We start from the raw sequence: 144,179 nt of genomic DNA, 5'->3' as shown, positions 1-144,179 counted from the left end.
CGCCACCATGTTTGACTGTAGGGACCGTGTTCTTTTCTTTGAATGAAGGTTTTTTTTGTTTTTGTTTTTTTTTCCCCTGTAAACTCTATGTTGATGCCTTTTCCCAAAAAGCTCTACTTTTGTCTCATCTGACCAGAGAACATTCTTCCAAAATGTTTTTGGCTTTCTCAGGTAAGTTTTGGCAAACTCCAGCCTGGCTTTTTTATGTCTCTGGGTAAGAAGTGGGGTCTTCCTGGGTCTTCTACCATACAGTCCCTTTTCACTGAGACGCTGACGGATAGTATGAGTTGACACTGTTGTACCCTCGGACTGCAGGGCAGCTTGAACTTGTTTGGATGTTAGTCGAGGTTCTTTATCCACCATCCGCACGATCTTGCGTTGAAATCTCTCATCAACTTTTCTTTTCCGTCCACATCTAGGGAGGTTAGCCACAGTGCCATGGGCTTTAAACTTCTTGATGACACTGCGCACGGTAGACACAGGAACATTCAGGTCTTTGGAGATGGACTTGCAGCCTTGAGATTGCTCATGCTTCCTCACAATTTTGCTTCTCAGGTCCTCAGACAGTTCTTTGGTCTTCTTTCTTTTTGACAATTCTTTTTGTGGTTTTCCATTGAGGACAAATTAAATGAAGATGATAATACCAAAGAATTTATGATTGCAATCCTTTGTTGGAAGAAAATCAGTATTATCTGACAGAATTGCAGGGGTGCCAATACTTTTGGCCAACACTGTAGCTGCCATATGGTATGTATAGTAGAGCATGGCATAAGGGTTATGTGGTAGCTGCTCCTTCTCATAGACCACTAGCATGGAGTTGCCATGACTCCTCTTCTAAAGACATATTGGGGCATTTATTAAGCTACTTGTGCCTTTTTTCTTTCTTGCCATGCACTTTATGAAGAATTTGCGCCTTTTTCTGTATGTTTTGCTGTTCTCGCCACTTTTGCTCTTTGTCAGGAAAAGGGGGCAGCCTACATGTTGTTCCTTATGCTTTATAAAACAGGGCAAAAAAAAATGTAAATGCCCCCAGTACATGGACAGCGTCAGACTGCATTATAAAAGGGGCCACACGGTGGCTCAGTGGTTGGAGTCCTGGTGTTCAAATCCCGCCAAGGGCAAAAAAACCATCTGCAAGGAGTTTGTATGTTCTCCCTGTGTTTGCATGGATTTCCATCCCATATTCCAAAAAAAAAAATACTCCAAAAACATACTGATTGGGGAAAATGTACATTGTCAGCTCTATGTGGGGCTCACAATCTGCATTTAAAAAAAAAAAAACAAAAAAAAAAAAACTGGCATTATAAAGGGGCATCTAAACTAACTGTAGGTTTACATTTACGCTCAGGTGTCTGTGGACCCCATAATGGGGCCGCCAGGTTTTTGCCCGTTTGCTCGCAGGACTTTTCTCTCTGAATTTTTTAACAAAAGTGTAGAACGGAGTCTCTGAGCACAGATGTGAACCCATCCTTAGACATATGCTCAACATGGAGGTGTATCTACATACATAGACCTAGTCTAAAAAATGGCACACCTGTGAAAAGTATGGTCAATGATAAATTGCCCCTATTGTTCGGTGTCTGAGGGTCATAAATGGTGACTAGAATTTTTTTTTTTTTTTATAATGGAACTTCACACCACGGTAATATTGTGGAAAGTTTCGTTCAGCCAATACTGCATGAATTGAAATGTGAATTACGTTTGGTTCACGCTAGCGTACAGGTTTGTTCTTCGGCTCTGTTGGGGTTTTCGGTTCCCCAATCTGGTTAAAAAGTGGAAAACCACGGGCCCCATAGACTATATTGGGGTCTAACCAGTTTCCGTCTGAAATCATCAGGACTTTTCTCCCCACATATTTTAAGTGGAAAGGGAGTTGGAGGTCCCGATGGGGACTCAATGCAAGTGTGACTGCAGCCTTAGCCATGTGGTACAGTTATGGTGAAACTGTATTCACTTACATGGATGGTGGATATGGTTCAACTTGTGTTTGTCTATTGGTTGGTTTTTCTGCATATATATCTTTATTAAGTAGTTCTGGAGCCCCTATGCACAGGTAGAGTCTGATGTACAACTGGACACTCACTACTTATGCCTAGGGAAATCCAATCCATACATTGGCCAAGCTTCCCAGCTCAAAGTCAGTCAGGAGTCCAGGACTCCCTGCATAATAGTGATCTGTAATGTTAAGAGTCCCTGTCTCGCCTGTTGCTTCATTGTCCTGTACTGTATATAGTATAGAAAGAAGAGCTGGAAAGAGGGAGGGACTCACTGTGATGCTAGCGGTTCTGGACTGTTTGAATTTATTCTACAAAGAGGCGGTGTGGTGAGGGCGGACAGGGTGCTGGGCCATGGGCCTTACCAGATCTATCATTTATACCATTTTACACCAAATGCATGGACTGGCAGAGGATGGATGCTAGCCATTCATGAGGTGGCTTATAAAATGCACCTTCTACTGGAGAAGGAGCTATGAAGACTGGTGTTCCTCATAAATTTGGGCCATTGAGAGAGAGAGAGATAGATAGATAGATAGATAGATAGATACTATAGATAGATACTGTAGATAGATAGATCTACCTACCTGTGTCTCCTTACCCTCCTTTTCTATGTGGTTTTTGGGAAGGGTGCATAAGTCATTGCGATGTTTACAGTGTTGGCGGATTCTTGGCTACACAAGTGTTTTATGGCTGTAGACATAATGTGATCAGCTGATCAATGGACTCACAGGCGATGATCAGGATCCAGTCTACAAAACTGCAGTCAGGGCTCGTTCGCATCTGCGCCCGGTCTCCGTTCTGCAGGTTTCTGTTTCCTGCACAAAACAGAGGCAGGAAACGGAAACCTGCAGGACTGACAGTCCCTGAACACTATTGTGCACCTAGCATAAGACAGTCTTGCAAATTTCTGCAATAAATGTACTATCTGAGAAAGTGGTTGCTGTGGACAGCTCAATCGTGTCAAAGTTTTATATAATTGGGTGAGAAAATAGCTGAGAGGTCATTCAGCCCGAGGGTATCCATTTTCACTTTGGCTAACTTTAGATCTCACTTGGTGTGTAAATGAAAGAAGAATGAATCCAGACTTATTACAATTCTCGGCATACAAGAGATTCTAAAGTGCCACACCCAAGTAATAAAGTCCATACGTAGTGTGCTCAGACTAGTGTATGTGTAGATAGCACCCATGACCTTTAGCACTTAGAGTCTGACCCTTTCCTATTGTACTATGAGATATATGGAGAGCTGCTTGGGCATGAGCTGATGAAAAGACTTGTCTTGCCTTGCTCAAGGTATCTTGCCTTGTATGGCCAGGTGTTTCCTTGGTACCAGACATCAGTACATGGCAATTGTCAGCTGGAATGTGTGAATAAAGAGGGGAGAGGGGGTTGTTCATATTTATATAATGTTCCCATTTTCTGCATTGTGGTATAAATCATGGCTTCAAAATAGTACAAGTCATGATTATAATTTGTGTAATCCTACTAGGATTCTATATTACTACTTATTATAAGTAGGATTGCCCTTTAGGGGCACAAGTAGCCAAGCTATGTTTTGCTTCCCTGGTTTAGGGTTACAAAAATCCGGAGTGATCATCATGACACATTTATTAAGTCTGGTATTTTGTATGCCAGCCTTAAAGAGCTCCTTTCACTATCTTGGGCATATGCGGTTTAATACACCGCTGGAAAGCTGATAATGCGTTGAATTCAGCACACAATTGGCTTTCCCGTTCCCTGCCCCAGGCGCAGAGCTATTGGTGCCGGTACTGTAGCTCTTCACTGTCAGAAGGGCGTTTCTGACAGTCAGTAGTGTCTATTGCGCTGTACTTTGAGAGTGGCGAGGAATGCCCCCTCCCCTCCTGATAGTACTTATCCATAGATGAGTACTGGGGAAGGGGGCGTTCCTCACCGCTCAGCATCATCACTGGGCGGTAAGGAATGCCCCCTCTCACAGTACAGCGCTAGAGACTCTACTGTGAGGAGGGGCGATCCTGACTGACTGTCAGAAACGTTCTTACACTGAAGAGCTGCGGTATTGGCACTGATAGTTCTTCACCGGGGGCACAGAAAGGGAAAGCGATAGTGTGCTGAATTCAGTGTATTAAACCACATGTACCCCAAATTTTGAAAGGTCCTCTTTAATAAAGGTCCCGACAGGCACAGGGCATGGCGTCTAGTCGGCATCAAGTCCATGTCCCAGTAAGATGTACAGGAGTTACTGATATAGACCACTGCTATAAAGTTGGACTTTATAATGATTGGCGGTATTTTTTATTATGATGGTCACACCTTCACTGTGTTCTGCTCTAGTTTGCTAAATGATGTCCTTCATGTGTCCCTTAAGGGTAAGTTCACATGGGGTTTTTTGGATCGGAACCTGAGGCGGAGGCCGCCTCAGGTTCTGATCCAAAAACCGGGTAACTGTGACTGAAACCTGGTGTACTGGATCGGCATCCAGCCGCGCACTCCGCTCCGGATTAGGCCCAATCAATGGGCCTAGTCTGGAGGAGGGAGTTTCTTCAGGCCGAATTGTGAGGCGACTTGGCCTGAAGAATGAGCATCTCGCTGCTTTTTTCTGGAAGACAGAAGAAATGGCTCCCGATAAAAAGACCTGAGCGGCTCTCATTGATTTCAATGGGAGCCGTCTTTTTGGTCAGGGTTTTGAGGCTGATACGACCTCAAAACCCTGACCAAAAATCTCTGTGTGAGCTTACTCTTAGAGGTGTTTCTACTTTTTTTTTCATCATAATGATCCAATTCATGACTCTCCTTTGCTCAGATTAGAATTTTTCCTGAAGAAACCTGATGCTTTATTTCAGCTAATAGAAACCAGGTTCATTGACGTGAGCATTCAGCGGAGAGTGGGAATTTGTGGATGGTGATTCTAGCTTTACATTTCATTCAGGAATGTGTATACCATGAAATGTTTCTCTATGAATCCTGGTCTCTATAGTAAGGCTGGATTCACACACACACCTCTTCATGGTTCAGTTTGTTGTGCCACTAGAATGGATACCAAATGCTTCCTCTAACATAAGTACAGAAGTGTTTACTGTGTATGTAACTTTAAAAAGGGATTGTCCAGCCTTAGGATTGGTCATTGGTATTCTATAGGTGGGTTTCACACCCAACACCCCATCATCCGCTGTTCACAGTAGCCATTGGTGCTGAAACACTGCAGAAAGAACCAAAAGTAGATGGCTCAGTCCACTGTGTAAAGGCCATGCTGTGTTTCTGTCCGTCAGCTCCCATCCAGCATGCACAGTCCTTATTTTCCAAGAATTGCTTCAAGGCACAGTCAATACAATGCCAAACAAGTTTGTAGATGTTTTGTGAAAGTAGTTTTGACCCATAAATTTAGTGGCACTTGCACCAGAAAACTGGTGAGTTGTATAGGAAATCTGTTCCCGTTCCTGGTGCTGTAGACTTCTAACTGGTGCATGTGACTTCCCTTGAATTATTAAAAGGCTGGATATAGGACTGGGCAACTAATTGAGTAAATAACCAAAATTGAATATCAACCCATGTAACCCATGTGAGCAGTCCTTGACGTCAGTCAGAAGACCCAAAGAGAGCAAGGAGTTGTGCCAGAGCCCGAGAGAGATGAGTTACAATGTTTGTTTGCTCACCTCCCCTGGGCCTCCGCTTATTATGCTCTGGGGTCTGAAGAGAATGGAGCAGATTCTGTTCCAGATTCTGCGTTGTATTAGGTCTAGCAGATTTTTTTAATTTTTTTTTTAAGCTTCTACAAATTCTGCCATGCGAAGATATCCTAAACGTACATTTACTTGCCAGAGATGAAAAAGGAATTTGAGGTGGACTTCAGCTGGAAATTTCACTTCCATCTCTGCCCCTCTTGGTCTCCATCGTGGCTTTCACTTGCTGGTTATCCTCAGTTCACATCTCTGGAGACTCAATCACAGAAACTCGCAGAGAGAAGTCATGCACGGAGAAGTTTTCTTTGCTACGTTATGATGAATTCCCAGTGGACCCCTTTATAGTCAATGTCATCCACCGGTTTCCATGTTAAACTGCTGTTTCAGTGGTCCAGCTCTTTGTCTCCCATCGGATCCAAATGACTGAGACCACAGCGCAGATGCAAAGGTAGCCTTAATGCGTCTAGTCAGCACAGTTCCGTGCCATGGGGTCCACAGCTGAATCGGCCTCAAAATTCACAGATCAAGCAGGTCTCCCCCCCCCCCCCCCCTGCCCGTTTTGATCTTTACCTCTCATCAAAAACAATGGCAGTCAGATTGAGAACTGAACTTGGTGCTGATTTTGAGGCAGAATCCAGCTCACAATCTGTGTGCCAGTCTGCTGTATGTACATGCCCTTACGGTGAGTCTTGCCCTCCTGTGTTCAAAAATCTGAAGTAAATTCCAGATGGAGAAAGCAGTAAAATTCTTTTGGGGGTGGGGAAATACCACTGTATGATGTAGGTCCCAAAATAGCCCTGCGTTTTAGTACCAAATAGAAACTTGCAAAGCTTTGTGCTGTCTGCAGAGCTCTTCTCTCTGAAACAGTCTCAGTGATTCTAGTTACTGCTGCCTTGTCGTTGTGGTTGCATCATGGACTGTCTCTAGTGAGCTTATGTGCAGTTATATTCCATCTGACAACATCCTTAGTCGTCTGTCCGGATTGTCGTGTCTCAGAAAATGGTCAGAACCAGCGGCTTCTTATTACCATTGAGGCCCTTTTCGGAGGTTTACTTGAAACAATGGACCTTGCACAATGTATGACCTTTCTTTACTATACTGGAAAGCCAGAAGTTTTCCCACAACATTGGTGCTTTAAGAATGTGGTATCTCATGTTTATCTGGAATCAGTGCTTCAGAAGTGATGACTGACAAGCGTGGAACAGAAATGAATTTGTCTTCTGGCCCATTGTTATCTCTAGGGGCCTGGTAGCGATACATAAGCAGAATGTAGTGACCATGCACATATAATAAGCTCACATTTATCAGGATCAAGCATTGCTGCAGCCATCGTTCCTTCCCCACTCACTTTTCATCAGCTCACATTAAGTGGTGACTGGTGAGATCGGTGCTCATTCTATTCCTTCAGGTATAATGGCAGCCAAGCCAAGCAGTGGACTGTTCTACTCTTCCAATGACCTGCATAATCTGCACTGAGCATACATGTTTATAGTAGGGGTGGATGGAAAACCATTGGTCACATGATGGCTTTAGTGTATAATGGAGCCATAGCAGCTATGCTGAATCTACAAAAGGATATCTGTGAATTACTATATAATTGTTTCAGGTCTCGTTGAGTCTTTGGGTATTCTTGATATATAGACCCTGGCAGAAACTGGCTTTAGTGATAGCTACTTGATCCTATATATCACCTTTGGTGATTGGGGATGGAAAATGTGTTCATCACTATAGACTTTGCAAATTTTTCGGCTGCACCTTGCCCTGTTTATGCTGGATAAGAATTCCCTGCATTCCTGTCAGTCTTTAATTTTAGCATTTTGGCTACGAACAGAATTCATACTCCGAAGAATGGCACCCTGTAACTTGTGGGTTAAATGAGTTTTCCTGTAGAAAAACAGAGCAGAGTTTGCTTCCCTTCCCATTTCCTGTAGTTCATCTGCTTATCAGTGGGGTCTTAACTAGAGATGAGCGAACACTAAAATGTTCGAGGTTCGAAATTCGATTCGAACAGCCGCTCACTGTTCGTGTGTTCGAACGGGTTTCGAACCCCATTATAGTCTATTGGGAACATATACTCGTTAAGGGGGAAACCCAAATCCGTGTCTGGAGGGTCACCAAGTCCACTATGACACCACAGGAAATGATGCCAACACCTCTGGAATGACACTGGGACAGCAGGGGAAGCATGTCTGGGGGCATCTAACACACCAAAGACCCTCTATTACCCCAACATCACAGCCTAACAACTACACACTTTACACACTCAATACCACATCTCTGACAGTAGGAAAACACCTTGAAACATGTGTATTTGGCACTTGGAGTGAGGACAGCTTGTCACCAGCAGTGAATTTGGCCCTTGTAGTAAGTTGAGGTTGGCACCAACATTTGTTTTGAAAATCAGGGTGGATTGAGCCTCTAACCAGCAGAGTTTGGCCAAATTCATGGTGGAGGGAGCCTCTAAAAACCACAGTTTGGCCAAATTCATGGTGGAGGGAGCCTCTAAACAGCCAAGCTATGGGAAGTTCATGGTGGAGGGAGCCTCTAACCAGCAGAGTTTGGGCAAATTCATGGTGGAGGGAGCCTCTAAAAACCACAGTTTGGCCAAATTCATGGTGGAGGGAGCCGCTAAAAACCCCAGTTTGGGCAAATTCATGGTGGAGGGAGCCTCTAAAAACCCCAGTTTGGGCAAATTCATGGTGGAGGGAGCCTCTAACCAGCCCAGTTTGGACCAATTCATGGTGGAGGGAGCCTATAAACAGCCAAGCTATGGGAAGTTCATGGTGGAGGGAGCCTCTAACCAGCCAAGTTTTGGGAAATTCATGGTGGAGGGAGCCTCTAAAAACCCCAGTTTGGCCCAATTCATAGTGGAGGGAGCCTCTAACCAGCCAAGCTATGGGAAGTTCATGGTGGAGGGAGCCTCTAAAAACCACAGTTTGGACCAATTCAGTGGCCAGGCATGGAACATGTTGGAGTCCGGCAAGCTCCAGAGCTGCTACCAGGTTCCGGCCGTTATCACAAACGACTATGCCTGGGCCCAGGTGCAGCGGCTCAAACCATGTTGCCGTCTCATCGAGGAGGGCATCCCTCACCTCGGAGGCAGTGTGCTGTCTGTCCCCCAAGCTGATCAGCTTCAGCACGGCCTGCTGACGTCTACCAACGCCAGTGCTGCAACGTTTCCAACTCGTAGCTGGGGTCAATCTAACAGCGGAGGAGGAGGCGGTGGCGGAGGAGGAGGCGGTGGAGGAGGAGGAGGAGTAGGAGGGGGGTGTTCTTCTCGTGTCCCTGCCAGGAATGTTAGGCGGGGAGACGAGGTACACCGGGCCAGTTTGGGAAGCTGTCCCAGCCTCAACTACATTCACCCAGTGTGCCGTCAGTGAAATGTAGCGTCCCTGTCCGCATGCACTTGTCCACGCGTCGGTGGTCAAGTGGACCTTTGTGCAAAGCGCGGAACTAAGGGCCCGCCTGATGTTGAGTGACACGTGCTGGTGCAAGGCGGGGACGGCACACCGGGAGAAGTAGTGACGGCTAGGGACGGCATAGCGAGGTGCTGCAGTTGCCATCAGGTCCAGGAAGGCGGGAGTTTCAACAAGCCGGAACGCCAACATCTCCTGGGCCAGCAGTTTAGCGATGTTGGCGTTCAAGGCTTGCGCGTGTGGGTGGTTAGCAGTGTATTTCTGCCGCCGCTCCAATGTCTGAGAGATGGTGGGTTGTTGTAAAAAAGCGCCTGATGGTGCCTTTGATGGTGCAGGAGAAGGAGATAAGACAGGAACAGGGGAGGATGAGGAAGAAGTCAACAAAGTGGCGGAGGCAGATGAAGTGGTGTCCTGGCTCGTCCTCTGGAGTGCATCGCCAGCACAGTCGGCAGAGGCAGTGGCGTGAACGGCAGGCGGCCTTTGTCCTGCCGTTGCTGCCTGCCACTGATTCCAGTGCTTGGATTCCAAATGATGGCGCATTGAAGTGGTGGACAGGTTGCTCTTCTCAGAGCCCCTAATCAATTTCGAGAGGCAAATTGTGCAGACAACACTATATCTGTCCTTGGTGCATTCCTTGAAAAAACTCCACACCTTCGAGAAACGTGCCCTCGAGGTGGGAGTTTTTCGGGGCTGGGTACGAACTGGAACATCTTGGGAGATTCCGGGTGTGGCCTGGCTTCGCCTAAGCTGCTGACCTCTGCCTCTGCCTCTAGCTACCCTTTTTGGTGCTGCACCTGCCTCAACATCCACACTACTTTCCCCGCTTGACATCCCCCCCCCTGTCCAGGTCGGGTCAGTGTCCTCATCATCCACCACTTCCTCTTCCAACTCCTGTCTCATCTCCTCCTCCCGCACAATGCGCAGGTCAACTGGATGCCCTGACTGCAACTGAGACACATCGTCATCGATGAGGGTGGGTTGCTGGTCATCCACCACCAAATCGAACGGAGATGGATGAGACTCTAGTGTTTGAGCATCTGGACACAGATGCTCCTCTGTTAGGTCCGTGGAATCGCGACATGGAGGGGCAGGTTGAGGGACAATGAAAGGAGCGGAGAACAGCTCTGGGGAGCAGGGACAGTTGGGGTTATTGTTCTGTGAAGCTTGGGAATTTTGGGAGGAAGGAGGACAAGACTGTTGGGTAATAGGAGGAGAGGAGGCAGAGCCTGACTGGCTGCTGGACAATGTGCTGTAAGCGTTATCCGACAGCCATTGCAAGACCTGTTCCTGGTTCTCGGGCCTACTAAGGTTTGTACCCTGCAGTTTAGTTAATGTGGCAAGCAACCCTGGCACTGTGGAGTGGCGCAATGCTTGCTGCCCCACAGGAGTAGGCACGGGACGCCCTGTGGCTTCACTGCTACCTTGCTCCCCAGAACCATTCCCCCGACCTCGCCCACGGCCTCGTCCACGTCCCTTTCCGGGAGCCTTGCGCATTTTGAATTCCCAGTCAGAAACTGGCACTATATGGTAGTAGCAAGAAATGAGGGTATTTGTAACCCCAATATATTCTTGGAATTCCGAGTCAGACAATGGCACTATATGTCAGTGGCAGAACTTGAAGGTATTTGTAACCCCAATATATTCTTGGAATTCCCAGTCAGAAACTGGCACTATATGGCAGTAGCAAAAATAGTGGGTGTATATAGCCCCAATTCTATTGCTAGGGGACTTGCAGGGTATTTCTGAGGTGAACGTGGGGGGGGGCACACCGTTGGAACGGGGATTTGGGGTGTATATATGGGGTATACGGGAATACACTGTCAGTGTATTCCATTCAGGATCCTGGGAAAGCTGGGTTGCGGCGATTGAGCCCGTCAGTGCCACGTTACACTGACAAGCTTCTCCCTGGAATTTAGCTCTTACAAGAGCTGTTGTGGTTGTCTTCTCCTTCCTATCCTAGCCTGTCCCTGCCTACCCAGAATCTAAGCCCTAGCTAACTAGACGGAAACCTCCATCCCCGGTGACTTGCAAGCTCAGAATGACGCGAACCTGGGCGGCGCTGTTCTTTTAAATTATTGGTCACATGTTTTCGGCAGCCAATGGGTTTTTCCTACTTTTTTCAACGTCACCGGTGTCGTAGTTCCTGTCCCACCTACCCTGCGCTGTTATTGGAGCAAAAAAGGTGGGAGGGGAATCGAGTAATGGCGCACTTTACCACGCGGTGTTCGATTCGAACATGCCGAACAGCCTAATATCCGATCGAACATGAGTTCGATAGAACACTGTTCGCTCATCTCTAGTCTTAACATATAACACCCCCATTGATCTCAAGTGTACCTATAGAGCATTTTAGTCCATAGACAACAGGCTTATCTAAACAAAGCAGGTCTTAGCTGACAGGTCATAGCACTCAGCTGAGACCTTACTCCACTTTTTCAGTGCTCATTTGGGGTCTCAGTACCTCCCACCAAACTTCTGACATGTCACTACAAGATATTCAGATATTCAGCCGCTGAATAGTACAGTGACAGGGCAACTGGTCTTGCAATAATTGATTAAATGTGGCAAGTTGCAGTGTCAGACGCAGCTGATCATACAGAGAGCCTTTATACCTGTGAATCGCTTGACTTTGCTTACACAGTGACAGCACTTCATGCATATGGTTGAATGTAGTGCAGCTTCACCAGTCACCACTTAATGTGAGTGCTATGGCCCCACTGTTATGCACTTTAGTGGGTCCCTGGGGCAGGACCCATATTAGTAATATTCCCATCTCCAGGATATTTGAAGTAGTATCCGAAGCTAAAACCCAGTTCACATGGGTTTCGGTTTGGGAAGTCCACCTGGGAACCCCCGAACGGAAATGTAACCCACAAAAAAAAAAACGGTTACCTAAGGCTGGTCTTACACGACCGTAGTTTTGCACCGCAAATGGTCCGCAATTGCGGATCATTTACGGTCCCATAATTTTCTATGAGGCCTCATAGATTTTGTCAGTGGTGTGACGTGCCGCAACCGTGGTCCAGACAGTATACCGCATGTCCGTAATGGCCGTGCTTGCACGGCGCGGAAGGTCCAATAGAAGTCTATGGGCGCGTGCATTTTTGTGGATATACACTGAACATCAGTGTATATCCGCAATTGCGGATATCAACATGTGTGTTTTGTTTTTTGCGGATCCGCATAATACTGATACACACGGAACGTTGCGGATGCACTTTGCTGATGTCTGCGGAATTAATTTTTAAAGTGAAATTTGTGTTGCGGATCCGCAAATTGCGGACCGCAAAAACCACTACGGTCGTGTAAGACCAGCCTTAGGAAACCCACAGACCCTTTAGACTTAATGGGGTCCATGTGGTTTCTGCTCAGTTTATGCATGAAAAATGCGGCGATAAAAGTGTTGCTTGCAGGATTTTCTTGTCCACATTTTTCATACAGAGAGGGGCACAGGATGTCCCAAATGCAGCTGTGAACTGTGCCTAACTGAAGTGTTTTACCTAATACATTGTTTTATCTATCTCACTGTTAGGCAAAAAGCTGTAGATATACAGCTGTATCTAAGTTTTAGACCAGCTCTAACTCTAGTGACTGGGATATTTCTTGCCACCTATATTGTTGGAAAGGGAGTGCAAGCAAGCGCAAAGTATACTTAGTTGCAGAGCCCTGTTGAGGGCTAGGACAGTGTCTTGATCAGTGCCTCTGTTACCCTAATATGTAAATCCAAAGGTAACTGTGTAATGTAGGACAAACTGTCTGTTCATCTAGAGAGTAGACTGCTTGTCTGAGCAGAAAACCAGGAAGTGATGGGGAGAGGAGATAGGAGGGCAGGTGAAACCCTGAGGTGGTGGGGGGGACCATTTAGTCCCCTATCCTAAGGGTAGACTGCCATTGCTTAGGTTCTAGTGAACATCTTTGAATAATTGCCATATATTCGGATTAAATCCCATCCCCCACGTTTATAGGTGGATTTGTGCTAACTTATATTGCATGTACCTTCTAGTGACTAGTTTATTACCTCCATGTAAGTAGTGTCAGACCAAGATGCTTGGCTGTAAGTCATTCTGATGGCCAACTATACAACTACATAGATATATTGGAAATATTGCTGCTGTGGATATCTTTCTGTAGTGTGGCTGGGATTAGCCAGAATCCCATCCACTTTACAGTGACTGTAAAATGCTGTAGCATTACTGCCTTAAGCATTTTATAAATTACATTGTATATTTCAGTCTATACAATTTGGACCGTTGCTGGCTTGCCTCCCCTTTGTCTGCTTTGGCTTCTGAAGGTCTCCTTCTGCTACAGCCCAAGCCATGAAATTGTAGTGTCTGAACCTACAGCTGTTTCTCCAGGTACCACCATAAACCTCCCTTCCTGTGAGAGGGAAAGACTTGGACATGTTGTACATCCATGTGGTCTGATCCCTCTGGCATCTCCATGACCTATACATGGATAAACCTAAAGCATGCAATTACATTCACACCTCCACATTTTGGTCTTTGTGGGGTTCAGATTTTCTATCTGACTCCTGATAGCCTATCTCAGATGGATGTAAGTCTGTGGACCCCCCCCCCCCCCATGGATTATAGTGGATATAAGCTCCTGGCAGGCCCTCTCCTATGGCATTAGTATGTGCATGTCCTGTTACACTGTGGGAAATTTTCCTTGTAGCCGTCTTATCAAGTATTGTTCATGCAGCTTCACGGTAAGAGCTGGCGCCAAACTGTAGCTTTACATTATACCGTACTATAGCGTGCAGTGGAGTCATTGCAGCTTGTTCTGTCTACACTGTAATAATAAACTTCTCCATACTTGTACAACTACTATACACAAACCACATCCAAGTTCAGACCTGCATTTTTGAGGTTTCTTGTAATCCTTTTAGTATGGGTCTTCGCTCCTCTCGAATTGTTTTATGCGTTAGGGAAGGAAATATCGAACTACAGTGAAACTTGGATTTTAACCTGTTTTCTTCTTCATACATTTACAGCAGTTACTACATATTGTTTGTAGAAGTGGATCTAGTCTAGACAATGCTCTGTGGCCTGTATCTGCATAAATCCTCCTGGTAGTCTTACTACAGTGTTTCATTCTGCAGTTTAGGCTGTTTAACCACATGAGGACCGCCGTACGTAAATTTACGGCCTCATGTGCTGGTACCTAAAGACCGGACTATTGCCGAAATACATCCGGCCTTTAGGTACCTTTCTGCCGGGGGGAGGGGTGGACAGGGGTTAGGTGTTACTAACACTTAACCCCTTCCTCCATAACGTCCAGTCGGAACTGAGTCCGACTGGACGTGTTAACCCTTTCGATCGCGTCGTCAAACATCACGGCGCGATCGAAAGGGATCCGCCGACAGGTTAACTCGATCGGCACCCCCCGCGGCGAGATCGGGGGGTGCCGATGTCAGTACAAGGTAGTCTGGGGTCTGGCCAGTGACCCCAGACTACCGGAGCCCCCACATACCTGGTGATCCTGCCAGGCGGTGGAGGAAGTGAGCGATCCAGCTCACTTCCTCTGCAGCTTACAGGACACGAGCAGGCTCATGTCCTGCTTGTGTCCTGTCTTCTACTGTGTAGAATCAGCTGATGCTTTCATCAAAGCATCAACTGATTCAAGTGTCCTAAAGGGACACATGAAAAAGTAAAAAAAAAAGTTTTAAAAAAAATAGTGATGAAAAAAGTAATAAAGTTCTAAAGTCCAAAAATCCCTTTTTTCTATACAAAATGAATTATATAAAAAAAGCACTAAAAATGAAAAAAAGCAATGCATATTTGGTATCGCCGCGTCCGTAACAACATGTACAATAAAACTGAAACAATATTTAATGTACACGGTGAACGTTGGAAAAAAAAAACCGAAAAAACTTGCCGGAAATAATGATTTTTTGCCATCTCATCCTACAAAATATGCTATAAAAAGTGATCAAAAAGTCATATTCACCCCACAATAGTACCAATAAAAAGCGCGCATTTTCCCGCAAAAAATAAGCCCTCAACCAACACTGTCAACCGAAAAATAAAAATGTTACGCCTCTCAGAAGATGGCGATGCAAAAAACATTGATTTATGTCCCCATATGTGTTTTTGTTCTGCAGACTTAGTATCGCATAAAAAAATAAAATAAATGAGGTATCGCCGTAACCGTACCGACCCGCAGAATAAAGGACACATGTCACCTATACTGTACGCTGCATGGCGAAAAATTTAAAATGTAAAACTCAATGCAGGATTGGTTTTTTTTTTTTTTTTTTTTTTTTTTTTTCTAATCCAGCAAGAAAGAGTTAATAAAATGTAATCAGTAAGTTGTAGGCACCCAAAGATGGTGTCATTACAAAATGCATCTCATCCCGCAAACAACAAGCCCTTATATGGCCATGTCACCAGAAAAATAAAGAAAATATATCATCTAGCAATGTCAAGGCAAAACCCCCAAAAATCGCCAAATTATTAGAACACAACTGGCTGCGGCAGGTAGGGAATATATAAGCTGTGCGAGCGAATATCAGGGGACACCCCAGATTTACAGCTTATGAGCGAAAAAACACCAGAAGTGACCCCCAGAGTGACTCCCCCAATCATAGGAGCTACTGGGACATAGTAGGGAATTTGGTGTCTGCAATGTTCTCCGCACAGCTTATATATTCCCTCTTCGCCATCCGCTGTGCAGTCACGTCTGGGATACTAATACTCACTACACCCCCTGATAAATTCTTTGAGGGGTGCAGTTTTCAAAATGGGGTCACTCCTTTGGGGAATCCGCTTTTCTGGTACCTTACAAGCTCTACAAACATGACATGGCGTTCAAATACCAAACATCTGACTCTGTACTCCAAAAGCCGCATAGCGCTCCTTCGCTTCTGCGCCCTGCTGTGCACCCAAACTGCAGTTTATGCCACATGTATGACACATGTATGACACTGGTGTACCCGTTATATCAGACGTAATGTCATATGTGGTATAAACTGATATTAGGGCACAGCTGGACGCAAAAGGGAAGAAGGGTTATTGGGTTTTTGGAGCGCAGACGGTTTGGTTTTTGGATGCCATGACACTTTTTTGTAGAGCTGAAACGCCATTAAAGTGGAATCCCCTGATATGTGACCTTATTTTGGAAACTACACCCCTGAAGGATTTCTCCAGGGGTACAGAGAGCATTTTTAACCCCCAAGTGTTGCTATAACGTATTATCCATAAATGAATACGCGGCTGATTGTGAGAGGTGAAAATGACAATTTTTCCAGGAATCCGTCATTTCAGTGCGCAATATGTTGTGCCCGCCTTGTATCAGAGATGAACGCTCTGAAAGCTGTTGTGCCCGGGATACCCGCTTACCAGTTTTTGGAGTGTCTCTGCTGACATAAGTTGGGCACAACATATCGGGCACTAAAATGGCAAATCTCTGGAAAAATTTCATTTTTAACTTCTCATTATCAGCTGTGATTCATTTCTGGAAACTAAATAAATGCAACCCTCAAGGGTGAAAAATGCTCGCTACACCACTTGATAAATCCCATGAGTGGGGTAGTGTTCAAAATGGGGTGACATGTCTGCAGATTCCACTTTATTGGCAATTCAGGGGCTTTGCAAAAGTGGCATGACGTCCAAAAACCAAACTGTGCTCCAAAGACCAAAATAGCGCTCCTTCCCTTCTGTGCCCGGCTGTGCCCAAACAGCCATTTATACCCACATATGGCATTAAGTACGTTATCCGGGGTACACCAGTGTCATACATGTGGGCATACACTGCTATTTGGGTACCCAGCAGGATGCAGATGTGAAGGAGCGATATGTGCTTTTGGAGTGCAGATTTAGATTCTTTGTTTTTGGACACCACGTCACATTTGCAGAGGCCCTAAAATTGTCCCTACAAAATGGGGTCACTTCTTGGTGAATTCCAGTTTACTGTCACCTGTGTAGTTTCTAAAATGGGGTCACAATGGGGGGTTTCCATTGTATTGATACTTTAGGGGCTCAGCTAATGCGACATGGCACCTGAGAACTATTCCAGCCATATCTGCTTTCTAAAAGCCAAATAGCGCTCTTTCCATTCTGAGCACCACCATGTACCCATACAGCAGATTATGGCCACATATGGGGTATTGCCGTGTTAAGAAGAAATTGTGTAACAAACTATGGGGGGCTTTTAATTCTTCAGCTACTTTCAAAATTAAAAATATGGCGCTAAATGGACGATTAATTGGAAAAAAAAAGTAATTTTTCATTTTTACGTCCCATTGTTAATAAAATCTGTGAATCAGCTGTGAGGCCAAAATGCTCACCAAACCCCTAGATAAATTCTATGAGGGGTGTAGTTTCCAAAATGGGGTCACTTTTAGGGGGTTTCCACTTTATTGGTACACTAGGGGCTCTGCAAATGCGACATGGCACCTGAAAAATATTCCAGCAAAATCTGCCCTTCAAAAGCCGAACAGCGCTCTTTCCATTCTGCGCCCCGCCATGTTCCCATACAGCAGATTATGGCCACATATGGGACATTTCTGTGTTCAGGAGAAATTGTGTAACGAACTTTAGGGAGCTTTTTTTCCTTTATCCTCTTGTGAAAATGAAAAATTTGGGGCTAAATTGACAGTTTGTTGGAAAAAAAGTAAATTTTCATTTTCATGTCCCAATGTTAATAAAATCTGTGAAACAGCTGTAGGGTCAAAATGCTCACTCTACCCTTTGATATGTTCTGTGGGGGGTGTAGTTTCCAAAATGGGGTCAATTTTAGGGGGTTTCCACTGTATTGGTTCTCTAGGGGCTCTGCTAATGCGACATGGCACCTAAAAATTATTCCAGCAAAATCTGCCATCCAAAAGCAAAATAGCGCTTCTTCCATTCTGAGCCCCGCCATGTTCCCATACAGCAGAATATGGCCACATATGGGGTATTGCCGTGTTCAGGATAAATTGTTTAACAAACTTTGGGGGGCTTTTACTCCTTTAACCCCTTGTGAAAATGAAAACTTTGGGGATAAAGTGACATTTTAGTAATTTTTCTTTTACACATTCCAATGTTAGTAAAAACTGTGAAACAACTGTAGGGTCTAAATACTGACTATACCCCTTGATGAATTCCATGAGGGGTGTAGATTCTAAAATGGGGTCACTTTTGGGGGGTTTCCATTGTTTGGTACGCTAAGGGCTCTGCAAATGCGACATGGTGCCTGAAAATTATTCCAGCAAAATATGCTGTTCAAACACCCAGTGTCGCTCCTTCCCTTTCGTGCACTGCCGTATGCCCAAAAATCAGTTTACACCCACATGTGGGGTATTTATGTGTACGGGAGAAATTGCATAACAAAATGTGAGATGCATTTTCTCCTTTAACCCTTTGTGAATGTGTTAATTTTAGGTCTAAATGAATGTATTAGTGAAAAAAAATGAAATGTCTAAATTTGACCTCCATATTATTTTTATTCTTATGAAATGCTTAAAGGGCTAACAAACATCCCAAATGCTGTTTTGAATAATTTGAGGGGTGTAGTTTTGAAAATGGGGTGATTTATGGGGGTTTCTATTATATAGGCCTTTATAATTCCTTTCAGAACTGAAGTGTTCCCTAAAAAATTAGTTTGAGGAATTTTCTTGTAAATCTGGAAAATCGCTGTTACACTTGTAAGCCTTGTAAGGGAGCATTCACATGGAGTAAAGTGGCACGCTATTTGGCGCGTTTGCGCCGCGTTTGCGCCACGTGTTTGACGGTGCGTGTTTGCGGTCGCGTTTACGCCGCTTTGCGCGGCGTTAACACGACCGCAAACACGCACCGTCAAACACGTGGCGCAAACGCGCCAAATAGCGTGCCACTTTACTCCGTGTGAATGCTTCCTAACATCCAAAATTAATTAAAAGACAATCAAAAGATGATGCCAATATAAAGCAGAGATATGGGAGATAATATTTATTCATGTATTTGGATGGTATGACTATCTGCCTGAAAAGCAGAGAATTTCACATTTTGAAAATTGCAATTTTTTCCAAATTTCCATCAAATTTGCTAGTTTTTTTTATAAATAAATACAAAAATATTGATTAGTGTTTACCACTAACATGAAGTATAATGTGTTACGAAAAAACAATCTCAAAATCACTTGTGTAAGTTAAAGCGTCTCAAAGTTATTGCCATTTAAAGTGACACATGTCAGTTTTGAAAAGAGGCCTGGTCCTTAATGTACTTCTGGGCCTGGTCCTTAACCGGTTAACTTGGGCAGAGGGGGGGGGGGGATTCAAAATCCTTATCAAATCATGACATCACTGATGGTCTAAAGCAAAATAAGATTAGTTTTGTGAACAAATGGGAACACACACAGCGTACAAGCTATATTGTGTCTGCCCACAGAAACACAGATTTTTATACCTTACTGGTCACATGGTTTTATGGGTTGGCTTTTTCCACAATATAAAAAAACATATGCTGGCATCATATATAAAACGTGTAATACAATTGGTCAAAAATAAGTGGGCATTCTGCATGGCCAGCATGTGAAACTTGTGGTATCCGCCATCTTGGATTTTAATGACCCTGAGCTCATCCAGGTCTAGAATATTGAAAGTGCCATAAACCATTTCTAATGAGATCTATCTCTTATCTCCATATAGGACATCCAACTCCCTGACAAGATAGTAGACAGAGATCTTATCAAATGACCTTTACTATAGAACATCAAAGCTAAGGAACATTTTACAAAATACTCCTTAAAGTATACATACTAAAACAGATACCCATCTTCTAATATTTTTAATATCAATCACTCCAAATACTTACATGACGTGAAGCAAAACCTTTCCATCAGCCCTGTTCGGCAATAACTTGGTGTACACCAGGGGCTTGGCTATATGTTTAGATTCACATCTGTGTTAGTCTCAGATTCCGCCTAAAATCGGCGGAGAGAGAGAGAGAGAAGGCCTGCACAGAGGACTTTTCTCTCTGCCAGTTTCCGTAGAAAACTGGACAGAAGCCCGGCAGAACCCCATAATAGTCTATGGCAGGGGTCCTCAAACTTTTCAAACAGTGGGCCGGAGGCAGAGCAGGTCGCACAGACATCGGGAGCAGTGTCCTCCAATAGGTAAAGTGAAGTGCACTCCATGGCCTGGCCCGAGCTCCCCAGAAGCTTCATTATAAATGCACGCCTGCCGGTGTTGTCGGCGGGGCCAGACAGAAGTGCTTGGCAGGCCGCATATGGCCCGCGGGCTGCAGTTTGAGGACCCCTGGTCTATGGGGTCCAAGGGTAACCGCTTTATTAGTAGTTGGACTCTTTCCATGCAGAACCCAAAGGTTCCTTTGTCACATAAAATATATCACTATTATAAATGGCACAAGGCAGATAATGCCCCCCTCCCCTCCCCAGTTAAGTTTGCATTGAGGCCCTGAATCTTCAAGTTCTGCCTCTGATGTATGCCTAGTGAGTATATCTGAAAAAGCTATGTGAACATGCTAAGCATATCCATAGGGAACTAATCACTTTATGGAGCCCACAAATAGTGTCCTTACGTATTTTATTTGTTGCACTATGGATTAAGCCTACTAGACTTTCTTTTTTCACCTTGCAGCCTTCCTTCATATACATTTAGCCAGCACTAGCTCAAATCTAGATGGCATAATCTTGGGCTTGGTTTAAATCCAGATCAAGACCACAGCTCCCGAGTTAGTCCCTTTAAACCACTGTCTCTGCAGTCCCCCTGAATGTTTGTGGCTTGGGGGTAATGCACTTTGTGAAAACATAATCTAGGAATAACTCCAAAGTAGAATCTGCAAACTGTTTTGAGGTTGTTGTATCTCTTCATTGTGAGTCAGGGTCCCAGCTAGAACAAGCTTACCTTTTCCACCAGGGAGGTCTTGTTTGCAGACTTCTTAGCAGGTCATGTCTGGCCTAATAATCCTTGTACACTACAAAGTATCCTCCTGACCCCCATCGCTGATCTCTGTCCGCCATACACTTAGAACACTTTGAGTAAATGATAAAGAATGCAAACAGAATCTGCCCCATCTGCTCCCTTCAGTTCATCAACTTTTAAGGCCTGGTTCACATCTGCATTCGGGGGAGTCCGCTTGGGGGACCTCCTCTTCCCGTATGGAAACCTATATGCATTAAAAAGGGTTACATGGGAAACCCACAGAGCCCATAGACTATAATGGGGTCTGTGTGGTTTCCGTATGTTTCGTGCAGAGAGAAAAGCCCTGCAAGTAGCACTGTTCTGTCTGCATGTTTTGTGCGGAAACCACACAGACCCCATTTATAGTCTATGGCGTCTGCGGGTTTACTTGGGTAACCGCTCTTTTATCTACCGTATTTTCCGGACTATAAGGCGCACATAAAAACCTACGATTTCCTCAGAAATCGTAAGTGCGGCTTATAGTCCGGTGCGCCTTATATATGGATGGAAGCGGCAGCAAAGTCTGCATGCCGCTTCCATACATACATAAAAGGCACCGTAAGGGTGCATTCACACTACGGAGCAGGGCTGCCGGACACTTCCTATTCATTTCTATGGGAGCCGGCATGCGAGCGCTCCCCATAGATATGAATGGAAACAAGCAGTCCATTCATTTCTATGGGGAGCGCTCGCATGCCGGCTCCCATAGAAATGAATGGGAAGTGTCCGGCAGCCCTGCTGTCACGCCGGCCTTAAACAGAACGTGAAACTTACCGAGCAGGGCGAGCGGGCGGGCATTCAGGCCTCCTCTTCCTCCGATGTCGTGACCACTTCCTCCGGCGCTGGCGAATTGATAATGGCCTGGTCGCATGTGCAATATCATAATGCTTCTACTACGGCTACTGCGCATGCGCCCAGGCCATTATGAGTTAGCAAGCGCCGGAGGAGGAGGACGGAACATCGGAGGAAGCGCCGGAAGAGGAGGCCTGAATGCCCGCCCGCCCACCCCCCACCCTGCACCGCTCGGTAAGTTTCACATTCTGTTTCAGGGTTTTATTTTAAAACGGGGGGGGGGGGGGGGGGGGGGGTAGTTTAATATAACTTTTACGTTTGGGCTCTATCAGCATGATTTTGCTGATAGAGCCCCTCCTCGCCTGCCGAGCGCTTCCAATAGAAGCGGCTGGCACGCGGGGGGGTTAAGCGGCCACTGGCAAAGTCTGCCTGCCGCCGCTTTCAATAACATATAATGCACACCGGACTGCGGCTTATAGTCCGGTGTGCCTTATATATGAACCGAGATGGACTATAAGGCGCTCATGGGCAATGCGCCTTATAGTCCAGTGCGCCTTATAGTCCGTAAAATATGGTATATAGCTTTCCGTTTCAGAAAAAGAGCTGAAGTGCAGTAGGGCATATCAAGGCTTCAGGTATTAGATGGGAATAGAGCCCTTGCAGACTGACAGCCCCCATTGCATTTAAGTCTCATTTGCATGTTTATACAAACGGCTTTTTAAAATGTAATAGTGATTTATTGGACTGTGTAAAGCTATGATGGTGCTCAATGTAATGTCCCCTACACTGTGCTGTGGCTGGTGTGATGATATTTCAGGGTGACCAATAAGATGGCAATACCTCGGTTCTGCTGATTGCTGTTGACTCCATTAGGTGGACCCTATCAATAAGATGGTGAATAGGTTTCTATAAGCCAGCCGATGCCGTCAAGGTCAGGCTGCTGTTGAAATCCACTAGTTTTGTCTTGAATACGTTCATTTAGATAGGAAAAAATACTGTACATATAATTCATCTACTTATATATGTATAGGATGAATCTACAAGGATAGGTTGGACTTTTGTAGCTTGACTGTAGGAATGATATTAGTTGCCTTCCTTAGAGACGACCATTATACTGTACTAACATAATGGATACTCTAATACAACAGGTTTTGTCTTTGGTTACAATTCTGGGAGTGACAGGCGGTGACATTGGCCCCCGCAGCGCTAGTTAACCTATTAATTATGATGTACTTGGAAATGACTAAACTGAGGTTTGGTGCTAGCAACCGGTGGCTAGTGACAGCTGTCCGGTCTAGGTCTCCATACACAAATCCATTGGTGTGTATCCCTTGTGTGTAAAACCTCAAGAGCTAGTCAAGTGACTGTATCAGAAAACGCCACATATTCACCTTTCCATTGGATATTGAAGGTGTCCGTTGTGTGAGGGACATTACAGACCTCCTGACTTGTTTTCCATCAGATTTGGCTTTTCTAGGTTTTCTTTCTTGTTGGCACTGACTGATGCTGCAATTCTTTCAGTTTAGTTTCTTTCAGATTTGGATAATATAATCCCCCCCCTCCCCTCGACTGTTCTTACACAACTCTATTTCTTTATTCCAGGGACCGTAGACTTTTCTGCTCTCAGAAATCATGGAGATGAAAGGTAAGGTGGATAGTGAGGTCTAAAAGATTATAATAGTACAGATTAGTGTGGAAATAACAGAATGTGTGTGGTGTGTGTGTGTGTGTGTGTGTGTGTGTGTGTTTTTTTTGTTGTTTTTTTTTTCCATTCATTGTGTTAGTTACTGTGCTTCACCTCTGGAGTAAAGATATGATGTGAGCTGTAAAACCTAAAAAATTTTTATGTAGCCACCTCTCTGCCTTAGTAAATGGTGTTCAGGACGGGGGGGTACCTCCACATACTGATAATCATTCCCTCTTGTATAAAGATTATAGAATCCTTATATGAATGCATTGTTTGTTTATTATTGCATTGTACTGATTGTTTTTCTTTGTAGAGTATGGATGAGATTAAACAAAAATCTCATTCACTTTGCTGATATTCTAAACCTTTTTTTCCCCCCTCTCTGCTGTAGTTTGCATGAGTGTGTGAGCCCACAGAAGAACAGGGATAAGGATTACATACTGACTTATCTGTCAGACACACTGACTGTTTTTATGCTGAGTGATGGATTGCACAGTGTGCTGCATGTGAGAGCATGCCCGCTATAGAAGGAAAACTTTTTTTTTTTTTTTTTTTAACACCAAAAGTACAATGCAATAATATATAGAGAGAGAAAATGCAGTCAAAACTGTCCAGTGATTTTAGTATATAGTTGTTGGGGAGAAGTAATTGTATATGGAGTGGGGATTATTATTCCAGTCCCTGCACTTTCAAGATTGGAGATTCTCTGTATGGGGTGCAGCATATCAAGTGAGCACATTTTTCCATAGATCAGTGTGACCGAATCCACATTAGAATGGGAAAATCAAGTGATCTTGGTGAATTGAATGAGACATGGGTATTGGTGCTAGACTAGAAGTTTCTTACTTTCAAGTGAATGGGTCTGGAGGCTGCAGTCTCTTAGTCTCTTATCTATCTCCTCTCCTAAGGCCATGTCTTCAACATGAGGCTCCCAGAAACTCCTTTACTTGCATACAGTACATGACTTTAAATTTACATTGTGTACATTTTAGATGGACCATATGGTCAAAACCCAAATTCTGGAAATGGTTATGCTCCTGCCATGAACCCAGGTCCAGGATATCCACCAATGAATTACCCCGCTCCAGGATACCCACCTCCAGCTATGCAAGGTCCTTATGGATATGGACAACCCCCGCCCGGAGCTTACCAAGGTAAGCGGTGACATAGGCTGCATGTTACTGTTTGACTGGGCTTGGGTTATTATCAACCTTACTCGGATCATTCATATGTATATGCATGGCATTTGTACAAATTACATCTTTATTGGCGAGATGCCCATCTTTATTTTCAGCAGATTTTATTTTGTAATCTGCTTTCCCCCCCCCCCCCCCCCGTAAGTGACTACTCTATCAAGTGCTTGGATGGTTCTAGCTCAATTATTATAAATTGTGGTTTTTAGGACCTAGTTGTCTATCCCATCTTGTTAGAATTCTGTGATTAGTTTGTGTTTGCATTGAACATCTGATACTTCCGCTGATGTCAACTGACATCCTCCGTCTGATACTGTTGGTTTCCTAGTTGGTCACTAATGGCTGGGTATCCACATTTGGCTGTTAATGTTGTAAGGATTAAAGGATTGCAGTTACATAGATGTGATGTAATTAGGTTTTGTCTTCGTTACAGAAAGTGCCTCTATACACTTCCTGTAATACCTCACTTGTTGGTCTTTATTTTTTTTTTTTAGTCTCTTTATAAAGGTCCCGTTACACAGGAAACCGAGAACTGACTATAAAGTGACTGCTGCATGAAATCTAGGTTTCTGTTCACCCAAATAGTGAACAGTGTTGAATTTGTGACTGTGTATGTGTGTGAATCTAGCAGAGATGAAAGCAGGCCACTGAAAAAATAGGCAGATTCTGTGTCTGATTTAGCAGAACCCACATTTCGAGCCCCTTCTCTGATAAGGTTTCTTCATCTGTTTCTCAGAAGGGAAAGATTGCAGAGGGGACTGGAGGGGCAGAAATGTAAAAGGCATTTAAAGTGGAAGTCCACCTCAAATTGTTAATTTTCTGCTGTATGTACTTGCCCTAAATCTTGTCCCCCATGCTGCTACTAAAGATTTTTTTTTTTTTTTTTTCAGTAGGTCTAACGTCACCTGGGTTGTTAAACCAGATAGTTAGTTTTACGTGTATGAAACAAAAATTGTCTGGGACTTTGTGCCCCCTAAACCCCTCCCAGTACCTGTATCCTGCCCTTCTAGTGCACAAATGGACTCTTAAGTCTTAAGAAAACAGTTAGAAAGATCTCCAGAGTCGGTGTCAGAAGCCGCTCTCCACACCCCAAACTATTCCCGTAAGGCTTGATGTGACCTGCCGGACGCTGGTTATGTATTTCAAGCTTTGTGTCATTGGTATTCTTTATGATCTGTGTAGCCCAGGTGAGATCCTGCTTTTTGGCACTGTGCAGAAGAGCTGTAATGGGTGCTCAAGCTAGGCCACATACACTGTGATGTGCTGAGCAGGTGACCGGGCAAAACCATTGCATTGACACCATTGACTGAATAAAGCACAAAGATCAAAAGTTTGTGGTGACACTGGGGTATAACGAGCAGAAAAAATGGCTGCCCTGATCTGATCTCAGCGCTGGTTCCACTCCACGTCTGTGGAGGACTTGCTTCTTATTTCTGTTTTGGCATATGCTGGACGGGAACTGGCTGCCTCTGTACAAAGTTCCCTTTCTGTGTTGGAATGAACCGGGATGGGGAGTGGGACAACATGCTAGTTCTGGCGGCCATTGATCTCTGGTGATTGAAGTGTAATATTGATGACCTATTGTCAGAATAAGTCATCACTTTCTGAATGCTGGAAACTCTTGGTTGTCAAAGTCCTAAAGAAACCAGAACAAGCAGAGTGTTTCAGACATGCTTGGTTTGTCATTTTCTTGGCAATGTCTAGTTTCATTTACAGAATAACTGATTGTATTACATCAGAGCTGTGGTGGTGTTCAGCCAAACTCCGATTTTTCCCACAGCTTGACTGCAACTCTTTCATAAATGGCTGACAACCCTGGTCACATACCCAGTAATGTGTCTCTAATTCATTAGACAATGATTTCTATTATAGTAAATATGCAACATTATATTTTATTATATATTTTATAAATCTAATTTGTTTGAAATCTGAGTTGGTCGCTTTTTCTTTCCATCTCCACCCAAAATGGGCCCCGACTCCAACTCCACAGCCCTGATGAATTGATCTGATATTTGGAGCATGTTGGGGTGGATTAGAACATGTTTGCATGTACGTAGTATGAAAAGCTGAAATATTAGCCATTTGTTGCTTAAACTGTTTGATTTAGTAGTGCTCATATACAGTAGTTTGTTTCTTTGATACATGTCTGCAAACGTGGGAACTTTGAAGTAATATTACAGCGACACTACAAGTTTCAAAGTAAATTCATGTAGGATGACTGCTAGACTCAATACTTTTGACATTTTGTAGGCATAGGTTGAATCTTGAATTTTGCTTATCAACTTTAGGTCCACCCGGTCAGCCGAACTATGGCCCATATGCAGGGGGCCCTCCTGTTCAAAACCAGCCAATGGGTCCTGGCGGCCCTACATCTGCGTGGATGCCAGCACCTCCGGCAGATCCCAACTGTCCACCAGGATTAGAATATCTGTGCCAGGTAAATGGAGGGCAATGTTTTGAATAACAGTGACGTTGTATAGGATTATTATGTACATACTATAATCACTATTGCCTGGCTTTATTACACAAGTCTGGTATGTTTTCAAGTTATACATTACATTTTATATTTGAAAAAAAGAAGTTATTGTGTGTTTGTATGGGAGATGTCTAAAATGGGGGATTTAAAGAGGTCCCCAGAATTTCTTTCTGCACTTCATGAGTGGCAGAAGGGTTTTGTACCTGTCTGGACAGTTTGCATTGCCCCAAATACTAGAGTCAATAGCAACTGTGTCATCTTAGGCCTCATGCACACAACCATACTTATTTGCAATAAAAGTACAGACCACATTTCAATGGGCCCATACACACAATTGTAGTTTTTGTGGCTGTCCACAGGTCGAATTGAACTGCTGTAAAATATGGAACAGGAGCTATACCTGTCTATATTGTGCGACTGTCAATTCTTTTTCAATGTATGGGTCAGGGAAAACCACAGATGACACGCGGATCGCAATCTGTTATCCGTGCTGTTTTTATGGACCCATGTGCATATAGCCTAAGTTGTTTGGCACACCACAAGCATCATCCTTGATACAAGCTTGCTTATTTTTAGCAGACTTAGCAATGGCCCTGTATATCATTTGCAGGGTGTACTTGCTATGGACTTTCATACATTTATGTTATGCTGCAAAAACCATGAGCAGATATTCTAACCTAGATCTTAAATATTTTTCTGATTTATTTATGCTTTGATTTTGGCAGATAGACCAACTTCTTGTCCATCAACAAGTAGAGCTATTAGAAGGTAGGTTATACTTCAAAAAAAAGCACAAGTCCGAATGTAAAATTTAAAGGGGCTCTAATATATATATATATATATATATATATATATATATATATATATATATATATATATATATATATATTATAATATATTTTTCTGGCTGACATGTAGGAATAGGCTTAAAAAGGCTATTCTTCTTCTGCCTTCCTACCTTTAGATGTCTTCTCGGTGCCGCCATTCCGTAGAAATCCTGGTTATGCAAATGAGTTCTCTTGCATCACTGGGGGCGTCCACAATGGTGCGAGAGAACTCTTCAGCGACGCTTCCATCTTCAGGAACGTCCTCTTCACCGTGTCGTCTTCCGGTGCAGGCGGTGAAACTTGTAGGCCTCGGGCAGAGCCTACTGTGCATGCCACAGGCCACAAGAAAATAGCTGCTTGCTTACTGTGTAAGCAGCCATTTTTCTTGTCGTTGTGGCCATGCGCAGTCAGCTCTGCCCGAGGCCTACAAGCTTCACCGACTGCATCGGAAGAAGACGTGGTGAAAAGAATGTTCCTGAAGAAGATGGAAGCGTCGCTGGAGAGTTCTCTCGCAGCATTGGGACACCCCCAGTGCTGCGAGAGAAATCATTTGCATACAGACTAAAAACCGGGATTTCTACGGAATGGTGGCGCGGAGAAGACCTCTAAAGGTGGGAGAATAATAGCCTTTAAGGTTATTCCTACGTGTCAACCAGGAAAGTGTTTTAATAGTAGAATCCCTTTTAAACTAAGTATTTTTAATATAAACTGATTTACATGTTGCATAGTTAACATAGGGCGCAGACCTCTGGGCAAAGCCTGTCTGTGATCCTGTTCACATCCTATTGCCTGTATACTAGGAAGAGCTTCCAGCATATGAGAAGAATATCTAGAAGATTTATTCATCTGATGGAAGCCAAAAGTGCTTTTGGCCTCCACTGGTAAAAGCTGAACAAGTAATTATATTATGTCCTAAAATGGTGGGATCTTTAAATACAACTGAGCGTCAAGTTACACTCAAAGTTACTGAATTCGGCGCACTCTGCTTTCTAGCGCTATATAAAACCGCATGGGACCAAGGACATGAAATGTCTTTAAGGGAGGAGCAACCAATGAAATGCTTTGTGTGTAAACTCATGGAGTCACTGAGCGCCTGTATTACCAGTCCATAAGCCATACATGTGAACCTTTATAGTAATATTTATATATAGAATTGTTTACTGTTTCTCTTCTCTCCATCTTAAGCTTTCACTGGCTTTGAAACCAATAACAAGTATGAGATAAAGAATAGCATGGGTCAGAGAGTATACTTCGCTGCAGAAGAAAACGATTGCTGTACTCGCAACTTCTGTGGACCGGCTCGCTCATTTGCTATGACCATTTGTGATAACAGTGGTCGGGAAATAATTCGGCTCATCCGACCTTACAGATGCTCTTCCTGCTGTTTCCCCTGCTGTCTGCAGAAAGTATGTATTGGAAGTTATTCCTATTGTTTATATAAGGGCTATCACTAGGGGAACATAACTTCTATCTGACACATGATGCTTTATACATTGTATTCACATCACCAGAATAAGCTTAATGAGCTCCAAAGTTTGCCCCAAATATCCTGTTAGGCTTTTGCTTGTTATCTCTTTCTTATAAACCCAGGTAGCGTAAAGTGTAAATATCTGACTTCTCATGGATGTAAGGAAAAATAACTTCAACAGTTGTGGAGGAAAATTGACTAAAGTGACATTGATGTATAAAGTGATATATCTGTATGGGGAGCGCTTTAGAACCCCTGCTCTTTCATAGAGTGTTGGATGAAATAAAGGGAATGAGTGAAGTCTCCCAGTGCCACAAGAAAACTTCTTCTATATTGATGGATGGATTGCCTGCTTAGCTCTTGTGGAATAACTGAATAAGATCTTGCAACTCCATGTATTCAACAAAAACTCAGGAGGCAAGACCATGCCACACCTGTCCATAGGTTGCATCTGGCACATAGCTTAATGCCATTGAAATGAATGTGTAGATGTGCCTCAGTTTTAGGAAGCAATCGGCAATAGTTTTGCCCCACCTGCCCCCGACAATACTATTCCATAGCTTTGTACTGCCAGAGGGATGTTCCTTAGTACCACCCAGCGACGATGTTGAGCATTAAGGCCCACCTAGCTGATGGTGAAGGGATATGTGTCATCTTTCTAGCAGTATATTAAACTGCCAGTGCCAGAGGATGTGAAAGGTACCCTTTAAAAGGAACCATGAAGATGCTATCCAATTGACCAGCATTGTTATAGAGGAAGAGTTGAGCAGGTCAATATATAGTTTTGTGGAAAAAGAAATGTTACAGGTTAAACACAATCTTCCTATGCTCATTTGTCTAGTAGGCCTTTTCACTCAGTGGTTAAAGACCTTTATGTATGAATGAGCATACAGAGATGGCTGCAAACAAATGAGTAGGACCACAACTGTGGACTTGTAAGCATAGAAGCAGCTGAGATATATAGTTTTGTGGGAAAGGATTCAGTACAACTTGTGACTTATTTATATCAACCTGCTCAGATTCTCCTGTTGTGTACCATGCTGCCAGCAGATCAGACCACATGTTCAATGTAATGGACAGTTGACTTAATAATGTATCTTCGACAATGCTTTTCAGTCTCTTCAAGCTAAGTAGCCGCTTGTGAACAAAGTTCTAGCGAAATACCCCCCACCCCCCAAGTCGAGAAAAATTCTTCTCCCAATGTGAAAGGTGTGTGTATACACACCCATTGTAGGCAGGTGCTTCCCTCTGCTGTAGAGGAGACCCACAACTGTAACCCTGATCAATGTCATCTCACAACCACTGAGCTAGAATAATACAGTATTTTTTTATGACAATGACACTTCAGGTTATTTCATGGTTAGTACCATCTTATTGGTAACACTATCTTTCTTTCCTCCTTTCAGCTTGAAGTGCAAGCGCCTCCTGGAAATATAATTGGCTATGTCAAACAGAAATGGCACCCGTGTCTACCCAAGTTTACTATACAGAATGAAAGAGAGGAGGATATTCTTAAACTGCATGGACCTTGCATCCCTTGTAGTTGCTGTTCAGATGTGAACTTTGAGGTATTTAATGTTTTGCAAAAAAAATGTATAGCTTTTTAAATGATTGTGACTGTAACACCGTTCTCTCATATGAAGTGTTTGTTATTGCACCATTAATTGCATGGTGCTGTACATTATATTCCATGGTGCTGTGCATTATTAATTCCATGATGTTGTACATCTGAGGGTTTATACAGAACACAAAATATACAAAACAAATACAATACTAACAGTGTCCGACTGGCATAGCAGGATAGAGGTCTACACTTCTTAGTATAGCTGGCACCTAGAAGTTGATTATAATAAGGGTGAAATTGGTTGTAGTCTGGAGCCCAATGTCCAGCACTGGGACACATGCTGGGAAAGCCAACAATGCACTGAATTCTGTGCACGGTCAGATTTCTAGCACTACATAGAACTGCACATTGATCAGAATGTGAAAGATCTTTTAAAATCTGTATGTAGCAAGCGGAGTGGTATTTTATGTTACTATAGTATGTATTGGAAAAAAAAACACGCTGACCTATAAAACAACAAATGTGAAGAGTATTTTCACAATAAGAATGGGGTGCGGAGGGAGTGGTTGTGGCAGATTGTGAGCAATAGCAACACCTGCAACAACTGGTGTAGATTTCACCCTTGACTTCCACTCTCCACAATTGAAAGGTTGTACCCTGCAGCAAACAACCTGGATTTTTTTGTTTGTTTTTTTTTTTATTTTGAATCCACCCAAAAAATTGGTCCTAAGGGCTCGTTCATATCTGCGCCCGGACTCCGTTCGTGCAGGTTTCCATTTCCTGCCCAGAACTGAGCAGGAGACGGAAACCTACATGACTTTCATACCCATTCATTTGAATGGGTTTGAAGGATGTCTGGCCATGAGCGCCGGTGAGCGTTTTTTATGCTCTCTGCCGTGAAATCTGACAGTCGGACATGCAGTACTCTGTGTCCGGTTTAAAAAAAACTGTTTTGCGGCGGAGAGCATAAAACGCTCACCAGCGCTCACGGCCGGACCCAGTCTGACAGCTTTCCGTCTTCTACATGCAGAAGACGGAAAGCTCAGAATGGACTCCGGGCGCTAGTGTGAATCTAGCGTAACTTTGGCTCCAGAGTCCTGTGAGATGACAGGAAGAATTGGGAGGGAAGCTGCACAGCAGGCACTCCTCTTTATGCAGAACTCCATTTAAAGAAGAAGAAGAAAAATCTGTAAACTGTGCAGTATTTCATAGTGAAGCCTAGTTCCATGTAGGAACCTGTCAGTATTTCCTCCAACCCCTTGTTAGGTTAATGTAAACCCTTATTTTACAATTCACTTTGGACGACTCAAGAAATGGTGGTGGTCTTTTAACCCCTTTTGCTGATTTGTAATGACTTTCCTACTTTTTCTCTTCGTAGCTGAAGTCCCTGGATGAGAGCTCTGTTGTTGGAAGGGTTTCTAAACAATGGACTGGACTCGTCAAGGAGTATTTTACAGACGCTGATAACTTTGGGGTTCAGTTCCCCATGGACCTTGATGTTAAGATAAAAGCTGTCATTCTTGGTGCCTGTTTCCTCATTGTAAGTATTACCATCCACTATAAATACCTTTTTGGTGTGTGTATTCATTTGAGGAGAATAGGTTCCTGGAACAAGCTTCAGCGATCCATGACTTGAATTCTATTGAAAGGAATTGGTTACATTACACCAAATCTCACTTCTAGATCTAGTTCAGCAATAACAGGCCTAATCCATCAGGTAAGTAGTTGATCGGTTCGCTTCAGTTCTTTAAAGAGCCTGAAACATAGAAAATTCACAACATTAAGAAAGCACAGCAATTTCTCTTTTATATAATAATAAATTTTATTTATATAGCGCCAACATATTCCGCAGCGCTGTACAATTTGTAGGGTTCAGATACAGACAGATACAAAACAAAGAACGTCATTTCACACAATGGGACTGAGGGCCCTGCTCACGAGCTTACAATCTATGAGGTAGGTAGAGGCGGCTATCACCAGCACCCAGCATATCGCCCCAGTCCTGACTAGAAAGTTGTTTTCTATGTCATTCAGTGGCTCTGTTGCCAAGACAGTGCCGGTTATGCCAATCCGCAAATGAGATCTTTGATATTGCCTCTTGGCAATGGCAACTTTCTCGTATCTCCAAAGAGCTTGCTTGAAAGTTGACAAAACTGGTGATTCAGATGACCCTAACAATCTGCAGATGGGGCTGATATGCTGAGTTCTGGTGACGGGCTTCCTTTTATTCATTCTTTCCCTTTTTGTTTCATATTACACTTAAAACTGAAAATTAAGACAGCAGAGCCCCACTGCACTTCCCTATTGAACTGAATGTGCTGGTCTGTTCTCCTGCATATACTGAATGCACTGTGTGGAGGACTTTGTGTACCAATACTAGTGTATTAACATTCTGCTCTAGTGCTGGTTTGAACATTGACAAATGATCAAATTCACAAGGAACAGGAAGGCAGAGGTGTGACTCTAAATTGCTGAACTGTAACATCCGCCCTCAAGCCTGTGGTTTGGTACAGAGGGGGCACTTTTCCTTCACAAACATCCAGCACAAACTGGATGTGAACATTTTGGCCAGGATTTGGTCGTGGCTGTAAGACCGGTCTTGAAAATGCTGGTTAACTTTTTCTTTAAATTCGAATATATACACCACACCTTACCCAGAAAAGCACAAGCTCTGCATCAAGTGTGTTTGCATATTAGGGCGTATGTGCATCAAATCCTGAATGTAAAGCTGCAGCCAAAAGCTTTTCTGAGTATCAGAATTGTGTAAAAAGTCATGTGACCTCCTCCTAACTTCCTGAGATCCAGAATACTTTCTATTTTGTGTTTTTATATCCAGAGTTGAGCTTCAATTACCACCTTTTTATTTGGCAAAATATTAAACTGCAGGTTTTTTTTTGTTTTTTTTTTTATATGCAATGATCAAAAATCATACTATAAAATCTCTCGTGAATAATGGACAAGCCACGTTCTTCTTAGATCTTAATGTATTGAGGGATTCATGAGAATGATCAAAGATAGGACACTTTGATGGCCATGTAAATAGACATATTGGGGCATATTTTAGTTTGCTCCTCATAAAGACACTCTGGTTGAGCCTGTGGTGAGGCGTGTGCCAGCTCCTATATGGTGTAGATTTTGCTGATCATTTGCACTACCAAGCTGGTGTAAACGTTATTAACTGTAGCGCAACGCAGCTTTTCCAGACCAACCACAGCTCTGCTGAACTGAATGCTGGATCATAATTTATGATGCAAGTTCGAGCCAAACCACAGGTCTACTGACCACACAGATTACCTGGAGATCAGCATAATGAATAGGTTTAACTAGCCACATGTCAGTGTAGAGCAATGTCCGAACATCCATAAGCAGCCAAATATCCCTTTATCTTTATGCTAACCTTTACAGGACATGAGGACTGTATCTGGGTTTGAGGTGTACTCCTGTAGTCTATAATACAGCAAAAAAAATCTTTAGCCCAGTGGAGAGTCACCATAGTAAAGAATAAAATCGGGTCAGAAGAAGTAGGAGTCCCTATGTAGCAAAGGGGACCAACCAGGGCAAAGACAACAATTGGATATCTCTAGGTGATTGCGTTTGCCCTACAGAAACTTCTTTGGGAATGTTAGTTCCCCACATCCGATATTAGTGTGCAACGTATCATGAAGATGGCCTAAGCACGGAGCTCACTGTATTATCGGAGTGCCATTTTTTTTATATTGCTGCCATTCTTCTGTCCTTGTTGAACATGACTAGCAATGATTTGATCTGAAGTACAAAATTTTGAGACCAAACATCGCCACCTACTGGTTGTTCCCTTTAACCAACTAATTTGAGTTGCTCTCTTACTATGTGACCTCTACTCACTTTTGTTTTTTGTTTCCTACAGGATTTCATGTTTTTTGAACAAAAAGGAAATAAGGACTAGAATGCGACGATGGAAGTAAAAGCAAAAAGAAAACCTTTTGAAGGACTAGTCTTGTTCGTGGTTTTTTTTTTTTGTTTTTTTTTAAATCTTTTCTCATTTTTTTTTTTTTTTTTTTTTTTTTTAAAACTTTGTTTTGTAATCTTATTCACCAGCCAGGTTTTTGATACTAGGAAGCTGTGCATTTTATCTTTTTTTTTTTAATTTAATTTTTTTTTTTTAAATATAAATAACCTGTAATCTATAAGTAGAAATATGCAGAATCTTTAGGTAACTGGGTTTATTGATGTCTTTTTCTACGCAGCTGAACAGGTATCGCACAGGCTGATTTTACTATGAACTACTGAGCCAAACCTGTTTGGGAGCCTTCACACGGAGTATACTCTCCACTCATTCTGAACGTAAAAGTCATACAGAGTGAGTGTGTAAAAACCAACTCCCATTGATTTCTATGGGTGCCAGCATACGCGCGTATCACATTGAAAGCAATAGGGGAAAAAGCCTCTCATTGATTTCAATGGGTAGTGCACGAATGCCGGCACCCATTGAAGTGACAATTGAGGCTGGGGGCACACAGGTCTATTATTACCATGTGTTAGCCACTGCAAACTTGCCACTGACTAGCCAATGTCCTGTGACAGGATGGGATTATAATAAAGCAAAAAAAATCAGTGTCTATTATTGCAGTGGATTCTGCCTGCAGAAATGGTCCCATTTTGGGTGGGTTTTGTCACGATATCTTACAGTGTAAAACACTGCTCAGTGACCTTGCGGACATTCAGCCATGTTTGGCCTGGCCCTTAAGCCGGATGTAGATTACTATAAGACCTCTCTCTGTTGGACAGACATTCCAGGGCTTTATTATTTCTTACGCTGGTTCACACCTGCATTCGGCTTTCCATTCAGGAGTCTGCTTGGGGAAACCCAAGGAAATCCACACACCCTATAAACTATAATGGGGTCTGCCAAGTTTCCGCCTGAGAAGGATGAAAAATGCAGAGAAGGGAACGGAATCCGCAACCTGAGAGTCAGCGTTCGTGTGAACTGAGCCTTAGTCTGTCGTATGAAAACCATTTTTAGATGTGAAACTTACAAAGCATTGCATATTTTATTATAAAGCTTATATTTGCACAGTTTAGTGGTTTTAGCATTTCAGTCTTCACTGTCTTATTTTTAAGAACTTTACCGTTTAAATAAAAAGTCTACCTCTTATATAATGCTGTAAAATAAATGTAATGTTTCCGATCTGTGCATTAAAGGGAGTCTATCAGCAGTTTTGATTCCTTATACCTGCTTTCAGCACTAGATGGGTAAAGAAGGTTTAACCCTGCCTCAGTTGATGGTCCTGTTACTTGTATGGCCAAGGAAACAAGTTTGTGTGCAGCGTCTTGTGCTCTCTGCATTGAACATTTCTAAACCCATCCCCTGTGCTTTGAGTGACTGCTCCAGTGGTCTCATGGTTGGGTTCAAGAGTCCTCACTCAGGACAGAAGGAGGTGTTGGGAAGTCTTCAAGGCAAAGAGCATGGGAAGGAACCACCTGCCTGACTCTTGGAACAAAGTGAAAAGCAGTTTGCTGTGTAGGGTGGAGGGGCATTTTTGATACTGCAGTAAAGCTTCAGTACTTTGCCATTGGGGCGATATGTATATGAAAAGCCTACTGCTTCCTGCATTGTCCCCTATGCCACTGATCCGATACTGATGCCTATCCTTGGAGGGTTGTAAATTGTTTATCTGTACAATGCTGTCTGAGGGATCAAAACTGCTGGCGCTCCAATACAATGCTATGGTTTTTCTTCAGATCCTTGTGCCAAAAAATGTAACTGTAATGTATAAAAACCATACATTGTACCTTTGATTTCCGCCAGCTTCTAATGGCAACCTAAAGGAAGAACCTTTTCTTTGGTGCAGTTTTTCAGTGCTTTTTTTTTTTTTTTTCTATCTTAGAGAATCTGTTTTTTGGAACCAATCCTGGCATTAAATGACATTAAAAGCTTCAAAAACATCAGAATTCACCTGTGTAAACTATGCCTTAATCCTCCTAGTGTTAGTGTGGTTGTTTCATATAATGTGCATTAATATCCTGTACAATACTATTATATGTCTGTTCCATATACCGGTGGTCCTCCATCTATGACTTCCTGCTTTGTGGCTCACTATAAGAGCTTTAAGTTCTGATCGTATACTGCACACCCACATTAGCAATATTACAGATTTATCTGATCCTCTGAACGGTGCTGGCTTGGGCAGTGTAATGCCTGTATATTAAATAGATTTCCCAGGATATTAATGTTGCTGAAACCTTCATAACATGGGTCATCAATATTTGATCATTAGGGGTCCAACATCTGGTACCTCTACTGATGAGCTGTCCAAATGTCCCACAGGGCTCAGATGAGCTTCAGTTCCTCCCCTCCAGCCTGTTTGTACTTCATTTCCATTCAAATGAATGGGATTGAGCAGCAGTATAAAGCATAGCAGCTATACAGCATGGTATAGTGGTAGAAGACACCACAGTCATCTGACATTTATACCCTGTCCTGGGAAAACCCTATAAATATAGGTTTAGCAAGCCCTTTCAGTATAGTTATTGCTCTATTCTGCTATTGTGCAATGGCACGTTACTGAAATAGATGTGTCCAGTATCATCTGTACAGATGGTAAGAGACTCTAATATGACATTTCTCAAAACAAGTGGCTTACAGGGTATTAAAGGTTGAGGACCTTATGTACTGCCTATACTGTGCCTGTGAAAATATATAAATGTTATATATTATATAATATATATATATCTTGTGTGCCTATAGATATAATATTTTATACCAAAGTAAGTGTGTCTGTGAAACCTAGATCCCGTTTCCTTTTAATATTCCTTTGGACATGGAATATTAAACTTTTTTTATTTTTTTTTCTTGCTCATGTCATACAGAGTTGATCTGTGTTTTTAACATCATAGAATGGTGCCTAGGGTTGAGCGATCGGGATCAGAAAATATCGGATTCCGTTTGGCGATCGAGTAAATTTTGCAATCAGAATTCTGATCTTTTTAGGTGGGAACAAGATCGGAGGTTATTTCCCACAATGCTTTGCTACTGGCCAAGCATTGTGGGAAAAGCTAACAATATTAGCTAGGTCCCGTAGGAATGAATGGATGCAGCCAACACACAGCATGTGCCGGCATCCGGCCGCTTAACCCCCTGCGCGCTGGCTTCGTCCATTCATTCTAATGGGAGACTAGCTAACATCTCTAGTAGCATAAGGCTTGGTTCACATATGCTGTTGTGTTCCGTCCATAAGAGTCCGCATGAGGACACCTACGGACGGAACACAAGCGCAACTGCAAGTGCTGTGAAGTTCAAGTGCATGGGCCCCATAGATTATAATGGGGTCCGTGTGCTTGAACTGCACAGTGCTTGCAGTTGCGCTTGTGTTCTGTCCGTAGGGGTCCTTATGCAGACTCTTGTGGACGGAACACATCAGCATATGTGCACCGGGCATAACTCTTATCTGCACAGAAGCGCTGCCACTGGTCCGGTCCTCGCTGTTCTCGATCCTCTTCTCGCTGGCCTTGCCTCCCAGGTTAGCATTACAGACCTAGGAAGAAGGCGGTGCTTGTAGCTTAGAGTGTGGGTGGTTACTGGGAGGGGGGCACTCACATCTCCCTGCCCTGTAGCTGCCCACACTCTCCTAAGCCACAAGCCCCGCCTTCTACCTAGGTCTGTAACATTAACCTGGGAGGCGGGGGCAGCGAGAACAGGGGTGAGGGCAGCGGGGACCAGACCAGTGGCAGCGCTTCTGTGCAGGTAAGTGGACTCCAGGGGGGACACTAAGTAGCCAGAAATTTTTTTTTTTTTTTTTTTTGTCACTACAGTGTCTAACAAAGCGTTCAATTTTTAGACTCCATGCTGTTTAGTGAATAGGATCGTTATTAAAATTCGATCTTCGATTATTAAAAAAAAAATCCCATTGACTTGCATTGGGATTGGGTTCAAATAGAAAATGAGCGAAAATCAGATTTCAAAAACTATCCTGAAATTTCAAGATCGGCTCAACCCTAATGGTGCCCTACACCCAAGCACATTTATCATGGATCACAACTTTTGTGTAATCCCTAGGGACTTTTTTTTAAGGTTTTTACATTTTATACTCTGTTAAAAAAACATCTGAATGAACACCACTAATATCTAAACTGAGCAACGCCACTCCTTTGTGTAGATATCACATACAGTGGCATCACTGTGTATGAATAATTGATATACACAAGTTGGCTCATTTTACATGTGAAGTAAAACTGAAGACATTTAATTTTTAATATTTTGGTGTAAATTCTAAACCATTAAATGTATTTGTCTTGCACACTTAGTACATTATAGGAAAAATAGTTCCTCCATGTGGAACAATATTCTACTTCATAGTAAATCTGTATTGTAATATATTGCTATATGCCAGCTAGATGATCAGATGGTTGGGATGGTAAAATGTTAGACGTTCCAATATAGAACATGGGTCATAGGACTCGTGTACACAGCAGAGCCCTAAGCAAGGCATCAGAGTAGGGAGCCATACCACACTACTTTCCAAGCATTCTTCATCTTAAAGTTTCAAGTTCAGTACAGCAGAGCTGAGTGTGACCATTGGCTTCAGTCTTGTAGGAAGGCTATACCAATGTCTTATCTGACTGTTCTAGTTACTCTGTGTAATACTATAGTACTAAACAGAAATGCTTCTATGACTCTTGGCTCCGCAGTGTACTGCCGCCAAAGCCTTTTCTGATCCATGCACTTTAGAGCTACTGAAGTATAATCTTTTTAGCATGCCATTGACAAGTGAAGTGCCTGAAAGAAACAGCTGCCCATCTCTGGCTTGATAATGTTCTATTGTATTTTATTTATAGTCTATATAGTGTGTGTATATAGTCTCTATACACTTTGTGTAATATATATTATAACAATGGAATAAACGTGCATTTTAATCCAAACTGTGTCTGACATTTCTTGTTACAGGTACAAAACCAGTCACTGTCTGAAGCTAAAAGCCTGGCTCTGGTATTCTTAGACCTGGTGTATTTCCGGTGTCTGTAGGATACAGTGATGCCATATCATGGCAGTATTACATTCTGTTTATAATGGTGACTATATTATGATGCTTTACAGGGCTCTAACCTATAGGCTGAAATTGTTTAAGGCCTTATAGGGGAAAACATCTGAAATCTCACTGATTCCCTGCTAGTCTTGTTCTGAGCATGCCCCAGTCCCTGCTGCTCTCTGCTTACTGGTCCTACTCCAAAATCAGGCTGAGTAAGCATTTCCTATCACTGGCCATATTGGTGCCACGTTCTTGCTAGTTAGTAGCCTTCAGATTTCGGTGCTGCCTAGCACATTGCTATACATTTCACTAGCCATTAAAATGAGAACCCAATCAAACTGGAGATGAGCCATCTTCATTGGCTCCGCAGAAGATCAGCAAAAACAGATATGAAAGATGAGCAAATGGCTGAGGACACATTTCAGACCTCAATCTTTTATCCTACCCAAATATTATGGAGCATCTCCTACATAGTGCAAAAACATGAAGCGTGTAGTTTTGCAATCTCTATAAAAATGGTGGTAGTAATATGGTTCATACTGAAATGCTCTGTGACCTATAAATATAACTTTCATAGGTTTCCACCTTTTCAGGACCCTGGAGCATTGGGAACAGTGGAGTAAGCCCCCCCCCCCCCCCCCTCACTGCCCCCAGCTGATTTAAACATTGAAAGGATTGTCCATTTTTTGCCTGGACAAGCCCTTTAAGCACTGAGGGGGGGAAAGCTAGCCAACAGCCCATAACCCAGACCTTACTGTCCATCAGTGATTGTCCTCAGAAATGGGCACAAATTCCAACAGGTTCACTGAAGATGTGCAGTTCATAAAGGGGCCTAACTCCTAATGTCTGTCTGGTGACAAATGTGTACGATTATCCCCTGTCTGGGGCACTACTCAATCTTTTTTTTTTTGGGACTGATGTAAATAGCGGAGTACAGTGCTTAGTGCTTGGCTATCTACATCAGTGCACAGGCGGGACCTCCACTCCATTTAAAGATGGGAATGGGACCCCTATTCTCATGATCAGGTCTCAAAATAGAACGAGTCTTGGTAATGTATTGTGTGTGTTTGTCCTTTTGTGGTCTGTATTATGGCTGTCACCTGCAGCTCTATCTACCAACCCTCCCTTACTCATCTAATGGAGAAATAAAACCTATTCTGCTACCCCCTGACCTCTGATGAGTCCTGTAGTCTGAATATTTCTCCTAGACTCTAAACTCCTTGCCCCTGGCAGTGAAGGAGTTAAACTACTATGTCTGGGGTTGCTATATTTCTATAGATATCAGCATTTATAAAATCCATCTATGGCACTTCATGGGCTACGACTCTGGTATTAGAAGACCTTTACAGTTACAGGTTTTAAATAGCCTAGATAAACCAGGCCTCGTAATTCAGAGCCATACCCCGTAATGAAGAACCCCAATATCAGACCCAGCATCAGGACTTCATGTGCACTGAGAGGTGAATAATAACAAATTATAGCTCAATTGCTGCCTATGTATTCGCAAGACACATATATATGCCATGATAGTCCTTATAATATAAGGCTAGTTCCATCAAATTTGAGGCAGTTTCTTGTGAGTAAGAAGAAGTGTATCAAGAATACAAGAAGGTTCTCAAGAAATAAATTCAATCAAGTATTGTTCTTGTATTCAGATCAGTAATATAGCTGTAAATATACTGACCCCTAGTGGCCACAACACATACCTACAGCCACAAAGCTTGGATATAGTCTTTTGCTAGCAGAAAAAGGAGCCCATGGAAGTCCATGGGAGTTTTTTTTTTCAGCACCATTTTCCTATGTGTGAATGCACCCTAATATAGTAAGTTTATACTTACAGAAATGTCAGTGGTTTCCCTATAACTATACTGTGAACTTTCTGTGAAAAGCGCTGTTGGAAAAACCACTGCAGTTTTTCCCACAGACCATTTTTGCTGCGGGACGCTAAATAGGGCCTTAGCCTAAGAGGGGATTTTCTTGGTAACAGTTCTACACTACAGATTTCTCTCTTTAACCATACAGAGAAAATATTCTGTTTGACTGGAAAAGAAATGAACAATGACCACACACCTCTGCATATTTAAAGAGATTCTACCATTAAAATGGAATTTTTTTTCTCGCTGACACGTAGGAATAGCCTTAAGAAAGGCTATTCATCTCCTACCTTTAGATGTTTTCTCCGCGCCGCCACAGCGCTCAAACAGCACTGGGGGCGTCCCCAATGGTGTGAGAGAACTCTCCAGCACCGCCTCCATCTTCTTCAGGAACGGCCTCTCCTTGCGTCTTCTTCCGCCGCTGGCTTCAAACTTCTAGGCCTAGGGCAAAACCAACTGCGCATGTCTGCCGGCCACAAGTAGAATGGCCACTTACAATACTACAAGCGGTCATTTTCTTGTGCTGTTTGAGCGCTGGGGCCCGCCCCCAGTGCTGCGAGAGAACTCATTTGCATACCGGCAAAAACCGGGATTTCTTTGGAACAGCGACGCGGAGAAGACATCTAAACGTAGGACACGAATAGCCTTTCTTAAGGCTATTCCTATGTATTAGCCAGAAAATTTTCGATTTTAATGGTAGAATCCCTTTAAAGGTGTACTCCAGTCACAAGTTACTCCCTATTCTCAGGACACAGGGTAACTTACTGATTGTGGGGATTTGACCACTGGGACCCCCTCAAATCACAAGTCCTGGGGTGTTTTCTACCCTGGTTAGAACTGAGAAAGTATCAGTATCAGTAGGATACAATCTCCTATGCATTGAAGGTAACTTGTTGTGACCAGAATACCCCTTTAATAGGTACCTACATTTCTAATATACAATTTTATTAAGATTTCTGCTTTCTGTTAATATATTGGAACATTGATACACTGAAACCCCTAACACGTCTTATAACCTATGCACTTCTTTAATTGGTGAGGAACTGAAATAAATACTTAATAATTTTTCATTTGAAATATTAAAAAATTGTTCCTGAGTCTGGTTATTGTTGTCACATATTTGTTATGTCGCCCTCTAGTGTCTTATCCATTCCTTCTTAGAGCGTGTAACTAATGTGTTGGGTAACAGTGGACATGCATGCCGAGTAGTTCTGTCACACGGCCTAGATACGCAAGCAACCAAGTCAATCCTGCAAGTGAGGAGACGAGTCAATGCACACGTACTGGACACTTTATGTGGATGTTCTGAATCCTAAGAACTCCAGGGGGCGCCGTAACAAATATGTGATAGAAATTTAGCCTTTTTAAAAAAAAAAAAAAAAAAATTAATCCAGTTGAAAATTGGTTATGTTTTCCGTGATCTACCAGAGAAATATTTTATTTAATGGACATCCCCTTCAAGTCATTGTCTCTAAGTCTACCCTCTTCATTCTTTGGGTTTGTGACTCATGTATGAAAATTTAAAAGTCCTCCTTCTGTCACTGCTTATTCTCGTGTCTCCATGCATCACAGCCCTCACAAGTGTTGGAAACAGATACCACCAACATACTGTCATTAAGAAAGAGCTTCACCTACAAGACAGTTGCAGACCAAGAGCTTGGTGCATGACGTAAGTGGCAGTGTGTACCTAGCGATGTGGTGTAGGGGATGATATGCTTTCCTTGTTTATCCTTATATTATACAAGAGGTACATTTATTGCTTTAACCCTATTTAACTCATTATATCCTAGTTATGAGATGACAATATAACTATCGTATATAGCCAACATACTTGACACCATGTTGTTTGCAGATTGGTCAGATCAGATGTTTATCTGAAGAAACATTCTTCAAAATATTCTAAAAGAAGTGAATAACAGATTCTTGGGGAATATAATAGATATCCCTGGAAATGCAAGGCTCAATATAGGAAAAGGTGAATAACAATAGGGAGAAATTAAGGTGTAACCTACCGTAATAGGTAACAAATTCAGACTGTCTTATTGATGTGATATGACTTACTGAGCAGTCCGTATGTATTCCTTGCTGTCCATCCGTGGATATCTGATTGATATACTTGTGTAATTGATCTGCTATCTGTTACACTATGCTTCATGTACGTGTTCTGAAATTCTGCACATCTACATATATGCTACACAATTCCCTGTTAGGGTCTCTATTTCTTGCTTTGGTTGTACCTCATCCTGTGTACACATACCTGTCCCATAAATAATATAATAATAATACATTTTATTTATATAGCGCCAACATATTCCGCAGCACTGTACAATTTATAGGGTTCAGATACAGACATACCGTATTTTTCGGACTATAAGACGCACTTTTTCCCCCCCAAATTTCGGAGGAAAATGAGGGTGCGTCTTATAGTCTGAATGTGGGGGGAGGAGCGGATTTACAGCATGGCCGCGCTACTGCCACCGCTGGTTTTCTTCAGCGGCAGGAGTGTGACAACACTGCAGGCCCCGGCAGCTAAGACACTCCCCAGCATCCGCCGGTCTATTACAGCAGATGCCGGGGAGTGTCTTAGCTGCCGGGGCCTGCAGATTGCCACGCTCCTGCCGCTGAAGAAAACCAGCGGTGGCAGTAGCGCGGCCATGCTGTAAATCCGCTCCTCCTCCGCAGGTCCCGGCAGTTTAAAGTTATCCCCGGGGCCGGTCCCCACCGGCCCCATACCTTTAGTGATGCCGGCCGGCTCCTGCACGGCGAGGCCGCAGGAGCCGACCTGTTCCGATGACAGCCGGGAGCCTAATGAAGGCTCCCAGGCCTGTCATAGATATATATTACTATCGCGGCTGGTCTATGACACTCCGCGATAGTAATGTATAGAATCTCCCATAGACGGCAATACAATTGTATTGCCGTCTATGGGACTTGCAATCAAATGATTGCAGGTTCAAGCCCCCTAGGCGGGGGATAATAAAATTGTAAAAAAAAAAAAAAAAACAACACTTACAAAAAAAATATAATAAAAAATAAAATGAATAAAAGTTCACCTCCTTTCCCTAGAATACATATAAAAGTATAACATTACTGTGAAACATATACATTAGGTATCCCTGTGTCTGAAAATGCCCAGTCTACTAATATTTTTATGTACAGTGAACGTCAAAATCAAAAGTGCTAAACCGCCGGGTTTTTCTCTCTGTTTTGCCTCTGAATTAAATAAAAGGTGATCTAAGCAATAAACATTTCCCAAAATGGTATATCTAAAAAGTACACCTGGTCCCACAAAAAAACGCCCTATACATCCCCATACAGCTGCAGGGTCACCTGTCAATGTGGTCTTGCAGATGTTCCAAAACTACAACTCCCATACATTAAATATTTTACCATTTTTTGCCTGAATTTTTTTTTGCCCTATTTTTCTCCTCTAAAACCTGGGTGCGTCTTATAGTCCGAAAAATACGGTACATAACAAAGAACGTCATTTCACACAATGGGACTGAGGGCCCTGCTCAAAAGAGCTTACAATCTATTAGGTAGAGGGGGTGACACAAGAGGTAGCAGGGGCGGCATTGCTTATACAGTGTTCAGACAATTTTGTGCATTAGGAATTGTGATAGGCTTGTCTGAAATAGTTATGCTATGACCAGACATACACACCAGTAACCCCCTCCCCCCCTCCAAAGGTGCAATAAAACTTTATGGTCTACTGTGCTAGTTGGCTGCAGTTGGGATCATAGGATGCCCAGCAACCTTTGCCTATCTGCCACACTCCAGCAGCCTATACCAAACTTCCTTAAGGTAAAGTAAAGAGGATAGATGTTCTTGATGTTAATGTTCTTGAGGTAGATGTTAAACCACTATGTATGACCATTCTCTGTTGAGACTTAAAGGATCATATCATGTCCGGGCAGCACATGTGAGGGGTAGATGCATGACATAGAAATCCTTAAAGTAGTTTTCCAGTTGAATCACCTACAATGGTTCTCTGCCGCTACAGTTCCCAAACTTAATAATTCCTCACTGGTCTCTACTTCAGGCCCGGCTTGACTCACAGGAATTGACCAATCAGGTCACCCGCCAACAATTGGCTGAGCAGGCACTTCCTATGTATTGAGCGGGACCAGTAAGTAGAGACCAGTGCAAAAGATGGAAACCTGTCATGCCGAGTCCGGCCGTGTGCGCCGAAGCGTTTTTTTTAAAAAAACGGACACAGAGTACTGCATGTCCAACTCTGTGTCCAGTTTAAAAAAACTGGTTTCGCCGCGGAGCGCATAAAACGCTCACCGGCGCACACAGCCAGAGACTTTTCAAGCCCATTCAAATGAATGGGCTTGAAACATGCCGGCAGGTTTCCGTCTCCTGACCCTGTTTTGTGCTGGAAACGGAAACCTGCAGAACGGAGTACGGGTGCAGATGTGATCAAGCCCTGAGAGCACCAGGAGATTTTGCTTGTTATGCTGACCCTTTAAAAAAAGTTATCTCTGTATAGTATATATAGTCCATTCAGGATTTTACATTTTTTTGTTTGATGCAATCCTTGATAATCCTGAATTATTCCAAAATACTTGTAGTTTTAGCAGTGTTTTTGCAGCTTTTTCAAAGGGTCAGAAGCAGTTTTCCAGATACAGTTTTGTTACACTGGGTTCACACTAGCACCCAGACTCTGTTGAGCTTTCCGTCTTCTGCATGCAGAAGACGGAAAGCTCTCAGACCGGGTCCGGCCAGTGAGTGTTTTATGCTCTCTGCCGTGAAGCGTTTTTTTTTAAACCGGACACAGAGTACTGCATGTCCGACTCTGTGTCCGGTTTAAAAAAACGGTCATGGCGAACACCTTTCAAACCCATTCAAATGAATGGGTATGAAAGAGTCCTGCAGGTTTCCATCTCCTGCTCAGTTTTGTGCAGGAAACAGAAACCTGTATGAACGGAGACCGGGCGCAGATGTGAACGAGCCCTTAGTGGCATTTTCTTTAAGTGCAGCATGGCCGCCCCATCTCTCCTTGGTGTCATTAACATGTATACTACTTGACACAGGGACGTAGCTCTTTGGTACAATGAGCGCAACAGTGATACCCCCGATGCATCAAACATAACAGGAAAAGGCTAAAATCTCAACAAAAGTGGCACCATTCAAGAAGCAGAAAATAGCGCTTTATTCATGTGAACCATGGTTATCTGACGGGGCTAATAGTCTGACAGGGACATTTCTGGTGACCGACTCCCTTAAGTGAAAACATGAGTCGATGGGCTTGGTACGCAGCCAGTCCCAGAATATGTATCTATAACCTTAAGCAGCTCGATAAAACATTCAGCAAAATTTTCAACATTGGATTTCATTTTAAAGTCTCATTCATAGATATTGAATTAAGCGATTATGATAAAGACAGATTAGAATTATAATATAAATGATAATATAAGTTAAAAATACTATTCAGGTAGACTTCGGGTCTGTACAGAGAATAACTATGAGATAATGTAGCCAGGATGTGTGCTATTATGTATTGGTGAACCAGACTGACATTAAGTGCAATATAATAAATGTACTACTTGTAAATCTATAGCTCGGGTTCAGATAGCAAAATTTCTGGAGCAAAGAGGAAGAAGGAAATTTATTATTATTATTATTATTAATAATAATAATAATAATAATAATACAATTTATTTATATAGCACCAACATATTCCACAGCACTGTACAATTTGTAGGGTTCAAGTACAGACAAAAAGATACATTACAGAGAAATAGTCTCTTCACACAATGGAACTGAGGACCCTGCTCGCAAGAGCTTACAATCTATGAAGTAGAGGGGGTGACACAAGAGGCAGCAGGGGCGGCATTGCTTATAGAGTGGTCCAGATGTTTTGTAACCGTCACCAATCATGTCCTTTAAGGTGCAGATGGTGTCTGAACGTATAAAGTTACAGTCGAATACGACATGATATCCTGTGGGGTAATGCAGGAGGGCGAATAGAAGGTTTATGGGTCACTTACCTAATATTTCAAGACTATAATCCACCACTTAGTCCATGACTAGAGATGAGCCAATCTATAAAATAGATTTTTTCCACTGTTTTTCCAAAATCACTCTCAGTATTGGTATGAAGAATGAAGGTATAATAGAAATATATGTTCCACACAATGCGGCAGAGCTCCATCTGCTGTTGAAAATAAGGAATATTCCTGTTACTGAAATGGATGCCTCATGAATAATAAATATGAATAAATAAATATTTCATCTGATGTAATTTGCATTTTTAATTGTAATTCATATAGTATCAGTAAAATATGTAATGAATCCAAGTAGAATATGTAAAGATGCATAAAGTGATTATACAATAATAATATTACAATATACACAGTATACATGTGTCACAGTAACCGTGCATTTATTTTGATTTTAGGGCCATTTGTGATCGAGGAAATGGAAGAAAATGGTAATGTGGGAATATGACGTTTCTCATAAGACAACACGTAACAAACTTTAATATTATTAAAATATCCTATACAGAGGTGCGACACAGCCCTCTTCCGTTGGAGTCTCTGTTGGAGGATCTGCTGAAGAAACCGCCAGAAATCAGTAGAGAGAAAAGTCCTTCACTGAGAACTTTCCTCTCCACCGGTTTCGGTATAAAAAATCAGTGGACACCCAATGTCAATGTCTACGGGTAACTGCTGTTCTGCGGTCCGACTCTCCATCATTTGTGTCCTCCTGCAGACCCTAAACTATGGAGGACCGGACCAGCTAAAAGTGAACTTAGTCTTGTCTTAGTAAGGTTCGTTAGTCCTCTTTCTTATTCCTTGTTGTCTTACTGGCTATCAAAAACTATATAAATAAACTTTTAGCCATTGTTCAGAAAGATCAATTTTAAAGGAGTTTTACAAACAGACAAAAACTAGTGACAATGGCCTCAAAATGGACTTAAAGTAACTTTACCCACCGCACTGACTCCTGTCTGCCACCGTTCTGATAATGCCCAATTCACCGCTGCTCTCCACTTCTCACAGCAGGAAATGCCAACTCAACTAATCACTGGTCAAACAAGTAACTACTGTGGCCAGTTTTGTTGGGACAAGAGCATTATCAAGGGCGAGGGTATGTTTTGTTTTTTTGGGGGGGGGGTTACCCATTTTTTTCTGCATTTTACATTACCTGCAGATTCTGGTTAACCCATCCATACATTTCAGAAACAAATCCGCAGGGGAAATGCTGTGATTTCAAAAAAGTGAGTGATTTTTGCAAATTGCAGCATGTCAATTATACCTACGGAAACGCCGGTGTTTTCTGTATAGGTATAATAGAAACAGAAAGTCCACAGAGGAAAACTTTGTAGACTTTCTGTGAGAAACGCTGCAGAAAAAACTGTGGAGTGTTTCTGCTGCGGTCTTTTACGCAGAGCTTTTTGGCTGTGGCTTGCTACGTGGGGCCTTTACCTTAAAGGGATCCTATCATTAAAACTAATTTTTTTCTGCCTAACACGTAGGAATAGCCTTAAGAAAGGCTATTCTTCTCCTACCTATAGATGTCTTCTCCGCGCCGCCATTGGGTATATAATATGGTTTTCGGCGGTATGCAAATGAGTTCTCTCGCAGCACTGGGGGCATCCCCAATGCTGCGAGAAACTCTCCAGCGCCGACTCCATCTTCTTCAGGAACGGGTCTTCTTCTCATGTTTTTCCGGAGGAGGCTTCTAACTTCTAGGCTTTGGGCAGCTGACTGTACAATACTGTGTAAGCGGCCATTTTATTTTGGCCGGCGGGCACGCACAGTCAGCTTTGCCCTAGGCCTGAGGCCTAGAAGTTTGAAGCCTCCGCCGGAAGAAGACGCAAAGAAGACCCGTTCCTGAAGAAGATGGAGACGGCACTGGAGAGTTCTCTCGCAGTATTGGTGATGCCCCCAGTGCTGTTTGAGTGTTGCGGACCGCCCCCAGTGCTGCAAGAGAATTCATTTGCATACCGATGAAAACCGGATTATATACTGAACGGCGGCGCGGAGAAGACATCTAAAGGTAGGAGAAGAATAGCCTTTCTTAAGGCTAGTCCTACGTTTTAGGCAGAAAAAAAAAAGGTTTAATGATAGGATCCCTTTAACATGTTTTGTATTATTTGGCAAAAAAAAATAAAAAATTCATCAAGAGCTGCCAAACTGCACTGTGTAATCCTTTTATGTTTTATGCTTCAAAGGGGCACACACTTTTCATAAGCTTGATGTGCTATCAAATTTAGTGGCCAGTATTTTACAGGTGCACCCGGGCAGACCAACTATGGGTTTTATGGTGAAGGTTCTATTTCTCAAAATCAACCAGCACAGTCAGGTGATTTCAGAAGTACATGGATGCCGGCATCTCCAGAACTACCCAACTGTCCACCAGGAGTAGAGTACCTTAGTCAGGTGGGAAAAAACATTTTTTCCTCTAACCGCTTTTAATACTTTCTTCCTCTGGGAAAAATAATTTCTGAAAAAAATCCGTATTCTACAAGAAAACAATAAAACATTCTGTGGATGAAGACAAAAAAAAACTATAAATTGAAATCTGGTGAAACTACATTGTAAATATCAAATATAGTAATTTTAAAAGCAGACTGCATGCACTAACAATTGATCAGAAAGGGCACTACAGTCTCCTTAGGGTAATGTCCCATATGCAGGTCACCTTATAGTTTGTAGAGGCCAGTCCATCTATTAAGAATTCTGTGAAGGGAATATTGAATTAAGTTCCCCTTGATGGAAAAATAAAAGAAAACTTGCCCTAGTGCCACCTTTTGGCAGGTAACGCCTTGTAGACTATTGCCTGATTTTCTATGAACATAATTTCCTTAAATTCTGGATTGCCCTTTTATAATATATGTTTTAGGATTTAAAAAAAAATAAACTAAGCTTCACTTGTGCAGTAGTTAACCTCTATAATACATTGGTAAAGTCATACAAAGTACATACAAAGTTTATACTTGTAGCCTTTTTGTGCTTTAACGAGTGATATTATTTTTTCATTTTCTTTCTTTTTTTTAATTAATATTTTTTAAATTTTATTACAGATAGATCAGCTTATCATTTACCAACAAACAGAACTTTTGGAAGGTATGTAAAACACATTCAATGAAGCAGGCTTTTTAACCCCTTAGCGACCCTTGACGTAACTGTACGTCATGGGTCGCATGGGGATGTATGGAGCGAGCTCACACGCTGAGCTCGCTCCATACACGGCAGATGCCGGCTGTATAATACAGCCAGGACCTGCCACTAACAGCAGCGGTCGGTGCCCGAGCCGATCGCTGCTGTTAACCCTTTACACACTGCGGTCAAACGTGACCGCAGTGTGTAAACGGCGCCGGCGGCATGGGCGCCGCCATGTTTCGCCGATCGCCGCCCTCCTGAATGTCACAAGAGGGCGGTGATCGGTTGCTATGACAGCCGGAAGCCTATTGAAGGCTTCCAGGCTTGTCTCTGCACTAGATCTATTAGACGATGCCAGAGGCATCGTCTAATAGAAGTGCTGCGATTTTCCTATTCACTGCAATACTGTAGTATTGCAGTGAATAGTATGAGCGATCAGACTCCCTAGGTTTCAAGGTACCTAAGGGGTCTGATCATAAATGTAACAGAAGAAAAAAAAAAGTTTTTAAAAGTATTAAAAAAATAAAAAAAATATAAAAGTTCAAATCACCCCCCTTTCCCTAGATCAGCTATAAAAGTAATTAAAGAACATTAAACATAAACATATTAGGTATCCCTGCGCTCCAAAATGCCTGAACTATTAGAATATTAAAACATTTATCCCGTACTGCGAACGGCGTAGCAGCAAAAAAAATAAAAACAGCCAAAAAGTGTTTTTTTTCAACACTTGGCCTCCTATAAAAAATGGAATAAAAAGTGATCAAACCATCGGATCTTTCCCCAAATGGTATCAATAGAAACGTCATCTTGTCCCGCATAAAAAGACACCACAACCAGCTCCATACATAAAAATATGAAAAAGTTACAGGTGTTAGAACATGATGACACAAATTTTTTTTTCTATTTTGCAAAGTTTATCATTTTTTTAAAAGTATCAAAAAATTTCAAATACTATATAAATTTGGTATCACCGCGTTTGTACTGACACGTAGAACACAGGTAACATGTCATTTGTACCAAACAGTGAATGCTGTAAAAATTAAACCCATAAGAAAATGGCGCAAATGCATTTTTTCTCCAATTGCGCCTCATTCTGAATTTTTTTCCAGCTTCCCAGTACATTGCACAGCATATTGAATGGTGCCATTACAAAGTACAATTTGTCCCGCAAACAATAAGCTATCATGTGACTCTGTGAACTGAAAAATGAAAAAGTTATGGCTCTTGAAATGTGAGGAGGGAAAAACGAAAATGCGAAACCAAAAAATGGCCTGGTCCTTAAGGGGTTAATAGTTTGCTAAATCTAGACCGTATACAACTAGATATAAACTACACCCTATATTCGCACATATGATGTGTGATAGAATTGTTTAGATGTGTTAAAAATGTTTCTACCCCTTATGCCAATTCTGATCTGGCAAACATTATGCCAATTCTATGGTACATGGAAATTCGGTGCATAGATTAAATGCTATTCTTTTGGCACATAATTCTTTTTTTTTTTTTATTTAAATGTAGATTGTGAGCCCCACATAGAGCTCACAATGTACATTTTTTCCCTATCAGTACGTCTTTGTAGTATGGGAGGAAATCCACGCAAACACAGGGAGAACATACAAACTCTTTGCAGATGTTGTCCTTGGCAGGATTTGAACCCAGGACTCCAGTGCTAACCACTGAGCCACCGTGTTGCCCCCTAGTCTAAGCCATAATTCTACCGCATTTGGCTTAGCACAAATTTATTACATACATTTTATTACATAGCCTTTTTTTTGTGTGTGTGGGCAGTGGAAAAAAGCGCACAAGAAAATGGCGCTCTGGCATGTGCAGTAGCGCTCAGAAGGGATATGTACAATAGCGATATGAGAGACGCTGTAGACAGGGAGAGAGGAGGAGGAATTTTCGGAGCTCAAGCAAAAGAGGGGGTGGTTTGAAGATATGAAGCATGGGGTGCACGCAGACTTGGAGGAACACCCAGGGTGCATGGACAGGCTCATTTACATATCGGTTTTACCGGTATGTAATAAAAACGGTTCACAACACCTGAATAGCCTTTTTAAAGGCTATTCAGGCATATGAATATCTCAAATGGCCATATTCTAATGATAGAGCCCCTTTAATAGGATGTCACCGCTGCAACAAGTCAGTTTGTGAAATTTCTTCCCTCCTAGATATTCCCCCACCAAGTTCAAGTGGGGTTATTGAAAAGTGAAGAAGTTTAGCAGGAACTCAGCCATGAAGTGACAGGCCATGTAAGGTTACAGAGCAGGGTCGCCAAGTGCTGCGACATGTAGAGTATAAAAGTTGCCGACTCTCTGCAGTGTTCCAAACCTTCATGGGAATGGAGTTGCATTGCAGGCCCTTTTACTAGACTTGAGTGTGGATGTGGCTACATTAGATTCCAGTCACTTGGTAAAGATATTTTCGCTATGATAGAATAACTGTATAACTGGTTTTAAAGTTTGCTAAACATGACATGTGCTGTGTTATATTTATCAGAGCTGTTGCTGGGACATGTAAGTTTGTAAACTAATCCTATTATATCTTTGTTAATATTTACCATGCAGTAAGTAAAATAATAGTTCTATAAGAATATGGCCATTTTAGAATTAATAATTTACTAGCCACATGTCAAGGTCAAATCAGTCGGTAAACGTTCACAGTTCCTGCCATGTACAGTGCATTAGCATTGCTATAAAGCAAAGGATAGGTTTGGGCTCAAATACAATATTATTACTGTCTGACTGAACACTAAAGGCAACTTTATTAGAAAGCAGTTAAAAAGAAGGAGGCTTGTAAGCCAATTGTATCCCCCCATACAGTAACTCAAAGCAGGCTTCCACAGTAGGGAATTACTTACTAGTAGATATAGTATCTAGTCCCATATTGGTGCTAGATAATACCAGATAGCCTGCCATGTATATCCCTGTATGTGGATAAGGCTGAGAAGCCCTTAGAGTACAATATGAATAGTAGTAAAGGTAGAACTACCGTATATACTCGAGTATAAGCCGACCCGAATATAAGCCGAGACCCCTAATTTTACCACAAAAAACTGGGAAAACTTATTGACTCGAGTATAAGCCGAGAGGGGGAAGTCCACCATTGCAGATAATAAGTCTGTTTTTGTGCATTGCAGCTTAGTAACTCCATGTGTCTCACATTAAGGGTGAGTTCACACAATGTCTTTTGCTCATAATCTGGCACGTCTACGCCGCGGGAGCTTATACGATCCCGGCTCCCATTTAAATCAATGGGAGCGTATACGGCCCACAAAAGCTCCCGCGGCGTAGATGTGCCAGATTACGAGCCAAAAGACATCGTGTGAACTCACCCTAATAGCAGTTAACCCCATCATGTCCCTCACATTAACCCCCTGTGTGCCTCACATAAGAGTTACTGATATGTGGGACATATGGAGGTAATAATTAGGTATCTTCATAATTAAGGTCCTTCATTAGTACCCTCATGTGTCTCACATATTAGTAACCCTTATATGGGGCACACAGGGGTTAATATGAGGGACATGATGAGGTTAACTGTTATTAATGTGAGGCACATGGAGTTACTGAAACTAAATTAATAACCCCAAATGCCCAAAGGCAGAGTAACTAAAGGAAGGTCCCTGTGTGTGTCACGTTACTGTAGCTTCCTCTCCTCTATACAGCAGACATCTTCCATAAGACACAATGAATCCTGGCCACTCATCTGCAGGGTAGATGCTAAATCCTAGTGTGCTATGACGTCATGACCATGTGATCGGACTCTGGTGTGGGCGGAGCTACTAGGATTTAGACTCAACCTTATCTGCAGATGTTACATACCAGTGGCTACTGGACCTTCGATGACATCACAGTCACGTGACCTCATGACAAGCCAATCACAGAGCAGTAGCACTAAAGGACCTCCCCCTTCCAGGTCCTTCCAATTTTCTGTGCTCCGTAGACCCTGACTCGTGTATAAGCCAAGGAGAGCTTTTTCAGCATGAAAAGTGTGCTGGAAAGGTCAGCTTATGCTCGAGTATATACGGTAATATCATATTACTTACCTACTTACCTAGATAACCGATAAAGTACTAAATAGACAGAATGGGGAGCCTTGTATAGTGTTAGTATGAGTATTACTCCTATCTTTACTACTACTCCTGTTCTACTCTGAGCCATTGTCAGCATAATCCAAGTATGGGGATATACAAGGCAGGCTATCTGTTATTACCTAGCACCAATATAACTAGAGGACTAGATTACAGATACTATATATACCAGTAGTTAATTTCCTGTTATAGAGGCCTGTTGTGATCTACTGCATTGGGAATGCAATTGGCTTACAACCCAACTTCTTTTTAATTGTTTTCTAAGAAAGTTTCTTCCCAATCAGTAAATTCCATGTTCCATTTAAAGCTGCTCCAAATTGACTTTAAATTAAAGAATTATTCCAGGACTACAATTTAGGATATGTTGACAATATCAGGTTGGTATGGTTTAGCTCCCAGCAGCACCCACACCAGTGAACTGGAACAGGAACAGCTTCATATATTGTATAGTGGTCATTAATGGTACTGCAGCTTGCTCCCATTTATATTAAAGCACTGGAAATCCCTCAAATGGGAATATTTCGTAACCAGTAGATTCAATAAATTGTACAATACAAAGGAATTACATGGTGCGTTTACATCTGTATCGTTCAGGGCTACAAGGAGAGAAAAATATCTTGTCTAATGATAGACAACAATGGATCCCAAGGGATTCAATTGACTATAAGGGGTTTCATAGAGTTTCATAATTTTTTTCTCCATACTTTTTTGTTTGATACTTCAGACAGACTTTGTGAGCATAGCCTGATAAATACAAAATATAAAAAATACAGAATTAAAAAAGGACAACAGTTTTTTTTTTACATTTGTGATTGTTTCATTAGTTTCCAAATAACACATTACATTTGTGAGTACTCTAGGTTGGATAATGAAGTCAAGCAGAAAATAACTGTACAGAGGAAAGCAAAACTGGACATCTCATTTCTGAAGTTACCAAACTCCATGAAGCTTGTGTCTATCCTATAGTTCACCACAGTAGTGCCATCCTAGCCCAAGTTCCTACTCATCCTGCGCATATTATAACATATCTACATTGTGTCTCTTCTGCCACCATACAGACATAGAAATTTTATTAACAAACCTTTCCAGGAATGGAACTGCAATGACCTATGCTTAGTATAGGCTATCAGTGAATTATAGGTGTAAGTCTGAACCCTGGGATTTCTGCCGATCAACAGGATGACATGGCCTAGAAATACAACAGAGTCACTTTTACTTCAAGGGACTTTCTGAGCTAACAATGTTCATTGATACTAAATGCGGCATGGAGATCCTGGGGGTCCATTGTCCTCAGCAGTCGCTATACAGAGAACAGGACGGTAAGCAGACAGCTTTGTGTAAGTGGATGTACTGAGTAACTTCAGTTCATCTCCTATACTACAGTAACTCATCACAGATGCTACACAGAGAACAGGGCTATCTGCTTCCAACTCTTTTCTCAATATAGCGGCTACTAAGAAAAACTGATCATCGCGTATCCCAGGTGTCGGCCCCTGATGATCTGATATTGAGGACCTATCCTAAAGATAGGTCATGAATTTAATTTGATAAGAAACCAGTGGATGTTCTGGGTTTTATACCCCACTCTTCATCAACCAATGAACATCAGATTGCTTAACCGAATATCAAATTGCTTGCTCAAAACTGATTTAGAAATCTGTGGAAGCTTACTTTATAGGTAATCATTTGGTCAGCCCCAAAAGTCGTATTGTAGGGACCCAAATGCATTTATATGAGAAGCCCAAGAGCGTCTAAAGTACAGAAAGTCTAAAACTGGCCATATATTATAAGAATCAGATTTTATCTTTTTGGTTTTCAGTTTTCAAAAACATATGGAAGAAGTGACTCATCGGCGCCATACATGTGCAATAGGGTCGAAAATCATTACACATCAAGTAAGACTCTATCAAGAACATAGGGTAGAACAGAACTAAAAATGGAAGCTTTTATACACTGGCAACACACTAACCAATCATCCATCATTTATGCTGCTCCGCACCCCCAGACCCTAAGAACAGAAACAATCAGGGAGCAGTCGGTTATCGCCAAGTAACCCATCCGTATCTTTACGATTTTGTGGGAACATTTTCTACTAAGAAGCAGATTTTATCTTTGACTTTTCCTATTCTACCTTTTATTGTGTTAATAACAATACTTTTGTGCTTTAGTCCTCGCAGGATTTGAAACAAACAATACATATGAAATAAAAAACAGCATGGGTCAGACAATATACTTTGCAGCAGAAGAAACCAGTTTCTGCAATCGATATTTTTGTGGAAGTGCCCGCTCCTTTACGATAGTAATTACCGATAACAGGGGCCAAGAAGTAATGCGAATATTAAGACCTCTTAGATGTACCTGCTGTCTCACTCCCTGTTGCCTGCAAAAAGTAAGATATAATAATAGAAAAATTCTTTCTTCTTATTTCTACACATTACACATAAACACGAGCAGCATGGTGGCTCAGCGATAGATCTGCTGCCTTGTAGAGCTGGGGTACTGAGAGTAAATCCAACCAAGGGCGCCATCTGCATGGGGTTTGGAGTGAATGTAAGATTTATTCTACTGCCTCATTTTTTTCTTCACAATTGCTTTAATTGAAGTGACAGAATTATCAGAGAAAATAAAGTTTAAGGTTTGCAGTGTGTGTCATTCTCCAGAGCTAGTGACAGACAATAGAATTATAATAACACTATTAGTACCAGTCACTGCTCAAATGGAAATGAATAGAATAATGATCATTCAGTCCTGAAGGGGTTATTTGGTTTCTAGTATTCAGGGCCTATCCATAAGTCTGTGGAGCTCCGACACACAGGAACCCCGCAATTCACCTGTATTGAGACAATGCAGCTCTTGGCAATATTTACATACCATGACCTGCTCTGGTCACTTGCTTTACAATCTGCAAGTGTAGGCTGTCCCTTTGGAGTCTAATGCTGAGTTCACATGGGGTATTTTGGTCAAAATCCTGACCAAAAAGATGACTCCCCTTGAAATCAAGGGGAGCCAGTCAGTTCTTTTTTCCAGGAGCTGTTTCTTCTGGCTCCCAGAAAAAAAAAGACATGCCCATTCTTCAGGCAGATTCGCGAGGCGACACTCTCTCCCTCCTAATCCGGAGCGGAGTGCACTGCACCGTCATCCTGTTGCAGCTACCCATATTTTGGACCGGAACCTGAGGCGGCCTCCTGATGCTTTTTGAGTGATTCTGCTTACAGGGTGTTGGCTATAAAGGACTGATGTCTGACATCTATAGCATGCCGATCCATTTTGTATAACTGACACTTGTATATTATCCATTACGAGAGTTATTTCATACTCTTTATGGTAAGCTACCGTATTTGATCTAGGATCACAAAAGGTTCCTTTTGCACCCTCTACAAGGAGAAACAGTATATGTTGCTGTTTCTATGGTATCATACACCTGAACTTCTTCATAGACTGAATCCAACCATTTTGAATGTATGTTGGTGATGCAGGTGCCCTGATGGTTCTCTATTTCACGTTTTGGCAATATTCTCAAGGAACCCCTTGATTTATCTTCTTCATGTGCCCCCTAAGACTGTAAGTAAAAATAGTGGCAGGCTGCTTCCTCATGTATTCACGGCTGCAAAGTGTTTAAATGCTTCTCCCTCGCATATGGACTTTTATACTCATATAAAGGAACTACGCTCCATGGAATATTTTATGGCCTTGCTAGATGACAGTCGATACATATTGTGGGCTTCCTGTAGTGACCAATTCTGCGCCTGAACCTTTCTTATTCCTGTTCTCCTATCGGACTCTGTATAACCTGTTATTTCAGTTTCTTGTTTTTATATTTAATATGTATCTACTATATCTCTTTATTTTACTGTTTGAGTTTCTTACATCTTTTGAATATTATACATTTTTTTTGGAAAATATCAATAAATACAAATTGTAAAAAAATATGCATAATAAATCAACTTCCCATTTTAGACTTTTCATGCAATGAAAATAATGTAATGGTTATATTTTCATTTGTGATTTATTTAAGAAATTTTACAATGTTAATTGATTTACATATTAGGCTAGCTTCATACTAGCGCTAGGCTCTCTGTTGTTTGGATAATGGGGTCCACCAGTGGTCTGTGAAAGTGGTGGGAAAAAAAAGTCTTCCATGCCGGACTCTCATTTCTAACAATTTTTGGCAGTTTCTGCAACTCCAGTGCGGATTTGAAACCATTATATTTTGATTCACTAATATTATTATTATTTTCTGTATTTTTTCCTTCATAGCTTGAAGTTCAGGCTCCTCCAGGAATACCAGTTGGTTATGTTATACAGAATTGGCATCCTGTTCTACCAAAGTTTACAATACAAAATGAGAGACATGACAATGTTTTGAAGATCATTGGGCCCTGTCTTACTTGCAGTTGCTGTGCAGATGTGAAATTTGTGGTAAATGTGTGTGTTTGTGTGTATCTATCTAACCTCTGCCTGAGACTTCGTCTGCGTGTTGCTGAGGATGATCCGCCTATATTTAGCAAATTGTTGATGTTGATGGTCTGCCTTTTCCTGCGTTTCAGCAGCTCTCAAGCTGTCCTACTGCTGAACTTGTTCCTCGCGCTGTGCATGTGCTTGTTCTAGCATCTCGGCAGCTTGCTGGCATGCTAAATAATGAGTGCGTTGTTGGCGATGATCCACCTGCTCCGGCGTTTCGGTAACTCTCAAGTTGGCCTGCCGCTGAACTTGTTCCTCACGTTGTTTTAGAATTTTGCGACAAATTAGATTTTCTTTTTCCCGGCATGTTTAAAATTGGCAAACTGCCATACTGTATGTGGATTAAAGGTGTTTTTCCATCCAGTGTGTGAGCACTGTCTGGGGCAGATCAGATAATATGCTAATGCATGTACACAATGGACTCAGGTTTAGCTGTGTGTTTACATAGAGAGATAACAGACCTGGCTGAGATAAGCTGCTGCAATAGCAGTGTAATATAGTATGTGAACATAAATACATAACAGTCGTGAAGCCATGTAAATTTACCAGGATAAAAAGTAGCCTATGTGTTAATCGAGGTTACAAACTATGTATGTGCCAAATTTCATCCAATTCCGTTCAGCTGTTTTTACGTGATTGAGTAACAAACATCCAAAGACACAAACTTTCAAATTCATAATATTAGGAGTGTGTGTATGTAAAAAAATTAAAATATGACCAGAACTGGGAAATTTTCAAGTTTTCTAGCTTTGCACACTTGGGGGGAATAAACTAAAGCTTATCCATCAGAATTGTCTAAAACAGCAATAGAATTAAAACTCTGACACTAAAGGTTTCACCTATATTAATACAAAAATGCAATTCTCTTGCCAGTTTGTAAAAAAACACAACAGAAGGGGAAGCGCGGTTAACACTGCATAAGACTATGGCAAATAAACTAATAGGAAAATGTGATTTTTAGGCTCAAAATGACACTGCAAAATAGACCACTTTCAAAATGGCATACAAAACCACTAAATTTAGGTTACTTTAAGTGCGCCAGCTTTTCTATTGCCACACAACACAACATTATGCTTATTTAACACCTTCCTGACCACATATATGGAAACTTGTAGAGTTACTGTATATTTACAGGTCGGGTCCCGATAGCAGAACCTGATTGGTTTAGGTCCTGATAACTGCACCTGGATCAGAAGATGTTATTTAAAGGGGTTGTCCAAATTATAATAACTTTAAACTCATGTGTGTAAATGACTAGAAAGGCTTAAAGCAGGAAAGATGAAAGGCACTGTTTAACCCCTTCCCGACATGCGCCGTAATAGTACGGCGCATGTCGGGTCTGTAACTATGGCGACCGCCCGGGAGCCGGGCGGCTGCCATAGCCGCCGGGTGTCTACTGCTTTAAGCAGTAGACAACCGGCTCTAATGCCTCCGATCGGTCCCCGGACCGATCGGAGGCATTAACCCCTCTGGCGCCACGGTCAAAGGCGTCGGAGGCGCCACCATTTTGCAGGTAAACGCCGTAGCGGGAAAAACAGTCAAAAGTGCCAAACCGCCGTTTTTTTCACTGTTTTGATTCTGATAAAAATTTGAATAAAAAGTGATCAAAGCAATAACATTTCCCGAAAATGGTAGAACTAAAAAGTACACCCGGCCCCGCAAAAAAAGACGCCCTATGCATCCCCGTACACTTACGTATAAAAAAGTTACAGCCGTCGGAATATGGCGACTTTTAGAAAAAAAATTTTTTAACATAGTTTTGTAACTCAAATTTGTATTGAAATTTATTTTTTTTTTATACAATAAGAAAAGACAATTACAAGTAACAAGGTGAACACACGCCCTGCGAACAAAAAAGCACACATTTAACACAGTTTTGGATTTTTTTTAAGGGGTCAAAATGTAAATAAAACCATATAAATTTGGTATCCCTGGAACCGTACCGAAACACAGAATGCAGGGGACATGTCATTTTGGCTGCACAGTGAACGCCGTAAAACCAAAGCCCGTAAGAAAGTCGCAGAAATGCATTTTTTCTTCAAATCCACCCCATTCTGAATTTTTTTCCTGCTTCCCAGTACATTATATAGAATAATTAATGGTAGCATCATGAAGAAAAATTTGTCCCGCAAAAATTAAGACCTCATATGGCTCTGGGAGCGGAGAAATAAAAAAGGTATGGGGTTTAGAAGGAGGGGAGTCAAAAACGAAAATCAAAAAATGCCATAGGCGGGAAAGGGTTAAAGGATGCAAGAGCAGGGGTCTAACATGTTATCTATATATAGAAGAAAATACTGCAATCCAACTGGTGGCATTCAAGTATAGAGATTCATCATATAGTGTTTCAAATGGTGGCAAAAGTTCCATGATGATTCTGTCATGCAGACCTTTATCAGATGCCGTGTAAGGTCATCAGTATGGGCACTAGGATGAGGAAAGAAGTGCTGGCACATGGTAGGGTGGTAGAACCCCCGTATGAATAGGATTTTGATAATTACCTGCTCACTGGCTGTGTGATAATGTAATGTAATGTATAGCCTTGCTGTATGAAGTACAATAAATGTGCTGTGTCTCACAAAGTGAGCTGGGGACCCACCGGAGAGTTCTCCTTATTCTGCCTGCCAGTGGATTCTGCAATGTTCTTCCACCATCCTGGCTGGTAATTTTTGAAACAGGAAATCCTGGTCTGATGTGTTCTTTCTCATATTGTTTTGTTCAGGGTCTCTACAAATATTAGGGCTATTGGATTGGTTAGACATAAAAGAATATTGGATTTCAGACTGTATTCGGCTGTAGATTAACCATTTAGTAACTGCGATCACGTTCATTGCTAAATTTTGTTCCATAGATAAAGTCTCTTGATGAGATCTACGAAGTTGGTAGAATTACCAAACAGTGGTCTGGCCTGGTGAATGAGATGTGTACAGACGCTGACATCTTTGGGGTCCAGTTTCCAATGAACCTTGATGTAAAAATGAAAGCAGTGATGCTTGGTGCATGTTTCCTTATAGTAAGTTTATTACTTAATATTACACACTGTTACCTAAATGATAGTTATTTTGTAATTTTGTATATATTGTCAAAAAAACAACCCATTTCTATATTAAAGCCTGCCTGACAATACACTGATCACTCCTGATCCAACATATAACGCTCTGGAAATGGACTGTTATGTTGTGCTATTATTGTTACATATCTCAAATTCCTGCATGTTCTTCTTTAACAGGACTTCATGTTCTATGAACACTCCAGTGAAAACTGAAACTTAGAAGAATGTACCAGGAGATGGATTTCCTCATTGTTTTTTCTCTCAACAGAAGAAATAAATATCTAATACCTAATTTCTATCAAAATGTGAATTTGGAAGCTTTCCCTATGGCACATCTAATGTATAATAAGCATTGTGCAGAAAATGTGATTAAAAATACATAAATGCAACTACAATTAATACAGGAAACATTCTTACAGACATAAATAATGCTTTGTTATATGGTATATGCAGAGGCAACTATTAGCAAAGACTGGGCCACATAGCAATCTTTTGACTTGAGACCCCCTCCCACATACACAGTATAATTCCCCCTTTCCTGGCCCCCACACAGTATAATAATGCTTAAATTACACACAATATAATATCCCACAGTGGCCACTCCTCTCTGTATAATGTCTCATACTGGCCTGGCATTGGTCAGTGTCAGCATGTTGTTTGCACTGTTGTACACAATGCCATGACCCTACTTAGTATCAGAACCTTGTGTTTTGGCCAGGTATCATGGCGTCAGTGTCAGGACCTTGTGCAGTCACACACAATTTCCTGACATTGAATAGTGTGACGACAAGGAAGGGTTGACCTAGGTAGTCTAGGTGGCACGGCAACCTCTTCATTTCTGGGTGTTACCTCACTGAAGCTCCTGAAACTGACCAGCATGAAGACATTGAATGTGCCATTGCACACACTGTCCAGACACTTCTGTCACCCTGGGTCACCCTGATGCTAACATGAATAAAGAGCATTGTGAACTGAAGCTATGCTTGCTACAGCAGTAGTTACACAGTTCTCTATTGTCAGCTTCTATACCAGTCATATTTTCATTGTTGGGATTATTGGTGAGCTTGGACATGTTGGACGCATAACTGTGTTCTGGAAAAACATATTACTGTTTTGAGGATCTGTCCTCATCCAGTTGGTCTCAGTGGACTTGTCTGTCCAGATGTTGAGCTCAGTGTGCTCCCTTCTTCAGTTGTCTGTCCAAGTTGGTTCCTCTATCCAATAATTAAACCTAGTGGGTTTTAAAATCTAGCACCTTTTTATGGGAATCTGTAACTCCCATGGTAATAAATCCTCCTTTTCAGAAATATGGCCTTAACTCAGGATACAAAATAGCTCCTCCAGCCCTTTCAGAAACCTTGCACTTGTGCACTTCAAGTGAAAGCAGATGAGCATGCCTGGGACACTGGAGACTGTTCTCCGAGATCTTCTCACATGTACTATCTTTATCTGTCATACATAATGCCATGTTAGGAGGCCATTGATATTCATGGATTCTATAATGCCCATGTGGCAGCCATTTCAAAAACATCACATGGCTATTATACACAGCCATGAGAATAAGTGTCATCTGTGGACTTGCACAGACAGACACGGGCGATTTTCACAGACATGTGCAGAAGACCTTATAGATGTCCTTAATATCATTGACTGGGATTTAACAGTCCCCATCACAAAGGACACACGTTGTGCAAGCTGACATAATGCATTATTTATCATATAGTACAAATGTTCACATCACTTTGTTTTTGGTTCTAGTTCTGAATCCATCACTTTTTTGTTTTATTTCAATCTGTGGTTTTTAGTCTCTATTGATGTTAAGCAAACTGTAGATATCATTAAAGGTACAAAAAATAAATGAAATCTGTTTCTTTATTTTTGGCCTCTGCTTGTAAGATACCTGCTCACTCTGCACTGCCCACTGTCTCTAAAACAGTGGATGGAAGATGGTGTTAAATGTGTCACCAAAAAACCAATTGTATCATTAATGGAAATTACTGTTTATTCATTTTAGTTTTTTTCAGTATTGTTTGTTTCCACATTTTAGTAAATATTACAAACTACAGATTTAAAAAAAAAAAAAAAAAAAAAAAAAAAAAATTCCCACTGTTGGCCCCTAGATGGAGCATCATCTGTATACTGTGTCAATGCAAGTGACCCACTGTGCATAGCAGAGTAGTGATGGAAGAGGATCCTGTCTTCTAGGTTGGCGATACTGTGTTCCTGCCTATCTACAGAAGTTGATAAAGGACCTTTGATGACATCAAGATCGGGAAGAGACCAAAGTAGGAAAAGCTTTCACAATGAGTTCTGAAAACAGAGGTGACAGATTGTACATAGGACTGTGCTGATCTGGTTGCTACAGCTTTGAATACATTACATATTAAATGACTCAGTGCTATATGTGTGATGTGCATGTGGTTGTGCTATGGGTAATGTGCATGTAGTTGAGCTGTGTGTGCAAATGAATGTGCTGTGGTGCATAGACACAGTAGAAAGATGATGCTCATATATATATATATATATATATATATATATATATATATGGCCAACAGTGGGAAATAAAAGTCATTCTCTAATTTAATATAAAATTAATAATGCAAAAATCCTAAAAGATATATATATATATATATATATATATATATATATATATATATATAGTCGTTTACTATAATTAAAAAAAAGTGATGCATTCTGTTGAAGTAATGCTGCCACATACAAAGGAGAAGAGCCCTGTTCAATGCTGTGTAACCCAGTGGCTGGGACAACAATGTCAAACTAGAACAATAGAATGAGATGGACATCCAGCTACAGGTGTTTCATTGACCTCACGCCCCCACTTTCAGATCTTATGATGGTGTGCATCAATTGAGGCAAAAATGGAGGTCTATCCTCTTTGACAATGAGTCCTGCTTTTATCTCAGATGCAGTGATAAGCAAAGATAACCTTTTCCAAGTGTCTGGAAATAACTTGGCCAATGCCATGAGAAGGTTCTCAAAAGGAAATGTCACACTGGACCTACTTTTGGGATTATGGTGTGGGGTGACATTATGTCTGTTAGTTGGACCCCCCAGGAGACAATTTTCAACAGGACAAAGCCAAGCATCATGCTGTTCATGCTAATGTGAGCAGCCTTCATGGCCTAAATGTGTAACTATAGACTGCAGCATCTCTAGAACATCTTGGGCGTCATTGGACGGGAATTGCAAAGGCAACCACCAACTGCCAATTTGTCTGATTTGCCTACCCAAAAGTATTCAGTGTTGGATAGCATTATTCAGGCAACCATTAATAACCTCACTCATAGCATACCAAGGCATATATGTGCAGCATCCCAGTGGCCACTGCTTAAACACTTATTACACTAAAATTATAAATGACATTGTGCTACATGTGCATATTTTATGTGCTGTTGTTCTATATTAATCCCTTGTATTTGGGCTCTTCCACTAGGGCTGAAGAAATATCCCTCCCTGTTTGGGAGAGACATGGTCCAGCCCAACGCATGGTCGGCTGAGTAAAGGAAAACGACTCAGTCTTCACATGAGTCTCTATCCAGCTGTCAAGACAGGAGGTGGGCTGGAGGAGACAGTTGAGAATTTTGACTTCAATGACAAGTGCTAGTTTCAGCTACTACTCCCATTCTCTGGATTGCCTCCAGTAGTGCCGCATATGTGCATGTATTTCTGCACATCTTTTATCATTTGCATATAATTAACAAGTCTATTGATCCTGTGATTTCCACAATTCCAAGACAATTTCAATGTTGAGGAGTACATATGATGTATGTTCTTCCCCAAATCTACATCTATTAAGTGTTATTACATTGATCTGGATTGCTGGCAAGGATATCACATGAACCTCCTATCTGTAGAACTTCCTGCCTTCTCTTCTCTATACAACCTTGTCATGTCATGGCATGCTTAAGATTACAGTATGTTTTATTGATTGTCCTCTTGTTAAACTCTATATTAATCTAATGGTTTTGTTTCTAATCTTAAAATACTTTGTAGATGCAACTTTTATTTTAGTCTTTGTACATAGGGATCAAGCCACTGGAAACAGAGGCATGGGATGAATGGTGAAGCAAGAAGCCGACAGCTCTGCTTTATTCAACCGTATCAGTGACTTGTGGGTTATGACTCCTGCTGCCTAGGACTTGCGAAACAGCAGAACTGTCCCAATGAATCCATTTATTTTCAGATGACCAAACCCATGTCTGAGGAGCAGACACGTAGCAACCATATATTTTCAATGTGAAATAAAGGATATCAGAGATTAGGTCATATGACTTGTTAGGTTCCTGGGCCATAGTCCCTTTTGTAAAAGTTAGAGAAACCTTTCCAAAGGTTAAACAGGTACTCCCATATTAGACACAGAATACGCCATAAGTGACCATTTCATGTGGGTCTCATCTCTTGGACCCACATCTTGGAAATAAAGGTCCTATGGTTATGCCATAAATGTTTAAGATGGAAATACCCCTTTAACGGCTTTACATAAAATCACATACATGTAGGTGATTAGTCGCGGGTGTCTGTATAGAGAGGTACCAGTATTACTGGGACAGGTATGTTACCACCCCTAGCACATTTTCTGTAAATGTGTTGATGTTCCTTACCCCCACCCCATCCCATCATACTTACCTGTCTTCCTGTCCAGATCTTCTGGACACAGGAGATGACTTCCTTCTGTGGGGATGGCTCCTCCTCTTCTTTGATGCCTGCTGGTTTTTGCGCAATAAAGCTAGCGTCCCCGCATTGCTGTTCAGCAGGCACTCCATCTTTATTGCACAGGTGTGGGAGGCCAGAGCTATCTCCTCATAGCTGGTAAGGGCCCTCATTCCTATTGTTTGATATGTTAATTCTTTGTCACATTGTAATGTCTAATATTGTGTATTCATGTGTTCATGTGTCCTCTGATTTCTAATGTGCTGCAGAATATGCTGTCGCTAGAGATGAGCGAGTACTATTCGAAACGGCAGTTTCGAATAGCACGCTCCCATAGGAATGAATGGGAGCGGCTGGCGCACAGGGGGGTTAAGCGGCAGGACGCTGGCCCCGACTGCGTGCCAGCTGCATCCATTCATTCCTATGGGAGCGTGCTATTCGAAACTGCGTTTCGAATAGTACTCGCTCATCTCTAGTTGTCGCTATATAAGTAAAATAAAATTATTATTATGAGACTCATATCAATTAAACAGTCGCAAGAGAGTTCTGCCCAGCCCCTCCCTGCTCCATAGAGTTGTATGTGTGAGTCTGAATAAGTAGCAAGATATACTGTAAACAAGCAGTGAGATTGATGATAAGGAGCAGGAAAAAAGCTTAAATGGAGAAGGAAACCGATCTCCTTAAAGTTTCTTATATTTAAATACATATTTACTTATGAAAAGTTGTTTATAATAACAGGTACACTTTAAGAGGTATCTGACAGTTAACCCTTAAGGCATCTTATGTATAAATGTGACCTGCAAGGGTCCTGAGCTAGTTCATTTTTAACAGGTGCTCTATAAGCCATGTCTGTCCTTACACCACTTTGCTTACATAGCATATTATTTAAATCACATTTTTATTGAAACATTCCGTTCACACTGAACATTAGAGCAGACACAACAGAATGACATGACACTCATGTTTTTTTTCTTTTTTTTAAATGTAGATTGTAAGCCCCACATAGAGCTCACAATGTACATTTTTTTCCCCCTATCAGTATGTCTTTTTTGGAATATGGGATGGAAATCCATGCAAACACGGGGAGAACATTCAAACTCCTTGCAGACGTTTTTTTTGCCATTGGCGGGATTTGAACACCAGGACTCCAGCGCTGCAAGGGCTGCAGTGCTCACCACTGAGCCACCGTGTGGCCCCGATGCTCATGTTTTTTTTTTTTTTTTTTTTTTTTTTTTTAATGTAGATTGTGAGCCCCACACAGAGCTCACAATGTACATTTTTCCCTATCATTATGTCTTTGGAATATGGGATGGAAATCCATGCAAACACGGGGAGAACATTAAAACTCCTTGCAGATGGTTTTTTGACCTTGGCGGGATTTGAACACCAGGACTCCTGCGCTGCAAGGCTGCAGTGCTAACCACTGAGCCACCGTGTGGCCCTGATGCTTATGTTTTTTTGTCACATCTGCTGTATAGGTTGGGGCAGGAGGAGCAGAATTACCTCATTTTCTTTGCAGGAAGGGCAAGTAAATGACGGTTCTAGTGTACCGCTGGAGACCTAGATGAGATAGCATAGCAACACTATAAAAGAATGGTCCTACATATTAGCTAAAATGAGTTTTCTAAGAATCCTAAAAAATAGTTAAAGCCATGGAATGTTATAATACAAAGGAAGCCTAACTCATCTGCTAAATTCCCTCTGGTCTTTGGCTACAGCATCCTGAGACTCGTCATTACCTGCAGTGATCATGTGGGGTAGTCAGACGTGTGTTTTCTGCAGTAATAGAAACAAAGACCAGCAGAAAGCACCATAGTAAGCAGATAAGTAACGCTTCTTTTGTTACTTAATAATATTCTCTTGGTTTAGCTATTTTTTAGGGTCTTAAAACCCCCTGTAACCCTTTATGGGTGCAGGGTAGTTTGGGCATTAAGGCTTGACAACTTTTGATATTTTCCATCTCCGTCTTCCACAATTCATATTTCTTTATTTTTAGGTCAACTAGCCATAGGAGTCGGCACCATTTTTGGGTACATATTTTGGATTAATTATACTGACATTAAAAATTACGTTGTCTGATGCGCCATTACGATTATATTGTTACCATATTTACACTAGGTTTGCACCTGCGTTCGGGTTTCTGTTCGTGGGGTCTGCTTGGGGTCCCCACAAATGGAAACCTAATCCATTTAAAAAAGCGGTTGTCCACGGACCCCATTATAGTCCATGGGTTCTCGCCCGATTTCCGCCTGAAAGATTCGGAAAAAAGTCCTGCTACTTTTCTCTCCGCATTTTTAAAGCAGAATGGGAAACGGAATCCCCGAGCAGAGATCAGGCGCATGTGTGAACCTAGTCTTATATTGGTTTTATTATGTTTTGCTCAATTCTGTCTTGCAGTATATTGTACATTAGCTCCCTATGTTTTACACTGAAAGGAAGCCAGGAGTCTGGCATCATGTCACACCTTGGACCCTGAAATCTCATTGCAGGGGCCCCAAGGGGGATGAAGGAGGGGCGATCTCATACCCTAACCACTTTGATGCTGTGATCTCTGTTGGTCATGGCATCTGAGGGGTTAAGCTGCGAGAGTCAGAACATTTTATGCTGAGTTCACACAGAGTTTTTTGGACCGGATCTTGATGTGGAATCTTCCTCCAAAAAAAATGCCTCCTGCAGCTAGCCGCGACTGAATGCTGGTGCAGTGCATTCCGTTGTCATACAGGCCCAAAGCCTGTGCTAGCAGTGATAGCACAGGAGCCATGCTGCTCACCCTTCATACAATGTGCACCACTTCACTACCTAAACCCACTGCTACACCCTGTATGGCAAATGAACAGCGCAGCTCCTAGAAACGTTACCATTACCTGCAGCCACACTGTCCTGGAAGAGCTGATCTGCAGAGGTCCTGGCTGTTGTATCACCGCAGATGTAATATTGATGGCCTATCCTAAGGACAGACCATCATTCGAAAGATGGATAAATCCTTTAAAGATTTGTCCAGGAATTGGAACAACCAATGTGCCGGGCGGGAGATGTAAAATAAAAAAAATAAATAAATAAGAAGCACACTCATACGTCCTTGGCGCTACGTTGTCTGCTGCCAGTGTCCACTCAGTCTCGTGCTGCCGCCTCCTTGCTGGGAGTCCTGCACCTCATGTGACTGCTAAGACCAATTAGATGCAGGATTTCCAGAAATGAGGCGCTACCATGAGACTGAACAGACAGGTGGGGAACAACGGGGGCTGGGGACAGGTGAGTATGTTTTTTTAATTTTTTATTCTTACACCTACCTGGCGACCACCACAGTGATCACTACAGTTTTTGGACAACCTCTTTAAGCTAAAGCCTCACACTGCAGAAACACAGCGTTTTTGGCTACGGCAGAAAAAAAAATGATGTATTTTACAAAACAAGCAAAGTGAATGAAATTTAATCAAATTTACCTCATCCACACATTGCAGGAAAAAAAGACGTGGAAGATGCTGCAAACTCTAAAATGCATGTTCTTCTAAAAACATGGCCGGTTACTTTCAGCTGCACAATCAGAAGAAAGTGCTGGGAAAATGCATCAAAAGTGCAATGAAAAACACTGTGGAAAAAATACATTGTGCTTCACCGCTATTTTTTTCCGCAGTGTTTTTTAGCTGCGTTTCGCTGTTGGGCCTCATCCTTAATATCTCAATACATTGTGTACTACACTATAAGGCTAAGGCCCCATGTAGCAAGCCGTAGCAAAAAAGCGCTGTGGGAAAACCCTCGGGGGAAACAGAGTTTCTGCAAAAATGCTTTTTGCAGAAACTCCACAGAGGTTTCCTCTGAGGACTTTCTGCTTCCATTATACCTACAGGGACACTGTAGGTGATTCTGTAGGTATAAGTAACATGCTACGATTTCCAAAACCGCAACAGTTTTGGAAATTGCAGCATTTCCGCTTTGTGTATTTTTCTGCAATGTGTGGATGGGACTGCACATACTATATACCTACACACTCATAGATATACATTCATCCTATGTGGGTTTGTGTGTTTGGATGTTCGGATGTTTGTTCCTCAATCACGCAAAACCCGCTCCACCGATTTAGCTGAAATTTTCCACAAACATAGTCACTACACTGGATTGTGCAATAGGCTACTTTTCGTCACAATAGCACACATACGTTTTTCCCAGGACCCCCACAAAACCCAAACTCACATCATTATCTCTGCAATCTCACACACTTTGGACCATAGCAAGCCACAAAATTCATATTACCCTCTACAGCAGAGGTCAGCAACCCCTGGCACACGTGCCAAGAGTGGCACTCCTGCCATATTTCACTGGCACGCCAGCAGCACAGGACCTGCAAGAGTTAAATGAAGTCCGAGTCTTCAGTGCTGTGCTAGAGCTGAGGCATAAGGACACTCCCCTTTGAGAGGGGTGCAGGAAACCCAGGGGGTGGAGCTTAATCGCAGGTCTCTGCCTGCTATAGTGGTCTGTATCCTGCGAGTCTCTTCAGTGGGCTGCTAGAGCTGAGGCATAAGGACACTCCCCTTTGAGAGGAGTGCAGGAAACCCAGGGGGTGGAGCTTAATCGCTCAGGTCTGTGCCTGCTATAGTGGTCTGCATCCTGCAAACATTCCCCGAGGAGGAAAGCAGCTGCTAGTAAAGTGACACTGAAAAACACACAGGTACATAGGATTACTGTTCTCATTAATGTCAGGCATTTGGGGTTATTAGTTTAGTCTTAGTAACTCCATGTGCCTCACATTAATAGGAATAACCCCCATCATGTCCCTCATATTAACCCCTGTGTGCCTCATATTAATAGGAATATCCCCCATCATGTCCCTCATATTAACCCCTGTGTGCCTCACATTGATAGGAATAAACCCCATCATGTCCCTCATATTAACCCCTGTGTGCCTCATATAAAGGTTACTACTATGTGAGACATATGGAGCTACTAATAAAAGACCTCAATAATGAAGATACTTAATTATTACCTCCAAGTCTCTCACATATCAGTACCTCCTACACAGGGGTTAATGTGAGGGACATTATGGGGTTAATTGCTATTAATAAGAGGCACATGGAGTTACTAAACTGTCATGCACAGGGCCAGACTTTATGTTGCTTGCTCAAGAGTATCCTGTGCCCAAAACTTACATGTACTGGCGGAAAATAACAAATCATACAATGTCGTATATCCAAGTATATTCACTTGAAATACCTCTGTCCCAAAGACACTATGTACAGTTTATAACAACACCGTATAGCAGCTGAAATACAAATTAACTTCAACACAAAAGTCTCATGTGCTCTCAGAATTACAGAAACAACAAGATACACAGTTACATTTCATATCCCATCCCTTATACACAGTACGAAAACCTTACCCGCGCCTGTATATACCCACTTGTACAATCACCGCAGACGAAGTCGCGGGTACCAGCTAGTATATCATATATTCGTCTGCGGTGATTTGAGAATTGGGCAGACACATATGTGTGAATCTATGAGAGTACTTTAAAAATCTGGCTGGGATAGCAAATGTGATATTTTAGATTGTGTATGTAGTAATACAGATACCGTATTTTTCGGACTATAAGACGCACTTTTTTTCCCCAAAATTTTGGGGGAAAAGAAGGGTGCGTCTTATAGTCTGAAGGTGGCGCCTGACATCCGCTGTAATAGAGAGACGGAAGCCGGCAAGTGATAGACGCCATTACAGGTGCCGGGGCCTGAGACATCGCTGCGCTCCTCTGCCCTGCATGAAGCCAGCAGCGGGAGGAGTGATGCTGCTATTCCGCTCCTCCGTCCCCCCACCGCTGGCTTCATGGAGGGCAGAGGATCATAGCGATGTCTCAGGCCCCGGCGTCTATCCCGTGCCGGCATCCGCCTCTCTAGTACAGCGGATGCCGGGTCAGTATCAGCGGCCTCTTCTCCCCCGGGGCCGATCCCCACCGGCCCCGTACCTGTAAAGTTGCAGGCCGGCTCCTGCGCGGCGATATCGCAGGAGCCGACCTGTTCGGGTGACAGCCGGGAGCCTAATGAGGCTCCCCGGCCTGTCACTGCTATATTAGTATTGCGGCTGGTCTCTATGACCAGCCGTAATACTAATAGACAGAATGTCCCATAGACAGCAATACAGTTGTGGGGGGGGGGGGGCTTGGAATAAAATAGTAAAAAAAAAAAAAGCTTTAAAAATATGAAATAAATAAAAGTTCTAAATCACCTCCTGTTTTTTTTTCAATACAAGGTGATCTAAGCAATAGATATCCCCCAAAATGGTATAACTAAAAATTACAGCTGGCCCCGCAAAAAAAACGCTGTATGCATCCCCGTACAGCTGCAGGGTCACCTGTCAATGTGGCCTTGCAGCTGTTGCAAAACTACAACTCCCATATATTAAATATTTTACCATTTTTTGCTTCCAAATTTTTTTTCCCTATTTTCCTCCTCTAAAACCTAGGTGCGTCTTATAGTCCGAAAAATACGGTAATTTGTTGTTATTTTGAGAGAAAGTTTTTTTTTTTATTTCAGCTGGTATATGGTAAAGTTGAAATTTACATACTGTATTCGGGAGCGAGGTATTTTAAGTTAATATACTTCTATGGTAACTAATATGAATATGTATCAGCCCCGGGGGGGGGGGGGGGGTTATAGTTGGTGGGAACCTGCAATCATTTGATTGCAAGTGCCCATAGATGGCAATCCAAGTGTATTGCCGTCTATGGGAGATTGCAGCCATTAGCATCGGGGCTCAGCGTGTAGCGGAGAGCCAATTGCTATGGTGACCGCTCCGCAACAAAGCGGTTGGCTGTACTTTTACTTTCCCGGAGGATGTCGTGGAAGGCCGGGCCGCAGCATCGCTCCCCTCCTGTCGCTGCAGGAAGCCCACAGTGGCAGGAAGGTTGCGATCGTGCTCTTCTACCCCTTGCCCCACCGTATACCCGGCGTATAAGACAACCCCCAAGTTTTCTGAAAAGTTTTGGGTGGGGGGGGAGTCGTGTTATATGCCGGAACATGCATTGAGGTTGTATGTGGTAGTGGCTGGAGGAGCAACTGAGGAACAGGGCACTGCAAGACCCTTGGCAGCTAGCAGCTAATGTAATGTGCCGGCTGGCCTCCCGGCTGTGTTGTATGGCTGGGGCGGAGGACACAGGACAAAGAGCAGGGCAGCTTATATATGGAGTAGCTGTCCGTAGAAGAATGTGTGCTGCGAACTTACCGCTGAGCGTGGAGATCGTGGAAAGCAGGAGGATCGCAGATAAAGCAAGCCAGGTAAGGTAAATTCGAGGGTCGGGGATGACTGTGGAATGCAGCCCAGGCTGTGTGTGCGCTGTAGTGACGTGTATGCAGGAAGTGTGCGTGCAGCCTCCTCAGTGCAGTGTATATTACCGTAATGTGACTGTGTAAGGTCAGCAAATACATGTAAATGTCTTTGAGTGGGGTTAGGGCTACCCTTGAGGCGACAATAAGGAGTGTACAGGTAGTTTGTGGCTGGAAATGCGAGGAAGTGTGTGTGATTCTACAGCTGGCGTTGGTAGTCCTGCTTTTGTGACTCTCCTGGCAAGAAAGCATGTTTTTTAGCGGCACCAAAAGTAGCCTATGTTTCAATCCCAAGCGAAAACTATGTTTGTGGAAAATCTCACGCAAATACGGCCAGGCGTTTTAGCGTGATTGAGGAACAAACATCCAAACTCACAAACATCCAAACATCTAAACATCCAAACACACAGGATAGCATATATACATTAATATACCTTCATATACCATATATAAGCCATATATATACTTATATGAATGTATGAATACTATATATACTCACATATACACATTATTATAGCATACTGTATATAATCACATAATCACACATACCTGTACACAAACATACAGTACTCACACAGTATACAAGACACATACTTTAACCCTTAAGTACTATCAGTGTTTTTATCTTAATGATATGTGTATGGTAGTGATGTATGATAGACACCATGATAGTACTTAAGGGTTAAACAAATGTACACAAATACATATTAAATATTACATTTTACCAAAAAAAGAAAAATATATACTCACATTTGTGAAGCAGAAAGTGAGCATCGCAGCAGACGTCTCTCTGTCCCCACACAGAACGATGTAAGCGATGACTCACTGCTGGGAGGGGGAGGAAGTCCGGGCTGTAGAGAAAGCTCTTCACAGGATGTATAATTTCCCTATATTAATAGGGAAAGTATACTACTGGCAGGAGGCCCCTGTGTGTGTGTCAGGGCCCTGGTAAACTGCTGGCAGCCAGCCATCTTTAATCATTACAGTGCTGCCGGCCGCCTGGGGCCCCACACTGATAGTCAAGGCTCGGGGCCCACCGGGGGATTCACCGATTCCCCAGTGAGCCAGTCCGACCCTGTTCGGGCCTATATGGTAATGCTAGCACAGGCTTTGGGCCTATATGGAATATCCCAGACCACGTGACATCTGGGCCATTATTATACAGGCCCAAAGCCTGCTAGGATTAACATCGGATCCCAGAGAGGTGAGTAACACTGTTTATTATGTTCCCTCACCTCCCCTGGGGCTTCGATTATTATACGCGGGGGTCTGAAAAGACCCCCGAGTATAATAATAGCAGTGGTGGGAACTCGGCCTGGGCCCGGGCCTGCTCACTGCTGCCCTCCATGTCCTATAGTAGAAGGGGAAGCGGGGGCGGCAGTGAGCAGGTAGGTAAATAGGCCGCTACCTGCTGGTGGATAATCCAGCAGGTAGCGGCCTATTATAAAACAAACAAAAAAAAAGTTACTTTTACTTACCGATCTTGTTGCTGCTCCTGCTGGCTCCTCCTCTTCACCCAGCAGTAAGATGTCTCAGCGTAGACCACATGATGACGCCACCTGCGCTGAGATGCAGAGATTTAAACCAGCGCAGGAGAGGGGCCGCTGGGGTTGTTTTAAGAGCAGCCTTCTTCTGTGCTAGTTTAGGGGGGAAAAAAATGCTGCGGCTGATTTCCCCTCCGGATGTGAATCCCATGTCCACTTTCCATTTAAAACCGCAGCGCGAGCACACTGCGATTTCCAAAACTGACACAGCATGTCAATTATATCTACAGAAACACCGGCGGCTTTCCTTTAGATATAATTGTAACAGAAAGACTACGGAGGAAAACTCTGCTAACTTTCTGTTTAAAGCACTGCAGGAAGAACTGCGAAGCGTTCCCGCCGCATTTTTCCCGCTACTCTTTAGTGCTGCGAATCGTCCTGTGGGGCCTTAGCCTTAGGGGATAAAAGGCATGGCTTTATGATGTGCTAAATGTTTGGTTTAAAGAGGCAAAAATTAGATTAAAGTTTCTAAACATACACCAAATTTATTATTTTGCATGAGGTACTGTTAGAAGGTTGGTGTATGTTTAAGCTGCCTGGTGTCAGTTTACACTGTCTATATACAGTATATTACATAGAATTAGAACTATATACAGGAGATAATCCCTTGAATCATTTTGCTAGTTGTTGCTGGAACCTAATCTCATCTGGCACATCTTTAATGTTGATAGTTAGTATCCTAGTACACTAGCTTTACAAACAATAGAGATATAGTATACGGCCTCTTTACGAGCTTCCATCATTTCTTTGGATGAAACATCTAGCAAACATTTTATATTTGCATGAGTAAACAAACCGTGAATGCCAGCAACGGAAAATTTACGATCATTTCCTTGTTGTACAGTATATAATCCAGGATTGTTCTTTTACTTTGATTTACTCTACCGTTTAGCTGGAGGTATCGTATGGTGCTGTTTGTTTTACGAGCTGTATACTAAAATTTTCTAAAAGGTAAGTAACACTATATGGACGGACCATATGAATTTTTATCTATCTATCTATCTATCTATCTATCTATCTATCTATCTATCTATCTATCTTTTTTGTTGTTTTTACTTCTTTTGTATCCAGTCCAGACAATATGTACAATGTATCCACTGCTCAGTTGTATGGGCAGGATTAGATCTGCATTACTTTTCACCCATGTAAACAAAAATATTTTCATCCACTGACCATAGAGGTGTTACATGTGGTACAATATGAAACAAGTGAAACACACCATGAGGTGATGCCAGTACATTTATGATTAGAAGGGGGTTATAATTTTTGGGACCCTACTAATCCTGAGGACAAAGGGGAACAATTCTGTCATAGCACTGTATTCCATTCACTGTGTCTCCCCTCCACAGTAGGCACCTTACTCATAAATCCCAACTTTAGAAAAGTAGAAAGAGGGACAAAAATGCGGCAAATTTGGCTCCGCCCGCTTTTATGTTGACTCCGCCCATTCTCATTCATTTTTCACGTGCTCCCACACAGTATAATCCTCCTACAGTCACCCGTAAATGATATGTCTCCCCTCTATCTCTCCCCCAGTTTCATATACACCCTTAATCTGCCCCCAGTTTCATGTCCCCCCTCCATCTCTGCCCCCAGATTCATGTCCCCCCCATCTCTGCCCCCATATTCATGTCCCCCATCTCTGCCCCCAACTTCATGTCCCCCATCTCTGCCCCCAGATTCATGTCCCCCCATCTCTGCCCCCAGATTCATGTCCCCCCATCTCTGCCCCCAGATTCATGTCCCCCCATCTCTGCCCCCAGATTCATGTCCCCCCATCTCTGCCCCCAGATTCATGTCCCCCCCATCTCTGCCCCCAGATTCATGTCCCCCCCATCTCTGCCCCCAGATTCATGTCCCCCCCATCTCTTCCCCCAGATTCTCCGGATGCAGATATGAGTTGAAATCGGGACATACCTCCCACCAATCTGGACCGCGGGACACGTCACCGGAATTGTGAATGTCCCGCGGAAATCGGGACGGTTGGGAGGTATGCCTTACTGCACAGCAGCCTCATTCCAGTGTGCAGGCAAACATCAGATAAAGGCCCCGCACTACACTAGTACTGTCTCACCTTCATTTTTAGGATCAGTAATGGTTTCAGAGATCAGTTTAGGATAATAAAGTAATGGGCTAGCAATATGCTATTACATTATGGGATTACAGAGCCCTTTTCACTATTTCATGTACAGTGTGTTGTATTGCTGGACTAATTCCTTTTCTGATATACTTTCTACTTTATCACCATTGTTTTTTTAGAATTAACTGAAAATAAAATTCGAAACAAAGGTATAATAATTTGTATTCTTATTATTTTATTATATTACATAACCATACCGACTTAATGTCCAGAACAAATAACCATAATACAAAGTCACATTCCAGTACATATACAGGTACCATGAGTCCATGTATTATCTGGTGTGCATTCTGGTATTTTATATTATCCCCATCTAACCCCTTCTATCCCATCATGAGTAAGAACACTGGATTTGGTTATGTATTCCCATACATACTTTGCTGAAGAAATATTAAATGCAGAGTTGGTGCCTTGTATGACAAGTGGGCAGGGTTTACTGAAAAGGGGCTGTTAAGATTCAACAGTGTGAACTAGAAAATGCATTAAAATATTTAAGCATTGTTTCTTCAAGTACTAGGTAAATTTATAGGGGGTGTGAATTTAGACTAGTCTAAGAATACACCAGATCTATCATCTAGCATCAGGCACTGTGATAAATCTGGTACGGTTTAAGACTGTCTGGTCCACATTTGCATTGTGTAAAATGTAGACAATATTAGTAAATCTGCCCCAATATGTGTGATTTCATATTTTTAGACCTCCCCTAATATTTTTCAGATTTGTGCCTGAGAAAGATCTGTTTTTAAAACCCACCGTCTTCCATCTATCTACAGGACCTGCTGCCATTGCTATATCATTGAAATAATCACTGTTGTAATATCTTGGCTTTCTCACAATCCTTTGTTGTCCACATTTCTACATAGCCCTTGGTCAGTGATTCAAGACACTGCTTCAAATAGATATAGGAAGATGACATTGTTAGTAGGGATGAGACGATCTTGAAATTTCATGATCTTTTTTAAAATCCGATTTCTGATCATTTTCCATCTAAACCCGATCCCAATTCCAATTCCGATCCTAATGCAAGTCAATGGGATTTTTTAATGATCGAAAGTTGGATATTAAAAACGATCCTATTCACTACACAGTGTGGAGTCCAAAAATTGAAGGCTTCAATTTTTGTACTCCACACTGTATAGTGATTAAAAATCCGCTGGCTACTTAGTCCTCCCTGCTTTCCAGTAACCTGCACAGAACCGCTGTCGCCTCCCCTCCTGATGTGTACGCTGCTGGGCCGTTGTTCTCTTTCCATTTCTCTCCTCTCTCATTCAGACGCCGGCAAAACGCCTTACACGCCCCCGCCTCCCTAGTGCAACACTCACGTCTCCCCTACCTGTACCCACCCACACTCTCCTAAGCCACAACAAGCCCCGCCTACTCCCAGCATCAGTAACACTAGCCTAGGGAGGCGGTGACGTGCATGGCACTCTGCCGGCATGTGAATGAGAGGAGAGGACAGAGAACAACGGCCCGGAGCTCCAGAGAGCGGCAGCAGTTCTGTGTAGGTAACTAGGGTTGAGCAATCGGGATCGGAATTCCGTTCCCAATTTTTTTTTAGGCGGGATCGGAACCCTTTCGCAATCATGAAATTTACTTGATTGTCGATTGGGATCTCATCTTTTCTGATCCCAATCGCTCAACCCTAATTGTTAGTAGTTTTTCTGCTCCTTGAATTTCATCAATGATCCATATTGAATCCATATTGAATCACATATAACTATTCAACCATTATTACATTATTCTCTCCCATACAGAGTCTGCAGGTTTTTTTTTGTTTTTTTTTTTGGGAGGGGGGGGAGAATAATAGAAGATAATCTTCACCTGATCGGGTTCTCTGATATCCTATAGATTTTAGCATTTTAGTAACAAGTGCAAATCTTAAGACAGCTCCTTAAAGGGATTCTACCACTAAACCAAGATTTTTTCTAATTACCACGTCATTTGCATACTGGTTAAAACCGGTATTTCTAAGGAACGGCGCCGCGAGACCACGTCTAAAGGTAAGAGACGAATAGCCTTTCTTAAGGCTATTCCGACGTAGTAATTAGAAAAAATCTTGGTTTAGTGGTAGAATCCCTGTAAGGCTGAGACCTCACATTGCGGAAATGCTGCATTATTGTTGCAGATTTTGCTGTTTTATTTAAAACCAAAACTAGGGATGGATTTAGCGTAAGAAAGAAGTATAAATTCAGAGAAAATGTTATTGTTTTGAATAATGAAAAGTTCTATATTATGTTCTATAATATTATTAGTTATCGGACATATGCCTGGTAATAGTCTTGGTAAAAGGAAAATGTTTGTTTTGGTACCGTGTTAGCCAGTGGTTATAAAATATAAAAAACAAAAAAAACTTTGCAAGTCTTCAGTAGGTGATACCTTTTTTAATGGCTAACTCATAATGATGACAGAATATGACGTTTCGAAGCTTTCCTCTGAGCTTCTTCTTCAGATATAACTAAAAAACACTCTGTAGAGGCTGCATATTTATAACTGGACACAGGGCTAGAATTACAGGAGGGAGGGGGGGAAGAGGCTAGTTACTATATACTTATAACAACAAACAATCAATTGCCAGATCCCCCAGTTCTTATCTTAATGGCTGTCTTAATGATGTGTATAAAAAGACATAAACCCACGTGAGATGTTCATCCCATTGTCCAACGTCTGGAATAGGGTCATGGCCTTGTACTCATAAATCAGTCGCTGTTTCCTTGATTTAAAGTTCCCTTTTAAGATCAAGATTTTCATGTCATTGATGATGCTGTGGTGTTCCTGGCAAAAATTATTTGGCACGGGAAGATCAGTTCTCTGTTGTTTGATTGTATGGCGATGTGAATTAATTCTCATTCTGAGTTTCTGACCAGTCTCTCCAACATACAGATTTTCAGTGGAACATTTGGGGCAAATGATCAAATACACCACATTAGGTGTGTTACAGGTGAACGTACCTGGGATTTTATATTCCCTGTTAGAGTTTGGTATCTCTATCTTGTCAGTGGTCAAGATAGAGATACCAAACTCTAACAGGGAATATAAAATCCCAGGTACGTTCACCTGTAACACACCTAATGTGGTGTATTTGATCATTTGCACCAAATGTTCCACTGAAAATCTGTATGTTGGAGAGACTGGTCAGAAACTCAGAATGAGAATTAATTCACATCGCCATACAATCAAACAACAGAGAACTGATCTTCCCGTGCCAAATAATTTTTGCCAGGAACACCACAGCATCATCAATGACATGAAAATCTTGATCTTAAAAGGGAACTTTAAATCAAGGAAACAGCGACTGATTTATGAGTACAAGGCCATGACCCTATTCCAGACGTTGGACAATGGGATGAACATCTCACGTGGGTTTATGTCTTTTTATACACATCATTAAGACAGCCATTAAGATAAGAACTGGGGGATCTGGCAATTGATTGTTTGTTGTTATAAGTATATAGTAACTAGCCTCTTCCCCCCCTCCCTCCTGTAATTCTAGCCCTGTGTCCAGTTATAAATATGCAGCCTTTACAGAGTGTTTTTTAGTTATATCTGAAGAAGAAGCTCAGAGGAAAGCTTCGAAACGTCATATTCTGTCATCATTATGAGTTAGCCATTAAAAAAGGTATCACCTACTGAAGACTTGCAAAGTTTTTTTTGTTTTTTATATGGTAATAGTCTTTGCATTAATGTGTCCATCACATGACCATGGACTGATTTTATCCACTATAGCAGAGATCTATAAACCCACGAGGAATTGATACAAAAATATATATTTGAAAATTGTATAATGTGTCTCTTAATATTTGTCTTAAACTAGAAAGCCCCTTTAACTAAGGGCTCGTTCACATCTGCGCCCGGGGTCTCCGTTCTGCAGGTTTCCGTTTCCTGCACAAAACAGGGCAGGAGACGGAAAACTGCTCTCATCTTTCAAACCCATTCATTGGAATGGGTTTGAAAGATGTCCGGCCGTGAGCGGCGGTGAGCGTTTTATACCTCTCCGCGGCGAAACCGTTTTTTTTTAAACCGGACACAGAGTTGGACATGCAGTACTCTGTGTCCAGTCTAAAAAAAACAGTTTCGCCGCGGAGAGCTCAAAACGCTCACCAGCGCTCACGGCCGGACTCGGCATGACAGGTTTCCGTCTTCTGCATGCCTTGCGGGATAAACTGCAGCAGTAATGCATCATGGTTTTTACCACAGCGCTTTTATAACAGAAAGTCTGCAGAATTCATCTCCGCAGACTTTCTGCTTCCATTATACCTATAGGGAAATCGCTATTATTTCTGTAGGTATAATTGAAATGCTGCAATTTCCAGAACCGCAATGCGCTTATTTTTCTGCAATAGGATTAGTTAGAATTCAGCGATTTTTTCGGCAGTGTTTTGGCCACGGCCAAACTGCGGCTTTTACACCACAAGGGGCCCCAGTTGTAATTACAGAAAATTTGACTAACCCCTTAATTCCTGCAGTGCTACATTTGTTAAATTGTTGTATTAATGCTGCAATTTACTTTAATTAACGACTTTCTGTATTATCCATATTTGTACTTTTCAGTATCAACAGAGAATAAAATGCAAAAGAAAGGTATGTAATATTAATGTTAATACAAGTCTGGTGTGCATAATGTGCTCTTGTAATGTGTAATCTAGTATCTATCTATCTATCTATCTATCTATCTATCTATCTATCTATCGATCTACTAACAGTATCCATCCTATTCAAGTGCATAGACAAGGAGTAGAAACTTGACAATGCTGTGCTTATTATTGTTATTATACTTCAATGAATTAACAAATATGTTCTGGTTTATCAGTTATTATACCTGTATAGGAAATGTCCCTATATGTTTGATAAAATATGGCCTAGTTGAATGGAGATGTCTGGGACCACTACTTGATTGAATGCACCTATAGGTGGGGGATGGTCAGGAGCTTGGGATGGTGTGAATGGTGTGGGACTGGATGTTTATATACAGTGTTGGCCAAAAGTATTGCCCCCCCCTGCAATTTTGTCAGATAATTCTCAGTTTCTTCCAGAAAATGATTGCAAGCACAAACTCTTTGGTATTAATATCTTCATTTATTTTGCTTGCAATGAAAAAACACAAAAGAGAATGAAAAAAAAGTCAAATCATTGATTATTTTACATAAAACTCCAAAAATGGGCCGGACAAAAGTATTGGCACCCTCAGCCTAATACTTGGTAGCACAACCTTTAGACAAAATAACTGCGAACAACCGCTTCCGGTAACCATCAATGAGTTTCTTACAATGCTCTGCTGGAATTTTAGACCATTCTTCTTTGGCAAACTGCTCCAGGTCCCTGAGATGTGAAGGGGGGCCTTCTCCAAACTGCCATCAAGAGATCTCTCCACAGGTGTTCTATGGGATTCAGGTCTGGACTCATTGCTGGCCACTTTAGAAGTCTCCAGTGCTTTCTCTCAAACCATTTTCTAGTGCTGACCTGAAGTGTGTTTTGGGTCATTGTCCTGCTGGAAGACCCATGACCTCTGAGGGAGACCCAGCTTTCTCACACTGGGCCCTACATTATGCTGCAAAATTTGTTGGTAGTCTTCAGACTTCATAATGCCATGCACACGGTCAAGCAGTCCAGTGCCAGAGGCAACAAAGCAACTCCAAAACATCAGGGAACCTCCGCCATGTTTGACTGTAGGGACTGTGTTCTTTTCTTTGAAGGCCTCTTTTTTTCCCCTATAAACTCTATGTTGATGCCTTTTCCCAAAAAGCTCTACTTTTGTCTCGTCTGACCAGAGAACATTCTTCCAAAACGTTTTTGGCTTTCTCAGGTAAATTTTGGCAAACTCCAGCCTGGCTTTTTTATGTCTCTGGGTAAGAAGTGGGGTCTTCCTGGGTCTCCTACCATACAGTCCCTTTTCATTCAGACGCCGACAGATAGTACAGGTTGATACTGTTGTACCTTTGGACTGTGGGGCAGCTTGAACTTGTTTGGATGTTAGTCGAGGTTCTTTATCCACCATCCGCACAATCTTGCATTGAAATCTCTCGTCAATTTTTCTTTTCCGTCCACATCTAGGGAGGTTAGCCACAGTGCCATGGGCTTTAAACTTCTTGATGACATTGCGCACGGTAGACACAGGAACATTCAGGTCTTTGGAGGTGGGCTTGTAGCCTTGAGATTGCTCATGCTTCCTCACAATTTTTCTTCTCAAGTCCTCAGACAGTTCTTTGGTCTTCTTTCTTTTCTCCATGCTGAATGTGGTACACACAAGGACACAGGACAGAGGTTGAGTCAACTTTAATCCATTTCAACTGGCTGCAAGTGTGATTTAGTTATTGTCACCACCTGTTAGGTGCCTCAGGTAAGTAACAGGTGCTTTTAATTACACAAATTAGAGAAGCATCACATGATTTTTCAAACAGCGTGTTAGACAGTGTTAGGGAACCTTGGGATGGGACACAAGAGACAGTGAGCCCTAAGCTGACGCCCCCAACTGTCCCTTCCTATTGCCAGGCCCTATCCTACGTAATAGGCGGCAACCACGAAGACGTTCCCTCTCTATATGTGAAACACAAAATGGAGACAAGACAAACAACAACAAAGGGAGGTCAGCTAGCCAAGCATCAGTAACAGTCGAGGATAATAGTATAAGCAAAAACAGGGCCAGTAAAGAGCAAGTATGCACACGGCAATTGCAAGCACTGGTGTGAATGAGAACCAAGGCTAAATAGGGAGGAAGAACCCACCCATGGAGTTGACAGGAAGGCAGCTGTCAATCATGGGCAAGGCCAGATTAACCATTAGAGGAGCAGAGAAAAACAAGGGCAGAAGACGGGTGTGGTGCAAATACAATCACAGCAGTAGAGCCGTGTTCACACTGTGCGACCAAAAACTTTAAGCCATGAACCAAACCGCACACACCTCCTGCGCCGCAGCACGCGAGCAGAGGGTGGTACAGAGACCCGAACAGGCAGAGATGTTACACAGTGCCAATACTTTTGTCCACCCCTTTTTTATGTTTGGTGTGGAATTATATCCAATTTGGCTTTTTGTCAATTCTTTTTGTGGTTTTCCATTGAAGACAAATTAAATGAAGATAATAATACCAAAGAATTTGTGATTGCAATCATTTTCTGGAAGAAAATGAGTATTATCTGACAGAATTGCAGGGGTGCCAATACTTTTGGCCAACACTGTATCGTTGCATCTCTTGCATTGCTTTTGTATTTTTGGAATTATGTACATTGCCTTACCTTATATGTGGACTACCCTGTTTTATTCCTATATCTACTGTGCTACTGCAATGTTGAAAGCATACATAAAACCTTTAATTTTATTTTTTAGCAGAACAACAAAATCAGGCTGTGCAGAGTCAGCCTTTACCTACTGGAGCTGTGTCACCATGGACACCCGCACCAATGCCAAATTTAAGCACCTCACAAGGATTGGACTACCTCAGCCAGGTAATTGTTTCCTGTGAGGCCCTGTTCCCATGGAGTTACGTGGCGCTCATTTTGACGCATAAACATGTGTCAGAGTGAGCGCTTCAAAACAGAATCCCATTGACTTCAATGGGTTCCGTTTAACGCCCGTAACACATAGAAATCAATGGGTTTAAAAGCTTCCCATTGATTTCAATGTGTGCATTCACACAGAGTAAAATGGAGTGTAATTTGGAGTGTAATTTTTACACGTGTAAAAAATGTACACATGTATTTTGGAGCGTTTTTTTACATGTGGCGTTTACGGAATGTTTTTTGGAGTGTTTATGCGTGTAGAAAAACACGCTCCGTAAACGCCACGTGTAAAAAAACGCTCCAAAATACGCGCGTAAATTTTTTACACGTGTAAAAATTACACTCCAAATTACACTCCATTTTACTCCGTGTGAATGCACCCTAAGACGGAACCCAATGAAGTCAATGAGATTCTGTTTTGAAGCGCTCACTCTGACACGTGTTTACGTGTCAGAGTGAGCGCTGCATTACTCCATGGGAACGGGGCCTAATATTGTTTTTTAGTCTGGTCTCCATGGAATGATTTTGACGGGTACGCTGTATTGAAACTAATGGCTGGGGGCTTCAGATGGTTCCATTTAGCCATGTACAATAATGAATTGCTGCAGCCTTAGGCTGTATTCACACAGAGTAATGCGCCGCTCATTCTGACACGTAAACATGTGTCAGAGTGAGTGCTGTAAAACAGAATCCCATTGACTTCAATGGGTGCCGTCTTGCGCGCACTACACATTGTAATCAATGGGAGGCTTTTTAATCCATTGATTTCAATGTGTAGCGCACGTAAGATGGCACCCATTGAAGTCAATTACTCCGTGGGAACGCAGCCCAAGGCTGAGTTTAGTCAGAGTTTTTTGGTCAGGATTTTGAGGCCGAATTCGCCTCAAAATCCTATGGAAGGCGGTCAGTTTACATGCTTACTGTACTGATATATAGATAGATATTTCTATATGCCAATACATTGTAAACAAACTATTTTTGGTCTTTGCAAGTTGCTAGCATTTATTAATTAATAAATCTTTCTAATTATGGTCATTCACTTGGGTTTGTCCAAATGTATATGATTAATGTGCTGCCTGAATGTATTGAATGGAGCCAAAAAGGATTTCAGTTTATGATGGAATTTGATTTATAATCATATACCCTTACGTATGAACTTTGCTTTTTAGGTATCCCAAATGATAGTGCAACTCCCACTGAAATGGATGATGCGTGAGTAGATTTCTAGACCTTATTACTTTTCCTGTAAAGTTGGGGTTGATATAACTTTATTAACTTTCTTTGGGGAGAAAAGCAACAATTCTATTATATATTGCTTTTAATTGCACTTTAACTTTGCACTGTTCACTGGGCAGTGTAAATAATACATGACTTATATTATTTGGATATGTATGTTTACACGGATAGTAAAGAGTTATTTTTTAAATGTTTTTGTGTTTCCTTATTATAAGACCTATAACATTTTTTTTATTTTTCCATCAACAAAAAAGCTCATAGCTGTGGTATTTATCAGTACCATTTTAGGACACATATGACTTTCTGACCACTTCTTTTTTTGGGAGTCAAGGCGAGAAAACAGCAATTCTGGCATTGTCTTTTCATTTTTTAAATATATTCTTTGTAGCATTTAGTGTGTGGGAGAAATAGCACATTTGTTTTAGAGTGTGGATTGTTTCAGTCTCCATCTTAATAGGTATGCAAAAATAGAAGACCTGGAGGCTTTTTTAGGTCCTTTAGCATTACATGCATCAGCACCCTACAATCACATTGCAGGGGAAGACTATTTGAAGGGTGTAGCATCTATGCTGAAAAAGTCCATTGAACCCTAGCATAGTCCAACTTCAAACCGTTATCCATATGGGAACAGGATTGGTTTGAATGTGACCACATTCCAGCAGTAAGATATGCTTCAAAAAGGGGGTTGGTGGTTCACCAAAATGTGGCTGGGAATGCTTCCAAGACCTTTGTAGACCTGGTCCCATGTAGAATTTGTAGTTAAAATGAATGGGCTTTCTGATTGTATAGGACATAGGACATATGAACATCCTTTGTGGCTTCTAATATTTGCATCATCCCATGGCTCTCTAGAAATATTGCTTGATAGATAAATGATGGAATCACCAGCAGTAAATGATTCTTGGGAAAGGACGACTTTAATACATACAAATATATACTTGTCACTAATAAAATGAAAGACAACCTAGTCTCAGACCAAAAAAACTAAACAAATCCATATAGTAGGATATTCAAAAACCACAAATGCTCATATAGCTTATATCCCCCTTAAAAGTGTTATTGGGGATATGGTAAAGTGTAGTTATAGTTACAGGTACCACTACAATAAAAACAGGGGCTCTCACGGATCCTAAATTGTAGGTGTTTCAGCCTATAATTTACTCTCTGTGCGAGAACTCAAATCTACACCAGCTGTTTTACATGATGGGATATCCCCATATCAGGTTGGGAGGAGGCGTTATGGGATATAAGCAGATTTGGACAGTGCACATATTTGTAATGTCAATAATAATAACATATTAATTGCAGGCATTACTAACAGGGCAAAACCATCCACCCTATGGGCAGCACATGATGAGGTGACAATGTAGAAGTACAAAATGCTAAATGCCATTTATTATGTGATTGTCTCTACTCCCCTGATCAATACGGTGCTTTTATTTTTTAAATCTGTCCAAAAGATTTGCCCCCTGGAAGACTACATGTAAACTAACTCTGTTTCTCCATATGAGAGGGAATCTTCTGCATTTCTCTGAGAAAATAAACCTGTCCCCACCCACATGGAGAATTACGGCTAGTTCACACATAACCTTCCAGGGGCCATATCTTTTAAATAGATAGATGGATTTTACAAAGAAAAACACCAACTTGTTTAGAGGGACAGCACGAATCAAGTGACATATGGCATTTATCATTTTATACTTGCTGACAGGTCTTAATTTAACTTTTGCTGGATGTGTTTTTCTCTGCTGCACCTGGGGCCAGGCATTTGTGTCATCTGTGATAATGGACCGAACCTGGTAGCGGCTCTGGAGCTTGCCAGCCTCCAACAGAGTCCATGTCTGGTCCACGTTTTAAACTTATTGGTGCAACGGTTTCTAAGAACGTACACCAATTTACACGAGCTACTGGTTAAAGTGCGGCGCTTGTGCGCCCACTTTGGCAAGTCTACAGTAGCTGCTGCTAGCCTCAATACACTCCAGCAACGCCTACATCTGCCCGAAGCACCAGCTGTTGTGCGAGGTCACCACACGCTGAAACCCTAGATACCATATGTTGAGCAGGGTGTGTGAGCAGCAGAAACCTTTGATGGAGTTACAACTCCAAAACCCAAGGGTTCGTCAAAGTCAGCTCCCTCAGTTTCTGCATCATGAGTTTCCATGGGTGGCAGACTTATGTGAAAGCCTATCCCATCCTTTCCACTGCAGAAGAAACATTAGCATGCGCTCATCACAATTCCTGATATGACAGCTGCATTAAGCAGGGTGCAGGGTACAACGCAGACCAGGCCCGAGCACCAGGAACAGGTGTTACAATGGCTAATAATGGCGGATAATGCTTCCAGCTGCTTTTCCACCAGCCAGTCAGCCACTACCTACAGTCGTGTTCATACTCAAGAGTCTGACCCTTCTTCCTCTCAACATGCCCAATCTTCCCAACAGAGTCATCCCACCCTTGCCTCCTCCCAGGATCTCTTTTTGGGTCCTTTGACTGTCTCTCCCACTGTTGAACCACTTCCCGAATCCCAGGAGCTACCAGACGACTTTGTGTGTACTGATGCCCAAACACTGGAGCATCCGCCATCACCTGGCGATTTTGTGGTTGTGGACCCACAACCAGCATTTTCTGTCCTCAGTGATGATGATGAGAAACAGTTGCCATCAGGACAGGCTGTTGTCATGTGCGGTTTGCAGTAAGAGAAGAGTGAGCAATTGGAAGAGGAGTTGGTGGACGATGAGGCCACCAATCCTAAATGGACAGGGGTGATGTCTAGGTGCAAAAGCAGTGTAAATGTGGAGGCAAGCTAAGCAAGAAAAAAGGTGGCTAGAGGCAGAGGCATGGACTGGGGTGATGTCTAGGGGCAAAAGCAGTGTAGATGTGGATGCAAGCACAGCAGCAAAAAAGGTGGCTAGAGGCAGAGGCATGTCCAGAGGCAGCAAGGCCAAAGATTTTCCATGTACTAGCCACTCATGCAAAACTCGCCCATGTTGCCAGACTAATTTCTCCAACAGGCTAACAACTGCCATCTGGTCCATACCCACCAGGGGCACACTCTCCAAGGTCTGGGACACGTTAATGGCACCCCCTAGCCAAACTACCGCCACTGAGGGGCCTAGTGTCACCAGGGCGCATGTTGTGGGAGTACCTGGCTGACCACAGCCCTGTCCTCTCCGATCCTTCTGCGCCCTACATTTAGTGGGTCTCTAAGTTGGATTTGTGGCTGGAACTTGCGCTGTACGCATTGGAGGTTCTTTCCTGCCTTGACACCAGGGTGCTATTGGAAAATGTCTTCAGCGCAGCCGGTGGCATCATCACAGATAAGCACAACCGACTGTCAGCTGACAGTGCTGACCGGCTGACACTGATCAAAATGAACAGCCACTGGATAGACCCAACATTTTCATGTCCAGCAGTGTCAGACACCCTGACATGAAGTTTGATGTGTGTGCTCACCCTCTACAATTCTTCCTCCTCCTCCTCCATCATCTGTGTTGCACAATTCTGCTCCTACTAGGCTCAATTCACACTAATTCCCCCAAACTCTTCTTGTTAGAGGTTCAATCCACCCTGATTCCCCCAACTGTGCTGTTAAAAGCTCATTATAAGTCATGCCAAGTAACACACTGGCACACATGGCTGACTTCATGTTAGGTTGCTTTTAAAGAGACAAAGGCATAGAGCAACCTTACCGCCTTTTGCATGCGCTGTCATTTGGAAGGCAAGCCCTGGGCTCAGTGGGAGAGAGCAAACGCAGGACAATCGTCGCCCGGCGTTGCCAACACTGCCTCTTCCACTGTTTACAGTGCTGGTGCTGCAGTCCAGACCACCAGCCTGGACACCTACACATCTATCTCTGACACTTTGGGGAGTTCACCCTCATCTGCCCTTTTTTGCCTGCACCATCATGTGCCTCTTCCCAGCCACTCCCCATCTCCCAGGCGTTTCATTGCAGGCAGTTGTACAGCGCAAGTCACCCACATGCCCAAGCCTTCAACAGTCTCATCTAAAAAATGCCGGCCTTGGAGATGTTGGCGTTTATGTTTCTGGATACTCAGGCCTTCCATCACCAGATGGCAGCTGGGGCACCTCCCTATGCTGGGCCTAGCCGTTACTACTTCTCTTGGTGTGCTGTCCCCGCCTTGTGCCTGCACGTGTCCCATAACATCAGTCGAGCCCAGAGTTCCGCACTTTGCTGCAAGGTCCACTTGACCACCGATGCATGGACAAGCACCTGCAGTCAGGGATGCTGCTTCTCTGTAATGACAGGCCGGGTGAATGTAGTGGAGTCTGGGCCCGGGGTGGAAACTGGGGTGGCCTATCTCCTCTCCCAGCCCAAAATTCATGGCAGGGGTTCTCTGAAAGCCTACTCCTGTGCTGAAACCTCCGCCCAGCTATGAGCTGGAAACGCTGTAACACTGGCATGGGGAGATGTCAGCAGGCCGTACTGAAGCTCATCAGCTTTGGGGACAGACAGCACACTGCCTCCGAGGTGAGAGATGCCATCCTGGATGATATGGCAATATGGTTTTGCCCACTGCACCTGGGCCCAGGCATGTTTGCGTATGTGACAATGGCCAGAACCTGGTAGCAGATCTGGATCTTGCCAGACTCAATCACGGTCCACACAAGGCCCACGTTTTCAACTTGTTGGTGCAAAGGTTCTTTGAAACCTACACCATTGTGCCTGATATACTGGTCAAAGTGCGGCCATTTTCGTAAGTGAAAAGTAGCCTCTGCTAGGCTGAAAACATTCAGAGCACACTCCTGTCATCTTCGCACAGTTGGCTGGTGGAGGAAGATGAGGGGGTGAAGTGGCATTTCATGTCACTGTCCCACACGAGACTTGAGGGTGAAGTTCAGTGCATCCCATTGCTTCAGAACGGATGGTGTGAAGGGGATTGGAAAATGGAGGAAATGGAAAGTGACCCTTACAGTTGGGGGAAGCGAAGTCATGCAAAGTAACACACTAGCACACATGGCTGACTTCATGATGGGTTGCTTTTCAAGAGACAAAGGCATACTTCACATCATGGAGCGCAAACAATACTGGATTGACCAAAAATCGGATTAAGCTTATATAGCCTGACTGAATTGCTGTGTATCACACTTAGCTTTTGGGGGGTAGACCCCTAAAAATTGGATTGAGCTTATACAGCTTGACTGAATTGCTGTGTATCCCACTTAGCTTTGGGGGGTACAGCATTAAAAACAGGTTTGACCATACATGGCCTGACTGAATGAACGGCTGTCTCCCACTTAGCTTTGTGGGGTAGACCCTTAAAAATTGGATTCAGCGTACATAGCCTAACTGCAGGGGTGAACCTAGGGTTTCTTCCGCCTGAGGCGGACGTCAGAAGGCACCCCCCCCCCGGAGGGGAGGACCTGCTCTCTGCCTGAGCGTGAAGGGGCGGGCGCTGGAGCAGCACTCCGTCCACAGGGCCGCCCCAATCCACCGCTCGCTGACGGTGACACTAAGCCAGTCCAGGACAGCTTAGGTCAGCAAAAATGCCGCCCGCCCCGGCATAGTGCCGCCTGAAGTGGTTGCTTCAGGTCGCCTCATGGGAGGTGTGGCGCTGCCTGACTGAATTTCTGTGTCTCCCAGGTAGGTTTGGAGTTACACACCGTGAAAAACCGGATTGAGCGTACATAGCCTGACTGAATTATAAATGAGAGGTCACATGTTTTCGGCAGCCAATGGGTTTTTTCAATTTTTTTCAATGCCTCCGTTGTTGTAGTTCCTCTCCCACCTCCCCTGCACAGTTATTGGTGCAAAAAAGCGCCAGGGAATGTGGGAGGGGATACAAATTTTTACTGCGTATGCCGTGTGGTATTCGATTGCAAACGAATACCTTGAACGGCCTGATATTCGATCGAATACCTATTCGATCGAACAGTGTTCGCTCATCTCTAACTAATATCAGTATCCCATTGGTGATTAATGGTTAATATTCATATAGAATATATCTGAGTTCAATTATAATGGCCACTTAGAGTGACTGCACTATACTGATATAGTCACTCCTAGTGAATAATCATCAATATGATTGTTATAGGAATGGCCGCTGATAGTGTCTGCACCAAAATAATATGACCACTCCTAATAAATATCTTTACGCATTTCACTCATATATACTGAGCTCCTCAGGAGAAATAAAGCTGATACTCCTAATAGAAAGCATGTCCAGATAAACAAAATAACATTATGGGAGTGAAAACTGCCTTGCACACAACCCAGATGGTAGGCTCCGTTAGAATGTATGCTAGGCCAGCATACATAACAAGAAAAAAAATGAACTTTTTTGATTTTAGCAAATGGCTCCAATGAAGCAAAGGGTGAAAAATTTAAAGGGGTCTGAATACTTTCCATACCCACTGTAGATCTAAAGGAAACTAGATGGCTTTTCACCATGCAAAACGTGAGTCCTAAAGGCCTAAATGAATACATCTACACCTGCTTCATAGAATAAAATCCTGAAACAGAATAAAAGATTCATAACTTGCAATATTTTCGTAGTATATTTCATAACAGCACATGAATATCATGCCTATGTCGGCTGTCCTTTCCCCTCCTTCTTTGTATACGTGGAATTCCATGTAGGAATGTGTGTTATGAACGGCTACACACAGACATCTACTATGAGGATCTAGAAAAACATCACCAATTAAGGAATGTACATATCCTGGCAGTTTATAGATATGTATGCACAGGGCCGGCTCCAGGTTTTTATGGGCCCTTGGGCAACAGAGCCTCAGTGGGCCCCCTTGTAAAGGAGGCGGGGGAGTCGAGACACTGTGCGTCGCAGATGAAGCAAATGACGTCATGCAGGAGTGTGGCGTCACCAACACCATACCTCCCAATTTTTAAAGAGAAGAAAGAGGAGCAAAATGTGCGGCGCGCTCTGCGCGCCGCAGCAAATTTAGCTCCACCCACTTTTGTTGATTCCATCCATTCTCATTCATTTATCATGTGCTCCCACACAGTACAATCCTCCTACAGTCACCTGTAAATTATATGCCCCCCCTCCATCTCTCCCCCAGTTTCATATACACCCTTCCTCTGCCCCCAGTTTCATGTCCCCCCTCCATCTCTGTCCCCAGTTTCATCACGTTCTCCCCCTTCATCTGCCCACAGTTTCATGTCCCCGTCTCTGCCCCAGTGTCATGCTGTTCTCTCCCCACCCCCTTCATCTGCCCCAGTGTCATGCCGTTCCCCCCTCCCCTTCATTTGCCCCCCAGTTTCATTGGGCCCCCTCCATCTTTGTCCCCAGTTTCATGCCGTTCTCTCCCCACCACCTTCATGTTCTCCAGTGTCATGCCGTTCCCCCCCTCCCCTTCATTTGCCCCCCAGTTTCATGGGCCCCCTTCATTATGTTCCACCTTTATATTTAATACAAAACAAACACTTACACTCACCTTCCATCGATCCCCCGACGCTCCTCTCTCCAGTCACATACGCGATTAAAGCAGGAGCTGTGAGTTCAGCTCCTGCTTAGCTGCGGCCCGGCTTGCGTGTGTAGGCGTGATGACGTCATCGCGCCTACACACGCAAGCCGGGCCGGAGCTTTAAAGTAGGAGCTGAACTCACAGCTCCTGCTTTAATCGCGTATGTATTCCAGCTCATCGGCGGACGGACGCCGATGAGCTGAAATCGTAACAGGCAAGTGCCGGGGGCCCCAGAGGCTCTGTGGGCCCCGGCACTTGCCCGACTATGCCGTGCGCTGACGCCGGCCCTGTGTATGCATGATCTGTATGTATTGTACTACCTGCCTGGAATATATACATGCACAATATTGATAGAAATATACCCAGGACAAATAATTTATATCCATGCAATATATATCAAGATGTATACATTAGGACACATTGTGATATGACCAATTTATTCATGATGGTATTCATGATAGGCAGCATATAGCTATAACATAACTAATATAATATAATATAATATAATATAATATAATATAATATAATATATAATAGGCAGGACGACAGGCAGTATATGAGCTCCAACATCCTACTAATATTCCTACTAATATAAAGGTGAAAGTTTGTGTGTTTGGATGTTTGTTCCTCAATCACAGCCAAACGGCTGAATGGATTTTGTTGAAATTTCACACACACCAACATATTGCCCAGGAAGGAACGATAGGCCACTCTAAATGTGGGTTATTCACCCCAAATTGCCACCGCAACCCTCAAAAGTTCACTCCAGCTCTGCTGTAGGAGCTGGCATTACGCCAGCCCAGGTCTTTCCACGGACTTCCTATTGGTGCATGGCAGGGTGTGGGCGGGCTATGGAGCCAGCGCTGCAGCACCATACGTTGCTGGCGAAGTGTGGGCGGGGCGAGTGACCGGGGAGACGGTAGTCAACATAGCGGCAGCCCGCATGTTCCGGCCGCCGCTGCCATCCCAGGCCGCCTACACACTGCCAGCATGCCAGCCGGCTACACAGGACTGCTCATGCCGGCAGATGTAGTGGCCTAGACAACATGTACATGGTGAGGACAGCGGGGTGGGGGTGGAGGGTGGCCGGTGTCTGCAACAATCGTCCCCATTAATCCTAACCAGGGGCGAACCTGCCCCTTTCGCCGCCCGAGGCGAACTACAGAAAGCCGCCCCCCTGCCCGCCGGGAGGAGGGGGCGGAGCGTAGGAGGCGTGGCAATGCAGAGGGGCGTGGCGAAGTGCGGGGGCGGGGCTTAGCGCCGTTCGCCGGCAGAGAGCAGGCACGGAGACGACCTGCTCTCTGCCTGAGCGTGAGAGGAGGCTGCTGGAGCAGCGCTGCTCCAGTGGCCTCCCCAAACCACCGCTCGGTGCTAAGCCAGTCCAGGACAGCTTGTCCTGGACTGGCTTAGGTAACTAAAAATGCCGCCCTCCCTGAGGCCCTGGCATAGCGCTGCCTGAAGTGGTCGCTTCAGGTCGCCTCATGGGAGGTGCGGTGCTGATCCTAATGGTGCCTCAGTCACAGCTGACCGAGGCGCCATGTCCTCCACCAGTGCGTGGGTGCTGCAATGTTCCTTCTCTGCTATGTTCCTTCTCCGCGCCGGCACCCAGACCAAGCGTCATGTTGCTATGGCAGCCGGGAGCCTTGCGCAGGGTCCCCGGCCTGTCGGTCTTTCGCTCCTACTCCATCCTATGCTATTAGCCTGCACTAGAAGCGCTGGTATTATGCAATGCATAGTATAAAACCGGCATTTCTACTGCAGGCTATGTAGCATAAACTGCAGTAGGAGCGAAAGACCGACAGGCCGGGGACCCTGCGCAAGGCTCCCGGCTGCCATAGCAACGTGACGCTGGCGTGACGCTGGCCCCGGAGCTTGGTCCGGGTGCCGGTGCGGAGAAGGAACATAACAGCGCCCATGGCGGAGGAAATGGCGCCTCGGACAGCTGTGACTGAGGCGCTGGAAGGGTTAATGTGGACGATCAATGCGTCCACCGACCGGTATTATGCAAAGCATAGCATAAAACCCACGGTTCTATTGCAGCCTATGCATTGCATAACACCGGCGCTTCTATTGCACCCTATGCTACGTAACTTGCAATAGAAGCGCCGGTATTATGCAATGCATTGCACCCTGGGGTAAGACCCCTAGAGAGTGCAATAAATGCAGAAACAAAATTTACAACAAAATAACCAAAAATAGAAACCTCAAAAAAAAAAAAAAAAAAAAAAAAAGCCACTTTCCATAGAGCACATTAAAAACTCATTACATACTGTGAAGCACATACATCTTAGGTAGGGACTAAGGGTGGCGCAGACGAAGTTGCGGGTAAGGATAGTAATATAATATATTAGGTAGTATATGCATTCCAAATACTCCAATATCAGATACTCCTTATCACCTCATCGAGTACGATAGAGATTCTATTGGCATAGAAATGATCTACCATGTATATGATCACCTCTGATATCAAATTTTATTCATTGTTCAGATTGTTGCCACTTGTTGCCACTTAAGGTTTCTTAGACGACCAGAACGTTGCATCAAACATCCAAGTATAGGGGCAGGACTGAAAGAATATGCCTCAGTGTCATAACACATATGGTGCAATGATTAGATATCACAGCTGTAGGACCCACAGCCTGGCTACCTCTATATATATATATATATATATATATATATATATATATATATATATATATATATATATATATATCCAGCACAGTGGTAGCACTCCTGTGGCCGCACATTAGTGCCAAACTGACCAGGAAGAAGAATGGATGTCAAATACACACTGTTATCACAGCAATCCCTCTCCCCTAGTATTACCGCAACTAATAGGCATCAATAGCTTCTAAGGGTCAGTGCACATGGAATTTTTTGGCACTGATTTTGATGCTGAATCCTCCTCAAAATCAGCCTCCAAAAAAAGCCTCCCAATAGAGTTCTATTGGGAGGCTTTTGTTGGAGGCTGATTTTGAGGCGATTCAGCGTCAAAATCAGTGCCAAAAAATTCTGTGTGCACTGACCCTAAAGGGTTGTAGGACATTCACTACCCTGCTAGCAGGCTTAGCTCAGAAATATAGACCTCTGATGAACCTGTATCTAACAATCTGCAGGGGAAACGTGTTAGCAAATTATTTATGAGAAGGACTCAGTATGCTAAAGGAGTTGCTTAGTAGCCAACAATAGATACTAACAGGCAATGAATTAACAAATGCTAATTCAGATTGGGCAATAATCGTAACAAACCTTGAGCAAACAAGGAAATGTTTAGTGCTTGGGTGAATTCAGCGCACTGTCGGCTTTCTAGTGGTGCATTAAACCGCATGTACCCCAGGTGGTGAAAAGTCCTCTTTAAGGAGTGAGCACCTTCACAGGCATATGGAGACTTACAAAGCCATTTTCGCTCCACTAGGGGATTATGAGCAAAATATGTAAATCTGTTTTCAAAGATGTAAATAGGAAAACAGTGCCTCAGCTTGCTGTCCTCTAGGGGTAGCCCTCTTAACCCTTTCCCGCCGATGGCATTTTTTGATATAAATTTTTTGTTTTTTGACTCCCCTCCTTCTAAACCCAATAACTTTTTTATTTCTCCGCTCCCAGAGCCATATGAGGTCTTAATTTTTGCGGGACAAATTTTTTTTCATGATGCCACCATTAATTATTCTATATAATGTATTGGGAAGCAGGAAAAAAAATCAGAATGGGGTGGATTTGAAGAAAAAATGCATTTCTGCGACTTTCTTACAGGCTTTGGTTTTACGGAGTTCACTGTGCAGCAAAAATGACATGTCCCCTGTATTCTGTGTTTCGTTACGATTCCAGAGATACCAAATTTATATGGTTTTATTTACATTTTGACCCCTTAAAAAAAATCCAAAACTGTGTTAAAATTTTTTTTTTTTTCTAAAAGTCGCCATATTCCAACAGCCGTAACTTTTTTATACGTCAGTGTACGGGGATGCATAGGGCATCTTTTTTTGTGGGGACGGGTGTACTTTTTAGTTCAACCATTTTCGAGAAATGCTATTGCTTTGATCACTTTTTATTCAAATTTTTATCAGAATCAAAACAGTGAAAAAACGGCGTTTGGCACTTTTGACTATTTTTCCCGCTACAGCATTTACCGATCACCGCCAAAATGCGCCGTGTGCTGCCAGGAAAATGGCACCTCCGGCACTTTTGACCGTGGCGCCGGAGGGGTTAATGCCTCCGATCAGTCCGGGGACTGATCGGAGGCATTAGAGCCGGTTGTCTACTGCTTAAAACAGTAGACACCCGGCGGCTATGGCGGCCGCCCGGCTCCCAGGCGGTCGCCATAGTTACACACCTGACATGCGCCGTACTATTACGGCACATGTCGGGAAGGGGTTAATCATCATGCATAATTGCCTATTGCTATGATGCGAGGTTTAGCCAAACCAGTAAATCTATTCCCGAAGGAGCAGAATCCCAGCTATGGACAGTGCTGTTTTGATATGGTTGGATCTCTTCAGCACAGTGTAGGGAAGCGTGCTGAAGAGATCCAACCAGTCATGCATGACGTTTAAGAGGGCTACCCCTAGAGGGGAAAAAGCAGAGGCATAATTTTCCTATTTACATCTTGGAAAACAGATTTGCATATTTTACCCAAGAAATATTACTACCATTGAAATAGTAGTTGAGACTTGGAACAAATTTGTGGTTACAAATAGAAATGAATAGAAATGTAAGTGAATATAAACACGCCTGGGATAAGCACATGTTTATGGTAAGATAAAAAGAAAATAATGTAAAGGCAGACCAGATGGATCAGGGGAACTTTTTCTGCTGTCAATCTTCTATGTTTCCATGATAATGATTAGAATTCTGTGTATGTTTTTTTTTTTATTTAATGTAAAACATTTTTATTGTCTGTAGATATTTGTTGTCTAAGATTTCGAAATGAAAAAATAAACTTTTTTTTATATTGATATTATCTGTTAACATTTCTATTCTGTAGTCTGTAGGAACATCGTATATGATGTAAAAAACAGCATGGGCCAACAAGTGTATACTGTGACTGAAGATTTCGATTGCTTATCCCAATACTTCTGTTATGGATATAAATCCTTTACCAGGAAGTTTTCTGATAACACAGGAAGTGTTGTAATGGAAGTCTACAAACCCTTTGAATTCCCATTTTTCCCTTATTGCCAAAAAATAAAAGTATGTATGCCTACTTTCACTTAATTTGTATCTTGGAAATGTGTCTAAGTACAAAACTATTGTTGTTTTTAGATTTCTTCTAGACTTTGATCTCTCCTGACCCTTCTAGGAGGAATATCTTAACATATTACAGAACTCTCCTTTGAATCAAGTGGCTTTCTGGGATCGTAATACTGTTGAGTTATCTTTAGGATAGGCCATTAATATCAGATGGCTAAGAGTCCAACACCCAACTTTCCTACTGATCAGCTGTTGTGACCTCTTCATGGTTTACCAAACACAGTACTATACACTGAATAGTGTCTGTTATAGCTTTCATCTTGTAGGATAAATAATGTTTTATTGTAATACTTAAACACTATTATACTTGCATTGCTTTCCTATTAAACCCTTCTAAAGATATTAAAGAGGTTGTCCAGGATTTGGGGCGCAAGGTGGAAAAGATAAATAGACATATCTACCTATCTCCACTGTTCCATTGTCCAGACATGCTCCTGTTTCCCTATGGAAGCTCATATGGCCACCAAGATTGATCAGTGGCCTCAGTGGTCATTGGTAAGGACCTGGTGATATATGTGAGTGATGTCATTGATCCCTGTACTACAACCACTGAGGCCACCGATTGGTCTCATATAAGCTTCAAGGCTTCCGATGCTGCGAACAGCACCAGGGAACCAGGATTGGGACTAGTGCCAGTTACGCTGGGTTCACACCAGCATTCGGCAGTCCGTTCTCAGGTTTCCGTCTTCTGCATGCCGAGTCCGGCCGTGAGCTGCGGTGAGTGTTTTATGCTCTCCTCGGCGAAACCGTTTTTTTTTTAAACCGGACACAGAGTACTGCATGTCCGACTCTGTGTTCGTTTAAAAAAAAAAAACGATTTTGCCGCGGAGAGCATAAAACACTCACCGGCGCTCATGGCTGGACACCTTTCAAACCCATTCAAATGAATGGGTTTAAAAGAGTCCTGCAGCTTTCCGTCTCCTGCTCTGTTTTGTGCAGGAAACGGAAACCTGCAAAACGGACTCCCGAGCGCAGATGTGAACAAGCACTTATAGGTGAGTGTCTTTTTTTTTCTTTTATACCCATCCTGACTGCCTGAACAATAACTAATAATTAATCACTACTAATATCCAAAGATTAGTATAGAAGGTAGAAAGTAGCTTAAGAATATGGCTTCCCCCTTACTGACTTACTAACTTTCTCACGACTGGCCAGTAGTAGGCAGTCAGACAGTGAAGGCATTTCCTTGGGATAGTGCATAGTGTTACCAGTGAAAACCCCTATTAGGCTTAGGCCCCACGTAGCAAAATGCTGCAAAAAAAATAAAATAAAATTGCTGTAGAAAAAAAAAACTCATTGGAAACGTATCACATTTTTTTTTACGCAGTGTTTTTCATTGAATTTTTGATGTGTTTTGCTGTTTTTCTACTCTAACTAAAACTATAGGGAAAACGCCAGCGTTTCAGCAGGTATAATTGACATGCTATGATTTTCAAAAACGTAGGGGTTATTGGGGAAAAAAGATAATCTGCGTTGTGAACTCCGTAGTTCAGGTTTCCGTTTCCTGCCTAAAACAGAGGCAGGAGGCGGAAACCTGCAGGAGTCTCTCTCACCCATTCATTTGAATGGGTGAGAGAGATGTCCGGCCGTGAGCGGCGGTGAGCGTTTTGCGCTCTCCGCCACGAAACCGGGTTTTATAATCCGGACACAGAGTCGGACATGCAGTACTCTGTGTCCGGATAAAAAAATCCGGTTTCGCGGCGGAGAGCCTAAAACGCTCACCGCCGCTCACGGCCGGACCCGGTCTGAGCTTTCTGACTTCTGGCATGCAGAAGAAGGAAAGCTCAGAACGGACAGATAAACGCAGGTGTGAACCTAGCGTCAGCTGTTCTGCTGCAGATTTTTTTTTCTGCAATATGTGTATGGGATTAGCCAGAATCTCATTCACTTTGCAGGTACTGTAAACAGCTGCATTTTCACAAAATGAAACTTTAGCCTTAACAGCTGTTATAAGCTACATTCATTGAGACTGTAAGCTAAAGGTTCAGGGGGAAGAGGTCCTGTAAATAGATTTTATATGCTCCATTGAAACTAAATGTTTGGATTATTATGTACTGTAGTATGGACTATCATAAAGAACTCTCTTTTCCACCGGATTGCTAGCCTTATTCTAATATATATATATATATATATATATATATATATATATATATATATATATATATAGTTTTTTAGCCAAAAATTTGGTTATCTTTATAAAGACACTTTAGATGGAGAAGAAGATGGCTGTAGGTTGATAACCGGTACTACTTATTTAGATTTTTTTTTTCCATTTTTTAAAGGCTGAAGTGAGGACAGAATCTGGAGTACCCATGGCCTACATAGTTAAAAGGGAGCTATGTGTACTGACATTTATCATACTGAATGAAAATGAAGAAGAGGTGCTGAAAATATCTTCATCGTGTTGCAATTTTGGTGCGTTAACGTTTAAGGTAACTTGTTTTACATTATACATATGTCTATATCTATATCTGATATATATATATATATATATATATATATATATATATACAGTAGATGTTCTGTAATATATAGTTATGTCCACTCTTAGCTTTACGACAATTCAACAATTTCATTATACTAATTTCTCAATATACATATTATCAGGACATGCAAGCAAAACCTTTGACAGGCTGCAATTGACATCATAAGTAGAGATGAGCGAACGGTGTTCGATCAAATTGGTATTCGATCGAATATCAGGCTGCTCAAGATATTCGATTCCAATCGAATACCACGCGGAAAACGCAGTAAAAATTTGTATCCCCTCACACCTTCCCTGGGTTTTTTTTGTTTGCACCAATAACTGTGCAGGGGAGGTGGGACAGGAACTATGACAACGTAGTCATCAAAAAAAAAAAATCGGAAAAAGTAATTGGCTGGCTAAATCAGGTGACCTCAACTTTATACGAATGGTAGATTTCAGATTCAGTTCATATGAGACTGAACTATGTGACTGTGAGACAGGGATAGATGTACTGGCAGGGTTAGCTATGAATTAGCTTTATTTAGGTAGGAATTTTACTCAAACAGCTCTTTGGGGCTCTATGTCATGGCAGCCCATTATATGCTAGTCGGGATCCCTGGCAGCTTGCGTTATGCGGGAGCTGACTTTTTCTCATAGAAATGCATTGATCAGCATTGATTGGCCGAATGCCATACAGTGTACAGCATTCAGCCAATCAACACTGGTTCTGCCGGAGGAAGCGGAGTCTAAGATCAGTCCACAGCAGGCTCCATTGTGGTCCGATCTCAGATGTAGCAGGGTTAACACAGCTCTGCTACATCTCAGGTATAGCAGAGTTGACACAGCACTGCTACAACTCAGGTGTAGCAGAGTTCAACACACGGCCAGCTCTGCTGCATCTCAGGTGTAGCAGAGTTCAGCGCACGGCCAGCTCTGCTGCATCTCAGGTGTAGCAAAGTGCAGCACATGGCCAGCTCTGCTGCATCTCAGGTGTAGCAGAGCTCAGTGCATGGCCAGCTCTGCTGCATCTCAGGTATAGCAGAGTTGAGCGCACAGCTCTGCTACACCTGAGATGCAGCAGAGCTGTGTCAACTCTGCTATACCTGAGATCGGACCACAATGGAGACTGCTGTGGACCGATCTTAGACTCCACCTCCTCACAGACAAGCCTCTGGCAGAACCAGCATTGATTGACTGAATGCTGTACTCTATATGGCAATCAGCCAATCAATGCTGGTCAATGCATTCCTATGGGAAACAGTCAGCTCCCGCATTATTAGTGGCGTAATACAGGGACTTGGGCATGCTTCCCCTGCTGTCCCAGTTGAATTCCAGAGGTGTTGTCCTCATTTGCTGAGGTGTCATAGTGGACTTGGTGACTCTCCTGAGTTGAAGAGTGGTTTCCCCTGAAACAAAGCTTTTTTGCCCATAGACTATAATGGGGTTTGATATTCGTTCGAATAGTCGAATATTGAGGGGCTATTCGTAACGAATATCGAATATTTCACTGTTCGCTCATCTATAATCATAAGCACTGGGTAGCCACATATAGACATATTACCCCCTGTTTCAACTTTGGAAATGTTGTTTGAGCAAAACTAGTGGGGCATTAAAAAAAAAAAAAAAAAAAAAAAAGTCTACCAACAGGTGGTCAATTTTAACTTTCTCTTTGCATATGGCCATCTAAATCTCTTAAAGGGAATCTATCATTAGCTATAGTGATTTTTAACTAAGCATATATTTGCATATCCTTTAGAAAGGCTATTCCAGACATACCTTTTAATCAGTAATCCTCTCAGCTGTTTTTGAATTAGCCCACTTTCCTTGATATGCTAATTAGTCAGTGCCCTCTGATGTCTCTGTGATGCTCTCTGAACTTTGCCTGTGTGATATGTGTAAAGAAGGGGGAGGTGAGAGCAGGGAAGGGTGATGAGTCATTATTATCATCATTATCAGCCTCTCTGCTCTCACCTCCCCCTTCTTTACACATATCGCACAAGCAGTGCTCAGAGAGCATCACAGAGACTTCTGTAGTTCACTAGGGTGGCTAATTGACATATCAATAAAAGCAGCTTAGTTAAAAAATGGCTGGGAGGATTCATGAATAAAAGGTATGTCTGGAATAGCTTTTCTAAAGGCTATTATAATATAGCAAAATACAGGGTCCGGATTTATTGCTCTGATGCCAACACAGTAGTTGAAACAGTCATACTTCAGTACTTTTTTGCAGAGTGAAACAACTTAAAAATCCCACCGTACTTCTTTACATCATATATACTGTAGCATTGCGATAACTTGTATCTCTATGCACAGGCATACTATGCGGACAGAAATATTTCAGAACGCTACATAGTATTTGGGTTAAAGATGTGTCATGTGATGAGAGATATTGCAGTTTTTCTTTATCATATTCTATTAATTTTTTTTTAACTCAGACCCCAAATATAGACAGATGGATCTGATGGGTCCAAGGACTTATCTGTAAATAATTTGTGACCTTATATTGGGGACTTATACTAGATGAAGCTTGACTTTAGTGTATTCAAACTTTTTATTTTTACATTAACTTGTTTTCATATTTATAGATAACGTCCATTAAGGAGAAACGTGAGGTCGGAAGGATTACTGAGTACAAACCTCAGTGTTTTCTATTGCCAAGTACAATAAGATTTGACGTTCATTTTTCTTCGGATCTTGATGTGAAAATGAAGGCAGCTATACTAGGAACCTGCTTACTTATATGTAAGTTGAATTATTTAGCTAATTAAATTTCCTGTTAAACAGCTCCAATGTATTGTGTCGCTTTTAGACTAAGGTCATACGTAGCGCAAACACAGCAACAAAACACACGTTGCAGATTTTTTTTCTACAATATGTGGATGGGATTAGCCAGAATCCCATTCACTTTGAAGATACTAGAACACGCTGCGTTTTCGCAACATGGGGCCCCGATCTAAAGGGGTATTCCCATCTTCAGGATCATATTTAAACTTGCAGCTTAAGTTAACCAAGGTGTATACAGTATTAAAGATAAGTGAACCAGTTCAAGTTTTCAAAAGTTTCAGGCGCAACTTGAATCCAAAACTTTTAGGGTTCCCCACCCACACACCGATATTATATTTTGAGGTCTTTTCATTCCATGTCATTAGCACATAATCCTTAATGGTCCCCCAAGGTATGTGATGTTGGCCAAGGAGGGTGGAAGAAAATGTGGGGACCACTGCATGCTGGGAAATGAAGAAGTGAGGTAAGGTGGGTATAGGTGTTTATTATGTGGCTACAGTATAGCCGCAACACCTCCCCTGAGCCTCCACTTATACTATGCGGAGTCTGAAGAGAATAATGCAGGAGACATTTGTTATACTATAACCATGCTTACACACAGTTAAAATTTCACCTGCAAAGTCGACAACTAAAACTGCAATTGTTGTCACATTTTTTTCTGCATATTTGGCTGTGCAATACAAAGGGTTAATCTCATTACTTAATCTAAAATACATTTGAGGTAGAATAGAGGAGGCTGCATTGTACAGTACATTGTACTATACTTTGTTACTGATCTTTGGAACAGAATATTAATATTATATATTTTCTCTTCAATACAGTTTAGGAATAGCAAGTGAAGACAGATTTGGAAGACAACATGGAGAGCTGTGGTTGGATTCTGTATGCCAAGTTATGTAGACCTCAGAAGAAGACTACTGTGACCAGGTCACACATCCCTCTTCCCTCTTTGTTTCCTGAGAATAACAGGATAACTGCAGTAACCAACATTGTATTTGTCATTTTCCTAATTTACAAAATACAACCAGATCTTTTTGATGGCTAAACCATTTCTGAAATGGTGTAATCTAGAAATAAAGTTGCATTTTAGCATATTTTCAGTCTTTACTGGGATGTTTGTGTCTGGGCCACTCCACACTTATACATGGGATCTAGAACTATATTTTTACAAAGGTAAATACAGAGGTAATAAAATAAATGTTAAAAAAAAAAATACTTGCCTCTTCCAGGACCTCCTTTTCCAGCAACGACAGTAACATGCTTATGTTTATAGGTTTCGACTGAGGTTAGCCATGATGTCCAGTTTGAGAACAGCCAATTGTACAACTCAGCGGTGGCTACTTCACAAATGGCATGTCACTGCTGAGATCAGTTCTCCTTTCCTCCTACCGTCATAAATCCTTGTTACTACATCTACACTAGAGACGAGCAAGTAGTATTCGGTCGAGTAGGTAATCGATCAAATACTATGGTATTCGATATATTCGTACTCGATCGAATACTACTAGCTATTCGCAATAAATATTTGACTCTGAGCCAACGTTGATTGGCCGAATGCTATACAGTGTATAGCATTCGGCAAATCAACGCTGGTTCTGCAGAAGGCTTGTCCTTGCTCGTCAGGAGAGCTGGCAGCTTGCTGTTTCAAGGGAGCTTACTTTTTATCATAGGAATGAATTGACCAGCGTTGATTGGCCAGTGTACAGCATTCGGCCAATCAACGCTGGTTCTGCCAGAGGCTCGTCTGTGAGGAGGCGGAGTCTAAGATTGGACCACAACAGTCTCCATTGTGTTCTGATTTTAAACTCCGCCTCCTCACAGACGAGCCTCCAGAAGAACCAGCATTGATTGGCCGAATGCTGTACACTGGCCAATTAACGCTGGTCAATTCATTCCTATGACAAAACGTAAGCTCCCTCGTAACAGCAAGCTGCCAGCTCTCCTGACTAGCAAGGACGAGCCTGTTGCAGAACCAGCGATGATTTGCCGCAGGCTCGTCTTTGCTAGCCGGGAGAGCTGGCAGCTTGCTGTTATCAGGGAGATGTCTCTTTCTCATAGGAATGAATTGACCAGCATTGATTGGCCAGTGTACAGCATTCGGCCAATCAACGCTGGTTATGACGGAGGCTCATCTGTGAGGAGGCGGAGTCTATGATCAGTCCACAGCAGTCTCCATTGTAGTTCGATTTTAGACTCCACCTCCTCACAGACGAGCCTCTGGCAGAACTAGCGTTGATTGGTCGAATGCTGTACACTGGCCAATCAACGCTGCTCAATTCATTCCCATGAGAAAAAGTAACCTCCCTTGTAACAGCAAGCTGCCAGCTCTCCTGACTAGCAAGGACGAGCTTGCGGCAAATCAACGCTGGTTCTGCAGCAGGCTTGTCCTTGCTAGATGGGAGAGCTGGCAGCTTGCTGTTACGAGGGAGCTTACTTTTTATCAGCACAACTGCAAGTGCTGTGCAGTTAAAGCGCACGGACCCTATAGACTATAATGGGGTCCGTGCACTTTAACTGCACAGTGCTCCTCCTAAACACTCTTCCTGCTATTCGTGGACTTGGTGACTCTCCTTTAGTCGAATAGTGGTCTCCCCTGAAATGAGCATATTTTCCTATAGACTATAATGGGATTCGATATTCGATTGAGTAGTTGAATATTGAGGCTCTACTCAAAAGGAATCTCGAATATTTCACTGTTCGCTCATCTCTAATCTACACATGTCCCGCCTTACTAAAAGAAAACAAAAAAAACTGCAGTGTGTCTTTTACACTATCAGCACGGTGGCTCAGTGGTTAGCACTGCAGCTCTGGAGTACTGGGTATAAATTCTGCCAAGGACAACATTTGCAAGGAGTTTGCATATTTTCCCCTTGTTTGCATGGGTATTCCGGGTACTCTGGTTTCCTCCCGCACTCCAAAGACATACTTATAGGGAATGTAGATTGTGAGCCCTATATGATGACAGTGACTGACAATATCTGTAAAAGCGCTCCCAATAGAGTTCTTTTGGGAGGCTTTTTTTTTGGAGGCTGATTTTGAGACGGATTCAGCGTCAAAATCCTCGCCAAAAAACTCTGTGTGAACTGACCCTAAATCTGGTGCTAACATTTTGGTGTATGGCTTTGCATGATGAGCCCCATCTCCTTTACCAAGAAGCCCACTCCCTTTTCTGATAAGCCTTATCCCCTTGTCAGGAAAGCTACAACAAGTGTCAAAAAACCTTCCACATTTCAGGAAGAATAAGTGGACTTCTCTGAGGATGGAGACACACTATGGCTCAGATTTACTAATAGTTAGGCAGTGAAAACTTAGGAGGTCTAAAAATATGGCAGATTTATCCCAGAAAAAAAAGCATGAGCACTATTATAAACACATTGAAATGAATAGGTGCGTATTGACGTGTGACAACGGTCTAAGGCCTATTTCACAAGTCTGTATCCACGTAGGTCTGAATTTGTGCTATTCCCAGACATCACCCCACCCTACTAATTTGCAGATGGCGTGCTGTACGTGGTTCCTCTGCTTTTCTCGTTTGACATTTGCCAATTCTGTAGGAATATGTTTATACAGCAGTTACTTCATTTACATTCCAGACAGGATTACAGTAGAACAAGACGTCATCACTGCAACCACTACTGATAATAGATAATGTCATATCATGACTAGAAAATGCACCAATAGATCTAAAAAAAAAAGTCTGAAAGATACATTAAAGAATACTGGGGTAATGACAAAAAACCTACTGAAGACTTCACGCACTACAAAAGTCGCTGTCCATGTATCCAGTTCATAGAAGGACAACACAAAGGAATCTGCTGCTCTTCTGGGAAAATTTTCTATAGACAAGAGGAAAAAAAGTGAAAGTTTATATCAGAAAGACACATTGATCTGATGTATTTTCAGACTGCCTGTTTAACTCTGCACTAACTATTAGTACATCTGGACCATTGTGATGATTGAGGAAACAATGAATTCAATGGCAGATGAGAGCATTTCACAGAAGAATGTAAGGGCAGTAGTCCATGACCTCAAACAGAAGAAACCCCGGGTGATGCAACAAGAAGTTAATAACCCAAAACAGAACTACAGGATGAAAGGAAAGATTTGTGTTCCTGAATGGCCAACTCAGTCTTGACCTTAAGCAAATCAAGATGCAGGGTCATGACCTGAAAAGGGCTGAACAATGTGTAAATCTTATTTGTAGCCACAATAAACATTTTTCCCTCCACTATGGATATGGACTCAATGGGGAACATTTACTAAGCAAAATGTATCAAAGTTTTGCACCAAAAACTACGCAACATCTCTTGTGCCAAATCCATCAAGTGTTCTAGACATGTTAAAGAAACATTTACATCTTGAACGTAAATGGGATGTGGCTTGTCTGGAAGTGGGGGTGAAGTCACAACACCATGTGCCACAAATGCACCAAAATTTTAGTGCATTTTTTTGTAATCTGAGCCAACTAATAGTAGCATAAAGCTAGACAAGACAGTCTAAACATACACCAGGTTTATCAAACAGCATTAGGCACTTTGATAAAACTGGCAAAGTTTAAAGAGAGTCTTTCATTGCAGAAATCGATTTTTACTGAGCACAGAGAGTACAGGGGGAACGCACAGCTTTGTCATCCCTGCAACGCTGCCTATGTCTTCTATTAATGTAATGACGCCCCCTGGTTCTCCTGTCATCTTGTTAGGGAATTGCTAGGACAGCAATTCCCCAGTAGCTGTTGAAAACCTAGGGGCGGGACACAAGAGACAGTGAGCCCTAAGCTGAAGCCCCAAACTAACCCTTCCTATTGCCAGACCCTATCCTACGTAATAGGTGGCAACCACAAAGACGGTCCCTTCCTGTATAAGTGATACACAAAACACAGACAAGATGGACAACAACAAAGGGAGGTCAACTTAGCCAAGGGTCAGTAACAGTCGAGCGATGCAGTGCCAAATCAGAGTCCAAAGAATAGTCAGTAGGGAAAGCCAGAGGTCAAGGATTAGAGAGCAAGCAAGAATAGTGACAGCAAAAAGCAAGTATGCACAAGGCAATAGCAAGCATTGGTGTGAATGAGAGCCAAGACTAAATAGGGAGGAAGAACCCGCCCCTGGAGTTGACAGGAAGGCAGGCTGTCAATCACAGGGCAAAATAAAACTTAACTCTTAGAGGAGCAGAGGGAAATAAAGGTGAAGGAGATGGGTGTGGTGGAAAATCAATTAATGAACTAGAGCTGTGTTCACACAACGCAACCAAAAACTTTAAACAAAGAACCAAACTGCACACGCCTCCTGCACCGCAGCATGCAAGCAGAGGGCGGCGCAGTGACCCGAACAGGCAGAGACGTTACAAATCTGCTTTATTTTTGGAGAACTGTAATTTGACAGTCTTCCCCACGATTGTGTAGCCTACTGAACCAAACTAAAGGTTTAGGTGTTTTTTTGTGTTGTCTACAATATTGACATTTTTCCTAATATTAGGGTTCAGCTTTCCGTTCTTCTTGTCCGCATGGGGATCTGATAAATGGAAAGCTAACATGCTTAAAAAGCGGTTACCTGCGGAAACCTGCGGACTCCCTATATTATAACAGGGTCCATGGGGTTTCTGCATGAAAAATGCGGAAAAATGTAGAGAGAAAAGTCCTGCTTTTGGGACTTTTCTGTCTGCATTTTTTAAGCGGGTTTGGAGCCAGAAATCCTGAACACAGTTCAAGCGCTAGTGTGAACCTAGCCTGAGATGCATCTGTATTTATAATATACTATAGTCCAGAAATAAATACATTTGCCAAAGAACTTTTACCTATTTACAGTGCCTACAAGTAGTATTCAACCCCCTGCAGATTTAGCAGGTTTACACATTCGGAATTAACTTGGCATTGTGACATTTGGACTATAGATCAGTCTGGAAGTGTGAAATGCACTGCAGCAAAAAAGAATGTTATTTCTTTGTTTATTTATTTTTTTTAATTGTGAAAAATTTATTCAGAGGGTCATTTATTATTCAACCCCTCAAACCACCAGAATTCTGTTTGGTTCCCCTAAAGTATTAAGAAGTAGTTCAGCCACAAAGAACAATGAGCTTCACATGTTTGGATTAATTATCTCTTTTTCCAGCCTTTTCTGACTATTTAAGACCCTCCCCAAACTTGTGAACAGCACTCATACATGGTCAACATGGGAAAGACAAAGGAGCATTCCAAGGCCATCAGAGACAAGATCGTGGAGGGTCACAAGGCTGGCAAGGGGTACAAAACCCTTTCCAAGGAGTTGGGCCTACCTGTCTCCACTGTTGGGAGCATCATCCGGAAGTGGAAGGCTTATGGAACTACTGTTAGCCTTCCACGGCCTGGACAGCCTTTGAAACTTTCCTCCCATGCCGAGGCCAGGCTTGTCCGAAGAGTCAAGGCTAACCCAAGGACAACAAGGAAGGAGCTCCTGGAAGATCTCATGGCAGTGGGGACATTGGTTTCAGTCAATACCATAAGTAACGTACTCCACCGCAATGGTCTCCGTTCCAGACGAGCCCGTAAGGTACCTTTACTTTCATAGCGTCATGTCAAGGCTCGTCTACAGTTTGCTCATGATCACTTGGAGGACTCTGAGACAGACTGGTTCAAGGTTCTCTGGTCTGATGAGACCAAGATCAAGATCTTTGGTGCCAACCACACACGTGACGTTTGGAGACTGGATGGCACTGCATACGACCCCCAAGAATACCATCCCTACAGTCAAGCATGGTGGTGGCAGCATCATGCTGTGGGGCTGCTTCTCAGCCAAGGGGCCTGGCCATCTGGTCTGCATCCATGGGAAGATGGATAGCACGGCCTACCTGGAGATTTTGGCCAAGAACCTCCGCTCCTCCATCAAGGATCTTAAGATGGGTCGTCATTTCATCTTCCAACAAGACAACGACCCAAAGCACACAGCCAAAAAAACCAAGGCCTGGTTCAAGAGGGAAAAAATCAAGGTGTTGCAGTGGCCTAGTCAGTCTCCTGACCTTAACCCAATTGAAAACTTGTGGAAGGAGCTCAAGATTAAAGTCCACATGAGACACCCAAAGAACCTAGATAACTTGGAGAAGATCTGCACGGAGGAGTGGGCCAAGATAACTCCAGAGACCTGTGCCGGCCTGATCAGCTCTTATAAAAGACGATTATTAGCTGTAATTGCAAACAAGGGTTATTCCACAAAATATTAAACCTAGGGGTTGAATAATAATTGACCCACACTTTTATGTTTAAAATTTATTAAAATTTAACTGAGCAACATAACTTTTTGGTTTGTAAGATTTATGCATCTGCTAATAAATCCTGCTCTTGTTTGAAGTTTGAAGGCTCTACCTTATTTGCATCTTATCAAACCTGCTAAATCTGCAGGGGGTTGAATACTACTTGTAGGCACTGTATGTTTCAATTATACAAATGTTTTGCCGTTGTAAAATATCTCGACCGGTGAGTTCGACTCTATAGAAAGAGAGAGGTATTTCTGCTTTGTCCTCTTCATCAACCCAAATTTCTCTGTTATAACATTAGAGTTACTGTACATCTTTAACATCTTGGTTTGTCAAGGTCCTGGTAATATTTAACACTACACATTCTCTAATATTAAGATAACATTAGATAAGATGAGATAATCCTTTAATAGTCCCAACATTGAGAAATTCAGGAAGAGGGGCCATGTCAGAGTGATTTCAAAAGCGTCATCCTGAGCCTTGCAGTAATGTGAGGTCGTGTCGTCATACCCCCATAACTATATGAAAGAGGTAAACAAAATCACTTTGTTAAGGCTTCGAGGTTTCACACTCTGAAGCCAATGTGTCCACTTAGACTCACGCTGCAAAGGTTTTCTATCCAAGTCACCCCTCCGTATGGATGACTTGATGACCTCAATTCCTTCGAATCGCCTCTATATTACCATCATGTACCTCCCAGATATGCCGACTGATCGGTTGATCTTCTTTACGATTTATATTTCCTATATGTTCTAGGATTCTTCGTCTTAGTTCTCTTACAGTTTTACCTATATAGTCCTTTGGGCAGCTACACGTGGCCCTATAGATAACTCCCTTGATTTTGCAATGAAGGAAATCATTGATTTTATAAGCGAGTCCTGTACTTGCACACACAAAACTGTTTCCTTTGGTAACAAATCTACAGGCCTTACACCCTCCACACTTATATATCCCATTAGGGATTTGTCTCTCTAACCAGGTCATCGGTTGTGTCTGTGGAGAGAGGTGACTATGAACCAGATGGTCCTTTAAGTTCCTCCTTCTACAGTATGTTATGGAGGGTAATTGAGAAATTCAGCATTACTTATATTACTTTGTTAGTCAGACCATCCATGAGCTATTGAACCAAGAAATCAAATCTATGGCATCGCTACATACAACTCACACCTCAGTGATAAATCTGGTGCACTTGCTACTTGTCTGCTCTAGTTTTATTCTGTATTACTTTAGGGTAGTAATAAAATATCTCCCACTCATTTTTCTCATAGTTATCAGTAACTTTGCACTGTAGGTTTCAGACAGAGCAGTGTGCGTGTTGTCCCACCAGGTGGCAGTATTTCCCACACTATAGAAAATACATCAGCACAAACAACTACTGTACAGTACATGCAAAATAAGCAAAAATGACTACATTACCCTACAGCTGACAAAGGAAGCTCATATATGCTGTATATTGCTCCAATTGATTCATATTGGATTATCAATGGTAATAAATTAAATACCTCTGATCTATATTTTGCTTTAATTTGTTTCCTAAGAATAATAATCTCGAGACAACTGCAGAAACCAGGATTGTAGTTGTCAATTTCCTAATAAATTACAATATAGAACGTCACTACTGTGCCATATATATACAGTATATCTAGTGACTGGCCAAGTTGAAAAGTGGTAGAAGGAGTATATAATTCTCCCAGGTTCTTGTCATACGTTCTAAAAGCAGCTAGGAAAGCTTGTAGCAAGAAAATCTGTGCTCCTTGCTGGAGGACAGCTAATCCTGTGATACATTAATATATACTATATATATATATATATATATATATATATATATATATATATATATATATATATATATATAACAGTTTATATAGATGTATGTATGTATATTTGTGCCAAAGCTCATAATAGTGTGATAGGAATCAGATGCTGGTACATGTATTATAACTATAATGACACTTGTAATAATACTTAACATTTAATAGAAATTGGGTTTGAACTGTTTGAAGTATGACTCTTACCTGAATACAGCTATATATAACACAGTACCCGTGGTACTCTGTTCATCATATGAATATTGGCACATAGGACCTGATTGTAACACAACAGAAACACCATATGAGAATATTAAAATACCATTTAACAACAGGGTACACAGGCTTTTGGTCTCAGATCTGTCTCTAGAGTTATCTGCAAATATCCAGTAGCAAATACACGGCAAAATCTGTATGTCTTACACTCAGATTTTGCCACATATTCACAGGCATTTGCTAGGCCACTTTTAATTCATTCCCTAGGTGACACAAGATGTGCCTGAATTTTTAAGAAGCTCTGACATCTTAATAAATCTGGCACGCCTTTGCGCAGTCCCATTCACCAAAATTGAAATCTATGCCATTCAGATTTCAAGTATGTCAAAAAGGTGTCATATTTGCACCATAAAACACACATATATAAATCCCCCCCAGTGTGAAATCCAGAAGAAAATTTGCAATAAAAATTTACATTTTAAACACTGCAGAGAATTTCTGAAACTCGTGGATAGCATTTATTAAAATTTTATCCACTTATCTTGTGCTTTAATCCATTGAGGATTTCTTGAGAAGACATAGGTAAAGCCCATATTACTACCATCCATAGGACAGGATCAGTTGAAATCTGACTACTGGGACTCTAGCCAAATCTGAGCATGGGGTCCTGATTTCCCTATCTAAACATACTGGCAGATCATGCAGGTATGTTTTCAATCCATTTATCTCTATTGGGACTGCCGTGGTTACCTGACACCCCCTAAGAATAATTTCATGTTCACACACAAAAAATATTTTTTGATGGAAAAATGGCCTTAAATTCAAAACAGAATTCACACACGTTAGATTCCTTTCCATTTTAATTCAGAATCCGCAAAAGAAGCATCATCAATTGTAAACTCTTCATTCAATCAGTACTTTGTATCTAGCACTGGCGTAACTAAAGAATTGTGGGCCTGGGTGCAATCTTTTGTCCGGACCCCGACCTCATCCCTGCAGTGAATTCTTCATAGTAAGGGGGAGTTCACACGGTGTAACGTGCCGCGTGATGTGGCACGTGTACACCGCAGGACCCTTTGCGTGCCGTACACGCTCCCATTGATTTCAATGGGAGCGGGGATCGTATGTGCCGCGCTAGTTTGCGGCCGTGCATTTATTCACGGCCGCAAACTAGCGCTGCGCATACGATCCCCGCTCCCATTGAAATCAATGGGAGCGTGTACGGCACGCAAAGGGTCCCGCGGCGTCTACGTGCCACTTCACGCGGCACGTAACTCCGTGTGAACTCCCCCTCATGGTTATGTGTAGAGATGAGCGAACAGTGTTCTATCGAACACATGTTCGATCGGATATCAGGCTGTTCAAGATGTTCGATTCCATACGGACACCACGTGGCAAACTTCAAAAAAATTTGATTCCCCTCCCACCTTCCCTGGCGCTTTTTTTGCGCCAATAACAGCGCAGGGGAGGTGGGACAGGAACTACAACAACAGAGGCATTGAAAAAAACCGGAAAAAGTCATTGGCTGCCGAAATCAGGTGACCCCCATTTTAGACGAATAGTGGATTTCAGATCCGGGTCATAGGAGACTGTGAACTTTGTGACTATGAGACAGGGATAGCTGTACAGGCAGGGATAGCTAGGGATAACCTTTATTTATGTGGGAATGTTATTAAAAATAACTTTTTGGGGCTCTATCGGGTGTGTAATTGTGTTTTTTGTGAGATAAACTTTTTTCCCATAGGAATACATTGAGCAGCGTTGATTGGCCGAATGAGATACAGAAGACGTCATTCGGCCAATCAGCGCTGGCTCTGCCGGAGGAGGCGGAGTCTAAGATCGCTACACACCAGTCTCCATTCAGGTCCGACCTTAGACTCCGCCTCCTCCAGCAGAACCGGAGGCGTAGCGAGCTCAACACACACATTCAGCTATGCTTCATCATGCTAATAGAATGCAGTCTATTGGCATGATGAAGTAGAGCTGAATGTGCGTGCTGTGCTTAACTACGCCGGTGGCGTAGCGAGCTCAACACACACATTCAGCTCTACTGCATCACCGCATAGGAAAGCATTGACCAGCGTTGATTGGCCAGTCTACAGTATTCGGCCAATCAGCGCTGGCTCTGCCAGAGGAGGCGGAGTCTAAGGTCGGACCTGAATGGAGACTGGTGTACAGCGATCTTAGACTCCGCCTCCTCCGGCAGAGCCAGCGCTGATTGGCTGGAGACTGACCAATCAACGCTGGCCAATGCATTCCTATGGGTATGCGGTGATGCAGCAGAGCTGAGCTCGGCACACACTCATCTCTTCTGTACAGAGACTCAGCAGACTTGGCAATGCAATGAACTCTCAACTACACCTCTGGTGTAGTTTAGAGTTCATTGCATTGCCTAGTCTGCTGAGTCTCTGGCACAGCAGAGCTGACCGTGTGCCGAGCTCGGCACTCGCTCAGCTCTGCTGCATCACCGCATACCCATAGGAATGCATTGGCCAGCGTTGATTGGCCAGCCTTCGGCCAATCAGCGCTGGCTCTGCTGGAGGAGGCGGAGTCTAAGATCGCCCCACACCAGTCTCCATTCAGGTCCGACCTTAGACTCCGCCTCCTCCGGCAGAGAAAGTGCTGATTGGCCAAAGGCTGGAGACTGGCCAATCAATGCTGGCCAATGCATTCCTATGGGTATGCGGTGATGCAGCAGAGCTGAGCTCGGCACACACTCACCTCTGCTGTGCAGAGACTCAGCAGTGTTGAGCCAGTTCTGCTCAACTACACTGTGTGCCAGTCAGCTCTGTTGTGCGAGCTCGGCACACACTCAGCTCTACCGATTCTGTATACTGATTCTGTATACTGGCCAATCAACGCTGGCCAATGCCAGTGGTGATGCAGAGCTGAGTTCAATGCAATGAACTCTAAACTACGTGAGTTCATTGCATTGCCAAGTCTGCTGAGTCTCTGCACAGCAGAGGTGAGTGTGTGCCAAGCTCAGCTCTGCTGCATCACTGCATACCCATAGGAATGCATTGGCCAGCGTTGATTGGCCAGTCTCCAGAATTCGGCCAATCAGCGCTGGCTCTGCCGGAGGAGGCGGAGTCTAAGGTCGGACCTGAATGGAGGCTGGTGTACAGCGATCTTAGACTCCGCCTCCTCCGGCAGAGCCAGCGCTGATTGGCCGAATTCTGGAGACTGGCCAATCAACACTGGCCAATGCATTCCTATGGGAAAAAGTTAGCTTGCGAAAATCGCAAGCTGACAGGGATTTCCATGTAATAAAGTGACTTTTATGCCCCCAGACATGCTTCCTCTGCTGTCCCAGTGTCATTCCAGGGTGTTGGCATCATTTCCTGTGGTGTCATAGTGGACTTGGTGACCCTCCTGAGACGGATTTGGGTTTCCCCCTTAACGAGTATATGTTCCCCATAGACTATAATGGGGTTCGAAACCCGTTCGAACAGTCGAACAGTGAGCGGCTGTTCGAATCGGATTTCGAACTTCGAACGTTTGGGTGTTCGCTCATCTCTAGTTATGTGTGCTAAGGAGTTTAATCACCCTTAGTATGGTTAGGGTAATCTGTGGGTCTCCTTGACTTATGGGCCAGATGGAAGCTGCAATCCAAATACTGATAACAATGCTTATGGTCCAACCCTAAGGTTACTGAGCCCCGATGCAACTGCACCCTCTGCGCCCTCTCAAGTTATGCCCCTGGTACTGAGTAATTTTAGTGTAGAATACAATAAATAGGCCAGTTATGCTGTTCAGAATAGCTGGCCTTCCATTTACTGTATAATGGCCTCATTTTTCACTCTCTGTTTTATACTATGTAAGATGTTACATTTTCATTATTCAGTCTAGTTCACACAACAAACAGTAAACAGTAAACTAAAAGAATTTGGCAGATCACAAAATGATATCTAAATCATTTTATTCCTATTCTATATAGCTGTGGACAGGAATATGGTGAATATTAATATACATGTTCTTATATGGTTTATTTTCACATTTTTTTTTTATTTCCATTGTGTAATATTATATTTGTAATATTAATATTTTTACACACCTCTGTACATGTTATTCTCATATTGTCACATTCTCCAGAGACAGAATATACTGGAAGTTATATTTTGCTAAATCCAGCTGCTCTTTCTCAGTTTAATTCCAGTTACCTCCCCAAACCTGTGTGGACGTGGGGATATAACACATCACTGTGCACATTTTTGGCAGCTATCCCAGTGTCATGACTACTACTATGATTTCCCTATGGTATATTACTGCTGTGGTGTCTGCAGGGAGACTTAGGTCCACAATGGAAGCCTTGTATCTTAGTAACACTCCCTATTCATAGATTACCAGAGCACACATTGTTAACCTCCCTACCAAATTCCTCACGTACACAGAAACTGTCATGGAGGTCAACCCGTGTCCTTAAGACCTTCCCTGAAGACCAATGTGAGCAAACAGTGAGGGGGTTTTAATTTGTTGATGATTAGCAGTCATATAACGGGGATCAACTATACATGTGAGGAAAAGAAGGTTTGTATATATATATATATATATATATATATATATATATGCAGTATATATACACACATTATAGGGAACAGCTCACATGGTGGAGGTTAGCAATGACACAGTTCACACAGGCAGTGGATTTAGATTATTGAGCAACAACAAAAAAAAGACACCGTGCAAACAAAACCTAATCCTGCCCAGCTCTAACTACACAGCCACATGTCTTACTAACCTAGTGCAGGACAGAGACGTGTCACCAAACATAGTGGCAGACTGTGTATAACATCCACCCCAGGGGCGCTCTCTCCACTAGGCTGCAAACCTGTCAGGGTTAGGGTTCCTTCCCCAGTAACACCCCAGGGTGTTTTCAGGAAGCCTCACCTGAAAACACCTGACTACGGAAAAACCTGCAGTAGACTGGAAGACTCCCACTGACAACCTGTCCTCCAGCCCAGAAAATCCAGCCATATAACTTAAATAAAGAGTCCTAGCAGACTACGTTCTGCAAAAGTAACATGTATCCTTCTGGATTTCCAGTACCCTGCCTGGCTGAGGAAGCCAGGTGAGATATACCCCGTCCACAACTTTACCATACACTTCACTATATATCACCCTCCTCTTGCCCCGTCTAGGCACTTTTAGTGAACATATAGTGCACCCTGTACACAGGACCAGTTTTAGACAAAATGTGGCCATGGGCAAAATTAAAATTGGGGCTACAAATCCTTACTTGCCATATTTAGTCATTTCAGAAGTCAGTGCTGCAGTTCCAGTAGCATTGGAATAGTATTAAAAGATTAGGAAAAAAATATATAAACATATATAGTTGTGAAGCCAACCACAGGTGTATCACTATATGTGTACTGCTATACTGGGGAATTACAAAGAATTACCAATCAAAACACATCATATACAGACCACTAATACGCCAATACTAGGCTCAGGTAGTAAATAGTAAATATAGTGTGGGATTAATAATAAATATGTGTCCCACATTTTTAGTAATGGCACCCTTTTATTTCTCATAAAATAATAAAGCTTTTACTCACCTAACCTCGCGCCCCTGCTGAATACTGAGGCTGAAACCTCTCCCTGCTAGTAGACTCCAGCCCAGGTCCCTCACAGGAAGTGCAATGTGGTGACCTCATTGCGCCTCATCTTCTACATCCCCTGACCCTTGTATTTACAATTCAGTGTTCCTGGATCTTCCATATTATGCTCATTTGTACACTTTTAAACGGTTTGTTATTATACAGTTACTCCTGACAGAATTACATGTAAATAAACAAATAGTAGTTATAATATAGGATAGGGGAAGGGGTAAATGCCCTTACTGTACAGCCTCAGTGACAAACTGAAAAACCAAAAGGACACCATGTATGAAGGCTTATACAGTCATAGAACAGACCGACCAGCAAGACCCTGCATATATTTCAACTATTCATGAAAACTCAGGTACCCTTTATCAGTTTATTATTAGAGATGAGCGAGTAGTGAAATATTCAAGATTCGATATTCGTTTCGAGTAGAGCCTCAATATTCGACTACTCGATCGAATATCGAATCCCATTACAGTCTATGGGAAAAAACGCTCATTTCAGGGGAAACCACTATTTGACTAAAGGAGAGTCACCAAGTCCATGAGTAGCAGGAGGAAAGTGTTTAGGAGGAGCACTGTGCAGTTAAATCGCACGGACCCCATTATAGTCTATGGGGTCCGTGCGCTTTAACTGCACAGCGCTTGCAGTTGCGCTGATATTCCCTTCGGGGGGTCCTCCTGCGGATTCCTTCCGGACGGGAGGCAAGCGCTAATGTGAACCGGCCCTTACTCGTCCGGCAGAACCAGCATTGATTGTCTGAATGGCAAATCAACGCTGGTTTTGCAGCAGGCTCGTCCTTGCTATTCGGGAGAGCTGGCAGCTTGCGTTTATGTGGGAGCTGACTTTTTCTCATAGGAATGCATTGACCAGCGTTGATTGGCCAGTGTACAGCATTCGGCCAATCAACGATGGTTCTGCTGGAGGCTCGTCTGTGAGAAGGCGGAGTCTAAGATCGGACCACAGACGAGCCTCCGGCAGAACCAGCGTTGATTGGCCCATGCTGTACACTGTATGGCATTCAGCCAATCAACGCTGGTCAATGCATTCCTATGAGAAAAAGTCAGCTCCCGCATAACGCAAGCTGCCAAGGATCCCAACTAGCATATAATGGGCTGCCACAAGATGTGCTTGCAGATGAAGTTTGAAAGTGATGAGACCTTGCCAGCCCGAGTTAAATGCGAGAGTAAGTTCAGAGAAAAAGTCAGCTGCCAGCTCTCCCAACTAGCAAGGATGAGCCTGCTGCAGAACCAGCATTGATTTGCCGAATGCTATACAGTGTATAGCATTCAGCAAATCAACGCTGGTTCTAAATCGAATCTTTACTGCGAATAGCGACAGTATTCGAACGAGTACGAGTATTTCAAATACCGTAGTATTCGTTCAAATACCTACTCGATCGAATACTACTCGCTCATCTCTATTTATTATGCATTATGCAATGAAGTTTGTGTGAACTTATTTAGGACAATGAAGAATATTAGTTATTGTACCATATCAGCTATTAAGTGTTCCATAGCTTTAAAGAGTTAATTCAAGTGCATGAACATTATATCTTTTTGTAGGGAATAAAATAGTTGGTAACTTTCTATTATTATGTGTTTTATGATATACATATTTTTAATTTTTCATTTAGCATCTTATAAATTTGAGAAACGTGTCTGAAAACATTGTGGTTATTAAAGTAAGTTTATATAAAATGGAAAACTGCACTCTACTACTGTAATATATTACTACACTTAGATGTACTAGGTTAATTAAAATCATAGGCAAAGACAGAATTAAATGAGGTGCTGCAACTAGTGTTGTTCCTCACTTGCATCTATCTCCGGGCCATAGCTAAACTGAGAAAATTAAAACTTAAATAATCCTAATAAATCATGATAAACTACAAAGAGCTTAATTCATTTTATATGATGGCGTTGTAGGGTTTATTTTCATGATAAGTGACTCTGCAGGGAAAACGTGCTCATATGTTACAGCAAGGAACATCATAAGTCACCAATAGGAAACAACTGAAACCATTTGTAGATAATGATGATGATGATAAATTATTGTTTTTTTTAAATTATGGATCAAGCTCTAACTGGATATCTCAGCCCCTTGAAATATAACAGATGTTCTCAGATTTGCAAATAAAAAGTCTAATAGAGAGCCCCAGGCTTAGCTAAAAACTCACAGGTCCTGATGCAAAAGTTAATAAGGGGTTCCCAACTTCACATACCACCAGCTAAGGACAATGATCAGTTTCAGAAGCATCTCTAGCTTTCTTAAGGGCAGTCTGCCAGCAGTAAATTGGTTATACACTTGATCACAGTGCCTTGTAGAGGTGATTGTACAGTTTCCAAATATGCCTCTGTTATTCAGCTTTGGATCTCCATTCCCTCCTGGAAATAAGGTGGAAGTGCTCTGGGGACATGCCTTAGTTTTCCAGGGATTTGGTGTTAGTTGTAGACTCCCTGATATTCATTAGTCTCATTTATGGGCTCCATTACGAAGTTGGGCTTCAAGTGAAATAATTTCAAATATCTTTGTTTGCTTTAAGAAAATGGAAAAATTCTTGATGACATCAAAAGCTAATAAGGTTATGTTCACATGTGTTTTGTAGGCTCTGTCACAGATTCCATTACAAAAGCTGGCAAATATATTGTAATATACAGATAGAAACTGAACAGACCCCATTGTAAGAAAGTCTTCGTATCAGTTTCTTCACTGATGCTGCTCTTCCAATATTTTCTTTGCTCTTCTGCAAAAAAGCAGAACAGTATAAATATAGTAGAGAGTAGAAATGAACACACCCAACCTGTGCAGACTAACACTTCTGACAGCTGGATGTGTTCTGTGTAAGCAGAAATATCCAAGGGCACAGCTTTAGGAAAGAGGGGTCACACTTATGACTTGTCACTTGTTATAATGTACTGGTAATATAAAGGGCATATGGTAGGTAAGTATACTGTCACAGATTACACAACCAGAACAAGTGGTTATTAGTTACACCTCTGGAAATATTCCTACTTACCTGGGAATTTGGTATCATTTGTTAGCGTAAGTAAGAGTCATCAGCTTTAAATATTTGGATATCAGAATAAAGTTTAGAATGGAATGAATACATAGCAGCAAACCATTTGTTATATATGTTTTTTTTTATACATAGCACTGAACCCTTTTGGTATTACATTGGTATATTGAAGGTTACTTCTTGGAGGTGTGTCTGACTGCTGGAGAGATGTGTAAATCTCAAGTCACTGGTGGTGGCGGTGTGTATTTGGGGTGCGTGGGCTGTGTTCGGGGACGATTTATGCTCAATTTGTAGCCTGAGTTAAGGGTGAGTGCAAGATTGAGTGAGTGGAGTGCATTGACCTATGACAGCTGCATCCACGTCATGTGCTAGGATGGCACGTATGTGTAAAGTAAACTAAAAGAAAAAAAATAAATGATGGTTAATAAAAACATGTAGTCATTTATTAAAAGTTATAATGTCATAAATATGCATTATGTCATAGCACATATATATTGGATTTTCTAGATTTTGGACAGTCCCAAATTATATAACTTTATTAAACACATTCATGAATCCCTCTACACCAGTTTTCTGTTATAGTCCAGTGATATTATGACTCAAATTTGGTGCAAGGCCTTTTACAAGCCCCAATCTGTGCCACACTGCCATGAGTTATATTAAAATCTATGCCAGTTCCTAAATAATGTAGATTTCCATCATGGCACAGGGACATCCAACTGATTTATGAAGAGGCCAATCTCTTCATAAATTTCTGTGTCTGTGCCAATCAGATTCTTTATTAAAACTGGCTCACAATATGCCAGTCTTAATATATCTGCCCCGTACAAACTGGCCTACAATATGCCAGTCTTAATATATCTGCCCTGTACAAACTGGCGTACAATATGCCAGTCTTAATATATCTGCCCCGTACAAACTGGCCTACACTATGCCAGTCTTAATAAATCTGACTCTTGCACTTTTTAATGAATTTGGCACAAATCATTCCAACGATCTCCCTTCCACAGCAGTCTTCGTGAATGTATAGAGTATAGTAAATGTATTTTTATATGCAGGATTGAGGTTACATTTCCCAGAGATAAATGTGTCTAGCAGCGCTACCGTCTAATAGGATGGTGGATGGAATATTACATTAGGATGAATCATCAGACCATTTGAGGAATGACACTGTAAATGTTCACTAATGTAATTTCCATATAAACTTTGATGGTGGATTAAGTTGAGTATCATATTTTTTTAAATTTTAACTCTTATTATGAGTAGATTTTCCTTGGCGAATGGAAAATATAACTAAATGAAATTTGTTCTTATAAGAATACATCTGGAAATAATAATAGATAAATAACTGTTTCTATATCACAATGCGACTGTAAAGGGAATGTCTCATGCATTAAGCGTTGGCTTGTAATGTATAAAGGAAACTATATTGTGCAATCTGATAGCTAGAGAGACAGTGAACAAGATGATGATGACAGATAGAGAGATAGATAGATAGATAGATAGATAAAAATTCTCATGCCAAAGTATTTTAAATCAAGGAAACAGCAACGGATTCATGAATACAAGAGCATGACCCTATTTAACATTCTGGAGAATGGAATGAATGTCTCACATGGGTTCATGTCATGCTATAGAAATCACTGAACTAAGACAACCATAAAGATAAGAACCTAGGACCTGTGAATTGTTTACATGTTTATACTAATAAGCCTCTTCTCCTCATCCCCCTCCCTCCTGAAATCCTATCCCTATGTGTCCTGTTGTACATAAATATGCACCCTTCAGAACTTGTTCTTAGTTATATTTGAAGAAGAAGCCAAAGAGCTTTGAAACGTCATATTCGGTCATCATTATGAGTTAGCCATTGAAAAAGGTATCATCTACTGAGGACTCTCAAGTTTTTGTTTTTTTATATTTCCTCAGGAGTTGTGAACTTGACATTTTGGAGACATAGGGATATAGAACATATCACTTGCAAACCAAGGAAAATGGAACAGAGTGTGTACTGGGAGAATCAAGTAATAATGAAGGTTCTTCTCTTTCCTCTGCAGGTCTTGTCTGAGGACTTACTCAGAAACAGTCACCTGGTTAGAGTTGTGCAGGTCCTAAGGTCTGTAAAGAAAGATTATGAAAAAAAAAAAATAAGGTTTCCTCTCTGGACTTTCTGTTTCCATTATACCTATAGGGAAAGCACCGACATTCCCATAGGTATAATTGACATACTGCGTCTTCCAAAACCGCAACGATTTTAGAAATTGCCATGTGCCTACAGGAAGTATTTTACTACAAATTGGGGATGGGATTCACTAGAATCTCATCCACTTTGCTGTGACTGTAAAACGCTGTGGTTTTTTACACCATGTGCGGCCCTGGCCTAAGGATGAAAAAAAAAATCAATACACAAGTGCCAAACTCAATATCCCAAACTTTTTTGTATTGGGGGCTCCTATAAATCATGGTAAAACGTACAATCAATTATATCCAGTGAGTGTTTTAATTCATAAAAAATATCATATAAACCTTTTTGCAGGCTTTATTTTCTGTTTAAGACCATAACAATCAGGATTAAAGAAGTTTTCTATCTTGTGTTTAGCATTGCAGTGAATGGTGGTGTTTACAAATGGAGGGTACACTGTCTTCATCTGTCATTGTGTCAGGACAACAAGCTGAAAAGTGTGGACTTAGCTTTACTCATACAGTGCTGTACACAATAGATTAATGTATCATCAGTACAAATATCATAAAAACTTGAATTGTAATACATGTTTTAAAAAACCTCTAATGCAGAAAAACACAATAGAAGGTTCTGTTCACATCTGTATTGTTGTCCCAACAGTCCTATACACTTAAAGTGGGGTCTGTTGAGACTTATCAGTTCATGGTTTCATACTGTAATTACTCAGTACATTCCTCATATTCCTTCTCATATTAGACAGCTGTGCAACAAAGAGGAAATATATTTCTCGCTTATTGAACTAGCACCTGACCTTTCGAGAAATGGCTCTCTAATCAGCCAATACTTCCCAGAGTATACAGATAAGCCATGTAAACCAGGGTATGCTTGCATCTGTTCTTGCCTGATCGTGAGCAGCTATTTCCCACACATTTATTGGCACAAGCATAACACAGACACATCTTCTATCCATGTGGATGTTAATAGCGACTATAAATGTGGATAATAGCAGCTATAAATGAACCCCAGCATCTGCAAGCCAGTTCATGTAAGTGACAAGATCATGTATCAGATTCTGGCTCAATTCGTTCATATAGAACCTCTTTCGTGCCTGCTGAGGTGCAACTATGGGATCCCTTTTGAGATGTTGTCCTCCACCCATCTCTCAAACAGCTGAGAGGTCTTCGGGAGAGGCAGGGAGTCAAGCTGTGCTTTCATATGGTCATCTCTATGGCTGTTGCATCATCCATCTTAAAGATCTCAACACAAAACACTCCGACTAGTATTTCTCTTTTACTTCTTCTAGTCTTCTTACTTATGTTCATGGTCATTTTTGGCACACAGAATATTATCATCTTAACAACAGGTAAATACAAATTAAAGCTAACACTATATTCCGCATGAAATACAATATTCCTACCAAACCATCCCTAGATTCCTTTATACCATGAGTTTGAATTCAGAAATGAAAATGTATCATTCCACCAAACTGATTTTAAAAGTAGGTCTTCTTTATCTCTCTCACTTCTTGTATTTGCTGGCTAACTTGGAGTATTCCTTGAGGGTCAATGTAATGACAACAGGTAGATCCTATTATTTGACATACACCTCCACGAACAGCTGCAACGAAATGAAGAACTATTTCTTGTTGATTCACTACAGCTGCTATATGTACCTCAATCTGTCTGCGGGGATTAAGGCCTTTCAAAGTGCATGGGGGGGGGGAGCGAGGAGGGATGTTGGGGCTCCGTGGATGAACAGGGTTGTTGGTTGGGGGAGGAAGGGAAAAGGGATGTTGGGGATCCGGGGATGAAGAGGGTTGTTGTTTAACCCCTTCCCGACATGCGCCGTAATAGTACGGCGCGTGTCGGGTCTGTAACTATGGCGACCGCCCGGGAGCCGGGCGGCCGTCATAGCCGCCGGGTGTCTACTGCTTTAAGCAGTAGACAACCGGCTCTAATGCCTCCGATCGGTCCCCGGACCGATCGGAGGCATTAACCCCTCCGGCGCTGCTGTCAAAGGCGCCGGAGGCGCCATCTTCCCGGCGGCGCATGGGCGCCGCCATTTTGGCAGGGATCGCCGGCTCCTGAAGCATGCTCCAGGGCCGACCCCCCGTTGCCATGACAGCCGGGAGCCTTGTTAAAGGCTCCCAGCCGGTCTGCAAATTCTCTCTTTTGCAGGCTGGTGTATACAGCCTGCAAAAGAGATGATGATTTTTTGCAATGCATTGCAATGCATTAGCATTGTAATGCATTGCATTAGTGATCAGACCCCCTGGGGTTCAACACCCCTAGGGGGTCTAATAAATGCAAAAAAAAAAAAAAAAAAAAAAAAAAAAAAAAGTAAAAAAAAATATAAAAAAATATAAAAAGTATTAAAAGTTCAAATCACCCCCCTTTCCCTAGAACAAATATAAAAGTAGTTAAAAACTGTGAAACATATACATGTTAGGTATCCCCGCGTCCGAAATCGCCCGCTCTACAAATCTATAAAAATATTTTTCCTGTTCGGTAAACGCCGTAGCAGGAAAAATAGTCAAAAGTGCCAAACCGCCGTTTTTTCACTGTTTTAATTCTGATAAAAATTTGAATAAAAAGTGATCAAAGCAATAACATTTCCCGAAAATGGTAGAACTAAAAAGTACACCCGGCCCCGCAAAAAAAGACGCCCTATGCATCCCCGTACACCTATGTATAAAAAAGTTACGGCCGTCGGAATATGGCGACTTTTAGAAAAAAAATTTTTTAACACCGTTTTGGAATTTTTTTTAGGGGTCAAAATGTAAATAAAACCATATAAATTTGGTATCCCTGGAACCGTACCGAAACACAGAATATAGGGGACATGTCATTTTGGCTGCACAGTGAACACCGTAAAACCAAAGCCCGTAAGAAAGTCGCAGAAATGCATTTTTTCTTCAAATCCACCCCATTCTGAATTTTTTTCCTGCTTCCCAGTACATTATATAGAATAATTAATGGTGGCATCATGAAGAAAAAATTGTCCCGCAAAAATTAAGACCTCATATGGCTCTGGGAGCGGAGAAATAAAAAGTTATGGGGTTTAGAAGGAGGGGAGTCAAAAACGAAACACGAAAATCAAAAAATGCCATCGGCGGGAAGGGGTTAAAAGGATGTTGGTGGTCCGGGAATGCAGAGGGTTGTTGGGGGGGGGGGGAGGGGGAAAGGGATGTTGGAGGTCCAGTGGGGAAAGGGGAGCCAGGTATTCAGGGGTGGCCACGCAGGGAACTGTTTTAGGGGTCCAGCGGGGGTGCTTTGCATATCTTCAACCCGCGGGGACCATTGTCGTGAGCCGCGGAGAGGGGTTGATGGAGAGTTCCGCCAGGACTGGCGGCAAAGGGTGCACCACGGTGGGGGAGACACATGGGGGGGTGCGTTGAAGACGGTAGGCCTGGCCGTGCGAAGGAGGTGGGTTGCGCAGGGGGTCAGGGGGCTGCGGACGAAGTCGCGGGTACTGCGAGTACTCAATATGTGGAAAATTTGTTAATGAAAATAATCTGTTACTTCTACCTGTTTATCCAACATTTTCATGAACATTTGTTACTTCCCTTGTTTCAACAGCCATTAATTCCCGACAATCATGATCCCAGTCACCCTCTTCCATTTTACTTCCGTCTTCCTCCTCTTCTAAATCCACAGGCAACAAAGTAGCTGGATTTAGAAGAGTACAATGCCGTGCAGGGGTCCTCAAACTTTTTAAACAGTGGGCCGGAGGCAGAGCAGGTCGCACAGACATCGGGAGCGGTGCCCTCCAATAAGTAAAGTGAAGTGCGCTCCATGGCCTGGCCCGAGCTCCCCAGGAGCTTCATTATAAATGCACGCCTGCTGGCGTTGTCGGCGGGGCCAGACAGAAGTGCTTGGTGGGCCGCATGTGGCCCGCAGGCCGCAGTTTGAGGACCCCTGCGTGTAGAGTAATGTGTAGGCTATGGAAGGTGAAATCATATTTGGTGATTCTAACTTGTGATAAATGCTTGAGTCTGGTTGTATGACAATCGGCGTCTTGTGCGTCAGCCTTAACCTATTTGTGTGTTGATGCAGAAAGTATCAGAACTATTAAGAGGTTCTGTCCTCTTAATAATTTTAACACCAAAGGGAGATCCCATGCACCAGAAATTAAATCTACGATGGTCAGGAGCTACATAGATTTGATATAACTCACACCAATTTAATTGTGCAAGTTATGGTATATCTCATTGGCCAAGCTGTTGCCCAGGCCATCTAGATTCATGCTAATTCTGCTTACTTTTTCGAAAAGTTGTGAGCAGGGCTAAGAAAGGGATAAGTCACAATTTTTGTGCAAAAACCCATACGTGTACAAAAAAAAATTGTGAATTTTCAAGCCTTGACTGGCATCCAAGGCATGATAATGTGTATATAAAGCAATGCAATAATGCAAGTATAACAGAAAATAATGTCAGCATTGTACAATATTTATTAAAATAAAGAGAGAATGTGGTAAGAGGCTATTGAAATGTATGTATTATCAGTAATTACAAAAGGTACATCAGAAGGACACAGCACAATGTGTAACCTTATACATCTATGAAAATATAATCTTGGAGATACTGTATCTTAAAGAAAAGAGGTTTAGAGAAGGGCACTAGACTTTTCGTTTGATCTTCTAAAAATACTATATTTAAGGCTTCTACATACAATTACTATAATTGAGCAAAAACCTAAATATAGTACCTATTATCCTGATTATAGATTTGGATACAAGGCTACAACTACATATTAGGATAATGATAAAATAGCTGGAATGCCACGTTTAGACAATGCTGGATAGTAGTGTAGTGGCATAGCATGTTCTGTATATGTTCAAAAGAATATATATATATATATATATATATATATATATATATATATATATATATATACTAGCTTTTACCCGCGACTTCGTCTGCGGTGATTTGAGAATTGGGCGGACACAGACGTGTGAAACTGTAAAAGTGCTTTAAAAATTTTGGTGGGCTAGCAAATGTGATTTGATGTGTTATATTGTGTATGTTGTGATACAGACAATGTGATGTGTTATACAGCCTGTGTACAGGAGTATATATGTATCAGGTACTGTATATAGCAGTGATAGGTAATACATGTAATTATATAGTATATACAGCCTGTGTACAGGAGTATATATGTATCAGGCTCTGTATATAGCAGTGATAGGAGATACATGTAATTATATAGTATATACAGCCTGTGTACAGGAGTATATATGTATCAGGCACTGTATATAGCAGTGATAGGAGATACATGTAATTATATAGTATATACAGCCTGTGTACAGGAGTATATATGTATCAGGCTCTGTATATAGCAGTGATAGGAGATACATGTAATTATATAGTATATACAGCCTGTGTACAGGAGTATATATGTATCAGGCTCTGTATATAGCAGTGATAGGAGATAGATGTAATTATATAGTATATACAGCCTGTGTACAGGAGTATATATGTATCAGGCTCTGTATATAGCAGTGATAGGAGATACATGTAATTATATAGTATATACAGCCTGTGTACAGGAGTATATATGTATCAGGCTCTGTATATAGCAGTGATAGGAGATACATGTAATTATATAGTATATACAGCCTGTGTACAGGAGTATATATGTATCAGGCACTGTATATAGCAGTGATAGGAGATACATGTAATTATATAGTATATACAGCCTGTGTACAGGAGTATATATGTATCAGGCTCTGTATATAGCAGTGATAGGAGATACATGTAATATATAGTATATACAGCCTGTGTACAGGAGTATATATGTATCAGGTACTGTATATAGCAGTGATAGGAGATACATGTAATTATATAGTATATACAGCCTGTGTACAGGAGTATATATGTATCAGGCGCTGTATATAGCAGTGATAGGAGATACATGTAATTATATAGTATATACAGCCTGTGTACAGGAGTATATATGTATCAGGTACTGTATATAACAGTGATAGGAGATACATGTAATTACAATGTGATGTGTTGTATTGTGTATGTATAGTGGAAAGCTATATGTAAATGTGAGTGAGTAGAGTGAGGGCTACTCCTGAGGAGACAGTAAGGAGTGTGCAGGCAGGTTGAGGCAGGAAATGCCAGGCAGTGTGTGTGAGTCTATAGCTGGGGCTAGGAGTCCTGCTTTTGTGAGTCTCCTGCTAGGAAGCCATGTTGTTTAGTGGCACCAAAAGTAGCCTGTGACTCAATCCTAAGGGAAAACTATGTTTGTGGAAAATTGCACGCAAATCCATCAAGGCGTTTTAGCGTGATTGAGGAACAAACATCCAAACTCACAAACATCCAAACACACAAACTTTCACATTTATAATATTAGTAGGATATATATATATATATATATATATATATGTGTATATATATATATATATATATATATATATATATATATGTGTGTATATATATATATATATATATATATATATATATATATATATATATATACACACACACACGCACACACACACACACACACGCACACACACACACTTGGACAAAATTGTTGGTACCCCTCATGTAATGAAAGAAAAAACCCTCAATGGTCACAAAAATAACCTGAATCTGACAAAATTAATAATAATAATACATTTTATTTATATAGCGCCAACATATTCCGCAGCACTGTACAACTTGTAGGGTTCAATCAAGTACACACAAAAAGATACATTACAAAGAAATAGTCACTTCACACAATGAGACGGAGGGCCCTGCTCACAAGAGCTTACAATCTATGAGGTAGAGGGGGTGACACAAGAGGTAGCAGAGGTGGCATCGTAGGTAGCATTGCTTATACAGTGGTCAGACAATTTTGTAACTGAGGTTACTGTCATTACACACACATAAAACTGTATGAGCTGCCCCAGTCATGTCCTTTAACATGCAGATGGTGCCTGATCAAATAAAGTTAGTCTGAAATGGCATCATATCATGTGGGGTAATGTGGGAGCGGGAACAGAGGAGAGTTCATTATAGGGATTCTAATTACGGAACAGAATGGTTTACATTAGGAATTGTGATAGGCCTGTCTGAAAAGATGTGTCTTTAGTTTGCGTTTGAAACTGTAGAAATTGGGAGTTAATCTGATTGTCCGAGGTAGAGCATTCCAGAGAAGTGGTGCAACTTGGGAGAAGTCTTGTATACGAGCGTGGGAGGTTCTGATAATAGAGGATGTAAGTGTTAGGTTATTGAGTGAATGGAGAGCACGGGTTGGACGGTAGACAGAGATGAGGCAGGAAATGTAGGGAGGTGCAGCATTATGGATTGATGGATGAGGGTGATAAGTTTATATTGTATTCTATAATGAATAGGCAGCCAATGTAGTGACTGGCACAGACCAGAGGCATCGCTGTAGCATCTAGCCTGATAGATGAGCCTGGCCGCTGCATTCAGAATAGATTGTAGAGGGGAGAGTTTATTAAGGGGAAGACAGAATAGTAAGGAGTTACAGTAGTCAAGCAGAGAGTGAATAAGAGCAACAATAAGTGTCTTTAATGTATCTCTGGTAAGCAAGGGGCGTATTCTGGAGATATTTTTGAGGTGGAGGTGACATGAGTGTAAAAATTCTATGAAAATGAACAAATGAAAGTCAGACATTGCTTTTCACTTCAACTGAATTTAAAAAAATAAATAAATAAAACTCATGAAACAGGCCTGGACAGAAATGATGGTTCCCCTGAAAATAATGTGACCAAATGGACATATTACATCAAGGTGTGTCCACTAATGAGCATCAGAGGTGTCTCCAATCTTGTAATCGGTCCGAGGGTCTGTATATAGAGCTACAGATACTCCCTGTGCTGTTTGGTGACATGGTATGTACCACACTCAACATAGACGAGAGGAAGCGAAGGAAAGAGTGGTCTCTGGAGCTTAGAAAGAAAATTATAGACAAGCATATTAAAGGTAAAGGTTATAAGACCATCTACAAGCAGCTTGATGTTCCTGTGCCTACCGGTGCACATATTATTCAGAAATTTAAGATCCATGGGACTGAAGTCAATCTCCCTGGACATGGGAAAATTGATGACAAATCAATGAAACGGATAATACGAATGGTAACAAAAGAGCCCAGAAAAACTTCTAAAGGTGAACTTCAAGATCAAGGAACATCAGTTTTTAGATCGCACCATCCTACAAAAAAGAAGACAGCACTGAGCTGCTGGAAGATTCCAGTTATAGGTCACAAAGAGTTATCCCTGGGTAGGGGGATACTCTTATGGTGATGGCCAGATGTAATGAAGCAGCAGCAGCCTACACTTCCTACAAGGGGATGAGTGCAAATCAATATGTCCCAAATGACCAAAGTGAGCCCTTCCCGATGGATAGTGTTTCACAAAAAGGCACTGTGCTAAATCTGACTTGAAATACAAAGGACTTTATTGAAACACAACAAGAAACTTAACACATGACGCTTGTCAGAATGTTTTGGGGAATCGCACCCCTTTCTCAAGTGATATGTACGAGAAAAAACTGAAGGATCCTATATTATTATGTAAGGTTACTTAATTTCCTTTTATAGATGCAATAAGACAAAAAAATTGGGACAGCTCACTTTAGGAACAGTTCATCTCATCTTCATATTATTTCTATGAGTGCATTCATGAATGTTATTGCTTGTGGTGGGGTAGCAGTGTCAGAGGTCGTCTAACAGAAATCGTTAACATTTCTAAATACTCATGTATGCAAACATTTAAACAGAAGAGAGAGAAAATGTGCCTTTTCTAATATAATATGATATTTTTGAGTCATAATACCTGCTTTTCATTTATTACAATAAGGTAAGCAGAACTGGTAATTTATAGACTAGCTATTCAGTGTACAGTACAATGCTGTGATCACAGCAAGCCATAGACATTCAGTATTTCTGCTAAACTAAAACCATAAGCACGTCACTCATTTTACTGAAAGAGTGGGATGCCTTTACTCATAGCTGCATAGGTCAAAAATGTTTAGAGATAACTAGTAACTTGTGCTTGCCAATATTCTCTGCAACAATAACATACTTCCGGACCCAGCTTCTCTCTAGAGACATTCATTGGCGTTGGTAGATAGCTGAAAAACTACTCAAGATAATACGTTCTTTATGTTTAGTAGGAATTACAGATGCTTTTTACGGTACATCAGTCTTAAATTTCCTTGTAAGTCTTCTTGGGAAAAAATTGTTCAGCTTTAAGAGATTGTGTCATAATAGAAAAACATGTTGTCAACTTACTTACTTGAATGGGGCTGAGTAGGGACAAGATTAGTAATGTATCTTTGTATATTCTTCTAAACTTATACAACCCTTTTTATTGGTACCAAAAATAATACCTTCTATGGAGATATCAAATAGCATATTACAAGTGTGAATACATAAACCCTGTACACTCACATAAATATATAGCACAAAATCACAGTAGAAGTAGGTCACATTTAAAGAAATCAAGGTAAAACATAACTTTTATTATAAGAAAAGATAAAAATCTCCTATATGTGATAACTGGTTCGGCGTAGACAAAGGTTAAGGGAGGATTGATATAACCTACACCAGATCAAGGAATGGTGCTACAGTATGTCAAACTTTATGGCTAAACACACTCCAGAAAGGTTTAGGACAGAGGTATATAGCAGGCCTACAGGTGACAACAAAGTCCATGGGTAATTAATAGAGATGAGCGAGTAGTATTCGATCGAATACCTTGCTCCCATAGGAATGCGTGTAAGCGGCCGGACAGCAAGGGGTTAAGTGCATCGAATATTCACTGCGCTTTCAAACTCTGAACCCGGCCTAAGGGCTCGTGCACATGGAGTTAACGCGAGCGTATTTAGCATAATGTAGTGTAGAAATAACACTCCCATTGACTTCAATGAAATCTTTTACACATGTAAAAAACACGTCAAAAAACATTAAAAAGGGTCCATTCACATGGAGGAAAATGGTGAGGAATTTGGTGTGGAATTTCAGCATGAAATTCCTCCATGTGAATGGACCCTAACAGAAAAAAATCAGCTAGAGGAAAAAACTGCTATTGACTCCAATTGAAATGAATGGGAGGTGTTTTTTTAGGCAGATTTTGAGTCTCAAAATTAGTCTGCGAAAAACTCTGTGTGAACATACCTCAAGGCTAAGGCCCCCACGGGGCCTCCCACAGCAAAAAAAGCGCTGCGGGAAAAACCGTGGCGGCAACGCATCCCAGTTCTTCTCGCAGAAGAACTTTAGACAGAAAATTCACTGAGTTTTCCTCCGCAGACTTTCTATTACAATTATATCTATGGGGAAACCGCTGGTGTTTCTGTAGATATATTTGACATGCTGCGATTTCCAAAACCACACCAGTTTTGTAAATCAAAGTGTGTCCACACCGTGGTTTTCACTGCAAAGTGGCCAGAATTCTAGAATCCCATCCACTTTGTCCTGACTGTAAAACACCGTGATTTTTCCTGTGGCATTTTCACCGTGGGCAAATCATGGTGTTTATGTCCCGTGGGGCCCCGGCCTAAGTGTCATTATTATGAAATGGAAATGTCGAAGAATAATAGCAGCTCATCTACAATGCAGTGGACCACTCCAGGGCTCCCAGGTTCTGCTGACCAATGTTGCTTATAGCAATTACCTTTGCTCTGTTGCATCCCTTAATACCTCCAGAATTGACATCAGCATAGCAACTGTATCAAGAGCTTTGTGAAATGGGTTTTCATGGCCCATGATGGTGGAATGGGACATCTCAAAAGCTCATATACTGGTGGTATGATGGTCAGATGTCCCAATAATGGCCACACTGTTTGTTGTGTTTACAAACTCCATATACTGTACATACCAGCAACTTGAATATAATATACATACCAGCAACTTCCATATAATGTACATACCAGCAACTTGAATATAATATACATATCAGCAACTTCCATATAATGTACATACCAGCAACTTGAATATAATATACATATCAGCAACTTCAAAACCTTTTTTTTCCAGCAAGCTCGACATACCAGCTGTGCAGTGTGTATGGTCCAATACTATCTACCCTAGTGCCACAGCTAAGCCTCCAACTTGGGCATCTCACTCCTCTTGCCAGCCCTTGGATTCCTGCTGTTTTCTGCCATGCTTGTGGCCACCATTCCTGGCCCACAATTTGACTATTGTGTTTTATCACATTGAAAGCAATAGGGAAAAAAGCCTCCCATTGATTTCAATGGGTAGGGCGCGTATGCCGGCACCCATTCAAGTCAATGGGAGCTGGTTTTTACATGCTCATTCTGAATGAGTTTTACGTTCAGAATGAGCGGAGCGTAACTCTGTGTGAAGGCTCCTTAGGAAACCAAATCCTGCCTTTCTTGACCACTGAACTTTCTAAGTATGAATTATGTCTGTGTATACTGAGGAATGCCCTAAACTCCGTTCCTGGCTTTAACCCACAGCCAAACGGAAACGGATAAACGCCCAATGGATCCACATCACCCAGCTCCAAAATACAGTGCGGACCAATACTTTGCTTCATAACTAGTATTCATAAGTTAGAGGAGGAAGGAATCTGAAAACTAAATCAGAAAAGTAATGATACAGTAAAATAAAATGAAAGTGTGTGTGCCGTAAATGATACAACAGCTGTGCCGTAAGCCTGTAATCTTCAATACCGCACCATTATGTAACATGGCAGAGCTGTGTGTTATTATTTCCTAGGTCACTATACAATTATGCAGGAAAACCTACAAGAAATTAATGACATTTATCATAGTTACTAGCTAGCTGTGTCTTTGAAGACTAAACCACTGTAATAATTAAAGAGGAAGTATAAATGATTTTATAAATGTATAAAGCTTTCATATGCAAGCGCTGCCAGTCATAACACTTATAAAAGTAATCCATGGCAAAATAAAATAAGACCATGTGTAGACTGACACCGACCGAGCCCTTGAGTTGAAACTAGTTACATTGTTGTAGTAGGCATGGTGACATCAATAATTGTGAGATGCCAGACCTCCAGACAACCAATAATACGCGGCATCAAGCGAACCAACTAGTGAGCACAAGAAGTGGAGAAGTTGCCAATATTCAGCAATTTTATTCCACTTTTCAGCAGAGTGCATGGTCTTTATCCATGAGGTACATGCTGAAATTTTCACCATAGAACTTCAAGAGTTCAAGACATGGTGGCTGCAGAAGCTTTCACCCAGTATTGATTTTATTATTGCTAAATAATTTCCCCATTAAGTCTATAGTTGCCACGCTATTAGCAGTGCAGTATATTAATCCTTTAAGGACACAGTGTAGTTTGTATGTTACTGCTTTTTTTTTTTTTACATAGTTAAGTGATGGCTTATTCTTTGTGTGACAAGTTGCACTGTCAATTGGAACCACTTTGGGCTACATTTAATGTTTTGATTGGCTTTTATTAATGTTTTTGGGGGTCCATGTGAACAAAACAAATTCTATCATAATATTTTCCTGGCTTCATGCAGGGCAGGAGCGTAGCGATGTTGCAGGCACCTGTGCTGACGTCTACACTCCCCGGCATTCGCCTTTCTATTACAGTGGATGCCGGGTCTGTATTAGCGGCCCCTTCCCCCAAAGTATAAACTACCCCCCCCCCTCCAGGCTCGCTCCCGTGCACTTAGCCCCTCCTCCCTCCCCCCTGAGAACAGGCAGATACATCACTTGACTTTTGACCAGATAAGTCAAGGGATGTGTCAACAATGAACTGAATAAAGTAAGATAGTGGACAAACAAAGCAGTTTTGCTGAAGCAGTGTATTCAGGAAAAGTCTTACATCCACATTAACAAGCAGTATAGATAGGATCCTTGTGATGGGACAACCCCTTTAAATAATTTTGCAAATATAATTCATTTAAAATTTTGTTGAGATTTTTTCAAAGCATCTTAGTTGAGACAGTCTATTGTCTTGACTAGTTGACAATGTATACAGCTATTAATGCAGGGCGTTTTTATGGTATGTACCTTGTCAGAAGCCCAGCTATGATTTTCTAATTGTGGACAAGTTATCAGGTAGGGACACTACATGCATAAAAAGATAACCCAGCCACAATAAGGAAATCATAGCTGGGTTTCAGAATATAGCATGTTCCTCCATCCATTGGCAACCAATGAAGACAAAAAAATCTGTCTCTCCTATGGTGGTTAGATATATTGTCTTTAATTGTTTACATTTACAAAAATGTGTGGCTACAGAATTTAAATATGGTTACATTTATGGGAAAACCCCTTTAAGGCCCTATTACAAGGACAAGTTCTGATTGATGAAATTTCACATCAGTTGGTACATGTGTACATTGGCCTTTTTCACAGGCAAAGGCAAATTATATGGGGGAGTAATGATTTCTAAAGAAATTGTTTAACCCTTATGTTAGTTGCAACAATGACGTTTTTGTGCTACATAAAGGATGTGATCAACCATCAAGTGCTTGCTTGTTTTTACTATGATTTCCAGCAGTAACTAGTTGTTCCCAATAGTTGGCCAATCATTGGTCTCCATGTAATAAAGCTATTAGTAATGGGACAGACCGCAGCCTATACCCTAACTAATAAAACTTGCTGGAATATGTAGTCCTTCTGTGCTGATCTACTGTTTGTTCTCCATCTGTTCAGATTTAGTACAACAGTCTTGAAAATAATTCCATATTGTAAAACACATATTGTACGGTACCCTGAATAAGTTTGGCTCTGATCTCTAGTAATACAATGTAAATAATATAGTATAATTTTTCTATCAATTTCAATTTTGCTGTTTTATTATATTTCACTTAGTTCTGCTGTTATTGCTTTTGCCATGTTTTCTTAAACAAATCTTATAAATAAAGAGCGACTACAGTTATAGGTACCAGTTGGCTAATAATATCGTTTAAGACGTTAACTAAACTTGTCAAAAGCACTTCATCTACTTCACTGGAGCTGTAAAGTAGAAAGATTTATGAGCTCTATAACAATGCTATATGTTAGAACTGCTCTCCGGTTTCTGGCAGTAACTTAAAATTGGTTTTGGCGTTGGCTAACACAAGTTATTACAAATGATATACATAATAATAGTATAACTAGTGCTTTCAGTGCACATGCGGTTTTTCACAACAATCAGTTATTGTGAACGAACATCTGGAAATTCTACGTAGACAACTGTCCAAACACTCCGCACCATGTAAGGCAATTACAAATGCAATTATTTGTGTTTGAGTATTTAGTAAGACTGGAGATGAGCTCATAGCGATCACGAAGTTTAAAGGTCAGTAATAGGTTTCACAGCTTTGTGGAAGAGACCTGGGCATTGCTAGGCCTGCTGCATGTATTATGTTTCATTGTAATATTTTATACCAGCAAGTTCAAGATTGCATTCAATGTGTGAAAAACCACAAAACAGTATAAAGATCCAATATAGAGAAAATAAAGATAAATAAATTAATAATATTTAATTTCCAGGTACTTTACTAGTAAAGCAGGATCACAACAGTCCCAGTCACCGGTAGAGTTTACTTTTCTAGGTACGCATGCATGTTTGGTAGGGTTGAGCGATCGGGATTGGGAAAGATCAAATCCCGATTGGCATTCGAGCAAATTTCACGATCGCGATTGGGATCGGCTGGAAAATGGTCAAAAATCAGATTTTAAAAACGATCCTGAAATCTCAAGATCGGCTCAACTCTACTCCATAAACATAAAGTAACTAGGGTTGAGCAATTGGGATTGGGAAAGATTGGATTCCGATCGACGATCGAGCAAATTTTGTTATGTCAGTCCAGGTAGCTGCAACAGGGCTAAGGAATAGCAGTAGGGAATCTCGCCCTGCATTACTCCCACTAGCTATCCCGGTCCCTGCCTCACGGGTGTGGGTCGGCTGTACTCAGGCTAAGCCTGACCCCGACAGCTCCTCTCTCACTGATACCGTAGGCCTAGATGGAAGTGGGAGAAGGAATGCCCTATAAGATCTCTAGGGACTGGAGACTAAAGGGGTCACCCCTAACGAACAAGTGAAGCTGCTACTGACAGGGACTGACAAGGGTGTGCGCTGACTAACAACACAAGCAGCACACAGGAAAAATGTGGGAAAGGATTCCCCCAAACCAATATGGGAAGGAACCTTACACTAGAAAACAAACACAGGGAAACTGAGTAGAAATCAAAGGATAAGGCAATTCACTCACACAGTCAATTATACACAGAGGGAGGATTGGTGAACACAGAAGGGAAAACACACAAACCAACTCGTTCACCCAAACCTCCCAAAAACCAACCACGGAACTTCCTCTATCCAAGATAACCACCTACTCCTCCTGCTAAGGCCTAGCTCTGTAAAAGCGACACTCAGCACAGAACCATGGGAGGCATGGGTTTAAATACAGAGTAGAGACCACTCCTCCCAGGTGCAAATGGGAGGACAGACTAATCAACCAGGAAATAAAAGCTGCCTACCAGCAGTGCGTGCATGCAAGTCAGAAGGTGTGCACCAATACCCACGACAGGACAACCCCGCAGCGCCAGGATGCCACCCCAGACACTGTGCAGCCAAAAACTCCCCAGGTAAGAAAAATAGAAAGTAATGAACCTAAATACTCCTAACAGGATCCTCCCCTCAAGGAGAAGACTCCGGATTCTCTAGGAGCATCCTTCTTCGGGAACTCCTTGTGGAATTTCTCCACGAGTCTGGGGGCTGACATATCCGACTCCAGGACCCAAGAATTATCCTCAGGACCGTATCCCTTCCATGCCACCAGATACCGTAGCTTCCCCCGAACATATTTGCTATCCAGAACTCGGGATATCTCATACTCCCCGGACTCAGAAACTGGTGGAACCTTAACTGGAGACGTTCCCTTCTTGGCCTTCTTTAACAAGGAGACATGGAACACCCGGTTTATCTTCCACCTTTTAGGTAGTTGCAGCTGCGCCGCCACTTCATTTACCATCTTGATGATCTTAAAAGGACCCACAAACCTGGGACCCAGCTTCTTGCTAGGAACCTTCAACCTGATATTCTTGGTGGACAACCAAACCATCTCACCAGGGAAGAACTGCAACTCTCCTCTCTTCCGATCCGCCTGGACCTTAGCCTGGTGCGACGCCCACACCAGATTCTCTCGGATACGGGACCATACCCCTTGCAGCTTTTTAGAAAATAGCTCCTCCTCCGGAACTGGGGAAGTAATGGAAGAAAATACTCCGAAAACAGGATGTCTACCACCGGAGCAAAAAAAAGGTGTGGTACCTGTGGCATTGGAATCATGGTTGTTTAGGGAAAATTCTGCCAGGGGGAGAAAGGCAGCCCAATTATTCTGGTTCTCTCGAACAAAACACCTCAAAAACTGTTCCACATCCTGATTCTTCCTCTCTGTTCGTCCGTTAGACTCTGGGTGAAACCCGGAGGAAAACGACAGTGTAACTCCCAACCTGCTGCAAAAAGCCCGCCAGAATTTAGCCACAAATTGCGGTCCCCTGTCCGAAACGATCTCCTCAGGAAGACCATGCAACCTTACAATTTCTTTAATAAACGCCTCTGATAGTGTCTTGGCACATGGCAGCCTGGAAAACGGGATCAAATGGCACATTTTCGTGAAGCGGTCAACGACTACCCAAATGACCGTGAAACCCTTAGACACCGGAAGGCCCGTGATGAAATCCATAGACAGATGAGTCCAAGGTGCCTTAGGAGGTTCCAATGGATGTAGAAGACCGTGGGGACGGGTATGCGACGCCTTGGCTCTTGCACAGACCGAACAATTTTGAACAAACTGCAAGACATCCTTACTCCACCCTGGCCACCAAAAATTCCTAGACACCAATCTCATGGTCTCTGAAACCCCCGGGTGACCAGCAAGAACCGACTCGTGACACTCCCTCAGGAGACTTTGTCGGAGAGTAGTTGGGACAAAAAGCTTGTTTCTAGGTATCTTGGAAGGTGCAGCGTGTTGCGCTTCGATCAAGGCCTTCTCCAATTTCGCGCCCAATACTGCTACCACCACTCCATCCCCAAGAATAGTGGCAGGCGCCTCTCGTTCCTCCTCAGTCGACATATACCGGGATAAAGCATCAGCCTTAACATTCTTTGAACCCGGCACATAAGTCACAGTAAAATGGAACCGCGCAAAAAATAGAGCCCATCTGGCCTGCCGTGCATTTAATCTCTTCGCCGACTCAAGATAAACCAAATTCTTGTGGTCAGTAAATACCTGGACTGGCCTTCTGGCCCCTTCCAGGAAATTACGCCAATGTTCAAACGCTAGTTTTATTGCCAGTAGTTCCCTATCTCCGATGTCATAATTCCGTTCAGAGGCAGAGAATTTCTTAGAAAAGAAGGCACAGGGATGCGTACCCTCCTCGAACTCCTGAGAAAGTACTGCTCCCACCCCCACCGAGGAGGCATCCACCTCCACTCGGAAGGCCAACCTCTCATCCGGCTGTCTCAAAATGGGAGCGGACGAGAATCGCTTCTTCAGTTCTTCAAACGCAGCTAGAGCCTCTGGCGACCACTTAGCACAGTCAGCCCCCTTCTTAGTCAAGTCCGAGATAGGTTTCACAACCTCAGAAAATCCCTTGATAAACTGGCGATAATAGTTGGAGAACCCCAAGAACCGTTGGACCGCCTTTAGGTTCTCAGGTCGCGGCCACTCCAAGACTGCCCTGACCTTCTCAGGGTCCATCTCGAATCCCTTTTCCGATAGGATATAGCCAAGGAAACATAATTTATTGACCACGAACACACATTTCTCCAGCTTAGCACTTAATTGGTTAACCCTCAGGAGATCTAAAACCTCTCTCACTCTCTCCCAATGAGTCTCCAAATCCGGGGTATAAATGAGTATATCGTCCAGATAGACCACAACCCCCCTCCCTATGACGGCACTTAGTACATCATTAATAAAATTCTGAAAAAACGCAGGCGCATTGGTTAGACCGAAAGGCATCACAAGATTCTCAAAGTGTCCTAGGGGTGTGTTAAACGCTGTTTTCCACTCATCCCCCTTCTTGATTCTCAGCAAATTATACGCCCCACGTAAATCTATTTTACTAAACCAGCGGGCTCCCGTAATCTGGCTGAATAGATCCGAGATCAATGGGATGGGATAGGGATTCCGCACCGTGATTTTGTTAATCTCCCTAAAATCCAAACAAGGGCGCAACCCTCCATCTTTCTTCTTTACAAAGAAAAACCCCACTGCTACTGGGGACTTAGATGGGCGAATATGCCCCACCTCTAGACTCCCCTCAATATACTCTTTGAGCGCCTCCCTCTCCGGAATAGTGAGATTGTACAACCGTGTCTTGGGTAGCACTGCATTTGGTATAAATTTAATCGAGCAATCATAGGTGCGATGTGGTGGTAATGTCTTGGCTGCCCTTTCCTCAAAGACCTCCCTGAACTCACATATTTCTTGAGGCAAATTGTCTATAGACAAAGACATAACGGATATGGGCAGACATCGACCATTACACCCCTGCCCCCAAGAAACTACTGACTCGGTCTCCCAGTTGATAATAGGGTTATGCTGCTTCAGCCAGGGCCACCCCAACATTACTTGTGCTGGTAACTTAGACAACAAGAACAAGTCAATCTCTTCCCTGTGGCCACCCACAATAAACTCCAGACCCTCCACCTGTTTGGAGATGACAGTTTGCTGTAGAGGGGTCTTATCAATAGCCCACACCGGTATCTGAGACTTCAAAACCAAAGGACTCACCCTTAATTGCTCACAAAACTCTGAGTCAATAAGGTTGACTGCCGAACCACAATCAACCAAAATCCGGCACTTCTGCCCATTTACCCATCCTTCAAGGGTCAACCCGGCAGTCTGAGTACAGGAAATATGCACACCTCCCTCCTTAGTAGGTTTTCTCCCTTTACCCTCAATAGACCTGGGGTTATTACTCTCCTTGGCGAACCATTCTCTGGAGGGGCATACCCTTGCTACATGTCCCATCCCTCCACACACAAAACAGCGTACTGTGCGGGACCCTTCACTCTTGGGTCTAGCACTTCGCACAGTGGCCCCAATCTGCATGGGTTGGTCCCCCAGGTCCTCTCTAAAAACAGAGAATTGAGGAGGGCTAAGCCCCCTAGGACTCTTGTCTCCACGCTCCCGGAGGCGCCGTCCAACTCTAATTGCCAGCTGCATGGCCTCATCTAGATCTCCCGGAACAGGGTGAGAAACTAGATGGTCTTTAACCTGGTCCGAGAGCCCTGTCTCAAACTGACTAAGTAGAGCGGGGTCATTCCAGTGTACT

General features: G+C 42.3%; 3 protein-coding genes and 1 long non-coding RNA gene across 4 annotated transcripts; 3 read left to right on the top strand and 1 right to left on the bottom strand.

The window, feature by feature from the left end:
- The first annotated feature begins 23,344 nt into the window (after positions 1 to 23,344).
- LOC142196756 (phospholipid scramblase 2-like) lies at positions 23,345 to 34,939 on the top strand. The gene is made up of 8 exons (XM_075266728.1): positions 23,345 to 23,389; positions 24,424 to 24,585; positions 26,913 to 27,061; positions 27,826 to 27,868; positions 29,113 to 29,333; positions 30,802 to 30,963; positions 32,338 to 32,499; positions 34,846 to 34,939. The coding sequence occupies exons 1-8, from the start codon at positions 23,377 to 23,379 to the stop codon at positions 34,882 to 34,884; spliced, it is 951 nt and encodes a 316-aa protein (XP_075122829.1). The 5' UTR covers positions 23,345 to 23,376; the 3' UTR covers positions 34,885 to 34,939.
- Positions 34,940 to 35,108: 169 nt separating this feature from the next.
- On the bottom strand, positions 35,109 to 35,487 carry LOC142196755 (uncharacterized). The gene is made up of 2 exons (XR_012715282.1): positions 35,424 to 35,487; positions 35,109 to 35,235 (listed from the first exon to the last, which is right to left on the bottom strand). It is a non-coding gene; the product is annotated as an uncharacterized LOC142196755 (long non-coding RNA).
- Positions 35,488 to 50,174: 14,687 nt separating this feature from the next.
- On the top strand, positions 50,175 to 62,770 carry LOC142198057 (phospholipid scramblase 2-like). The gene is made up of 6 exons (XM_075268860.1): positions 50,175 to 50,231; positions 50,876 to 50,918; positions 57,216 to 57,436; positions 59,305 to 59,466; positions 62,357 to 62,518; positions 62,735 to 62,770. Exons 1-6 carry the CDS (start codon positions 50,175 to 50,177, stop codon positions 62,768 to 62,770), a joined length of 681 nt encoding a protein of 226 aa, XP_075124961.1.
- Positions 62,771 to 78,555: 15,785 nt separating this feature from the next.
- LOC142196912 (phospholipid scramblase 2-like) lies at positions 78,556 to 125,941 on the top strand. The gene is made up of 11 exons (XM_075266892.1): positions 78,556 to 78,559; positions 82,771 to 82,800; positions 85,540 to 85,658; positions 86,882 to 86,924; positions 99,373 to 99,578; positions 100,808 to 100,810; positions 101,921 to 102,070; positions 104,691 to 104,847; positions 121,306 to 121,320; positions 124,686 to 124,872; positions 125,695 to 125,941. The coding sequence occupies exons 1-11, from the start codon at positions 78,556 to 78,558 to the stop codon at positions 125,939 to 125,941; spliced, it is 1,161 nt and encodes a 386-aa protein (XP_075122993.1).
- The last annotated feature ends 18,238 nt before the right edge of the window (positions 125,942 to 144,179 follow it).

The sequence above is a fragment of the Leptodactylus fuscus genome, chromosome 3 (genome assembly GCF_031893055.1).
Source record: "Leptodactylus fuscus isolate aLepFus1 chromosome 3, aLepFus1.hap2, whole genome shotgun sequence".
In the NCBI taxonomy this organism is placed as follows: domain Eukaryota; kingdom Metazoa; phylum Chordata; class Amphibia; order Anura; family Leptodactylidae; genus Leptodactylus; species Leptodactylus fuscus.
This window is presented reverse-complemented; position numbering and strand designations above follow the sequence as displayed.

Excerpts from the sequence above, each read along its gene's own strand:
- LOC142196756 (XM_075266728.1), top strand. Across the intron at positions 27,062-27,825 it reads GATTAGAATATCTGTGCCAG|ATAGACCAACTTCTTGTCCA; the intron begins GTAAATGGAGGG and ends TGATTTTGGCAG. Across the intron at positions 30,964-32,337 it reads GTTCAGATGTGAACTTTGAG|CTGAAGTCCCTGGATGAGAG; the intron begins GTATTTAATGTT and ends TTCTCTTCGTAG.
- LOC142198057 (XM_075268860.1), top strand. The coding sequence starts at position 50,175 with ATGCCGGCATCTCCAGAACTACCCAACTGTCCACCAGGAGTAGAGTAC. Across the intron at positions 50,232-50,875 it reads GAGTAGAGTACCTTAGTCAG|ATAGATCAGCTTATCATTTA; the intron begins GTGGGAAAAAAC and ends ATTTTATTACAG. Across the intron at positions 57,437-59,304 it reads CTCCCTGTTGCCTGCAAAAA|CTTGAAGTTCAGGCTCCTCC; the intron begins GTAAGATATAAT and ends TTTCCTTCATAG.
- LOC142196912 (XM_075266892.1), top strand. Across the intron at positions 85,659-86,881 it reads GATTGGACTACCTCAGCCAG|GTATCCCAAATGATAGTGCA; the intron begins GTAATTGTTTCC and ends TTTGCTTTTTAG. Across the intron at positions 102,071-104,690 it reads TTGGTGCGTTAACGTTTAAG|ATAACGTCCATTAAGGAGAA; the intron begins GTAACTTGTTTT and ends TCATATTTATAG.